The following is a 144,179-nucleotide window of genomic DNA, read 5'->3' on the forward strand; positions in this document are numbered from 1 at the left end:
CGGCACAAGAACATTCACTGTTTGCCTGCACATCACTGAGTCAGAGATCAGCACAAAGAGGAGAGAGAAATATGAGGCAGAGGACAAGGCAGTAAAAGAGTGGAGCGACGTCTCCATACTGTCAAGCAAATTTTGCTAAAACTTTTGAAGTGTCCTAAAAAATCTGGCTTCCTCATTCGCACTTTGCTCTGTACTCATTGCGAAAGCACCTACCCTCCAGTTCACCCTTGTAGAACTGTGTCCAGAGAACCTATACGCTCTGTGTTTTGCATACTTTTAAAAGAATAATTTTACATTTCGGTAGAAACAGTTCTTCTTGCCAAGAATTGGATAAGAGTTAGATGAGAAGATTAGCATCGCTCAGCAGAAAGACTAGAAGAAGGGGAAAATAGCGAGCATGGCTCTCTCACTGCATCTGCCTGTTAATGGCCAAGAAATAGTCTCAGCAAAGAACTTCTGAAACTAGAAATTACTGATTTTACATTTCTGTTTTGTGCTGTTTGAACTAACGAGATAAAATATGTTTATTAATCAGTTTTAGCTGCATTTTTGAAAGATGGTCCTCTAATAGTTTACAGCCACTGGGAGCTATGAGAGGAGTCAAGAGTTGGTTAGAGCTGACTGATGTGAGGTCAGTGCTAAGGTCAAATAATGTCCAAGAAGAGTCAGACGAGACAGAAGGGCTGGTGTCCACCTTGTCCTCTTGCGATCCATTTCCTTGGTCCATGGTGCAAGAAAAAACATGAGGAGAATGAGATGACTGGGTTTGGAAAACTGGACAATGAAGACGATTTATGAAGAGAGAAAGTGACGGAGGCTTAGATGAAGACAAGTAAGGAGATGGATGCATCAAAAGGAGGCAAGCTAGCCGTTTCCACCTACGTCCAGTCTTTATGCTAAGCTAGGCTAAGCTAAGCTAATCACCTCCTGGCTCCAGCTTCATACTTAAAACATACACTCACAGGAATGTAGTATCGGTTTTCTCATCTAATTCTTGGCAAGACAACATCTGTAAGTGTGTTTCTCAAGACAATTATCTTACAGAGCTTAATTTAAAAAAAAGAAAGGATTTGTATGAAGTTTACATTACAATATAAAGCAAAAAATCTCCATAAGTATACCTTATGCCCAAGAGCAACAGTGCATTGCAAAATCTTAGCGTTGTCAGCAAGATTTAAAATCCCATTTGTCTTCTGTTAAACAATACAAAAAAGTTACGCTGACATTTGCCATTTCTACTGAGACATCCTACTTTAAAGATGGAAACCCAGCGACTGACAAAGACGGGTAAAAAAAGAGTGAAATACATTCATATTCCTTTGCTGGCTCTGAAATATTCCCCAACCTCAAAGTTTAATCAGTCTTTGTGTAAAGGTACTGAACACTCCGCAGGGAGTCGGCTGTGATTTAAAGACATGGTGTGAGTGTCAGGCAATGAGTGTGTTCAGACTTTTGTCTGTCTGTACAAGGGTAACAATATGTATCAGGGCATGGTGGACTGACGGAGAGTGGAAAGAAAGAAGTAAAGGATGAACAGCACCCGGGTTTTCCTACTTGCCAGAGACTGAAATTCTCTACAGAATTCAAGGAGAGGTGATTTATGGTCTCTGTATCTAAACTAATGCAGGGCTTGTTTTATCCACTCTCACAGTCCTGCAACTGGGAATTACACTCCCATTACGGAATGATTAAAACCAGATGAAACAGATAATCGACACCACTGTGGGCTGAGAGGTAAGTCTCAGTGAGAGCGCTTGCATTCATGTATCGGTACAGATCTTTAATCCTTCTCTCTCCTGTCATTTCTAGAGAAGTTGGAGTTATTTTTCTTGCTGCTAATTCTCAACAAGAACGGGGAAAGAACAAACCTTACCTTCCCCAAACTTATTTAGATGATCAGATACTTTTACCAATATGTCAATGGAATGCCATCACAAGCTCAAAAAAGTATGCAGAACAACATATTGCCATTGAGTGGCTTAACGAAAACATACTGATCAGACCTTATACTTTTATCAAGGGACTCGTTATGTTATATAAGTGTGATACAGTGATTCAATCCACTGATTTACATTTGATGAAAATGTGGGAAATAATGTATTTCACAGTGCATAGACAAGCCTGAGAATGTGATTACAAGCACAGGTCAAACCAAGGTAGCATATTCAAAACTGAATGCATCACAGGGGATGTCATGTTTACTGCTGGCCTTGATTAAATTTGAATCTGACACACCCAATAATGCACACGTTACCACGGAAGTCGCATGACAGTGACAGGAATGGTTTGTCTTGATTACAAGGACACCTTGACTCCAGAGATGGTAATATCTATACTTACTGTAATATATGCAGCATATCTAGACAACAACTATTTGCAAGGTAGCAATATGAATACATGCGATTATACTGAACAGAAAGTGTCCAAATTCTTATTCCTCAACAGTGGATTGCACTTCAAGTGTTGGTCCCTCTTTTTACCTTGCCCCTGGTGAATGCTATGTCACTACAATAATGTGCTTACTCATCATTCGTGAGAAAAGATGTCTCCATCCATGCAACCTCCCTGGTTCGGGCTTTAGAAGAGACCTTGACGGATGAAGACTTCATTGGCTGCTGGTCCTCGAATGATTCACAGCCACTGGGAGCTGTCAGAGGAGTCAAGACTTGGTCGGAGCTGACTGATGTGAGGTCAGTGCTAAGGTCAAATGATGTCCAAGAAGAGTCAGACGAGACAGAAGGGCTGGTGTCCACCTTATCCTCTTGCGATCCATTTCCTTGGTCCATGGTGCAGGAATGAAAATGAAGATAACTGGACGACTGGGGTGGAAAGCCTGGAGAATGAAGATGACTGATGAAGACTTGGATGAAGACGGGTAGGGAGGTGGATGTATCCAAAGATGACTTGATAAAGCAAACGCTTGGAGTAGATGAAAAGAATGGAAGCAGAAAACACTTCAAAATTAGATAAATAAATGGAAAGAGATGCGTCTGCGCACTCCTACTGGCCAAAAGCTTTTCACTCTTTTCTCAAAAGAGTTCTGAGGAGAGTAAGGAGAGGAACGGAAAGACAAAAGACCAATCACAGGAAACACTAGACAAAAGAGATGGCGATATGGATGTGAGGGCAGGAAAAGAAAACCACTCAGGGATTGAGGAGGAAGTCAGACAGAGACCAGAGAGTGGGATGGAAAGATAGGACCCAGCCACTGCAGATGGAAGAAAGGGGTAACACAAACAAAAGAAGAGGCGGAATCAGGTGAAAGGTGCGGGCAGCAGCACTTACAAGGTGATAGCTCACATCTCATTACATCCCATTTTCCCCCCCAACAATTGAATCATGTGGTAAGTGGATAGAGACGGCACAGGACGGGAAATCGATTCGAGATGCATGGAGAAGCTTGAACTGGTGGCTTTTGTGGCTACATGATAGCAGCAGGCTAGAGAGTGCTGTCTTGGGTTGCAGTGATAAGCAGTTCATTACAAGAAGTCTGACCCAGTCCAAATACAATTAGGGCTTACCACTAAAACCCATTAGGACCCTGATATGGGGAAGCCAGGTTAGCCAGCCTCTCACTGGTACCCTGGGAATAGACTAAGAGCATATTCTGCAGACACTATATAAGAAAAGACTTTGTACACCCTTTTCAAGGTATTCAAGCGATCAACTGTACCAGCTTAGCCAATAAATCAGACTTGCAATATACATTATAACAGTATATATTATTTGCATTCTAATGCAATTTTCCTAACAGCACCCCATCGACAAATCGAGGCAAATTATGTTATGATATGCAAGACAATTTGGCAGTTGACTTACTCACTTATTTTCCTGGAGGGTTAACGAGAAGATTGATGCCACTCCCACGCATTAGCTAAGAAGGTAGGATAGCTGGATGGAATAGCTTAGCATAAAGCCTGGTAGCAGAGGAAAACAGCTCCCATGGTGCACTCCGAAATTCAAAAACATGCCTGGCAGCACCTTTACACTACCCGGCTTAGTGAAAGCTATAAAAAAGGTGCTCGTAGCTTTGCAGGTTTTTAGACAGAGCCAGGCTGGCTGTTTGCCCCTCTCTCCAGTCTTTATCCTAGGCTAAATTAATGGACTGCCATGACATGAGAGTAGTATGATGTTCTCATTAAATAACAATTTCTCTAAGAGCTGTGACAGTCACAACAATGATTTGCACATCCTTTGGACCTTTATTCAATTGATTACAGCACAAAAACAAGACCTTTAATGTTCAAACTGATAACCTTGATTGTTTTTATTCTGAATTTGATGACTGCAACATGTTCCAAAAAGTTGGGACAGGGGCATGTTTACCATTGTGTTACATCACCTTTTAACAACACTGAGCCAGTGTCTCCACTGTCATATTTTACACTGCACATGAACCACACATGCTCAATGAAAGACAGGTCTAGGCTGCAGGCAGGCCAGTATAGTAGATGCACTCTTTGACTACGAAGTCACGCTGTTGGAATACGTGCAGAGTGGCTACGGTTACATGATGGCTTCTCATTTGGAATGAAATAAATCTGAATGAAATCATTCGGAATTAAAGTTTGTCCAGGTAGTTTACATGGGAAATATTCATTCCGAATGAGGGTTTACATGGGAGATCAGTGGGGCAGGGAAGGTTTCTGATTGGATAGGGGGCGGGGCTGATGTTATGTTTTTATGTTTACCGGAAGAAAACACTGTAGACCCCGTTCCGGATAACAAGATGCTTGACGACGCCGTTCTTAGTGCCTTTTTCTGGCTTGTTTTGCTTATATTCTTGAACCAACAATACGACAACAACCTTGTTCTGCTAATGCTTCGTCTGTTGAGGAAGAGAAGGGAGACAGAAGACCGTGCTGTGGCGAGTCCGACTGCTCTATCTCAGCCCGTTGCTATGCGCGCTATATACACCATCGCGCCAGAAGGGCAAGGAAACGAGCATGCGCAGAAAGCCCGGAATGAACTTAAAGAGGAATGAGTGTATACATGCACACAAAATTCTTTCATTCGGAATGACAAACGGAATAAACCACCCCCTTTAATCGGATTTCATTTTCAATCGGAATGACCATTTTTCAATCGGAATGACCGTTTACATGACCACTTTTAATCAGAATGGCCTTTCATTCCGATTAAAAGTGGAATTAAACTGTCCATGTAAATGTACGGACTGTGTCTCATTGTCTTGTTGGAATAACCAGGGAGGTCCCTGAAAAAGACCTTGTCTGGATGGCAGCATACGTTGCTCCAAAACCTGCAGGTACCTTTCAGCATTAATGGTGTCCTCACAGAAGTTACCCATGATGCCATCAGCACCAACACAACCCCATACTATGACAGATGCTGGCTTTTGAACTGTTAGCAATCTGAATGGTCCTTTTCCTCTTTAGTCCGGAGAACACGACTTCCATGATGGACTCGTCAGACCACAGCACACTTTTCCGCTTTGTCACAGTCCATCTCAGATGAGCTCGGGGCCAGAAAAGTCTGTGGCATTTCTGGATGTTGTTGATATATGGCTTTTGCTTTGTATGGTAGAGTGTTAACTTGCATTGGTAGATGCAGTGAAGAACTTTGTTTACTGCCAATGGTTTTCCAAGAGTTACCGAGCCCATGTAGTAATATTCTTAATACAATCATGTTGGTTTCTAATGCAGTGCTGTCTGAGAGATCAAAGGTCACAGGCATTCAGTGTTGGTTTGCAGCACTGCCCTTCACATTTAGAGATTGTAGGGGTTGAAATTCCTAAATTCCTTGCAGTTGTGCATGAAAAAGTATTCTTTAACTGTTGTAATTTTGCACACTTAGTTTTTTTAATGTAAAGCAGTGAAACCCCCACTGTACTTCACAACTGAGCCTTTTAAGGATGCCCCTTTCAGACCCAATCATGAGACTTTCACCTGTTTGCCTGTGGAAAGTTCTTAACAGGTGTCTTTTGAGCATTCCACAACTTTCCCAGTCTTTTGCTGCCGCTGATCCAACTTTTTTTGGAGCATGTTGCAGGCATCAAATTCAGAATGAATGTATACTTACAAAAAAACAATGGAGTTAATCAATTTGAACATTCTAACTTGTCTTTGACCTGTATTCTATTGAATATACATCAAAACGTATTTGCAAATCATTGCATTGATTGTAATTTACCGTTTACACAGCATCCCAACATTTTAGAATCAAGGTTGAACTTGTGCTTCTAAGGTATGGGTATGATTTCACAGCAAACCTCCCAAAGCTCACCATGTTGTAATTCTTCTGAAAGTCCTGAAGGGCTTCAGCATGCTTTCGATGAGCTAATGTTGTCTGACCACATCTTAGAGCACATGTATTTCACCACACAATGATACTTCGGCCTTTAAGTGCTTTGCTCACCAGGGGAACAATTGCAGTCGCATACCACATCAATAACAGATCCGTCTTGCTCCTTTGACTTTCATTCTGATAGTTTTTTTAATTACTTTTGATTGATTTGTTTCAAAGTAGTCATGTTCATATAAATAAGCTCCCACTACATTCATTAAAGATTGCTTTCAAGTAGCTCTAAGACAAACAGAAGAGCTGTGCTACCAAGGACTGCAGATTCAAAAAGTCAAGCTGCAGCAACTACACTTAGCTACAGTCTGGAGAAATTGAAGGTCAAGGTAGCTGATAAAACTCTCCTGTCTACATTTAACTTTTAATAGAGGAGTGCTTTGGGAGGTTTTTGCTGGTTCAAATCCATTTGCATGCTCTGAGCTGATTCATCTTACAGTGGAAAGTACAAAGACAAGAAAAGGCAAAGGAATGAGGTATCAATCAAGATTGGAAAAACTGAAAAAGAAAATGTTGCTTAATGTGTGTGTCAATAAGACGACGAGTTTTAGAAGGTCTTTATTTAAACTCTATGAAGAAAACAGAGCTGAAAGGAAACATACTTTGAAAATTAACACAACAGAAAAGTCCTGTACATAACATGGAAATCAGAACCATTGTATTTTGCAAACAAGTGTGTTACAACAGCCATTGATAGCTTACTGACAGAAACATCTGAGACAAACTAGCTGTATATTAACTGGTCTGGAATGGGCCTTGTCAAGTATTTTATCACAAATTCAACCTACACATGAACAGGGAGATCCACAGAGAAATAAATAACACAATGATCAACAGGTGTTTTGTATTTACATTTTCACAAAGGCATCACGACTAAGCGTAACAATCACTTTTGTTGCATTAACTTGTTGCACAAGGAACTCCTAGCATTTGTTTAATGGCATCAGTTGCTATGCTGCAAATCATAAAAATATATTTTCAATTTGACCCACCGAAGCGATTGTCTTACCTTTGCGCTACTCAATGATTCAAGCTTATCTGAAACAATCTTTAAAATCTGCAAATACTAACAACCTCAGATCTTTAACTGTGCGCGGTTATTCTTGGATATGTTGTACACAGAACGCCGTCTTTCCAATTTCCCGCCGTTGTGCCGTCAGGCTGCCACAGTGAGAGGAACAGGCAGAAAAAAAAAAAAAAGAAAATAAAAAGCAGCTAGACATTTATCAGACATGCACAGGACAACATGAAAAGCAAGACATAGCAAGAAATAAGAAAACGTCTCATGGACACTGAGTGGACATTAGGTATTCAAAAAGGGGCATCACTACAGAGAGATCCACAGGAACAACATTCCTGAAAGTTTTTAAGAGTCAGTAAATTAGAATTGCTCAGCGAAAGCAGCACAGCATCTCCAGGACAGTAGGAGCAAGTTATCCTGTAGCATTAGCGAAAGTGTATCCGGAAGATCATTAGCGGTGCTGCGTGGGAAGCGCTTGCAGAAAGTCACTACATAAAGACGGGCCAGGCTAACAAACAGGCAAATCAGATGTGCCCTACAGAGTTTCCAAAATTAGTTTATTTGATGGGCAGAACAAGAACACATGGCTTTACAATCTGTCTGTTTCCATTCTATGAACAGGCCCAAATATTCCAACACTGTGGCTGTATATAAAAAATGACATAGTCAGAGTTCGGAAAGGGGTTTCGCCAATCAGTCCACAGCTGAATGATTCAAAGCTGTTTGTTCCAGCCAGCCTCTAATATCTGAGAGGCAAGAGAATTATCAAGCCTTGGTCTGGTCTTAGCCCAGGTAACAAAAATGAAGACAATGAGGACTTAGCCTTTGTGGTCTTAAATGTGGGCTACAAAAAAGGTAGCACATGCCAACACACAGCGCTCGACATGCCTCGGAGCAGTACATTGATGCAAAGCGGAGCAGGGTGACTTGACATGCAGGACAGTCCTACAAGCAGAGCGATGGGCGAGGGGCGAGGGTTAGTGGCGTGGTAGAAGCAACTGGTTCCACAAGGTACCAGCAGGAGAACTAATATTAGGTCAGAGGAGAAGAAAGGCTGGTCCGGGGAAAACACAACACAGCTGAACTCCAGAGGCAGCTGCTATTTATTCCTCTGTACACGAGCCCAGACAGGTCAGTCTAGACAAGCTGAAGGGTAGGTCAGGGTAGAGAGAAGCAAAGGAAGGAAACACAGTGGCCGACGTCTCCTTTAATAAATTGGCCTCGGTTGTTTCATGCTGTAGTGGGCCTCTGATGCGGACACATATGCGGACTCTGGAAAAAAGTCCTCGTGGAACTCTGCCAGAAACCTGAGAGAGAGAGAGAGGGCGGGGGAAAGGAAGTACAGGAAAAGGAAATCTGGTGAGATATTCTGACCCCAACGACAGAAGCCCACTCTGTTCACATTAAATATTCAACATGAGCTGTTTGTCTGATGACAAACAGAACGGACACGATAGGCTTACATGACGCAAAAAGCAACGACAGGAAAGCGTCTCGGATGTCACGTCCCAGTTCGCTTGTGGTTTTCCTAGATATCCCTGGCTCATTCCACATAAATCCTAGACCCCTTGCCCTCTGTCCGCGGGTGTATATGTCAGACACAAAGCCCCCTCATCCATCCCTATACCACCATCATCAGAGAACCAATCGCTATGACAGAAAGACCGAGAACATGAGAATGACCGACCAGCAGTCAGGGAGGGAAGAGTGAAAAATCCCCCCCTCCCCTCCTCCCATCTAATCAGTAGCGGGGAAAACTAATCCGGAATCTTCTTAGTATCCGCTACTCGGCCAAATCCTCTAAATCTTGCCATCTCATCTTAGCTCCACCGGCCTTCCTAATCTCAATGCAAACAAATTATCCTCATCAGAGGAGAACTTAAGAACGCTTTGACAACGAATAACAAACAACCTAATGGGACAATAAAGGGAACATGTGAGCACCCCACAGTGAACGGATCAAAGGTCAGCGAGACGGGGTGTATCGAAATTAAGTTAATTTAAGCCTAATTCTTCGCTGAAAACACAAAGACGATTCCAAGACATTCACTGAAAAGCACTGTAAAGGTTTCAATTCACATTTATTCCTCGGAAAATCTATTTTTTTTATTCTTTGGTGCCAGAAATTCAGCCTAATCTTTATTGCTGTTAGATCAGTAATAACACAAGGCAAGCCGCTTTAGGCATACACATTGTAAATCAGCATAACGTGTGCGTACACATGTGCACACACACTCACACTTAATCATAATCATTCTTGCGGAGAAAGGGAGAGTGGGAGATCAACTGCGGCCAAATCCCAGAATGCACTGCACTTCAGTCTCTGCGACATCAATCAGTTTTCGCCCGCTCTGCACAATCTGCCACGAGGCTGATTTCAGAGTAAAAGGCATGAAGGCTTTCCCAAAAGACGCCGGCGTTTTAGTTTGCGTCCAGTGTCCTGCAGAGTCTCCGGAACACTGGAAACATTAATTGGTTACTAAGAGAGGAATGTCAGTGTTTCCTGTGCCGAGCACTATCAATCCCGTCTCGGCGGCTCATCACAGAGCTGCAGAGGGGACTGAAACTGCAAGAGTGATTTACTTTTAAGCACTTCACTCCTTATTGCATCCAAGTTATTGTCGGTGCCATTGTGCAGAATAATGTCCTATGAAAAGAGATGCACCGCTGATTTGCAGTCCAGAGCCACTGGAGTGAATTAAAAGGCTTTCTACCCATGTTTCCCCCAACTGCTGATGACACCACATGATATGCTTTGCCAAGAGGAACTGCAAATGCAGTGTGCGGATTGCCCGTGTTGACAATGCTGCTATAGATCCCTTATGCCGCGCTGCAAGAACAGAAATCTGTGCATCACATATGTAACTGAATGCTGTCATCATACTGCACACCACTCTCTTCCCGAATGCCAGCGTTAGCTATTTTCAGAAGACCACCTCATGTGTTCGTGGCACGAGTACTGAGCTAGAGGTAATTCTGGCCCTCGGACTCAGATTTGTGTCTGCTCCATGGTGAGTTCAGGCGCTGCTCCACAGCACTGCTTGGTGGCAGAAGGCAGTACGGCGTGTGTTTGATTAGAGAATGAGAGGACCTAAATCCCTCAGGTTTGGGACCGGCTGAACTGAAGATCGCTCGGGAGGATTTAAAGATTAGACTCCCGCGCTTGTGTAACGCCCACTCATCTCCCTCCCTCCAACACATGCTCTTTCTCACTCCATCTCTCCCTCCCCTCCAACCCCCCATGTTTTCATTTACTTACTCTTCCTTGCCTTTTTGTTTTGGTGTTTCTGGGTTATTTTTGGTGTAATAATCATTTTCTGACAATCACTATTTTTGTCTTTTGATGAATTCTATTGTCCTCCATCTTTTAATTTCTTGCACTACATCAGGTACTGTATGTGCATGTGTATTTGTGAAGGGTGTTTGAGAGATTGCGCCAATAGCTTCCAGGTTCTGCCCCTCTCTCCTTGCGAAATGAGAACTTCCAGCGGCTCAAAACTGCCAGCTACTATTGAGCTTTAACGCTTAGCTAGATCAGGCCTTGGTTAATGAACCGTGCGGGTTATTGGCAAGGTTCATTTCGAGTCAAAGTGCTTCCTATTTCCTGTCCCGTTAATTGAATGCAGCACCTTGGCTTTTTAATGATTTATCTTCCGTGGAAATTCTGCATGATTTCACACAGTTTCCGTTCACCTGATGGCACAATACATTTTTCAGGAAGGGGGTGAGATTTCAATATTACGCCTGAATGTTTTAGTGGAGAAACTGTAAGGCTTCGGGCCTGAGTGAGCCAAAGATTGGTGCTTTCCTATTTGCACAGCGTGAAGGAACCTGAAACCTGTACTTAATCTCTTTAACCCATTTTAATTGAACAGCTTCTGTCCCTCTCTTCTGAAGGAAGAAATACTGGTACATTTAATGTAAGCACAATAGTCCTACCTGAGAAAGAGCTCCAAATGTTTGACGAGGGCTCGGAGATTCCTCTCAGGGATCTGCATTTTCCCCAGGATCTCAGGAAGCTTCACTGGAAGAAAAGCAAGACCTTGAGCATGGTAACAGAAAGATGCTGCACAAAGGCGCAAGAAACTGATGAGAAAGGCTTCAAAATGACCAAAGACACCGACCAAAAAGACGCAAGAGGTGTTGTGATCCATACAGGTAGGAGGGTGGAGGAGGCTGGTCGTGCTGAGGGTAGTTATCAGGCGTCAGCTTCCAACTTAGGACCTGGTTGACAGAGTAAAGGGAAAAGCTTTTAACAGGAACATTCAGGCTTCACACATTTACACTGATATACCATGTGCGGCCCTGCATTTGAAAGTTATGATAAATGTTTAATATGTTTCAACTGAAAGGTCAATGTGAACTTGATAACGACAATGTATAACTGAATTATTAAACACACAAGGACCACACTGTTTCATACACAGTGTTTAGCTTGGTTCAATTCATACAGGTTACTTAAATTGTCTCCCTGCAATGATGGAGGCCATTTATGTAACTATTCTTATGTCCTTGAGCTGAATATTGTTTCCCTTCCAGCTACTAGTACGTTCATCACACACATAATTTCATCACCTCATTAAGCTCATTGTTTCTGCGGCTCTCAAGGCCATAGAAAGGCCCGCTCCGCTCTTTGCTCGGCGTCAAGGGCAACGGGGAGGATGAGCCGCTGTGTACTGGGGTTTCTGGGTAACGAGAACAACAACATGTTTACAAATAAACTTAATGCTGTGTTGCTTTTCACTGCAGAAATATGTCTAAAAAAATAAAGCAATGACAGCGAGGATTAATGCAAGACACAAAAAGTTTGACGAGTGCAGAGACCCTTTTAGGAGAGTCGTCAGCGCTTTGAGCAAATAAGTACGATGGCACCATCTACTGGGCAAAACTGGTTACTACAAATATTTGAATGATTGAGTGCCGTCTTACTTCTGTCAAGGTTGAGGAAGAACTTGGGCTGGGATGTGGTATCGACCAAACGGCGTTTAAGCTGCGGGGATGCTGTGGCACTGCCTCCACCTAAATCATTACATACACCACAAGTACGATCATTGTGTCAGACAAATTCCCAACAGAAGACACATTAAAGAAACAGTCCCTTTATATGAAATGCATTGTGTACCTCCACTGCTTCCTTCAGCTGGTCGGTCACCTCCAGATGTGTTCCTGGTGGAGCGCCTGAGCGACTGGGACTGGAATGAGATGCAGTCCATGTCGGGATGACGCCGGCGTTTTGGGGTGGGGGCTGGGGCAGTGGGTGTGGTGGCAGAAATGTCGCTCAGAGCTGGTTGGCTGTCTGTGGACTGGGGCGTGGGCGGGTTGTGCCCCAACGGACTCGGGCTGCGCTCTCGTTGGGCACTTTGAACACGACAGAAGAGGAACAAGGCTTGTGGCTTAATGATACCGCACGATAGTCAAATGCAGTATCTCACAGTCACGCCATTGTTTTGGAAACAACACACAGGACTTATTTCTTACTTGCTGGAGCAGGGGGAGCTTTCATTGACAGCCAGGAAAAGCCTGGAGGAGCTGACCTTTTTGAACTGAGCTTGTTCACAGGGGTAGAGGAGGATCATGGGTAAGGTGAAGTCAAACGTGATCCTCAAGCCGTCAACCATCTCCTTACACAACTCCTCGCTTAAACAAAGGAAATATAGGGATTAGTTAATGTCAATAATCATGCACGATATGCAACTGTGAGCCATAATATAAAAATCCAAAAAATCCAAATGAAAGAGCACATCTGTTTACATCATGCTATTTTTCCTCTGTTCAGAGTGTGTGTGCACTCACCTCTTCTCCGGAGGGATTGGCTGTGGGCTGCTGTTCTGCGTGGTGTTCTGCTGCCGCCGGTACCGCTCGTTGGCCATGAATGCTTTGTTGATGGCAAAGTGCTTGACGTAGGACTCGAGGATGTGCACGACATTCGTTTGACAGGGAACCATCACCAGCTAGGAGAGAAAAAACATGTTAAAAACATTCATTCAATCTGAGCAACCCTCAAATAAAGTCAGTTCAAGCAGGCTTCCATATCCATTTTTAGCCACCAAAACCAGGTATTACAAGACAAACACGATCCTTTCCTGACCATAATCAAGTGGGGTTTGTGCCTAAATCTAACACGTCAACCAAAGCCTTGTTGAAACGTAAAGTTTAAATGTGTCTGTGGTTTGAAGACACATACGATGCCAACATCTAATCTGGCAACTGGGCTGTGTGTGTACCTTCTTCCTTTTGTTGATGTAAAAGCAGTCATCCTCCAGCTTCTTCTTCAGCGTATCAGGGATGTTGATGTCAACGTGGACGATCTTCTCCTCACATTCCCTTTTAACATTAATGTCTGGCTCAACCCTCTGAAACAAACGAGATATGAACCTTTAGGTATACGGTCCATACAAACTACAAGGATGTAGTTTTCCTTGAACAAACATCCTGGTCATGAAACTAAAGGCCTTAAAATGTAAATATTGAGGTCTATATATCCTCTTGAACTGATCCACTTCACCATCTTGTTGATATCCTCAGAGAAGATGCTATCCCCACTATTTGAAGATTCAGGGTCAGAGTCGTCCCCGTCACTGCTCTCTGAGGACGAAATCAAACCTAGAGACAGAAGAATGTGGAGGGATTAATTTGATTGCTGAGGGAGACTGGGAGCGAAACACAAAGACGGAGGAAGATTTCTCACATGCGTCATCACTGTCGTCCTCCTTAGGGAGAGTCTTCAGAGAAGATTTAGTACCAGACTGACGACGACGCCTCTTCGCCCATACCCTTCTCTTCCTGCCGCCGGGAAAGAAAACACACAATGTGTATCAGTTTCATCTAAAAACAGAACAAACTAACAGTAAGGTCAAATTGAAAACATGTGAACACACACCAGACACTGACATACAGTGCACTAGACTTGTGGAATAAAACATTTCTAGCCTGAAAATTAAGTAACACAAGTCATTTAAAGATCCCACTCTCTCTATTAAGAGAGGCTTACACATACAAGATAATATTCTCCATGGTTAAACACTTTGATGGTATGAATGAACATAATATGAACTTACATGCGACCTAGAGCTTTGCGAGCCAGTTTATGTTGCAATTTACGGTTTTCCTCAGTGTCCCTTAGGACATGATCCTCAGCAGCCCAACGATCCCAGCTACACACACATTTAAAAAATTTCAAGGAAAAAAAAAAAAAAAAATCACACAGACCTGCACGGTTTGACAGCAGAGTTTTATAGATCTATCATGACACAGGTTGATGAACATGAGATTTTGCAATGATAAACACTATGATGAGTATAATATAGTTAAGTATGAGACACTGTTCATGTAACGTTGATTAAAGAAAGACAGGTATAATCACCTCCTGTTCCAACCGTTGAAGTGAATCAGGTACTTTGGGATTCTTCTTCCATGTTCATCTGTACCGATCAGGACATCAATGACCTGTAATGTGAGCACACAACAATCAGTCTCGGAACATTAGTCTCGCCTTAGCCTCCTGTGCATCACCAGACCACTCGAGTGGCCTCGAGTCACAATTTAGCAAATATAATTTCTGCAACACTTTGGTTGAGTCTGAAGAGGTGGAACATATGTGAATTTACTCAAGTACTGTTCTGTAGTGGTGGTTAGCACTGTCGCCTCACAGCGAAAGGGTTCCTGGTTCAATCCCAAGCCCTTCTGTGCAGAGTTTGCATGTTCGCCCCGTGTCAGCGTGAACTCTGGGTACTCTGGCTTCCTCCCACAGTCCAAAGACATGCAGGTTAATTGGTGACTCTAAACTGGCTGTAGGTGTGAATGTGAGCGTGAATGGTACTGCCACTCTCAAGAGAAATGCTCTGAGTGGTTCAAACGTTACTTGCTGGAACCAGACCAGAATTGGTTCAATGCTGCTGGGAAATGGGAATGAGAGGCTCAGGAGGAGCTTCTACCCTCAGTCAGCAAGGATACAAGATGATGACCATGTCTGACGCCATATAATGACATTTATTAATGATTACGTCTACTACAAACTGATGGAACTGACAACTACTATATTTCAATGTCTTATCGTTTCATATTTATAATTACTTTGAAAACCAGGACTTAACATAATACAAATTGGCCTGGTTCCAGACTGTGCATTAACTAGAAACAAACATGAATTCAGTTCATATCTTCCATTCATTATCGACCTAGTATTAAGCATTATGATAACCCCATGTATTGTGATGTAAGCTAAGGCTAATCTACAGTTAGCATAGTAGCCTTAGCTTTCTTCATGCTGTAAATGAAGCATACGTCCTACTCAAATTACACAACACTATGTCAATTATTTAAACGAGCATCTTAAAGACACGCTTCAACACTAAAACAATACTTACATGTATTTATTATATAACGTTGTAATAAAATGGCGTATCACTTATCTTGCTTTTGCTTCTTTAGGTAGCTAACGTTAACGTCAGCTGCGTGTTGCTGCGAAATATTGGACGCAGCCAAACGTATAAATATTAATTGCCATTTAACATAGCAGTAGGCCCTATTGCTATTTACGTAAAATACCTTAAGCTTCGTTCACCGCTGCAACTCACAAACATGCAATTAAACAACAGTCGATGCTAACTGTTAGCTAACCCCGGCTACAGTGTGTCGATGTAAACAAACACTCTATTATTAGCATTAGCTAGCTAACTAACAAGCTAGCGACAACGACATTACGCACTTCACCGACAAGAAAATAACACTCAAATAGTCTGCGAGAGCATTTTTATGTGCTTGAAACATTAATATTATTTTCCAAGCTGCTCGCACACAATGCAAGTTAGCGGAGGACGAGTTGGTGTGTTTGTTTGTTAGCTTAAATGTTGGCGTTGCACTAGTTTGGATGTTAGCCACCTAGCTAACGCTACTTTACTGCACTACAAACGACCCCTAACGTTAATCACTGCAGCGTTTTTGTCCTGTAATTACTGGTGGCAGTTGCAGCTGACAGACGCCTACTTAGGAATAAGCTAACAGCGACAAACATAGTTGTATTCACTACTTAAATTATGCGCTTCAGGAGGAAACGTGCAATCAAACGTACCCGGAAACCATGGGAGAAATTGTAACCGTTATATGTAGAGCAAATGTGATTTCGTTCTGAGGCCTGATTCACACAGGCTGATTTACCACACTTTACGCAACACAACCCTGCTTGTCCGATATAAACTATTCGTTTGGACAAAGTCGAAATACCGAACAGCTGTATTAAATGCACAAACATTACCTTAGCGTCATACAACACTTTAGCCTTGGTGGGGTCGGGTTCAAAGCACAGGACTCTCTCTCCTTTGTGAAATGGATATTTAATTCCCCGCGAATTCATTTGTTCATGGCGACGTGTGGGAGAGGGGGCATCGATCTGGACCCTACAAACTCCTTAACCCTTTCCTTGCCGAGCGCTTTTCCTGCGAGGGGTCTCCCACCAGAACAGACTTTGGAGGGATGGCGCTGTTGTGGGATAAAAGCAACCATTACCTTGCTGCCTTCACTGACGCCTCGTCATTTTCTATTTCGGCTTGGGAACTTCATATCACGCGTAAATAAAGTCTGTGAATTCTTACCAAAAAAGGCCCTAATGTCCTTATTCGTTCATCCGTATTCACCGTGTAGTTTTTTGTTTTATTTGCTGGCTCATTTCAGTATGAACAAGTTCTGCTCGCAACATTTACGACAACCAGGAAGGCAGCACGAAAAGGCAATACAAAATATTGAAATGGTCTTCCACGGACACCGTACTCATAGTACAATTTCAAAATGCGGCCAACAGATGGAAGTATAGGCGCACAATAAATGTCGACATGAACCTGATTGGCCTAAATTGTGCAGTCATCTTGTTCCATTTGTTTAATCAGCTGTAATACATCTATATAATCTTAAAGGCATGACTTGGTACCAAGGGCAGCCTACAGGGTCTCGATGGACCATGCCTATGAGTGACATCATCAATATTAGGTTTCTCAACTAACATTCGAAGACCCCAGGCCCATCACAGAGCTCTGTACGTTGCCTACAAAACACGTGAAACTGATTTTTACAGTAATTCACCTGTGTTTATCCCAATTTTAACCCCCCATTTTACCACCATCTTTATAAGGTGGTCCTGTAAGGGTCTCCGGGATAAAATCTCACCAAGGAGGAACGCCATCTGTGTCTGTTTAGGGATCCATGATGTGAAAATGATGAAAAACCTGCAGGGGATTTATTGGATAATTGTAAATGGCCTCGATTACAACTCTGCTGATCATATTCTAAGATTAAATATTCAGCCACCCTATGCATTGACAGCAACCCCACATATCATACACCCCATATGGGGGGTGAAACATGTTGTTTTTCGGGAAGGATCCTTTTCCTTGAGGCAAAATACAGTAAACGAAAACTCACCATGTCTCAATAATCTAATCTTCCTCTATTGGAACAATATGGTGGCTTTTAAATACATACAGTATGTGGATGTTTACATGTACAGCCAAGAACACGTGAAATCTGGTTGAGTTGCTCCCGGGCCCAAACTGTGTGTGTACACACTGTGTGTCTTTAATTTTAGACTGACCTGCAAGTTTGCAAACATACTCACGCTTAATTAATTGTCTTTAACGTATAAAAATAGACCCTGTGTCACTGGATTATTGTTTCATAGCTAAAAGTAATTCGATCTCTTTTGTTTCCTGACCTCACGACCTTTTCATTCATATCTGCCTGACAGGCTTGGACAATGAAATCTACACTGATCCCCAGCACAGGAAACTATGTCTCTACAGCCGTGGCTGAATCTAGGCTCATTTTTGCTTAAAATGGTTTCAGGCGGTGCTGCTCTACTATTATATACCAAATATGGACAGTGTGTATATAACACCGAACGTGACTGGCTCAAGTGTAGCCCTGCAGATTTATTCTCCTTCCCTTCGACCCTCACCGCTTCTGATGCATTTTGACAGTCATGTCAAATGATCACTGTTTCACATTAAATGTTTTTCATGGCTACACACACAGTCAATCATATGTTAAAGACAATCTGAGCATTATGCAAGAGCTTGAAGGCAGCCAGATGAAAAGTCAAGGATGCTGCAAGGGTCTATACTTTCTATATATGTGGTATGGGAACATGTCTGTATAATATCTGAATTATTGAACGGGCCTACCAGGCACAGGCCCAGGGGCCTATAGGGTCAGTGGCCATTTCAAATGAACATGTATCAACCAGGAAGACTCCAAATGAACACAGAGATGCAGAGTAACAACAAAAAGGCACACAGTCACTAAAAAAAGATACAAATACACTTCAAATAGACTACAAAGAAGCACACAACAACCAAAAACACACAAATATACTTCAAAGAGACACAACATGACTACTAGGAGATACAAAAGAACTACAAAGAGACACGAAACATCAACACAGGCACACAAAGGCACTACAAAGAACATAAAATGACATTAAAGAGAAACACAATGACTAAAAAGCAAAAACAAAGAGACAAAGAACCAAACAAAGACACAAATATCCCTCAAAGAGACACAAAAATGGCTTCACGTGTCATCAAACAACTACAAGGAGACGCAAAGGAACTACAGAGTGACACAAAATGACACAAAGAGCAAGGACAACACAAAAAAAACCCAAATATACCCCTAAGAGACACAATATCACTAAAAGCAACACAGATACACTTAAAAGATACACATATTGACCTTTACAGAGATGCGAAACAACAACAAAGACATAAATATACCTTTAAGAGACTCAAAATAACTTCAAACAGACACAAAACAAGTAAAAGGAGATGCAAAAAGACACAAAGAAAATACAAAGAGACATACAACAAACAAAAAACGATAAACCTTAAAGAGACACACAATTACTTCAAAGAGACACAAAACGACTACAAGGAGATTCAAAGGAACTTCAAAGGGACGTAAAGTGACTTCAAGGAGAAAACAACCAACCAAAAATGAAAAAAAGCCCCAAGAGACACATGATGACCTCAAAGAGACACAAGATTTACTACAAAAGACAAAATACACTTTAAAAAGACACATATTGATAAGGAACTACAAAGAGCAACAAAATGAATATAGAGAGACAAAAAACAACAACCAAAAAGACAGAAATATACCTCAAAGACACACAAAATGCAAAATGACTACAAAGAGATCCAAAATGACTACAAAGAGACGCAAAGAGACACAAAATGACTACAAAGAGACACAAAGAGACGCAAAATGACTACAAAGAGATGTAAAATGACTACAAAGAGACGCAAAGAGACACAAAATGACTACAAAGAGACAAAGAGACGCAAAGAGATGCAAAACAACTACAAAGAGACACAAAGACACACAAAATGACTACAAAGAGACACAAAATGACTACAAAGAGACACAAAGAGATGCAAAACGACTACAAAGAGACACAAAATGACTACAGAGACACAAAATGACTACAAAGAGACACAAAGAGATGCAAAACGACTACAAAGAGACACAAAATGACTACAGAGACACAAAATGACTACAAAGAGACACAAAGACACAAAATGACTACAAAGAGATACAAAGAGATGTAAAATGACTACAAAGAGATGCAAAATGACGATAAAGAGACACAAAGAAATGCAAAATTACTACAAAGAGAAAACAACCAAAAAGTACACAAATATATCCCAAGAGACACAAAATGACCTCAGAGAGACAACAAATTAAACACAAAACATCCACAAGGACATACAAAATTACCACCGACACACAAAACTACAAAAGGATCCTGACAGCTACAAAAAGATGCAAAACAACAACAACAAAAAGATGCAAAGCCAGCACAAAGTCTGTGTGTCTTGCTCCTATGGAGGTGCGGTGGTGGGGCCTTTTGCATGTCTGTGCCCAGGGGCCCATCACCTAATAGTCCGCCCGTGTCTCAATTATGTACTATTGTTCCATATTGTTTTTGGCTCTTTACCCCAAATGGAGGGGCACAGTTCAGGAAAAAATAGTACTGGCTTCTTTCCATAAACTCTTTACAAACTAATGCGAAACACCATGTTTTCTTTCTATAATCCCTGCTTCTGTGTTTTCACTCAGCCCGCGTCTCATTCTTTTCCCCCGCAGACTGTTTTTAGAAGGGTCAAATCTATCTCAGCTGTTATCAGTGTCATGTCATGCTGTGCTGTGTGTATGTGTGCGAGTGTGTCATGCGGTGCAGCTTCATAAGCTCCTTTATCAGCCGTCCGGCACCCTCCTCTCCGGACTCCTGCCGTCTCTTTTCATTTTTCCCATACTTTCACACACTGGGCCACACATGCTCCTGCTCCCTCTGCCTCACTGTGTCCCACACGGCCATCTGAACACACTGGCCTTACTGGGCTCTGTGTAAACTACAATATAGCCTCCTGCACAGGTGTATAAAGAAAGGCGCTGGCTATTAATCCTGCGGCTCACTTATTGTTCAGCTAATAATAGCACACAGTAGGCTTCACTGATAGGCCTATTATTCCCAGACAGCGAGGTGGATTAATGGGAGACGAGGATTAATACACCTATTTTCATCCCTGGCTAAATCATGTCTGAGTGTCTGTGTGTGTGACCTTCTGCCCGTCTGATTATTGTCTGTCTACGTGGCTAATTACCTTTATGAAAATGAGCTTATTAATTATAGAAACTCATCTTTCCAGACATTTTTAAAGCAAAGGCAACAGGGAAAGTCAGCAGCAACAAGTGGTGTCAACTGTTTCAGGTGAATGAGGATAAAATGGAAAGTTAGAAAATAAAATCCAAGTGCTTCATAGTAATATTTTGACATTAAATTTGTTTATAAACCAAAACTACAGTGTGCAAAAAGTCATCTCAAGTTTTCTGAACCCCCTCCCACACTGTTGCACACACACACCCTCACACTCTCAAACTGTCTCCTCACACCACTCCAGTTTGGGAATGACCAATGCGCAGAGGAGCACACCGAGAGGGAAAGAAGACTTTGCGCAGCCAGATGCAGCACATTCCAACTCTTCACCAGCTTGTACTTGGACCTTCCTCTTGATGGGGAAACAGTAAACTCGTGTCTTACAGTCGCAGAGAGACGCACTGAGCAGCGCTGATGTGAGATCCAACACGAGGAGACATGTCTACCGCGCAAGGACTCCTCAACAGCGTCTTCTCCTGCTCCTCTCCTGCCTCCAAAGCCATAACCAAACGGAGGCTACGCCAAACCCGGAGCCTGGACCCCGCTATCATACGACACTGTGACACCGGGACCGAGGCAGCGAGTGGTGCGCCGTTTTCTGGAGCCGCCGCGGACGCAGGTGCGTCCCCGGAGCGCTCGGCTGTGAAGCCGGCTTTACGCACCAAGATCCCGACACTCAAGGAGCCCATCACGCCGTCCCTCTCCTCTCCTTCCATACCGCTGGATGTTTCTCCATCCTCCAACTTCCACTTTGACTATGATATAGAGAGGCGTGCCAAAAGGAATACCGCCGGGGATTTACCGTATCTGGTGAGGGGACCCGGCGCGGCGCAGTCAGGGAGCACCGGCACGCTCTTCTCGCCGCGGAGGTGGCTGCAGAGGAAAGTGCAGCCGTCCAGCTCTCACGCTTATGTTGTGTGGAAATCAGAGGTAAACTTTTTTTTGATTCAAATGCAGTGCATTCTTCTTCTGTTGTGGTTTTTTAGGTACTGTGTGGCAATGTTTGTAAGAGTTGGAGTGCAAACATATGGACATAAGGCAACCCAGGGGACACAATTTATGGTGAAACTTTAAAACTTGTCAAAATAAAAGTCCCCTGCTACTTTCCTGTGCATTTTGCCCCCCCCCCCAAATAAAAACATGCAAACAACAGAGGACTTTTATTTTGATCGATTTAACGACATTTACACCATAGATCATGCATAAAAGGCCCAGACTGGTGCAGGAAAACTCACCAAAATGTGAGTAATTAAAATTGGATGCTCAGATCTTTCTCCCTGGAGATCCTCAAACCTTCCCAACATTGAAACAAGCCTATGCTCTTGCAGCCACCAACAAATCCTTAATGCTTTCATCCCTATTTCTATATCAAGTTCCTCAGAACTTAGCTCCAACCCCATCCCTTGATTTAATCGACCAGCAGGCCTGACAGCTCCTGGAACAATTAGCAAAAGCAATCAGTAGACTTAACACTCTGTTTATTTCTGCTAGCAGCAAAGCAAACCCGCTGCGTACACTCCAGAAGACACATCTGCTGAAGATCTATTTCCACTCCAGCCAGACTCTGACAAACGCATGTTTTATTCTTGGAAACCTGAACGTGAGCATCTGAAATGTGTCCGTGTGCGGAGTCTGACATCATGACTTCAGGTGTGTGCGGAGATAGTGGAGCCAAACTGGGAGTTTTATTGGTTTTCGCAGAGGGCGTGCTGACCCCTCGCTGACATCTGCACCTGGAAGCCGTGCAGTATTAAACCACTACAACTGGAGTAGTTTTGCCCAAGGGCACATGGGTAATTAATGGGGGGAAGGGGAATGCTGCTTTACGTCTCCTACCTGGACTTGTTCCCTGTGTTTCAGTCCCTTTGAGAGCTCACACCTCACACACAAGTCTGGGAAAGCTAAGGAAACTCTTATGGAGATGTGAGGATTAAATCAATCCAACAAAGAGTTTTTCTCCTGCTGTTGTCATCACGGAGCTGGCCCCGCTTTTGTCTTCATACAGGCTTTAAATTGAGTGTGAATAAGGGGAGGGCAGCATATGAAATCCTAAGCAAAACATACTTGGGCGACTTACTTTTAGCGGGGGGGCTTTATAGGCTGCATAGTTGGCACGAGTCCACATGCACTGGTGAGAAGGTATGATAATTTCCCTGCTTCCAATGTGGAGTCCTGCCTTAGTTGTATTTTGTCTTTCCACACTGAGTGTAAGCGTGTGTGTGTGTGTGTGTACGTGCAGCGGCGCCTGTGTGTGCTGATGTGAGGGACTTAAGGACACATGGCCCCGGACTCGGTTCTCACGACTGCGAGTGGTCACAGGGTCAAAGCCATGCGGCCCTCAAACAGCTCTCCCATCATTTCCTATTACGAAAAGCAGCTCCGGCTGTGATTCTTGCAGCGCGCCTGTCTTTCTCTCTCTCGCTCTCTCTTCCTCCCTCTCTTCCTCTCGGAGATGTCCAGAAGCTCTCACTCAGCAGAGTTTCCCACCGCTGCAGCTCTGTTTTCCATGCTGTCCAACCCCCTTGCTATGGTCCACCGAGGATAACATGAGGCCATCAGTTTGGAGTCATTAGTACAATCTGGACCATGAAGTTATTGCACCTCAGAGTGTTTGTAAAAATACTGAGCCAAGAAGTTGCTGCTCTGCTGGGAGCTTTCACACACTGTTTGGTGTGAAGTTAAAACCTGAAATGAAGTGTAAACAAAGACTTTATGTTGGGAAGGTAGCAAATATATATATTTTACCGAGACTGTACTGGTTTCCTGCCGGGGTAGCGCCACCAAAACCAGGTACTTCAAGCCAGAACATTAACTTTTCTTAGCCATAGCCAGGTGGCGTTTGGGCCTAACCCTAACCACACGTTAAAGGTACACTATGCAGGATTGTTGGTTGCTTGCCAGTGAGGGTGAACGAAGCCAACCCTGGATTTTCACCTCGCTTCATTAGCCTTTTCTTTTTTTGGTGCTGTGTCTCTTAGCCGCACGCTGCTTACAGTCTGGCACCTGGTCGCGACCTCACCTGAGCGCTGTGAGAGTACACGCCCAATCCTCTACATAATGACGTACAAATTCATTCCCACACAGCAAGCAATTTAATTGGCTACCCTACAAAACACCCACGCATTACATTTTATTTACATGTAGACGTACGCTTATATAAACACGTCCTCGAACACATATTTCTACCCACTTGGAAAAATCCTTAAGGCTGACTGACTCCAGAGCCTTGGGCACATGCCCGGTTTATCCGTGTCCATTTCTTTTTCAAATTGTCCTTGTATGTGTAATGTTCGTGCTCATTGTCTGGCTATTAAAATGCTAAACTAAATGGCGTCCAGCAGCTGATTTATGTATAAAACTGCCGATGTAACTTGTCTTTTAAGGGCTCCTCCAGCAATAAAACGTCCTAAACTGCTCAAAATTCGACTTAACCAGCTTTTGAAATTGTTTCAAGCTATTAACTAACTGTATTTAGGTCTCAGTTTTATGGAACAAAGAAAATAGCTGAGATATATGACTAAAGACTTTAATTTCTTTGCTGTACGTCAGCTTTTACATGTAGGTGCACGGTCATGCATCCCAATTTATGTCCAGGTTTCTGCTCTGCTCAAGATCCGACTTTAAAATGATTTGCATGTGCACCTCTAAGTGTGTAAGTGTGTGTGTGTAGAGCAACCTGCGCAGATAAGTCTCGTGCTATGCCTTTTTAAGGAGGGAGACGTGGACGGAGCAGCACGGAGGAAAAAGAGCGGAAAGCAGCAGCAGAGACAAAGTGGAGATGTAATGGTTTACACAGAAAGCAGCGTCTTGACAGTTATATTGGCCATCATTGCTCAATAGCTATTTTTCCATGGTCAGGCTGTTGATGTTCAAAGAACAATGACGCAAAAAAGAATCTTAAGAAAGTACCTTCTGTGTTATTACAGCGCGAGGGTCGGTGACTGGAAGTGGTTCTTCTTGTGGAGTGATTGACTCTAAAGTTGGGCGTATAAAAACAGTCACAGCTTTTACAGGAACACTATGGAATTTGTAACTTCAGCGCGTTAAACATACGCCGAACAGTCTTTCTGCCGCTCCGACAATACCCATATGCACATGCACAAGGGCTCAGAGAGGAAACAGTGGTCGGCTAATTTAATCCTGGTTGTTTATGGGGCGCCAGAATGTTGACATTGTGCAGGCTATTTTTAGACCCACTTACCCTAACGCTTTAGGAGAGGGGCGAAGTGAAGAAAAACATTACAAAATCAGATTCTAACAATTAAAAAAACCCGCTACTGAATGATTAATAGCAGTTAAATATAGCATGGGTTCATAGAGGTCAGAGCTTTGTCTCTTGGCAGTGTAACATGCATTCCTACAAGTGCGATCAGAATGTTATAGCGACTCATACATAGACGAAAAGTGAAGGAAGGGGAAAAATGTGTCTGCTCTGGTCTTGTCGAGTAATTTATTCATGTAAGGCAATGTTAGTTATAAAGATTAAAGAGGCGGTATTAGTGCGCAATTGGTTTAGTGACACCAGTGATGATACAGTAGGTGTTATATATGTGTGTTGACACAAAGCAAATCCCACATTCCTATTTGCTTTATAAGTGCACAGTCATGACAATTTGGAATTTGGAAGATGTATTTTTCTTTTTCTTACTCTGGATGATTTTGATGGAAAATGGATTTTTTGGCTGCTTTCAGTCCCTTGCAAAGCGTGTGAAATCATGTGTTTACTTAAGTGTCAGTATTTGACCGGTGTCTTCATTTGGAATACTAACACTTAGAATTGCAGTCGCTGACATGCTGTTACCATTCTTTAAATTCTCTAAATGCCCCCCCATGTTTATTGATGTTTATGTACCATTGAGGAACTATGTCAGAGGACTCAGAGCTCAGAGAAGAAGTAGAGAAACAGACTTTGGCCGACTGTTTGCTTTCTTAGGATTAACTTAATATGTTTAAATTCATGCTGGGGCCAAAGCTCTATATAGCAATGTTGATGGGTTGGTCTGTCCATCACTTTGCTCCAGACTGAAATATCATAACATCCACCGTATGGATTGTCTGTACGTTTTCCGACAACAAGTAATGCTCCAAAATGTATACGTATCCCACGTAATCATGAGCCAGTAGTTTGTGCATAGCCCACATCTTTTGGAAGGCTGCGATCACGTGACCAGTGTACTGAAAGGAAGTGATCATGAGCAGTCCGATAAGGAGTCAGGTTGGGGTGGTGGATGGGTCACAAAAGGAGACTGGTATTCGGAACTTTGAGTAATTTTAAGGTACGTCCTCACCACGTTTCTCTCCCCCAAACCTAACCAAAGTAACTTCACTTGCCGAAACTTAAACTTGTAACTTAACGTTAATTACGTAACTTAACGTTAAGGATGTAACATCACTCGTGGAGTGCTTATTCATAGGACATCATACGAAATGTTGTATGAGGAACGTTGCACATATTCAAAGATGCTCTACTAAAACCATCTGCACTTCCAGCAAAAGACAACTGGTGAAGAAAGAGTGGAAATGTTTCTGTTAAAGGGTAAAATTGACAACATTCTCCAATGCTAATAATGAAACACAACTATCACTAGAATCCCAAATCGATTAGAGACAGTATGTTGGCAATAGATCATATTTTGCCGCCTTTTGAATCGTATCTTGACGCAGAAGGGGGTCTGCAGTCAGAAGGGATCAGTAGTTAGGTTTTGGCTACAAAACTACTTGGTCGTGGTGAGGAGAAGAATGTGGCTGATGTTAGTCATGTTAGTCAGCTAACGCATCGGATCGGTGGTTAGGTTGAGGCAACAAAACTACTTGGTTATGGCTAAGAAAAGACATCAGGTTTCGGTGCCACAAATGTGGCTGGAAAGGCAGCGGTATGTCGCTAAATAGCACCTAGCTTTGAGAAGAAGAAATGCCGCAACTGATTTTGTTGTGGGTTGGTCTCAAACACAGGTCTCCCAGGTGAAAGTCCTGTGATTGTTGAACCCATCCACCTTCCTTCCCATCCATCCCAAGAAATGTTTGTTTTCTTTGAACTACATCCAAAACTATGAGCATCTAACAATGACGCAGATTGGAGTTTTTGGCAAAGCTCAATGCGTCTCACACAGACGCAAAAGGGTGTGCTCGGTGTGATTATAGTGATGCCAGGGAAAGTGCCCAAGCATGCTTTGATGCCCTGTGAGAAAGACCAGGCTGTTGTTGGCTAATGGGTAGAATTTCCTGTGTAACATTACTGTGATATAGTTTTGACAGAATCCCACACATGGTATGTGAATTATCGAATTAGAATAACATTTGTGTTGCCAGCTCATTCATCCTGTAAAAACATTTTCACGCTAATATCCTATTTATCGGAACTCATGCATGAACTGATCATGCTGGCCACTGCTGACGCTATGAACTACACAGGCCGGGGCGCTGACACATGTCAACACTCTCTGCTGCTGCTGAAGTGTTCGGAACAAGACCATTGGAAAGAAATGCTGCAGCACAGCCTATAATCAAAGCTGGGAGGATATACTCTTCACTGGTTACTTGTTAGAGGGGATTTGAATATTTTACTGCCTTTGGATTGCACCTTGTAATTCTCTTGCACGAGCCCTCTGGCAGTTTTAAGGTCCAGACGGAAGACTAAAGGTGCCTAGACGCTCATGAGGTTGGCAACTTCATCTTTTATGGCAGAAAAAACATCTATCTCTTTATGTACCAGTCATATTTTCAGGTGAGCAGTGAGTGTTTGACAATTTTCAACGACACATTCCTTTGCTTTTGTCAGTCTTTGATTGTCTATGTGCTGTTTCTGACGTTCTTATCGTTGTTTGCTTTGAAGCACTTTGTAACTTCATTTTTGAAATGTTGTCTCTTGGGCTGCGACGAGTAATTATTGTCACTACCGATTAATTTGCCGACTGTTTTCTTTATTAATCTATTAATCGTCTGGGTTATAAAATATCATAAAGTAGGTACAAAATGTTTGCACTTGAGTAGTCTGAAGGATTTTTGTCAATTTCACTTGAGAACTTTCCCAATTACATCAATTGATTTTCGTTAATTATAATTTCTATAATTTCTACTATCCATTTAAAGTAACTGATTAATCGTCTAATCCTTTCAGCTCTGAGTAAAGGCTATTATTAGTTAATTCCAGTGTTTCCCAGTGTTCTAGGAAAACATGCTCCGGCTCAGGCTTTTGTGATTAGTTGCTGCATCATCAATCACACACTGAGGAATGAGACAAATTTAACGAGTGGATTGTTCCAAGACTCTAATAAAAATCAAACCAGAAAAGAAAGCAGTGTAGTGGGGATACAGAAATCCATCTATCAGCAGATGATACTGTATGTTTGAAAGCTGAATACGCAAGATTGGCTGTTTGAATTTCTATTTCTCTGTTCTAGGAACAGAAAGGTTGAACTTGTGAACCTCACAGCTATCCATTCTGCCTTTCCTCCCTGATTTCCTCCCTACGTTCCCTCAAAGTCAGGAGGCTGCGTCGGAGGAACAAGACCTTGATGGTTCAACATCTTTGGAATGCTTGCGCCATAATGCACGCTGGAATCAAATTAGCACACTACCTCGGATGGTTCAGCCAAGGATTTGCAAAGTTTCACAAATACAGATACTTTTTTTTTTTTTTTTAAAAAACCACACAGTATCACTGTAACAGTGCATAGTGAGTGGACCGTAATGTAGATCAAGGAGTCAAATATAGGATCACGCTTTTGCAAGAGCCTCTGTCAAAACACTGAAACTATGATGGAGTACAGGTTGATTTTCTTGGCGTACAGCAGTAGTGTCTGACTTGGATCTCCTCACTGTTGTCTTAGAGTTCTAGATTGATCTGTGTCTACGGACCTCTATTCTTGTCTTTACGGGATTCAACGATACAATATGTAGCTTATTCCGCATTGGGAAAACCCAAACAATTCCAACAATGTTCAAACCAGGAGAAATCCGTAATTTAAATTAACTGTCACCTGTTGGTGGCATCATATCCCCTCTTTGCACGTGTCAGGGTTGTGGTTGTCTGCCAGATGCTGTCATTAAGTCACATTTTTAAGATACACTTTTTAGATGTTTATCATTTTTAACTCTACGTTTCAATGAGATTTAATCATCAAATGTCTGGATCTTAAATTATCCTTGAAACAAGCTGACCAAATTTTAGCAGCAGCTCAATACAGTCCCAAACAGCAATGGAGAAACACAAATTTTTAACTTCATTGGCTTTATTCAGAGTTTTTAGAGGTTTCAATTGCTCGGTACATTGGTTTTGAAGAGGATGAGATCTCTGCGGATAATTCGGCTTCGGCTAAAAACCTCCTGAACATCTGGATCTTAAGTTGTCAGAGGAAAAAGGCGAGCACATGTTAGCAGGAGCTTGGCCAGCAGTCCCTCCGCAATGACCTGAATATTATTGCTCCGTCTTTTGTTAATGTTTTTGATTGAGAACCCAAGCAGGAGAAAATTACATATTGTAGATCTAAAGATGATGTTTGTGTTTGCCTCTCACATAAACGATTGATTTTAGAGTGGATTCTCTTTGTGTTTACTACATCAGAATGAATTACACATCTGTTGTGTCTTGCTGCTAAACATCCCTACTCATGGTATAGATGATCTCTGCAGCATGTTCCTCTTCTGTACAGTCCCCCTCCTGGGAGAAGCTCTGGATTTATGAATTCGGGTCTGCACGGGCTGTAGTTTGATTATGCTCCGCATTAACGGCCTGGTCGTTAACATGTACAACCTGACAGACCAGGCAGATTTGTGTTTTCAAGGGGAGCTAACAGAAACGCCCAGACTCATACAGGCAGAGTAATATTACTCTTTTAGTCGAAATACTTTCATCTTGACGTCATGCAATTGGCGTAGTGAAATTCTCTGTCTTTTTTTGGCAGATGTAAGCCCTCTAAGTTGTAAACAGGATGGGAAAGTATGGGTCAATGCAAGAGACTTAGGGTTTCTACGTATTTATAAGCAGTTCTGGTAACTACACTAAACAAATGAGACACCAGAGCAGACAGTTGGTCGCCTCCATCTCACTACATAGCAAAGCTTGATTTGTACTTTATAAGAGGCTATGGCAGCAGTTACAGCAGCCCTGCAGTGGATACCTATGGTGCAGGTTTTGATTTAAAGTCCAGTGTCGGATTCCAAACACGCTGTCTCTGTACATGCCATAGTCCCAGTGTGTAGTTGCATTTTCGAGGCGGTGCATATCAGCTCTAATGTCGCTGTGTGCGCAAGCTAGCTCCACTGTCACCCTGTAATTTACCTTTAGATGCTCATAAAGCCCATTGCTCCCACCTCATAAAAGCCCTCTTTAAATCTCTCACCATTACAGTTCTGTAGAATGTAATTGCTGGTGGCAGTGCAGTTAGTACAGATATATTCACCACTTCTGTGTGACAACTATATCAAAAGTTTTACATCCCTGTCTGTGAAAACATAGATGCTTCACACACATCTTAACCCCGGCAGCACAGGACATTTATACAATCAGCACGAGATGGGCACCCAAGATTAGTGTCACCAATTCCGTGTCTGACAAAATCTCTCCCCTTCTGTTGCTGTGTTATGATGTTGCATAAACAGAAAACATCAGGATGTCCCAGTAAAGTCGTAACTTGAGTTCCTGAGTTATGGTCAAAAACATGTTTTGTGAGGTCACAGTGATCTTGACCTTCGACTACCAAAGTCTCAGCAGCTTCATCTTGAGTCCAGGTCTGTGCCAACTTTGACGAAATCCCTGTTCTTGAGATACCGTGTTCATGAGAAAACGAGACCACAGTGACCTTGACATTTGACTTGTGATAACCAAAATCAAATCACTTTATCGGTGAGTCCAAATGGACGTTTGTGCCAAATCTAAAGAAATTAACTCAAGGCATTCTTGAGATATCATGCTCACGAGATAATGCTTCTGGCTAGAGCTATCGCTGGCATGGAGACATAATAAATCAGGCGTAACTCTTTTTCGAAAGGTTGATTACTGGCCTTTTTAAGAAATGTCCTATCACATCTAGAAGAAGTACAGATGAATGTAAAAATGTATTCTCCAAGTCTAAAAAATGAAGCCACTGCAGAAGTGCCTTAAAGCTTCATTCTTTCGACTGACCAGTAGGGGGCGACTCCAGTGGCTTCACTCCACCTTGTGAGTGACAAATTGCTTCTACAGTTACTTTTCAATAGAGTCATCAATCAGATTCATCTCTCGCTTCTCCACAGGCACCCTCGTATCCAAATATGGCCACTTCTGGCTCCAAAAAACAAAGATGGCGAAAGCCAAAATGCCAAATTTGAGGCTTCAAAACTCATCAACAAACCAACGGACGACATCACAGTGGCTACATCCATTGTCTTTTACAGTCTGTGCCCAGGAGCCAATCCGGTGCCCTTTGTTTGCTTGGGCACTGTGTTGAAAATGTTTTCATCACACAATTCAGGGCTTTCCGTGAATTTTATGTCAGCTTTTTATAAATCACAGATTACAAAAGGTCATTAGTCTCTTCTGAGATCAGGACTGCACCCTTTTCTTGTTCGGTGCTGTAAAGCAATATCGTTTGTACCATTAAGTAAAAAGACAAACAGTATGCAAATGCAGTTCAGAAATCAACAGGCTATAACATTTGAGTCCAATGAGATTTACCTGAGAAAACGACCCCACCATACTGCATAATGTGTGTGAAAAAATATTTTAAGCTTCCTCTCGCTTTTGCACGGGAACACAATACCTCACAGGGCAATGTTTTTGACAAGTTTCCATGATATTCCGCTGAAAGGAACCATATGAAACAGCGGGGTTTGTTTGGCAGTGTTTTGCTTCAGCAATCTCACATCTCCTTTGGGATGTTTTCTCAACAATGAGGGAAAAAGAGAGCAGTTTGAAATAGAGACGGCTGAAAAGTAAACATTAATTTCCGCAGCCAGAATCTCTCTGTCTGGTGCAGATTAAACCTCTCCTCCAGTGAGAAAGCAGCGGTGTTGAGTTACTTTTAGTGTATACGAATGTGTTTTTGTGTGTGTGGGAGAGAATCTGAAGGCAGTGGGTGGATGATCTAATTGTACACTTCTCAGTCTTGAAGGCAAAAATGGTCATCCCCTTGTGTATTTGTGTGTATGTGCATTACACTGACCCCTGTGTCCATGAATGTTCTCTCTAATGTGGTTTGTCATGGGCCAGAGGGAGAGCATGGATAAGATCCTCTCACATCGGCCATGGTGTGTTGAGTTTACAGCTTCCCATTTATGTATTTGTCTCAATCAGTGTAAACTCTGGTGATATGATACTCACACTGGGTGAAAACGTTTTTCCCAAACACACCCGCTCTTTGTCTAATCCTGGAACAGTAACAGGAAGATAGGAACTGAAAAAACGATTGTGTATGTTTAGTGACCCCACAGTTATTTTAAGGGTTTTTTAATGATGTGGTTCCAACTTCCCTCCCACATATTGATAATGAGTCGTCCAGCGCTACAGTGGTCCACCAACCCTTCCTGCAAGTCAATAACTCACCAAACTTCAACAACTGCCTGTTTCATGCGGACACGAATTCCACTGTGCCACTTCCTGGCATGACTACGCCTTAATTCTGGTTTATTGTTAAAGGGTCTTATTGATGTAGTTTGGTTACATTATTGTCAGTTTTAATTAACATTTTGATCATTAACATGTGCTACATGATTTTGGTGAATCATAATCTAAACATGTCTGATCGCAACCAGGCACCCAGGAAGTGCGCCGGACTTTGAAGTCAGTTTGGCAGAGTCGCTGAACTGATTAAGTCAGCTTCTGGGCTTGTCACGGATGCCACTGGGCCCGAAAAGACTTTTTCCTTCACCAACCCAGTGAAAGAGATGTCTGTAAATCAGTAGTTAAATATTTTTTGAGCATCACAACCTCCGTGAAATTACTAATTTCACTATCAGGCTTTGATCCATTCGGTCCAATACCATTTCAAAGTTCTAGACAAGCCACATTCAAGTCTAAACCAGAGGTTGTGAACTATGAATGTGGAGTGCTGTGTGAACTGAACTTTGAGCTAGCTCTTGTGACAAATACCAAATTGCAAATACCATTGCTTTGTCTCACCCCTAAGCGGATGATATCGACGCTAAAAGCATCAAGAGATGCACTGGACTTTCCGCTTGAGAGAGTCTAGACTTTCATCCAGGTGACTGCAGTTTGTGCCCCTTGTAAAACCGAAAATCACTGTTGTTTTAATGAAATGCTGCGTAATTTGTGTACCTACATCGCATGTGAAAAATGGTTAGAGCACTCGTCTTCAATGCGGAAAGTCAAGGGTTCGAATCCTACTGGGGTCGACGTCAGCAAAGGCATGCGGTTGCAAGAGGTTCCCACTGCCGAATCAAACGGGATCAGATTCCTTAAGGAGGCTTCAGGATAAGAGAGTAACTCTGGAATCTGAGCCAAGTCCTCAACGAGGGCGCATCTCATGCGCGTTGTAGACGGGAGGTTCCAGACATAAAAGCAGATAACTTTATGGAATTACATATAGTCTCTGCTTACTAATGTCACTCACATCACAAACGTACTTATTTCAACCCAAAACATGTTTTTGTCTAAACCTAACCACAACCATTTCACAATGTTCGCCACATGTTACAATCAAGCAGCAACCTTGGGGCTGGAAAATGAAGCCAACACACAAGTGCCAAAAACTGCAGTTCATCAAATGGCCACTTGAGGCTGTTTCCAAGTGAGTCAACCCCCATTGACCCCAGGTTAAAATGCTAAACTTTACAGCAGAAATAAACATTTTTACAGCCTGGTACAAAAATTGATTTTGGTCTCAGCTAGTTTCCCCGTTTGTGAACACTGTACGGAGGGTGATTTAAACTGTTTAAACTTTGCAAAATATAAGTAGTATCAAGCCTCAAATCACCTCACTCCCACAGTTGACTTTCCTCATGAATGTGGACAACTTTATAGGATAGTGTGCATTTAGATGTTTCTGCTGATCTCCCGAATATCAGTCAAGATAGCATCTTTCTCAGGGTAATGAGTAAAACGAACATAGGTTGAGTCTCCATGTTTCAGTGATTGTGTGTATGTGTGCAACAATCCTCATAAGGAACATCAAGAGGACACTGCATGTTCATATCCTGTCCTGTTGCGCAAAAATGAGCCCAAAGGAATAAAATCCAATTTTGTTTCTGATTTTATCAAGCTATGGTATTTATCTGAATGTTGCTCTGTGAATTTGGTGCATCGGAGTTCAACTTGGGACATGTTGCTTCCAGCCCTCGCAGATATGCTGTACTATCACTCTCTGTTCTGTGTATATTAATTACTTGTATACACTGCAGGGCATTTGACCTTAGTGTCATACCTCCCGCTGCATGCCTGTTTATGACTGAATAAAAGCGTTTCATGCTGTATTTAGCAAGGATTACCTGAATGTTCCTGCTCACACATGCAGGATTTGGGCTACTCTGAGGGCTAAGCTGTGAGAATTAATACCTGGGAGTGTGTACAGTTTCGTGCATGCATGTGTGTGATTTTACCTTGCAGAATTATCAAGTGCCCGTTGATCAAATACACCCTGAAATACCTGGAAAAGCAGTTTAAATAAGCTGGGGTTTTGGATAAATTGTGCATTTTGCTTGGTGCACCCCCTTCGTTTATGTGTGTGAGCCTCTTTCAGTGGGGAGGTTTAGGGAATTATTTATTTGGAATTCCAGGTCAGGGCTTCATGCTGAGGCCCTAGGGCTTCCACTGAAAGAGGGGTTGCTACTGACAGAGTGACCCTCAACTTCCTCTCCTCTTCACCCACCCATCCCTTTTCTGCCTGGTTTCATTTTTCCTCACAGAAGCTCACTCCTGTCCATTCTTCACTTTTATTGACTCACTTTTATAGACACCCTGGCTGTTTTCTCCTTCTCATTTGGTCTGCCAAACCACTTTCTGTATATTTTCTAATCTCCAGCTTATGCTAAACGCAGCAATAGAAACTAAAACACAAGATCACACCGGCTTGATTTTACTTTTTGGAAAGAGAACCAAGCTGGGATCACAGGCTGAGTTAGTTGGACAGATCCAGCTTTGCCCGTCCAAAGACTACACGGAAAGCAACGCAGCAATTTGTTCCCTGACATGGAGGCTCCTTTGAACTGACCTGCCTGAGGAGCCGAGGGCTGCTAAATCATTGTGATTTTTCAAACTGCTGTGTAAAACTCCCTTTTTATAGTCAAGTGTTCACGGAGTTTCCACTTGTTTTCTTTCACGAAACTCAGATCTCAAAAACTAGTAGTCAGTGGATGATTTCTAATGTTTTTGACAGCCCCTCTGGCCGAGGTTCCACTTGTAGACAATAAAAAATATCAGAATCTAAAGGGCTTTATGCCATCAAACTTACTGAGCATTGTCACGCTCCCCAGAGGATGAATCTTTTCCATTTTTCACCCAACATGGGCTTATTTCAGCACCGTCGTTGCACAATATCTTTTGGCAGAATGGCATGAAATGTGCCCAACACATTTAGATTTGTGAAGCTGCAACCACCAAATGTTGGGCATTTCTGCTTGCATGGAATAATTAATCACTTCTAAAAAAAATCATAGTTGCAGATGTATTCTCTGTTAATCAACTAATCAATTAATTGATGAGCATTTCAGCTCTAACCAATATATATTCCACAACAGACATGGACAGCAGATATGTACATGATTCTGTGCCGCCACAGACTGCCCAGCATCAGCAGGCATTGCCACACCTGTGCAGATGGCAGAGGTGGAAACAGTACTAGAATAATATACAAGAAATTAACTGCTCCAGCAAAAGTTAAAGTGCTTGTGTAAAAATTTACCGAAGTAAAAAGTAGTTCAATTAAAATGTATGTAAAATGTGTGTTGTTAACGTCAATGCTAGTGGAAGAACAACAGCAATATGACCCCTTATTTCCAAACCAACAGTAAATTCCATTTCCATAAACAGCACTTTTCAGCCTGTTCATACCACTAATTATCAGTCAGTTTAGCCTCACAAGAATTAACCCAAAAAGAGACAAAACTCCAACAAAAATTACTGACAATACACAAAATGTCCCTGGTGCAAAAAGCAGTATTAAGGTACTCAATTTAAGCAACTTGACACTGTCTAAACAAGCAGCTGCTGCAACAAACATACAGCAAAGTAGAGACTGCACAGTTTTTATACACCATGTAGTGGGCATACGTATTGTTGCTCGGCAACGCAGTGATTGTGGACGTTCTCGCCTGGAGAGTGAGTTCAAAGAATTTGTTTTACTTCCTGTCTGAACATCATTCTGTGAGCCTTGTGCACCGCAAAGTCTCCCTCAGTCTACTCTACATTCAAAGTTTCTGCTTGTTTGTTCTCAAAGCATAACCGACTGTTAATATATAACCAGTCCAGTCTTTTTGTCCCACTGCACTCTCAAAGTTTCCCAGTGTGATGAACCGAATGCCATCACATCAGGGATTAAAGGGATAGTGCACCCAGAAATGAAAATTCAGCCATTATCTACTCACCCATATGCCGATGGAGGCCCTGGTGAAGTTTTAGAGTCCTCACATCCCTTGCGGAGATCGGCGGGGGGAGCGGCCAGCACACTTAATGGCAGACGGTGCCCCAGACTAACGTCCAAGAACACAAAATTGAATCCACAAAGTATCTCCATACTGCTCATCCGTAGTGATCCAAGTGTGCTGCAGCCCCGCCATAAAAAGTTGTTTCGAAAAACGTCATTTGAACTCTGTTTTTAGCCTCTAAAAACAGTCTGGGGCGCCGTCTGCCATTAGGTGTGCTGGCCACTCCCCTGCCGATCTCTGCAAGGGATGTGAGGACTCTAAAACTTCACCAGGGCCCCCGTCAGCATATGGTTGAGTAGATAATGGCTGAATTTTAATTTTTGGGTGCACTATCCCTTTAATGCCTGAACAGTAGAAAGCCCCCACCCTCCACACTGTAGTCAAAAGTTCCCCAACAAAAGCAGAAGTCACTGCTGGTGGATCCACTGCTAGGACCTTAGCATGTTAGCCAGACCTAGCATGCACCTGGGTCATGCAGCATCGTAGGTGTATTTGATATGGGTCCCTTGCCACCCCCTGACCCTCGGCTGGTGAATGTAAATGTTTACAACATGCATCTCTTCCAAAGTGTCAGCTGAGTTAGATTGTCACCATTGTGAGCTCTGTCCTCCTGATACTTGTGATGAAAAGTACTTGAGTAAAAGTAAAGTTACAGAGTTTTAGAAATATTCAAAAAAAGTACAAGTACACCAAAAAACGACTTTGTTCCAGCCCTGGCAGTTGGCTCATGGGCGTCACATGAACCACTTTGGCTATGCAGACATGGAAAGAATAATATGAGCTTTGGCATGACAAATATATTAGTAAGCTGTTCCTTCCTTCCATCTCATTCATACTGCAGCTCAAACTTGCACTAGCATGACTTCAGATTTTATTCACCTAAAGAACTTTTGCAGTTCTAAACTTAGGGAGAGAGGAGGGAGAAGACAACTGGACAAGGCATTAATCATGCTTTCACGATTAACCAAGGCAGCCATCGCCTTTGATTCCCCCACAGTGACACACACACTGTGTTCCCTCCAGCAAAAGCCATGTTCTTCCCAGAGTCTTATCTCCTCTCTTCGCTCCTCTTGGCCAGGCTCGCAGGAGTCACCATTATCTGCTGGGAGCAAACTTGGGCTTAAACAACTGCCCGACACTGAATTCATTTGAACATGTCTTTTGGACGGTTTCCAAAGCGAGGCTGATTTGTTACTCAGCTGTGTAACGAAGCGCAACGTAAACTTTGGCTTCCATTCCTGTTTTTGTTCAGCTGTAAAACGATGAGAAATGCAAATTGATTAAAGTGACAAACTGAGTTAGCTGCATACATCTGCTGCAAGTTTCTTTCACGGGTCCAGAGGTCGGTGGGGTGGAAGGATTAAGAGTGATGTCATGGTACTCAAGTGACATGGATGCAGATACACTATACTTTCTAACGGCTCTACCATCACTTGAACATCTGTTTAGCATAGAAACAGACAAATGACAGGCAAACTCTTCTAATTCTCGTCAAAGGCTTCTCTTTTGTGACAGCCTGTCTCACCGGCCTCTATGAAAGCAAATCCTTGTCATCTAAGGATGTGTATAAATACGACTCCAGGCCTTGAAAAGCAAAGTGATTTAAACTGAAGGACCTCTCCACCCCGCACCGATGCTCCCCAATCTGTCAGACGGTGAGGGAGCAAAACAGAATGAGACAGCAGGCATTTTAGACACAGCCGGAGCTCTGCGGCTAAAAATAGAAAACTAGCTCAGCGGAGGAACACTCAAGTTCCAGAGGCGAGGCGGGGAGAGTCATATTGGTTGCAGGTGTGTGTGCATGTTGAGGACTGTGCAGCTTATGTATATACCTCCAGTTAAATGTGTTGTGTTACATTAAAGTCAGAGGAATTCAGAAGTTTTGGGAACAACATGAGGACGCCAAGGCCAAGTCTTGTATCAGAAAGGCATTACAATGAGAATACTGAATGAGAGTTAGGATCAGAGTGTTTTAATGACACCTAGTGGACACTTTCCAAAATAATATCTTCATGATCCTAGAATGTGATCCAAGTTTGGACCATTTGACATCTTCCAAACCTCGCTTTTGTTTTAAAAGCAGTAGAAACATCAGAGACTTTGTGGTGAGTTCTATGTACAAGGAACCCACACAGACTAATTGGCTTGCTCAACAAGAATATGGAAATTATAGATGTGGAAAATGTGCACGCTGTTCAAATACGTTCGACACCAAAACATTCAATCACCCCCATTCAGGAAAGAAATATGGCATTAAGGAATTCATTAACTGTCTTTCTACACGTCATTTACATTTTGAAATGTCCTTGTGGTTTAGTGTCTGTGGGCCAAACAAAACACCATCTCAAACTAGGGATGTCCCGATCACATTTTTTTTTTTGCATCCGATCCAATACGAGTCCTTTATTTTGAAACCGAGTCTGATCCAATACTTTGCAAACATTAAGAAAGAAAAAAAAAAGAATGCATCCGATAAATAGTACCCAAAAAGCTTATCGGTGGTTCAGCAGCACAAAATGTAAACAAATTAGATATCCATGTGTGAATGCCGTAAAGCTACGGTGTTGTTTCTACCTGGGCTCAGCTGATCGAGCCATCCCACTGGCCGATAGCACCGGCGGGTGTGTCTGGAGGTTCCTCAGTGTGTGGAGGTGAACAAGCCATCAGCTGACTATCTTATAAAAAAAGAATATTTAGAAAATATACAGGATCGCCACACTTTATACATTGGAAAGAGGAGGCAACAGTGAACGACACAGATGAAAAACCTGGCCAATGTTGTTGTTTTGATTCCTCCGATCTTTTATTACCGATTCCATTTTTGTAAAAATAACGTGATCGGCGCCGATACCCGATCCGAGGATTGGATCAGGACATCCCTATCTCAAACTCGGCCATTAGAAATGGGAACATGGATTATGCCATTGCTAGACATTACAAGGAGAAAAAAACATGGGTCAGTCACTTCCTTCAAATATTTTGGTATTGAAAAAGTGCAACCCAGTCCAAGAGGGGGTAATCTGATCAACCACCTTTTAAGAAGGGAAGCATTTTGGATCCATGAATTGAATACACTTGAGTCATATGGACTTAGTGAAACACAGGATTCGAGTTCTTTTCTGTGATATAAAGATTTACTTATATCTCTCTCCACAGGTAATTTGGATCCATTGGGAGAGATGAGCCACAAGTTCCTTTGTCACAGTAATTCAGTTCAGTGTGCAGTGATTTATGTTAAGAACAAAGAAATGCTATTTAAGTAATACTTTACTCCCATAATGACCATTTGTACATCAATTACTCAACTTATCACAGCGAATATTCCTTTTTTCAAAAATTATTTGAGGGCATTTTTTGCCTTTTATTGATAAGACAATCAAAGCATGACAGGAAATGAGGGTGAGACAGAAGGACGATGACATGTAGCAAAGGGCTGCAGGTTGGAATCCAATATATGGGGCATGTATTCTACCAGATGAGCTAGAGGTCACCCCAACAGCAAACATTCTTGATGAATTGGAGTAAAGGAGTGCTGTGTTTAACAATAACAAATCTAGCTAAACTCTCACATGCATGCATTCCAAAAATCACAGCTCAAATCAGACGCATGTTACGTAAAGACTGGCCAACACTTTTTTCTTAACCAATGTTGAAAACCTGAGATGTGATAGGTTTAATAGTTCTGTCCCTACAGTGTGTGGACAGCAACTGTTACAAGACACCTAACGTTATGCCTGACTCGCTACCTGACACTCCTAACGCTGGTAACTGTAACCTTCAGCTAAGCTTCGTTATTTCCCTGCAGTGTGCAGTTGGACTTGAACGTATGCCTCACTTACCTAATGTGTGTAGATCTCTGAGCTGTCTAGGGGGTAAATGGGTTCCTCACCCTTCATCGGACCCGACCGCTACTGTAGGCGGCCACCCCAACCCGACGCTTCGGGTGTCCCCTCCAATCGACGGCCAGGCTGGGCAGTGTTGTGATTTTAGTTCACGGGGGGGGGGGGAGTTGAACGCGACCCCCAGGTCAGGTGAGGTGTGTAGTGGCGTTCCCGCATCGGTGGGTTTTGTCTCCAGATTTCTGAATGTCTGTCGGAATCTTCTGCAGAAATGTGGCGTGGCAGTCTGTCGGCGTCTCCGGCAGCCAGCCTCGACTCCAATCAACCGCCGCCTTTTCAGGTGTGTGGAAGGGGAGTTACCCAATACCCCAAGTGGAACATCAGCCTCTCCCTGCTTCCTAACTCCACCCCTAACCGTACACCTAGGCCTCCTAATTATGTGCCATAACAGCAACGTTTTGCCCAAAATGACACACCACACTAACAGATGCCATTTACAAACAACCAGAGTCCTGACTTTCCAAACCAGATATACTGCAGGTTCTAATGTGACTTTAGAGCAAACAAACATCGCGGACGACAGGCAGGAAAAACTAGGGACTACTTCTTTCAGGACATTAACCAAGAAAAAAATATGGACAAAGTTGACAAGACGATGTGAACATGTTACGGCGTGAACTGGAGGTGAATAAATTCTGAGTTGAATCCACATGATGCTGCTTTAAAACCTGCTGAGAGCTGGTGATCCGCGGGATTCCCCCCACACGAGGATATCGGATTGTAAATGTTTAGCATGTTTAACAGGTGCAATTTGAAATCAGTGTGGCGAGGATGGACTTCCAAGCAGATCAAGGATTCAAAAAATAATCTTAACACACCCCACACCACAGGAAAATCTGGCAAGATGGTCCCCAGCATAAGTCTGCAACATGTTACTATATTTAAGCAGTTCTAACTAAATTATGCTTTCTCTGTATTCATTATTTAGTCAAAATTTCATCCATTGTAAATTTCAAGCTTCAGATTTAGCAGTAAGTAAGTGTAATGAGCTGGTTTTGCCACCAGAGGGTGCCATACAGCTTACAATAAGTCCCCCACAAATTGGAGGGACTTTGGGAACACTCGGCACTATCAGGACACTCGCACAAACACTCACACAAATGATGAATCACAGTAAAAATGTGGGTGGGCTGCATTGTGGGCAGTCACAGCTGCGCACATCTGTCTCCTCAGCCGCTCTGTGTCATAAGTATCTTACAAAAACATCACAATAGCTGATACCAGCTGCAGGCAGAGCATATTTCACAGCGCCGGGGCCAAATAAAACTGTTTAAAATGCATTGGACAGGGAGGGAAAACCCAACAATTTGATCCCAGTCCCTGAAATGTGTTCACTCTAAAAGGCTGAAAGTGTATTGTAGACCACGGACATTTGCAAATAAACCTCACTGGATCTGTTGTCGTCTGCCGAGCACTTACATAATACACACACGCATAGATTCCCCTATAAATCGCCCTCCTTCCTCACTGTTAAACAATTAAACCAATAAGATCTTCTGGTAAATGTGGGCTTGCGTTGTTATTATTACACACTTGCGAAGTATTCTCATAAGACATCTCCAGTGGAGTGGAGATGTTTGTACTGTCACCAACACCCACATATCAACACACCCACCAACCCACACACACATGAACACACACTCACAAACATAACAATGTGTGTTTGTACTGCTTTAGTAAGGGAACAGCGTCACTTCCAAGCAGAGATCATATTCTCTCCTGCAGAGTACCTTCCCAGAACATGAATGTGTGTGTGCTGGGGAGTGAGTGTGTGTACATAAGATATTACTTTTTGAGAACCAGTAGTCCCCCGCATGAAAAAAAAAACAAAAAAAAAACAGGATTGTTGCCCTACTTTTTGGAGACTGGGAAAAGATGTTTGACTTTGGACGTTACCTTTCTGCACATTTGAGGTCTTCGCTGGAAAAATTCCACCGATGCAGGACGTGATGCGTTTTGCACGTCCAGGAGCAGCACCGGGTTGTTTGCAGTAAACACAAGAAGCGGATGGTTGACAGCAGCAGCCATTGGCCACTGTGGCTCAGAAAAACCTAGAGGAAGTACACACGTGTCACTTTTATTTTCCCCAAGAGAAATGCATCACCCTGTCATCTTTCTCTCCTTATTTCACTTCACTGCTCGGTCTGTTTTATAACCCTGTTGTCACTCTGCATCATCTTTTAGCCTCACTATTCCGACCCTCAGCTGAATAGAAAGCAGATGCTTTGTCTTTTTAGAATTTATCATCTCGTTCTGTCTGTTTTTCAGACACTTAAGATCAGGATAAAGGGGTAAAAAAAAAAAGCTCGATGTGGCAGCCCAGGTGTGAATTAGCATGTGGGACACACACTTAAAGAATCAGTGAGGGCCCTTAACCCGAGCTGATGATGAAGAGAGACCAATCGACTCAAAGGGGAGAAATCTACGGCTGTCTTTTCCAGACTGTAGGTGACTATAGAGATGCCTGCGCTTAATAAGATTAACAATGAGGCGTGTCAGTCTGGTTTCCCGCTGAGAGCTGCAATTTGCCTTAATTTGACCTAATTGGAGGAGGTTTGCTGTTGCAGGGCTGCCAGGTTTGAGGGAGAGCGTGGGAAATGGAGACTTTTGTTGTGAGCAGAGATATAAAAAAACGGGGGATATGAAGACAGTGAGAGACAGTGAGAAAGCGAAGGGAGAGAAAGAGAATGAGGGAGCAGGGGAGAGATGGGGTGCAAACACTCACAAGCACACACCTGGGTTGGATTAGCTCGGGCTGGCAGGGAGGCTGTGTGTTAATGGAGATTTAATAGGCTCTGAAATGACTTACCGCAGTCATACCCTGTGTGTGTGTGTGTGTGTGTGCAGACGTGAGGTGTGTGCTCGAATTTGTATTGCGAATGTTTACCTGCATGTCTCCATGCAGTTTGGCTTTATGAAGTTATTAAAGCTTTCCATTTTGCTTTCTGCCGACAGTGGAGGCGGCTGAAAAGCCAACATGCTGGGCAATCATAACAGCACAAAATGGATGTTTGGTTTTGGTTCGTTGAGTGTGTTTACGGGATTTAGTTGAGAATCTACATTTGGATTGAAGGATGCTGGTATTCTGTGCAGTGTGGTTTCTAGTATGGAGGCCCTGAGAGGCAAGTGGCGAGTCAATCTGACGTGAAATGTCTTAAGAATACGTGAAAAAAAGAAGTTATGCAAGGATATTCTTGAAAAACAAGTTAATTAGCATCATAATTATCATTATTTACTATTTGTAAATGAACTATGACAAACCTCTGTCAGTATTACAAGTGCCCAGAATTCCACATTTTTGCATATGCGCCATCTTGGACACAGTATAGAAGCGCGTCAAGAGAGAGACTGACCTTCTCTGTTTCTCAAAATCAGACCAAACTCAGACCAAAAGGAAAAACCTGGCAGTACTCATCAAATATAAACCGAGATAATGTCACTGTATTGCCTATTTCTTGCCTAAAACGTTTCAGAAAGATATTTCAGTGCACTGTTTGGCTGTAATATGAGAATTTGTGAACAGGAAGTGAGCGCCCTTCTGCTTCCTGTAAAATGGAGGCTGAAAATACTGACATCAAATGGGAAAGCTAGGCAGTGCTGATCAAATATAAACCAAGATTATGTCACTGTATTGCCTATTTCTTGCCTAAAATGTTTCAGAAAGATATTTCAGTGCACTGTTTGGCTGTAATATGAGAATGTGTGAACAGGAAGTGGGCCCCCTACTGTTTCCTGTGTTGTAAAAATGGAGGTTGAAGTCACTGAGATCAAATGGGTAAGCTAGGCAGTGCTGATCAAACATGAGGAGATTTCATGGGCAGATTATGAGACGCCATGTCTCTTTTTGTTGTTGTTGTTTTGCATCTTTTTGTGCTGTGTGTGTCTTTGTGGTACTGTCGTGTCCTGGTGAGTCCTTTGCATCTCTATAGGGTTGTTTTGTGGCTTTTTAAAGGTTAATTTGTGTCTCTTTGAGGTATGTTGTGGTCTTTTTTGGTCATTTTGTCTCTTTGTTGTTCCTTTACGTCTTTGTCTAGTTGTTGTGTCTCTGAAGTAATTTTGTGTCTGAGGTATATTTATGTCTTTTTGGTTGTTTTGTGTAACTTTGTACATCCTCTGTGTGTCTTTTATGTCGTTCTGTCTCTTTTCAAAGACAATTTATGTCTCAGTAAAATATATTTGTGTCCTTTTGGTCATTTTGTGTCTCTTTATAATTGTTTTGTGTCTATTTGTACTTCCTGTGCATGTCTTTGTTGTCATTTTGTATCTCTTTAAAAGTCAATTTGCGTTTCACTGAAGTATATTTGGATCTTTTTTTTTTTTTTTGGTTATTTTGTGTCTCTGTAGTCATTTTATCTCTTTGTAGTTCCTTTATGTCTTTGTCCAGTTGTTTGTGTCTCTCTGAAGTAATTTTGTGTCTGAGGTATATTTATGTCTCTGGCTGTTTTGTGTCTTTTTAAAAGTCAAGCTGTGGCTCATTGAAGTATATTTGTGTATTTTTGGTCATGTTCTGTCTCTTTGTAGTCGTTTTGTGTCTCTTTGAAGTCATTTTGTGTCTTTTTGGTTGTTTTATGTCTCTTTGAAGTCATTTTGTGTCTTTGTAGTCGTTTTGTATCTCTTTGAAGTCATTTTGTGTCTTTTTGGTTGTTTTATGTCTCTTTGAAGTCATTTTGTGTCTTTTTGGTTGTTTTGTGTCTCTTTGAAGTCATTTTGTGTCTTTTTGGTTGTTTTTTGTCTCTGCAGTCATTTTGTCTCCTTGTAGTTCCCTTACATCTCTTTCTAGCCACTTGTGTCTTTTTAAAGTCATTTTTGTGTCTCTTTAAACGTCAGTTTGTGTCTCCTTATAATTTCTTTGCATCTCTTTGTGGTTATTTCACTTCCGAATCCATACATGTTGAAGGCCAAGGGGCCCCTGGGCTCTTGGCCGGGTAGGTCCATTCAGTAATCCAGCCATGCCAAGATTCTGTGACTGCATTGCCTATTTCTCGCCTAAAAAGTTATCAAAAGTATATTTAATGTCATCACTTAAGTGTAATTTGACATCATTTGTTACCAGCTGGCTGCCATATTGTTTCCTGTGTCAAAACGGCCAAGCTGCATTACATCACCCACCAATGGGAGCGTTTCTTGGTCTGGTGCAGTGCAGTGGATTCTGGAGGTTGTAGGCTTTGTTTTATGTGGACATATAGCAACGATATGAAAAGACAATCTTTCCAGCAGTGACATACTGTTAAGACCAATACTGTTATTGATGTTTTAGAGAATATATGGAGACATAAGACAATGTGGTATAAATCTGGGATGGTTGGAAAGCATTTGTTTTAATGTTTTACTTCTTGGTGGCATCATACAAGTGCACTGGCTTCATTTCATATATTACTCTCAAGGACTTCCCAATCCAACTCTGCAGACTCTCCTCTTTCTGACTGCGAGGTTCTGTCTGTTGCCACGGCAACACCTCAGTGATGTAAACACGCGGCTGACCCTGGCTGTAGGAGTGAGAACAAAGAAAGCATCCTTCTCGAACGTAAGCATTAGGAGATGGTTTATATGTTCAAAGGCTCTGACGCAGTTAGTGTGAGTTCTCTGCAATGGAAAAATCAGACATGAGGAACATGGACTGAAATTATAAATAGGATTGAAAATAGCAGTAAAGATGTTGAGGAGTGCAAAACATCATTTACATTAAGCATCATTCATACCGTACCTGACGTTATGGGCTCATGTGGTCGTGTAGAGGGGTGATTGAGAGTGGCACATGTTTACATTATCGAGAAACTCAGCTCTACATGTTCAGCAATGATTGCTGTGCAGAATGTGTGACCTCTATATGTCAGTATTGTTCAAAGTCATAAAAACTGTGGAAAATGTGTCACGCCTTACAAGAAAAAAGCTTAAATCACCTTAAGATCTTTACTCTCCTGTGTTTTCCCCTCCAATATATTACAGGCTTTGGAGAATAGGGTTGGGTAAATGCAACAAGTGCAGGAAAGGTCTTGAATATCAAAGCTCAGTGTTGAACTCCAAAGATTATTCATGCTGACAGTATGGAAGAACTCAAAGACCTCAAACCATGCCACCAACTAGAACATTTTAGAGGTTCTTTTCATTCTACCTTCCGCTGCATCTACACATTCAGACTGGCTATAGATAGTAGGCTTCATTATTCAGTCTATTGTACTTTTTCATTCAAGAGGCTCTATGGAGGTAGCTAAGCCGGCGGCTAATGGCTAACGGTGCTAACTCTACAGGCAGCACTAAACAATGGCAACAGTGCTGATAGAGCTAACGGTGTTAGCCTGGGGGAACCAGGGGTGGGCACTATGCTTCCATGCCATCCCAATCAGTGGTGACCTCCATATGAGCACAACACAAAGTCAGTGTGACAAATCAGTACACTTCCATGTAGTATACTATGCGCACTATGTACTCATTGGCGTAGTGTGCAAATTTCAATAGGGTGGTGTTGTCTCAAACCAAACACGGCTTTGGTGCACTTACCGTAAATGACGACCGCAAATTAGCTAGTTAGCAAACTAGCATTAGCATTCGCGTTATCGTTCGCGGTACCAAATCATTACAGACTGCTAAATTACGACGTGGCAGCGTGTGAGTTTCATCATATAGGCATGGATAACTACTCCCTCTTTAACGCACACAACAAAAGGAGTGTGAATGAGGCTACATATCAGCTGGACAGGTTAGAACAGGCAACCATGGTTATAATGACCTAACAGAGAGAATAACTAGTGCAAACCCAGCTTTTCTTTGTGTGTGTGTGTGTGTGTGTGTAGCATGATATGAAGTGGTGGGAGTGTCGGGGGGAGCCAACAGGGGAGTCAAACTTGGATTCCAGCTACATTCCAGAGAGAGAAAAAGAGATGAGATGGATCTGTCAACCCCCACCTCCTGTCTCTCTTCCACTACTCTCTTCTACACACACACACACACACACACACACATACACAAACATATGTCTGCCTGGTGAGGCTCATGTTAAACCACATGACAATACTGTCTGGGAAATTAAAAACCTCCTCAGAACACAACACCAGTTTAAATGGGGTTTTTTAGGAGGTAGACTGGAGGGTAATCCAACTTATTAAAGAACAAGGCTGGTGTCATTCTATATTTCTCTACTGTCAAGAAATCCAATGAAAAACGGAGAATACATTTTTGTTTTTCACAAATATTGTTTTAAACCAAAGCCAGGTATAACTTATTCCCCAGTGCCATAGACCCCAGAGTCTATTAGTTATTTTGAGTCAATCCAACACCGTATTGCTGCCATACTTATAGAAGCACAAAATGTGTGTTCATCCACAGCTGGAAATAGTCCCTAACAAATGTTCTACTCACTCCTGTTTGAGAAACGTTTGCTAAAAGCAACAGTGCCCAGCTGTTTTTAGAAATTACTGAGCCTTTTTGAAAACAAACAAAACAATATATATATTTGTAAACCATTAAAACATTTAAGGCTGAGTGCCACGGATAGGGCTGAAACACTTTTGATTTTGGTTTTTCTACGACATTTTTTGACAATAAGAAAACTGTATAAAACAGTCCCTCCAGAAAATCGTGATCTTGCGACGGCAATAATTAACACAAATTCAACGACAGTCCGCAATATTTGCAGGGGCTTGCAATTTTTCAAAAGTCCCGCGCTTTTTCCACGTTGCTCTGCATTTTGCGGCAACATCATTTGAAACGTCATCAGATGTGTCATGAAATCGCGCTAATGGCATTGCAGTATAGAAAAACGCTCTATATTGACATAAGAGTTTGCAAAGTTTAAATGCAGACAATATGTGTTGAATTTATTAAAATGTTATGTTTACAGGAGATGTAGCTTACATGTTGTTTTACAGTCACATTGTGTGGTTCGAGAGCTACAATATTCAGGGTACACTCAGGATTTTTTGCAACATTATTGGAGTCCATGTTTTGAAACTAATTGAATAAAACTAAAGAGAACTATGAAAAACACTTGCGGCTATTTTTGTAATATTCAGTTTGATAATTATAGCAAGTGATTACATGACTTATTTTTTTGGAGGTAGTAGTTTAAAAAACAGCACTTTTTTTCCTCCTTTTGTCATTAGCCACAATTTTTGTCATTTGCCGCAATTTCCCGCAAAAAAAATCACATAAAAATGATGCAATTTTTATCGCATTTTTTTTTGTTGTTTTTTACAAAATTGGCCGCAAATACAAGTTTTTGTCCTCCACTGTCCTAGGCAGTAATTATAAAATGTATTATAGTAATATAATGCAATATGCTCAAAATGCCTGCCCCCAACATATTGATTGAAATATATAAAGAAAAAAATCAGCAAATGTAAACAGAATTATAAATAAACTAACAAATTGCCATTATTATTACTCCCAGTTCTATATTATGATGTACTGCAGTTCTGCATATAGTATGTGCAAGTGACGTTGTTGTACCCCAGCAGAAGCTCAACTGCTGTAGGTACAATTATGATTAAACACTGTACCATATCTCCATTTAATTACTCTTAACAGTGGAATGTAATATGAGTGTTACACAGTCAATATAATTGCTGACTGTCACAATTTTCGTTGAGTGTTACTATGTCATAAAAGAGTCAAATTATAGTACCAGTATGTCATAAAAAAAAGTCATAAAAATGTCATAGTGTGTGCACGCCATCATATTCTGGCTTCCTAAACTGGCCCCAAGTCATCAAAACCTTCCCTAAGGATTGGGCAGCAGAAGGTGTAGATTAGAAATGGTCCCCCTCTCTGTTAAATAAGTGACTGCGGCCCTGCCACTGTCCGGCTCTCCAGTGGAGAGTGGAAATAGCGATGTAATCCCTGTGAGTCCAGAGCTGCAGACTATTTTTCATATGCAATCTAACAATTTACTTCACACATCAGCCAGTATTAACCACACGTTATCATGAATCCCTAACATTTAGCTTTACAGAGCAGCTACAAATTCACATTTTATCGCTTTAACGATAATGCTAATCCCCTAGCATTACACAGAATCATATTTAAGCCACTTTATATGCGTCATATGTTGAGGTGTTAGAATTAAACGTAGATGTTTCTTTGTGTGTCTTTGTCTTAAAATTAACTGCAGATTTCTCCAATGATCAGACAGCTTCAAAGCATCTCTCACAAATGTCAAATACCTGATGAAGACCGACACTTTCCGAGGCTTTAGAGGAGTTTAACTTGATTGCTGCACGCGTTGCGTATTCGGATGAATCAACAGTTTTGTCTCTCGCCCCTATTATCAGTGCACTGATAAAAGCACTGCTGTCATTTGTGAACAGAGCATTCCTCGAAGGCTGCTGTGTTTATACTGCAGGCTAAATATTTATACCCTGAACTGAGGCTGCTCGGTTTGACTTTGATAAAGGTTTGATATGCTTTTGGCCAGGTGACTTACATGCTGCAGGGATCACACACAGCTACATTCACGCACTGTGTATACAGCTATGCAAACATACAGTGTCTCTGAGTGCACAAGGACATTTAGGCATGTGCTAACTGTATGCATACATACATACTTTTTAAAAAATGCACAGTGGAAAAAGCTCGGGAATCCAAATGCACACACACTGATAAACACAGATATAACCAAGCAATGTCACTTGTGCTCGTTTGTTATGGCTCTGAGGGTTCAATTGAGTTCCCAGTCCATAGGAGGCCTGACCACAGTCACACTGACAGATTAACACTGACACACACTATATCTGCTTCCATTCTGCAAATAATAGAAACAGCTGTCAGAGGAGATGGGGTGAAACGGGGTAAAGTGTGGGCCAGACTGTACCAAAAACACAATCACTAAAGAAGGAAGATGCAGAATAAAGAGAGACGAGCTCAAATACAAAGCAAGAAAAAGGATCTTGTGGTTGGGAAAAATCCCACATTTTCTATGATTTAGTTTTTTTTCCATCATTTTAAGTCCAGAAACATAAACCCAATACTGAGAAACACCTGATACCTGAAAAATCACAAGACAAATTGATTCGCATTGAAAACAAATGAAATGTTCTCAAGACTGAACTGATTATCATGGAAAACACGCAGAGTAATAATGGCTGGCTGAGGATGTTATACTCAGCCATTCAATCCATATTATCCACACGTCCTCGCCCTTGTATGTGGCGCTTGTGTGATTTAATTTAAACTGGATTTGCATTAAAAAACAATGCGGTCAGACAAAGCATCGGGAGCACTAAGCAAACTCATTTGCATGCAAGCAGGTGATTGGATGGGCGCTCACCCATCACCCTGTGTACATGGATCAGTCATTATCCACAATGTAATGTGACTGTTTGTGTGAACTGCTGGCTGATGGGGCAATTTGACTGTCAGATTGTGTGAAAGCACTGCCCATTATTTTGCCCTTCAAAAGTGGACATACACAAATAACCATGTGTCAGTTATTGTAAAACTTGTCTTGCCCTTCACCCCAATTCAGATAGTTCAAGTCCCTGTTGTACATGAGACATTGAAGACATTTAAGTGAAGATATACAATGTTGGTGTTTGTGGTTGCTAATAGCATGTCCGAAAATCCTGAGGTTCAGCATCATAGCTGGATTAAACTGTTCAAGTTCCTAGTAGCACAACTTGTGTGCCCGCCGTTGGCCATTTTTTGTCCAATTCAGCATGTTAAATCAGCTTTGGCGACGGTGTAGCCCGTTAGTGACTGAAACTGCTCTGATTGGCAGTTCAGCTCAGCATACAAGACGCGGAACAAAAGTGAGGAAAGTAAACAAAACGCTAATTTCAAGAGGGAAGAAAAAACTTGCTCCATAAGGCCAGATTATGGTAAATATGCTCTGCTCTTCAACATTGGATGGTGTTGCTAACATGCTACCTGGCTAACAAGCGTCGATACAGTCTTCCGGTTTCCGTTTTTGACTGACAAATAAAGACTACTGCCATCTTCTGGTGTGGAGAGTTATTTCCTCTTACGCAGGCACAGAACAGAAGTGCTGGTTGGCCACCAGCTGTAGTCTTTGTGATGTGTTCATGTGCAACTTTTTGGCCGAGACACAGGCGATGTGAGGCGACACAACAGTCCTCCTTCATTGCCAGTGGCTCTTTGAAGTCAGTGTGGTGTGTCTGGACTTTTGCTCTCTGGGCATTGTGTGTGCACCCTGTTGCCTCCAAGATCAACACCACTCTCATATTTGTCTGTAGAACTGTTCCATTCCTTCCCATTTTTTTCATTACCCCTGATCCGAAACTAAAAAGTGAAGCTACTACTACTACTCTTACTCAACAAGGACGCAATTGCACACCCCTATTTCTAAATATCCCACTTACTTTCTAGGCAGCACACAAACACACTTGCACGTAAATGAGGGCCTGTCTTTTTCACTTACGACTAAGCCAAAGGAAGCACAAGACAAGTTCTGATGAAGCGATAAAGGTACTTTCACCAGGGCTTTTAAGAGTACTATGTGCAGTGGAAATGCAAAACATATCTAGGATTTAGGTACACTTTCGTAGAGGGTTACATATGGGTTCTTGGGATACTATACTGAAGGTGATTAGTGGAACTAGGCTTCACGTTCTAGCCAGTAGATGGTTAGCTGTGTCAAGCCTCACAAGTAGGCAATATTTAAGATGCAGTGCTAAGGCTGGAACATATTCCCACGTCTGGTGCCGGCATTCAGTATCTGCGGGCATACACTAACTGGTGTTCCACGCACGTGCATTTCCAGATCTACATGCCATTCCATTTGGTGCCAGTGATGTGCCGTAACATCATTTGCCGACAACCATAAAATCCAAGAAGAAACAGAAGATGCATGTACATGTCGTTTTTTGCTGAAACACAAGAAAAACGCGAAAGGAATAGGACCAGGGAATACAGGACATTGGTGCAAGAGATGATAAGCATCAAGCATTCTTCTTAGCAAACCAGCTAGAGATGTACACACTACCAGCTTGATTTTATTGAGTAACTGGAGCATGTTCAATCGGCGCACGGTTCCTAACACATTTACAACTTATCAAATCCACAAAAAAATCTATTGACACAATGCATCTTGAGCTTTTTGGGCCCCTGTTATTGAAATCTATTGCCAGGGCCAACATCCACTTACACCAAAAGAAAAGTCTAGTTTGTGTTAGTTTCTGTTAAACAACTTCATATACTCTCATAAACTAAAACTCAGAGTCCTCAAAATGTCCCAGATGGTTGCTAATAGATCTCAACAATCCACGATGGCAGATTCATGCACACAAAAGCTTGTGAGCAAACACACACACAGGCACGCAAAGTGTTTGCATAAATGTGCCGAGAGAGATGCTATCCATCAACTGAAGCAGGAGGCTGAGCCAACACATTCACGTCACATCACTGAGTGGACATTTTATTCTATTATTCAAGCTATTCCAAACCCTCCCTGTGAGGCGTCTCTGGAGATTCACTCAACAGAGAGAGACTCCTCGGCTGTTCCTTTGGTTTACTCAAGAGTCGGTGTGAAGCCTCTTCGTCAGGCAGAACTGCGTCGGTAACAAAAGAAAGACGACAAAGTGAAAAGGAGGTTTTGTTGTTTTGCAAAGTGCAGATCTCTTGATGTTTTATAACAGGTGTGGAGCTGGTGTTTTTTAAGTGCTGCCACCTTTCATTAAAGAAAAACGTCTGAATTGTGGGAAAGTTTTTTCAGTTTGCAAGAGAGAAAATAAGTGAGTTACGGTTTGTTTCACTGTGTTATGTGGATCCGACACTAATGATTTTTGCACCTTGAGCCAACAGCGAAACATTTTTTTTCTCCTTAAAGTTATGCCATATTTTAACCAAAATCTCATTTCTGTTCTGTTGTTTTTTCCAGAATATGTCCAGTCTCACATCTAGGCTTTAACTCAAATTCAGAGTTTGGTATTTTTAAGAGATATCCAAGAACCCCAGATAATTCTGTGACTTCCTATGCCAAATCTAAGCTCATGTTGATCGCACATCGTTTCCTCTGTTTCCCATGATGATCCAGACACTTTCACTATGGTGCTATGGCAACAAGTAAAGGCTGCGTTCTGCTTTCCGCTGCCAGCGAATGCATCACACAGCATAAAAAAATACAGAAATCTCTGCAATTATTTTCCCACGGCCTTTTGCGGTGTTTTCTCAACAGCTTGGCTTGATGTGAAAATAATTCTGAATGGCAGGAATGGAGGCTGCATTTATTCTACACTACAATAGAGCTGCCTTGACATCACACGAATATTTGACCACATGTGAAACACATAACTGGTTTCAGAGGGATCATGGCACATTACTGGGTCTAAAATGCACTATTAAACTACATTAGCGCATCATATTATATGCTGACACGTGGGTATACAAACACATGCATAAACACTGTCACTGAAATACACATGTACTTGTTATTGTGGTGTCCGGCACAGCTGGTGAGCTGAGACACCATGGCAACTGTTGTGGCAGAAAACATTAAGGAGGCGTGGGAGGTTGAGGACACTTGTGTGTGTTGGTGTGTGTGTGTGCACGTGCGCATTAAGGTGAAGGGGCTGGCGCTGAAAGACAAGGTATCTGTATGTGAAACAGCTGTTATTATACAGACAACAAGGCCATTCAGTTGCACTTGAGGCACAAACAGGTTTTGTTTGTGGTGCACAAGCTCCACATGAACGGTGACATAAAAAAAAGACAATACCTGCTCATACAGTCTGATAAAATTATGCTATTTTAGATCAAATTATACCAATTTTTTATCAATCCCTTCATATTTCAACACATATACTGAAAAAAAACAAAAAGATTTCCCAGGATGCACATTGGTTAAAATAGGAAACAACTGACGTGACGCTGTCTTGTGTGGTAGTATCTGATCAATAAAGGCAAGGATATAACATTTTCTGAAACAAAAGACACTCTCTTATTCAATTTATGTATTTAAAACAAGCAGCTTTCTCTTTGTGTTGATTTTGGTGGCCCCTGTGTTTTCATGAGCACCACCGCCTTGTGTTGGGAAAGTCTTGATCTAGCTAGTGCGTGCATTACTTTTGAATCAAATCTGTCTCAAAGGAAGAGTGTCAATTTAGGATCAGATTTAAAGCCTTTAAAATCTCATGTTTTCACCCCTGCTCTACCTCCGTCCCTTTTAGCTTTTGTTGATCCTCAGTCAATTCTTGTCTTCTTCTCTTTGCTGATCCCGCCCCAGTGTCAGCCATAACCAGGGCTGGGTATCAATAACCTAGTACCAAGTAGTACGAGTACTTCTCCAGGCAAACAGTACCTGCATTTGATCCTTTTTGTACCCAAATAAAAACAAAGACTATTTGTATTTTTTGTAGGTTTTGCTTGCTGCCAATCACAACAAGTGTCCTTTGTTCCAATGCAATGTGCGACTGACCGACAAGAACAGCTACAACCCATACAGGCTGTGGTGCGGTGAAGTCAAGGGTGGTGTATTTGACGGCAGTTGAGCGTGTAGAGATGCCACCGAAATGTTCAAATGTACGGCTATACGGTGGCATCTGTTGACATTTTATGCAACCGATACTTCCATTCACGTGATGGGTATGGAATGGAGTAGAAATAAGAATTACTGCCTTCCGCTTCAAATGTGAATGTTGCCACAGTGATACATCTGCTATCTGGTTGCACAGATCTATACATTTACCATAGTTTCAAGGTAGGTCATCAAGATCAGTGTCACCAATTCAGTAATCAACCCAAGGTCTCCCCTCTGTTCCTGAGTCAGGCCAGAGTGACCTTTTACCATCAAATTCTAATCAGATTGTCCTTGAGTGTGATGTTTGTGCCAAAATTGAGGCAATGTCTTCAAGGCGTTTTTGATATATCCCATTCACGAGAATAGGGTATACACACAAATGGAAGGACAGAAGGACAACCTACAAACATTGCCATTGCGGAGGCATAAAAACGGTACCAAATTAAGTACTCTACTGGTATCAATACCACTTCATGGGTACTGTTATTGGTACTGGTAACTGATTTTTTAAATGATACCCAACCCTAGACATGACTACGAACTATAAAGTAAAAAATAAAGTTCTCCAAAGAAAAATCTCCTCCTACTTCCTTTTAACGTACTACTTTCTCTGAAACTTTGCCTTGGAAAATGCAAACACCTTGCTGCCTGCATGCCTTAAATCATTTCATCTGATTTTGGGGACATCAGACATGGGGACAGGCATTAAGAGTAACTGTATAAAAATAGCTGATCTTCTTGTCGATGGCCTTATTTGCTTATGTAGGTCATAGAGGAATCATTTTTAAATTGACGTTGTTTCAAAACCAGTTAAAAACTTAAAAGCACCTGACCCTAATGGAAAACCTACCCAGCATTACCAGAGGTTTCTCAGAGAGAAAGCTGCCAGCAAACCAGTCAGGCAAAAAAGCTGACAGAGTGGCAGGCAGGAAGATGGATAGATGGATAGAGGGGTGGAAGGTCAGGTCAGCAAATATATAGATGGACAGAGAGAAGGACAGATGAGTTCAGACACAGATAAACATATACACACACGAGTGGAGAGACTGACGCACTGGCTTCAATAACAAAAACCTGAAACCGTTTCATCCTTGAATATGACGTCACTAAGAGTCAGGTGATGAAAACATGCCGGCTCTGGGAGGTATGCACGCTGACATCAATAACACCAGCATGCACACAAACAGAAATGCTGAGAAACACATGCTGGTACTAGAGTCTTGTGAGTTGAAAAATGTTAGCATTTTGACCTGTCAAAAGTCAGTTTCATGTTTTTATATTGGACGAGTGAGTTGAGACAGACCATACTGGTATGTTCTAAAGGCAATTTTATCCATTTTGAAACACTCTCAATTCTACTTTCGACAAGCGTGAACACCAGTTTGTGACTGCCACTTGAAACTTGAAGTGCTGCCCTTACAATCAATATTTCAAAGGTTGTTGTACATGTAGCAATTCATTCATTCCTCTTATCAGGCGACTGAGTCAACAATGCTGGTTTTAGAAGAGTATATTTCAACTGGAACGCAACCAAGAACACATTTACCGTCTGCTTTTGCTCAAAAAAATCAACATTTGTCTTCATCTATGTTCTAATAAAGAAGACTGTCATTGAGATGTCAATGTGAAAATGCTTTCTCCCAGACAAACAAAAGCCAAACCAACTATAGGAAATGACCCAAAACAGAAACAAAAGCATTTGTATAAGAGAATGAATGTTGACATGTGATAGCAATGGGTTCCTCATGTTTGGAGAGCTTGGTGTAACAAAATGAACTGGGCAAACAGCATTCAAACTACAACACCAAAGTATGCAGAGACTTGGAGAGTTTTTTGGTCTCTTTTGCCAAACCTTATTCTGAACATCCCACTTGATTTCAATCAATTATTCCTCAGCAGCCACAAGAATGATGATGTAAGATTACTCATTGAATTTCTGACGTGAAAGGGAAGCGTTGACCTCTCTGCTCGAGGCACTTACTGCCTCTTTATCTTATTCCTTAAATAAGAAATGCAGTTTTGAACAAACAGTTGATTTTCGATACATTATGCATTATTTTTTGATCATACTTTGGTGGTCCTTTGCATGTGGATTTCTTTGTCACCGCACTACGAAAGGTATATCATTTCAAGCCTAAGTTGGTTCTCTGTAAAGCAAACACACTCAGGTGTGTATCATTGAATCAGCAATCTTAGTCTTAGCAATAACCAATTGGATTGGAAGTGCACACCTCTCAGCATGACTCAAGATAATACCAGTAGTACATTGAGAACCAATATTGTACACACAGTATCAGGAATGATTAATGATTGAGTTATTTCAAAACCAAGTACCAACCTCCAGAGTCGAAAAACCAAGCCAAAGCATGAGCGGCACTCGAGGTTGGCTCCAAGAGTGAACCAATTTTCATAGACCTCCAAGTAAAAATCATGGATGTATAAAGAAAACTGGACACAGCTTTAGAGGCAACGCACCTGATTCATTCCCATGAATTTTCAGGGTATAATAATAGCTGAATGATCTGAATCTTAGGTCCCATAGAGCGAGCACACTAAAGACTTTGGAAGGCCCAATGGCTTACTTCCACCGGCCAAGAGGCTAACTAATTAACTGATTTAATTGTTCGGCTCTTCTAGACTTTCGAAATGTTATCGGACGGAATGGATTGGCTCAAAGTTATGCACAGCTGGGCTTGGCCACAGTGAGTGTTGGGTGCTGCCCATTGACAAAATGTTACCACAGCGACAATATAAGTTTCACATAATACAGGCATAGCCATAATGGATTCACACAAGCATTCACACTGGTGGCCGAGGCTACCTTACATGGTGCCATCTGCTACTCAGTAAGCATTCACACGCACTCACACATCAATGAAACAGCCATCGGGAGCAGTTTGGGGTTCAGTATCTTGCCGGGGATCAAACTGAAGATCTTCCGACGACCCGCTGTACCTCTGAGCCACAGCCACCCATTGGTAATTGTAGTATTTTGGTCGCCTAAATAGATTTAGTCAGCATTTGGTTGCACTAAAAGACCAACCTAAGGATTCAGATAGTTAGTTTAGTTTTCCCACCAAGTACATTTTGTTTTAAAGGTTTTAAGCCCCTTTTTTGCTAGCAAAAATTAGCATTAGCATTAGCATTAGCACTATCACAGTTAACGGTGGCTGTAAATGCCCTGTGCTAACCAAGCTGGCAGCTAGTGTTAGGGTTATCTTCACCATCTCGGCCAAGTAAGGTCACTTCTAGCTCCAAAATTCCAAGATGCTATGGCCAGTTTGTCAAACTCCAGGTTTCAAAACAGAAGTCCACAAACCACTTGGTGACATTACAATGGATATATCCATTATTTTACACAGTCTGAACGCATACGTCAAGGAATGAAGTCAAGATTTTGTTTTTCACAGAGAATGCGCCTGTCGTCACTCATACTTTCATTTTGGGAACTCTTTTCTGAGAAAACAATTTATCAAATTGCACAGTCCCATTACCATAAAGTCCTCAGAATCCTCTCATGGTATGCAGGTGGTGTGTGTGTTTCTAAATTGCAACCAGAAATTCAACAAAGTGCACCTCTCTACTTTGATATTCTCACGTTCTAAATGTGTTCTATTGCGAAACGCATATTTCTATCTTGCAAAATGTAGTAGCCCTCAGGTCAGGGCCGAGCATTCCCACTGCAGAACAGTCCTGACCTGCCAGTCACTTTAAGCACGGTCTAATGGAGGTGGTATGGAGATGAAAGCCATATAGCCATGCTGGGCCAATACCCGAAATTCTTTGCTTACATCCCCCTGCCCCCCGTTCCCTTTCTCCCAGTCTATTGGCCCTCAGGACAGAGTATGGAGATTTAGGACAACTGGGTTGGCCTGTTGATAGAAGCGTCCAGATTGAATCCAGACCCACGCTGTCGTCACATTGTGTGTGTGGGTGAGCGTGTGTGTCCTGTGTTTGGTGGGTGTTGAGTGATCAGTTCCTCTAAAAAAACATATTTTCCGCTGGAAGACGGTCGTCTCTGGAGGGAGACTGTGGTCTAAGACCCTTGACAAGACATAATTCGCTAATATATTTGTTTGCGTGTGTGTGTCTTTTGTATTTACCTCCCTGAGTGAAGGAGTGAAGCACTGTCTGTCTCTCTCTCTCTCTTTTACTCACACACACACATATACACACTCACATTCCCCAGTTCTGAGGTCATCCCCCAGAGCTGCTTTGTGCAGCTCTTGCTGTAAATTCGTTTATGTGTGCCCAGTTTTTACCATTCCCCCCCACCCTCTCCCCTTTCTCTCATTTTCTTACACCCATTCTTCGGGCTGTCTTGTGAAACCGAGGTCAAAGTTCATTGTCTGCAAGAAAAAGAGATAAAACACAAAGACCACAGGCTAATAAGCTGGAAAGCACTCCATCGTTTTGCTCCCTTGTCCATTTTCATTATCTGAATGATCGTCAAATATTTATTTTCATTTAGCTTTAGTTTTTTTTCTTGAATTTGATTGGCTATGTCAAGAGAGACTGTTAAAAACTGGCTTAAGATCACATATAACAAGATTGTTGCAATATGTTATGAGATTCTTGTAAATGACTTTCACCAGTAGGAATCTTTTTTCAGCACCTAAATTTTCTCAAAAACATGACTGCAGGCAGGAAGTAATATTTTTAAATATTGTGGAAACCAGGCTAAAGGCCAACTTAGAGACCGCCCTCCGGTTGTATGCCTCCGTCGTCCTTTCGTCCATGTTTGACCGGACTCATATGTAGCCATGACAATAGATAATACTTCAAATATACATCATGCTATAACGAAACTTTGTATTCTAACACGTGGATGCTTCATGCACTTCTTCAACCCTGCAGCACAGACAGATCTATACAGTCAGCACAGTTTCAAGATGGACACCTAAGATTAGTGTCACCAATTCAGTATCCGACCACATATGTCCGCTTCTTCTCCTGAGTTATGGAGTTGAATAATGGCTAGAAAAGTGTTTTTGCAGAACATTATGATGTCACAGTGAACCTTTGTTCTTATAGATATAAAATATCATCACTTCATCATTTTATGCTGTTAGACATGTGTGTGAAATTTATGACCTAAAACGTGTTTCGACCATCAAATTCTACTCAATTCATTTTTGAGTCTAAGTGGACGTTTGTGCCAAAGTTGAGGGGATTTCCTCAAGATGTTCCGCATTCACACGAATGAGGTGGACATGAGGTCACAGTAGTTGGGTTTCCATCCACCTATTTTTATTCGCATTTTCAACAATTGCAAAAAAAAAAAAAAAAAAACTTGAATGGAAACGCCAGATATTCGAAAAAAGGCCGAAATGTCGCAACAAAGTTTTTACGCTTGGAAGGGTGGAAAAGTCAGCGTATCGATATTGGGAAGATGCGACTTTTGGCAACAAACGATGACTTAGGCTACCGGATCCTACTTCTACTTCACTTCCCAGTGAAGACAACTACTTCCCAAAAGTCCTTTATGCGCCTACGTTCCCATACACGTGGACAATGACGCGGTGCTCCCCTTCTCCCAATGTCTAACAGTAGTACCCTGGTCAGTGGGTGTAGTCTTTCTTGTTTCTTTTTCAGGACACTTGTGTTCGCTGATAACGCTGATATGAGTGTGACGAGAGCTCTCACAATAGCCAAGAACTTCCCAAGGAATCTCTCCATCTCGTTGTTGTCATGGATGTGCCGGTAGTTGTTTACATCAGTTGTGGACATGAGACGCTCTCAATGTTGTCATCTCACGGCACCCTCTTCTTCTATGAGTGTTCTTTTGCATTATTTTTCACGTGAAGCGCCACCTACTGCTCAAACTGTTGACTCCCAATACTTGCAAAACAACAATGAATGGAAACGTGCAGAAATTCACATTTTCTTTTGTGCATTTTCACAGAATTTGCTTAAAATTTGCGATACATTTGGATGGAAACCCAGTTAGTGACCTTGACCTTTGACCACCACAATCTAGTCAGATCAGGGTCCAAGTGGAAGTTTGTGTCAAATTTGAAGTCCTTCAAGACGTTCTTGAGATATTGCATTCACAAGAAAGGGATGGATGGACATACTGTACATGGACGACCTAAAAACATAATGCCTCCAGCCGCAGCTGTCACTGCCACGGAGGTATATAAAGGTCATAGCAAAATTAAACCATCCCTTTATTTTTTCTTGTTGTATTGATTATACAGGAAGTAAGTGATGGTATGGTGTCACCAAATTGGAGAAATCATGTTGCCAGTTCATACTTTTAGCAGCTATTTGGAAACATGTAGTGGATCACATATTGATATTGACCTTTCCAACTGTTGCTATGAGTTATAAACTATCTTGAGATCTAATTCTTGACCCCTCTGCACACCCAGCATCCCCTGAGAGCAAGAAGAGGTTGTGGATGTGATGCAACACATGCAAATACTTCGATCTGGTCCTTGCGACATCTATTTTGCGAGTGTTTATTAAACAGATCGAAGGCCCTGCAGGATTTTTCTCTGTCATTTACTGGATCATCTTAAAGCACTTTAACAGAATACTTTCCACTCGATGGAGTGATTTCACAACCCAGGCATTCGGCCTTTGGAAGGAGGGTGCCGCACCTCCCGACTGAACGATGTAAACATTAGCGTTTTGCAGCTCGCTTTGACTGTACAGCTCTGGAATTATTGGCTTGCCTCATTTGTTCCCTGTAAAATAATATTGGAAATCTCAAGATGTGCATATAAAGGAGGTGATTTAAGCAGTGTGGGTCCGAGGAATTATTATTTTTCAAATTGAGAGTCGGTGTATTAGAGGTCGCTTAGGATTACAAAAAAGAAATCCTGTTTTAAATTGCTGTAAATACTCCTGTCACTTTTGTTGCCTAAACTCCAAGCTGCTTCTTCTCTGGATCGACACTTAATAGCAGGGATGCGATATATCAACACAATCAGGCTGTGCCAAATTCAACAGTGGAAAATACTGAGTGTTCTTTGAAATTGATATACGAGCACACGGGGCCTCATTTCAGCATCATTTTTAACAATTTCAAGATGATATGAGAATTGATGGCAGGCTGAAGGGATGTGTGGACGTACAGATTTGCAGTGGCCTTCATAAACAATTTAATCGTGTTGTAACATGCAGTAGTAGCCGATCTCCCTGCCAGTTGCAACACGCATGTAAAAGCACACATCCATGTCAGCCTTTTTCTCCTCTCCTCCCTTCTCTTCTCCAGCCTTCCCTCCCTCTCCCGCAGGCTCTGTGTATTGTGTGTGGAAGCCATGGTCATACTGGGACAATTGAAACACCATTTTAGGAGACAATGGGCTCCTCCTACAGGAACATAAAACACAGCTTCGAACCTTCCAGCCGTGTTTTCAAGGGGAATAAAGCTGACATTACTCTTAATGTCTTTCTCCTCCCTTCTATATTCATCATCCCCAAGAATGTAGATATATTTTATACGGCCACTTTTTCTTGCAAGAAAAAGCAAGACAATTATTTGACTTTACAATTCAAATGACTCAAACATTGATCTTGCGTTGTTGTTTTTGCTGTTTCTAAAAGGCTTATCGCAACATCCTCTGCGTAAAGCAAATTTAAATTGTTAATTCTCTTTCTCGACTTTAGAAATTGCAGTTTGACATAACTTTACTAAGTTTGACATAGTTTGTCTCCCCCCTCTGGCAGTGAATAATTACATAAACACTTTTTATACGTGCTTATCATAGACTTTATGAAATAGTGGACATAGCTGGTTTGTGGACTCCTGTTTTGAAGCCTCAATGCTGGCATTTGAGGCATTGCCATCTTGGATTTTTGGAGCTAGAAGTGATTGTATGTGGACGAAAGGGTCATGGTAACCTTAACGCTAGCTGCTAGCTTGGTTAGCATGGTGCATTTACAGCTATGGTTAAGTGTCATAATGTCAATCTTAATTTATGCTAACAAACATGTTTAAAACCAGTAAAAAAAAATGTCTATGTATCTACTTAGAAGGTCTCTTACTGTACGTGCACAACAAGAGCTGCAAAAGCTGAAAAGCGTCCGCATTTCAGCGACCAGAGCATCAGATGAAAGTTGGGGAGTCGTGAACTTTATGCAAATTAGCTATGATGCATTTCAGCTGCAAATGACCAGCCGCCAATCGAAAAGTAGATGTCCATCGCTTGTGCAGAACCCAGAGAACATCCTTGGAAACTTTAGTTCCTACCACACATTTGTTCCTACTTCAAAATGAGAGAGAAGCTAGTCACTGCTGTAGCTGGACGCCGAGTCATTTATGATTCGAGCCTGTTTATATCTAGGGACCGAAATCAAAAGGAGCAGACGTGCAAAGCCTTGTCTCGAGTTTGCCTGGTGAGTTGATATTGAGAAAGAATTTCTTAAACTAGAGGCGAATACATCCATGCTAATATAACACCTAGCATGCTAATCTCCCTTGTTTCATGTGAATGTGACAATTTCATGCAGCCTAGCGTTTGTCCAACCGGCAAAGACGCTGCGCTCCAGCCAGTAACCTGCTTTGCGGCTCCTTTAAATTGACAAGTACAGTTGACGTCATGAGCGACTTGAGCTGCCAAAAATATCTTGAAAATTGGATTTTTTATTCGTCAGTCACGTTTATCATTCATTTCTTCTCACATTAGAAGCTCCCAAATGACCTGCACACAACTGATTAAATACAAGTAATTAAGGATTCAGGACTCCGCCTTCTGTCCCAGTTGCATTCAATGAAAATATTTTGTATTGAGTAACTTTATCCAACACCTCAAACGTTTGACCAGCCTCACTGAGACAAGATCTGATAAGCGGTCAGTCTCTGCAGAACAGGTTTTCAGCCTCCTGTAATACACATACTCCTGAGATACACACTCACAGTCCACGCAGCACCTGGTTTATGGCTCAGTCCTCAGCAGCTTATCTGTTATCTCCTGATTTCAAAGTTAAGTCAGTGTCCCTCTTAACTTCTCAGCATTCTTTGAATGGCTTCGGCACTATCTGATAAGCAGAGGGGAATTCAGTGTCTTTTTCTCACTCATTAACACACACTGTTTATAAAATTAAAAAAAGGAACGTGTCCTCCTCAATAAACCCACTCCTGTGCAGCAAAGCAAATGGTTTTCATTAACTCTCACTGAGTGTGTGTGTGTATGAGGTCAGCTCATATTCTCCGGCCACCGTGTCCTCGATAAAACCGCCTTGTGCTCTATTTGTTTCGCATGCTTCTGTTTTTTATGAGGTTGGAGTCTTTAGATGCAGATTGCCCAACACTGGTTCCACATTAAGTATTACACAAACCCAGACAAGCCTCCGCCTCCGGTTTCGAATCCTCCCGCGGTGGACTGGCCTTTCATGGTCCTTCTTATGAGCATATTTTAAAAAGAGGAACGCTTGTAAATAAAAAATGACCACTGATTTTTACAATGGAAGCAAGCGATCACAGCTTTGGTTCTGTGGTTCACCCAGTACATTCTCTCCGCTGTGATTTATTTGATACAGTAATGAGGCCTACAGCGAGATATTTGTCACAGTTGGAAGGAGCCATGTATCTCCAGAATATCAGCTCTCCACAAGCCATGATAAATAGGTTTGTTTTCAGCTTAAGCATGATGCATCTCTGGACTTTTCCAGTGATGATCACAGTAATTAATCTTCTCACAGGATATCCGCTTCAAATAAAAAAAGATTTGAAATTGGAGGCGGGCGCAACCCATCCATTAGAATAAATATTGGCAATGTACATTTCTGCAAACCACGGATACATTACATTTGTACATTATTATGTAACAAATACATGACATACACATACATTTTGGTGGCACAATACCCACAGGAAACCTCTGTGACGTCTCAGCAAAAAACAACCTCTTTTAAAGGTGCCATCCAAGCAGGAAATGAAGTGATGTCTCGGTAAGAAACATCCTTTTATGTGGCACTATCTCGGCAGGATATGCAGAGATGTCAACAAAAAAAAAACAACTTCTGTTCGTGGTTCTATCTCAGCAGGAAACTAAGCGATATCTTCAACCTTAAAACAACCTGTTTTGTTGTTTGCTGGTCTTGAACAGTGGTCTGGAGTCTGACAGGCACCATCCTCTCCCCCTCCTGATGACAAAGTCAGCTCATATGCATCACTTTGGAAAAGCTGATATGATCTTACGATACAATGACAAAAACTCTGTCTGTGTGTGTCTGTTCCATGTTTGTCTCCTCACTGACTCGGTCAATCCATGTGAAATTTGGCACAGTGGTAGAGGGTCATGGGAGGATGCCAATGAAGCAATATTACATCAATTGGCCAAAGGGGGGCGCTATAGCAACCGACTGAAATTGCAAACTTTGAATGGGCATATCTCATGCCCTGTATGTTGTAGAGACATGAAACTTTGCACAGAGATGCCTCTCCTCATGAGGAACACATTTGCCTCAAGAACCCATAACTTCTGCTTATATAGATTTCTACCATTTTGAAAGTTCAAATGGATCTCTTCCTAGGAAGTTTGAGCGATCTGCATGAAACTGGGTGAACATAATCTAGGGAGCAATATCTAAAGTTCCCTCTTGGCAAAAGTTGGAAAACTTACTAAAACTGAGCTTCTATAAGGCAATGAATATTGCGGAGGGCGTGGCTCATCACATAAAGGTGTATAACATTTCAAGGGTTTCACCCATCACCACGCAACTTTGTAGGCATATGACCACACATAATCTGAGGGGACCCCTCCATTATTGAGCCCATCAAACAAAATGGGGGCGCTAGAGAGCTAATTTCTTATCTAGGCCTAACCGCCATATGGATTTTTACTAAACTTGGTAGATATGTAGAACAGGACGCCTCAAGGTGACTGGAGAAATTTAACTCTAATTGGCAACTGGGTGGCGCTATAACAACAGAAAAATGCTTCAAAATGGCTAAAATGCGACCGATCGCTGTGGCTCCCCCTGTGGACCAATGTTTGTTTTTTTTCCTAATTTTTGGTATGACTAAGTCATGGTATGGTATGCTGTACATAATCACGGAAACTGTCAGTGTGTCATTCTGTCTGTCCCACGTTTTTCTACTCACTGACGTGGTCAATCCATGTGACACTGCACATAGGCATTGAGGATTGGCATAGGTAGAAGGTGACAAAGCTACCAATGGGTATGGACTAGTATGTATGAAACGTGCAAATGTAGCATATCTGCAGTTTGCAGAAATGTACAATGCCAGTATTTTCCCCGGGATGCTGTAGAATTGACGATTGGTGCTTTCAAAAATATCCAAAATCTGACATGATATTCTGTCTCATCTCAGGATACTGGCATAATATTGTATTATTCCCCAGCCCTACTTGAAATCTACATATTAGCAACATTGCATTGTACCATAATCTCTTGTCTTTATACATTTGAAATGCTGCACAAATAAGCCTGGAATGAAAGAAATATTATTTGGATTTTTTTTTTGATTAATCTGAAGCTATGACACACATATGTCATTCACCATTTACAGCAAAGACCGTCACCGCTCCTCACTATTAACTGTCCCAAAACTAAAATCTCCCTACATGGAGTTTCCAGAGTCAAATCTTATCAGCTGTGGAGCTCCATTTGTGGGTCACTGACATAGTGACATGCAAACATCTGAGCAGCCGCATGGCCTGCCCCTCCCCCTCTGCCCCTTTCTGCTTCTCAGTGTCAAATATGCTTCAGTGCTTATGCTCGATTACATAATATGTATAGTTTAATACATGCAGTAAAGCTGGGGTGAGGTGAAAACACAGGTTGTTATGATGCCACATTTCATGCATTAAGCTCATAGTCAAGGGTCATTTTTGTTTCTCAAATCTCAAATTAAATATTGTTATTATTATTATAATCATTATCTATTTATTTATTAGTTTTTCCTTCATATTTAACATAATTTTTCAACCAAGGGGAAAAAAACCACGCCTTTTTTCTCAAGCCTTTTGTTTTAATAACCCACGCAGTTGCCATCCCTGACCAAAGCTGCTCATATTTTGAAAATCACAACCGGAAGCCCCGACTCACACTGTCGCCGACCTGACAGCACTCTCCCTGCCTCTCCTCGCCTCGGTTCAGCATCTGTCTTCACCACAGTCCGCGGAGCGCGCAGTATGGATCCGTTACGCATTACGCACTATGGTGTCCTCTCTGGCACAGATGGTTTTCTGACACGCGCTTCTTCTGACTGGTGTGAAGACATCAGCTGTTAAAAGCTGCGGTGACTTGCTGTGAAAGCACTCCCAAGTTCTCTGTCTGTCTTGTGTGTGGAGGAGAGAGGAGACACAAGTAGAGACTCTTTTTCTCCGCTCCGCTCCGACGCGCACACACACTTCTCCGGACTTATTTTTCAACGGGATATCATTTGTTGCATCTACATTTTTGCTTTACTATATGTGGATACTTATCCGGGACCATGGGAGACTCCGTGTTCCTCGACAGGCAAAATTCCTATCTTGTAAGTACTTGGTTTATTGGCCATAAATTAATTAGAATGACTCGGACGTGGACTGATAAGGGGGCTTACATCTTCTGCTGTTGCGCACGCGCGTGCACGTCTGGCGTGCTTGTGTGAGGAACAGAGTGAGACGTTTACTTCCTTTATTTAGATGACTTGAAGACAGTTTTGCATGCAGAATTTAAAGCCTCTTTGCCACTCTATATCTTATGCAAAAAAAGCGCCATTGCCAAATTTATTACATCCTTTATGCTCTAATCTTGCATGAATTTTAAGAAATGAAATAAATATATTTGACTTAACATATTAAGTCTGTCCTTGTGCTAGTGACTCTGAAACTGAAATCTGAAACTTGAGCAGAGAAAAGGGGGCCTCAGCATGCCAAGACTTCCTGTGATGGAGCGTTTTTAGTGACATGTGGCGCGTACAGAGCCCGAACACATGCAAGAGCACAAGACCACACATGTTTCCTGGTTTGAAGAGGAGACTTTTGCTCTGAAAGCAGCTCAGTGGAGACGCAGAAACCTGCTGCCCAAAGCTGCAAGCCACAGGTGTTGTGTTTGACACTCTACACCTCAAAGCTTAGTGGCCACATGAGGGCAAAACACACAGATATGGGTCAAGGCCGCGAGGACCGATGAGGGCTCTGATGAGAACTGCACCTTCAAAACGAACGCCTAAGCATTTTAGAGCTCATATTTGGCTGTGTGGCGTGTTTCTGATGAAGATTACGACACTTGCAGGGTCTGGGGAAGCAACACATTGCAGAACAGGTTCATTCAAATGTGGGAATGGAGTTGGTTAGTGTCACTGATTTAAACATGCACACATGCTAGTGTTTTATCATCTGCCCTCTCTCCTGGGTCCCCTCCTCCTGTTTCCATCTCGACCCCCCTTCTCCTCCTCTCCGCTGGTGAGGAATCCTCCGCTGACTGCTCCAGCGGTCTGTCTCCTCTTTATGAGCAATGTTTCTGTGGCTGGAAGCGCTCATAAAGCTACGAGCATTGATTGGAAAACAATACAATTTTCTTTGGCTCGGCTGGCTGCACGTTGCGGTCTGGATTTGTACTCTGTAGTGCGACTGTGTGGTGTGAAAGCTATTGCCACATGGCCCACTGTAATGGTGTCTAAAATGCATCCAAAACAGGCTGATGAGGCTGCAGTACACTGGCTAAATTGTTCCTGATGCACCTCTCCACGACAGTGCATCTCATCTTCGAAGAGAAATTACATTTGATGGATCTGGGTGCTTTGTTTTTACTGAAGTTCTGGACTATTTCTGTGTACCCAATAAATGTATGATGGAAAATCCAGCCCAGTTGCCAGAAAAAAATCTCGCTTTGTAAATTTTGAACCACGGATCTTAAATTTGGACATTATCATTTGGCAGATGTGTTTAATCTTAACATTTCAACAACACTGTGGTTAATGTGTGCTAGGTTTTGGCAAAAAAAATCACTTGGTTATGGTTTGGAAAAGATCATATTTTGGCTAATGGTACCTGCTTTTGGGGGCACAATCCCCGCTGGAAAAGCAGTGATGTCTCTGTAAAAAACAACCACTTTTTGTGGCACTAGCCCTGCTGGAAAAACTGTGATGGGTCACTACAAAACACCTTTGTTTGGTGCCTGAATGCCACCAGAAAAACCTATGTTTGAAGCCTAATAAACTGTTGAATAAAGCCCAACAGATCGCCACAAATACCCACCTTTGATGCCTAAAAAGCTGCTGGAAAAACAGCAACAGGTCACTACAAAGCACCTATGTTTGGTTCCTGAAAAGCCACGAAAAAAACAGCCGTGGGTCTCCACAAAACGCCTATGTTTGAAGCCTAATCGCAGAGAAAACAGCAACAAGTCACTACAAAATACCCACCTGTGGTGCCTAAAAAGCCGCTGGAAAAACAGTGATGGGTTGCGATAAAACACTCAACCTTTGGTGCTTGAAAAGCGACCAGAAAAACAGTGCTGGGTCTCTACAGACCACCCACTAATGAAGCCTAATAACCTGCTGGACAAACAGCAACAGGCCGCTAGAAAATAACCACCTTTAGTGCCTAAAAAGCCGCTGGAAATACAGCATCAGGGCAGTATTAAACACAAATGTTTGGTGCCTGAAAAGCCATTAGAAAAACAGCAGTGGGTCTCAACAGAACACCCACTAATAAAGCCTAATATTCTGTTGGTCAAACAGCAACAGGTTGCCACAAAATAACCACCTTTAGTGCCTGAAAAATGCTGGAAATACAGCATCAGGGCGGTCATAAAGACCCATATTTAGTGCCTGAAAAGCCCCTAGAAAACCAGTGGTGGGGCAACAACCTTTATTGTTGTGGTCTGCCAATCACAATCCCCTCCACGTCCTGATGACAAATTCAGCTCATATACGTCAGTTTGGCAAACATTGATGCAATATGTCAAGAAACATATTCTTGACTTGAAGAAACATGCAATGCCAACTTTTTTTCCCGGTGACTTAAGAGCGAAACTAATAGCATTTAGAGTGAGGCAGCTTTATTTATAGGGCACATTTCAAACACAATGAGAAATGCCAGAATCTGTAGAAATCATGTATGATTACAGCATCTTTCATCATTTTTTATACCAAACCATTAATGGAGAAAATGATCAATAGATCCTACAAAATTCCCCAAAGGCCAAGATAACATATTGCTATCGTTTGCTTTTTCCAACCAACAGTCCAAAACCCCAAAATAATCAGTTTAATGTCATGGAAACCCAGCAAATATTCACATTATAGGAGCCAAAGCCAGTGAAGTTTTGCTTGAAAAACTGCACAAACGATTGATGATGCATTTTCTTTTGATGGATTAAACTACTCATTGTGTCAGCTCTTTATCAATTATCTAAGTTAGTATTACGGCGAGGCAACATTCTGATGGTTATAGCAGTTCAAAGTGCTTTCTTGGATAAAAGACTTTCAGAAATCTTGAATGGCAACCTGTTGCAGCCAGAGTCATGATTGTTAGTTGGTTTTCCAGCCCAGCCTATGCATATTAGTATGTGGGTGTGCTGAAGGCGTATGAACACGTCAGCAAAGTTTCTGTTGATGCACTGCATTTCATGAATAAGCAGCAAAAATCTAGTAATCCAGCAAAGTAAGTCTGAAGTGCGCACTCTGACTTTGCCAAGCTGTAAAAGGGAATATAGTTTGCATTGGAAAATGTGTCTAAACAGAAGTCAAGCATGGTAATCTACTTTGCGGAGGCTTTATAAGGTAAGAAATTCATTCAGACGGCATCTGATGGTTGTAAATATATGAAATTGCTCCTCGGGAAACATTAAATGTTATAATAGGTAAAGGCATAAGAGTACACATCAGAAATACCGCTGGACCTCCAGCCAAGCAGTTCCTGCCGTCTCATCAATCCTCAACACTTAGTTGAATCCTGCACAAAAATGCTGTTAAAATACGACAAAGAGGCCGTTCCAAAGAAAATTTCATTTGTGCTAATGGAGGATTATGCCCCTTCAAGTTGCTCCCCATCCTCTGATGATAAACAAATGCAAGCTTCTGTCATTCCTGCCAGGGCAGATAAATATTTCAGATTCTAGGTTACCACACAGGAGACACACAGGGATGGAGAAGACAGCGAGACAGAGCCAGGGAGAAAGTGAGGGAGATGCGTTACGGCACCTTATGGTTGCCAGTGCGTAAACGTTTAATCCCCCTCGAGGCAGCCGTGCATTTGTTCCACTTGCAGTGACGTGTTAAGTATTCAGCTTGTGGCGTCAAGGCATTGTACAAATGGAATACCATCAGGGATAACCTGTAACAGTCTGGATTGATCGCCCGGCTCCTGTCTTGGAAGGAATTTGTTTTCCAGTATTACGAGGGTTATAAGGATGATACACAGGCAACCTTTTTAGTCAACGTAAGCCAGATTCATCACATGCAAAAGCGATGAAAATGTCAGGGGGAGCAAATCAATTCTATTGCTGTATCAGAAAAAAATACGAGGCAGACTTGGCTTAAGATGTGTGCTTTTTGGCTTTTAAAGACAGTGAGAGACTAGCTGCTCTATTTTCTTTTCAATATATACACCAATCGCAATCGCTGACTATCCTGTTCACGCACTTGTCCGTTAAGAAATGAGCATCTGCGAGGTTTTTTTTTTGCACTTTCTATGGAGATAGATCAGAGCAGGATACTAGTGAATTCACAGATATTCTTGATGTGGTGTTAAAGCTGGGGTAGGCAGACTTTTGGAAAAGGCAAATTAACCCGAAAGAGTTTGAAAATACACCCTCCTCCTGCAGCTTCCCCCTCTCTTCCCTAAGCCCCTCCCAAGAAAAGACCACGGTCATGCGCTTCTACAGTAACCCAGTGTTTCCCATACATTCATTTATTTGCCCCGCTCTCTGTCTTTCTGTTTATCAGACCACAAATAAGACAAGGAATAGCTAGCTGGCTCCTAGCGCCAGCTCCTTCTCCTTGCTCCCCACCGCTGTGGACTGCTCTCACAGGAGGAGAGTGGGCAGCGGCTCCAGAGATGGACCTGTAGTGGCTTGAATTCGGCAAGCACAAAAACCCCAGGACAGCGGGTTAGTGGCTAGTGGCGACGCTGGATCTAACCTGTGTAAAGGCAGCAACAGAAAGTTTGCTGATTTGGTGGGGAGTTGGAGCTGTCCATCTCTCTGGAGCTGGGGTTTGTACTAGCTGGATTCAAGTTGCTGCTCTCCTCCGAGGTGGTCTATAGCAGTGGGGAGTGAGGCGGCGGACACACTGTGATACGAGGCTCTAGTTAACGTTAGCTACATAAATGTGAACTTGTAAAACTCTTTTCGCCTCTCTTTTTGGTAAGTCGGTGTTCCTTTTTGGGGTTGCTTGCGGTGTAGGCGGTTGTTGTCAATACAACTCTCTCTGCAGGATTCTCTGCCATTAAATCAGGCTTTAACCAAAGGGACGTGCACGCACATCTGCATTTGTAGAACAGCTAATAGGAACACCCTCTCTCTGAAATGACCTGTGATTTGCCAAACTCCTGTCACGGGCCTACCCCAGCTTTAAGCAACATTGAAAATAACTTTGAAACTGTTTCTAGCAGTGCGAAGCAGCAACAGACTACAACCTACTACTACAGGTATAATGTGCATCATTGCTCATTATCTTATTGTGGCGAACATTCGCTAATCAGCGCTAACCAGTGTACGGATGAAGCTGATAAGAATGTCTTCAGTTTTGCAGGAGCGTGGTCATAAACCAAAGTACTGCACAAATAAAAATGTTGATCCAAACTGGCACATTTGACTATTACAACAATGGTTTTCACTCACTGCTTAGTGTTCTAGACTGAAGGTCATGTGCAGGGTAAAATAATACGCTGTCTGAACAACAGAGAAATGAAAGAACGAGGAAGTTTCTGAACACAGGAGTTTGATGTAAGTGAGCTAATCCTGGAGGGGAGCCAGCAAGCCTGCATGCTTTTGCCAGTAGCCAAATAATGATTGTCTTTGTCTTGAATCTTTGATTTGTGCTTACAAGTGTTGGCAAACTGTTGCAATGTGTACACTTCAAATCAGGCTGTCACTCAAATGATGGCGCTATCTGAGGATCCAGCGCTGCGTTATTCTGCAGGCTGTGAATTTACAGCTGAAATGACCGGAAGTTCAAAAGTGTGAAAAAAAGCTTGATATGCAATTGATTTCCTTGATGAGCTCATACTATACTGGATTGAGAGATGTGCCCTCGCTGTGGTTGACACTGAGGAGCAGACAGAGAGCAACACAATGGAAGTATTGATGAAGTGATTGATTACCCTCCTCCACTATTGTTTGTCTCATCTTGCCTCTGTCTCTCTTTGTCTGTCTGTCGTCACTGACCAAACAGAAAATGCTCCGTCTTCCTTGAGCCATCCAGGAACCCTTGTCATCCTGAGTGCAGCTACCTGTTTAGACAAGCACCGCATTCCCCCCTTTTGTCTCCAATTGTTCTCTCTGCCCTGTCTCCCGACAGTCAAGCTCCCATCATTTTAGAAAAGTCTCCTTCCTCCCCCTGCTCTCCCTCCTCTCTGCCTCTGTAATGCTGAGAGCAAACATTTTATAACACTCTGTCCCTCTCTTTACCTGCTGATGTGTGACCTTGTTCTGTTGCAGTAGGCGTGTTTGTTTTACTCCCCTGCCACTCCCAGTACAAACAGCTCTGGCATACAAAGCCTTCAGTCATATGGCGAATTGAAAGGAGGTTGTACAGAACGCTTAAATAAATAAATCATTATTGATAGATCCACAAGGGAATTGTCGTGAATGCCCATCCTTCTAGTGTCTGGAATGAACAGCTGTGCTCATGCATGTGTGAGTGTGGGCGGATGGCATCAACCATCCAAGTGGCTTCTTAGTCATCAGCACAGCGAGTTTATTTACATTGATCGCAAGTTTTCCTCAGCACACGCTGACCCAGAAGGAGAACTCAGCAGAAGTGGACATTTTGTTCAGAGGAGTGCAATGACGAGGAATGCAGACAGATACTGAATGAATTTCTAAATTGTTAGTTTGTTAAAAAGGCCTGTCCAGTTCTGGGGAAAATGTTTCTTTTTGTTTCAGATCAGCTGACCACTTTGCTCCGTCCTTTTATGATGCACGTAAGGCTTGTTGACCTCTTATCAACAATGTCATGTTTTGTGACACAGCCCTCAACATTCTGCCACTTGAAAGGATCCTTGCTCTCGTATTGCATGTAGCACCGTTCCAGCATGGCAGGAAAAGAGAAAGTTGAAAACCGCCTCCTCACGTTCCACAGCCGTCACTTCTGGCTCGTCATGACAACGCTGTCCGTCCCTCGTTTTTCTTTCTAGACCCTGTCAGGGAAAGGCACTTGTTTTATTATCAACAGCGAAAGAGAAGTCCGCCCTCCCCAAAGACTTGTCTTTTTATGGAGATGGTCGAAGGCTGAGGGGAAAACAGAGCGGAGGAAACGCAGAAGAGAAAGTTCTGGCAAGATCTGATCTACTGTTTGCAGAGGGAGATGTGCAACCAAAGGCAGGAGTCTGAGTTCTGTGGGCCTGAGCAAAATATGTGATGTTTTAAGGAGTTTGATTTACAGCTGAAGCTCCTGCCCTGGTTTCCAGAGGTGTTTCTTTCTTACAGGGGGAAATTAAGGGAGTTGGTCAGTAGGTTCAAGACAAGGCTAGACGTGTTTCCTGCCTGTTTGTGTAGAAGCCAATAGGGCATGATGTCAATCACTGTGTTGCCGTGTAAAATCCAGAAGTATTACATCATAGTTTGGGAATTTTTAAGAACTACAACAGCGCGGTGTCCCTGATTTGCTGCAAAATGCATCATGAACTGGAATTGCGACTGAGCTAATCAAGTCTACCATCCTGAGTAGTAGGAATTTTGTAGTCCGTTACCATCACACACTCATGTTTGCACTCAACCCGCACAGCCACACATGGATGCACACGAGTCATGCACACAAAGCAGAACGCCATGCTAAATAATAAGAACAGATTGTGCTGTCCGGTGGAGAAATCCCTGCCCTTATTTTCAACACCTCAGACAGCTGTTGCTCCCTGGTTGACCCTAGCAACACAGCTATTCAAAAATTAGCCAAAGCTGTTGGACCGCAGCAGAAAGTATCTCATGGCCATGTACATTTTTGTATCAAGAACAATACATTCACATGTCAGAGCAGTCTTGCGAGGGCTCCTTGAAGCTGCGGTGAAAAAAGAAAGACCTTTTCCTATAGGTTAGAAATGTTTGGGAAAGTTTGACAAAGGGTCAATGAGTCAAAACAGCATCAGAAGTAAGAAAATGCACATGTACCAATATGTGCTTTATAGTGAATGTAACCATATCAGACAGCGAAGAATTCATGAAAAAAGCATACAATAGATTGATAGAGGATGATCTAGTTATTAACCACATGATAGAGATCCAGGTCAGGAGCACATTATGACAAGTGTTTGAAGTGGGTCGACACCTGTACATGTTACTATTTGGTGTACCTCGACTTTTTCTATAATTTCCATGTCAGGTTGTCTGGGTAATTCATAATGGCCCTCGATAAACTGCGTTCACAGGGGGCACAATGTGAGGCTGTTTCCGTTCCCGCCTGCCTGCTTTTCTCCGTCAACAGCTCGTCTAAGTAACGCCATAATGTTGGCCTGACTCCAAAAGGGCAACACAAAGAGAACATTCGGCAGAGTCAGAAGATGACACAACAGAGTTTCAAAAGTCAAATCCTATGTTACTAAATGCAGGCCGGTGTTAGCAAACTCATGCTAGTGCCACTCTTAGGAGTGGGAAGCCTGCTGATGTAATGCTAACATCAGCAAAACCACCTGCAGCTGCCGCCACTGCTAGGGGTGAGAAAACCAGTTCTTTTCAGTAACCCGGTTCATGGAATTCACCCGCTACTGTTACAAACCTCCACATAATGGTTTCCGCACAATTCAAGGAAAGAACATGATTATGCTTTGGAAAGAAGTGCAGACAATCTCAGAAGCATGCAAACAACTTTCTCCCGATGATACGTTTTGACACTAAGTCTGCTATCTTGGTGGACCGCTCTTGATCTAATCCCCACCGCTGCAGCAGCACAGCAGAGCACTTTGTTTGACAGAATTGGATCGAACCATAACAACATGGAAGAAAGCCTAGAGTAGTTGACGTGACCAAAATGAGAAGCCTGGTTTGTGTAGCTTTGTTCTCATGAATAGTGATGGTTAGTCATGGTCCAGCAAAAGTGAATATCAAGTATTTGTATGATTGATGAGCGGCATATCCCCCCTGATGATGATTCATTACCTCTGTCAAGGAGGTCATATTTTGGTATTGTTGATTATGGAAAAAGTACTTGCCCAAAGAAGAACCCAATAAACTGAGGAGTAGATCCAAAACAGGGGTAGAGACAGGGAGTTTGGCTTTGGTAGAATGAGTACCATGCATATTAAAATGAAGGAGATGGTAGTGAAGTTCAATAGTGACAAAACATTGCCAATAGTGGAAATTCGCTAACTCCATATAACATCATAATGACCATTCATAGGTACTAATAATCCTCTGGGGTAGTCGACACATGTGGTTGCACAAACTTTATACAGAAAGTACTCGGGACAGTGGTTGCACGGGACAACCGGCCTTGGTGGAGGTCTGTGCTCTCTGAGTGCCCCTCTAGTTTTGGATGTAACCAGTTGGAAACTGGCAAGATACATATTGGGTTCGATACAGTTCAGTTCGTCACACACTGGAATGGGTATTTTTGCGTTTCCATCGTCAAAAGTTGTGGATGGTACCAATACAACTGTTTCATTTGTCACGGTTACCACTCTGTTGAGGTACCTAGTGCACTGGTCTGATACTAAAAGGTGGAGCTAGACATTCTTGCTTGACAAGGACTTGGACCCAAGCTATTTTTAAATAGATTCCGACAGAGACTCTTCTCGTTTTGTAATGAAAATGTCAGTGCGCATTGCCGTTCGGTAGATGATCAAGGTGTAGACTGTATCGTCTGTGGACACAAAATACAGGAAGGACTGGATTGAGCTGTGATGCAGGTATTACCATCTGATAAAAAGCCTTCAATTTAGAAAACTAGCTGTGGTAGAAACTAAAAACTAAATGGGATTTAGGAACATGTTCGTATGGGTTACATATGGATTCTAAGGGTACCATACCATTTGTTGGAACTTTTGTCTAAATAAAGCCAGCATATTTAGTTTACAATGGGGCTCCACTTTCTACTACTGGTTGTACTGTATGATTTCCATTGAACAGTAGAGAGGATTTAGATGACACATTACAGCGTATGCAAATGATGGTAACATCAGTTTTGAGGTTTTCAAGGCAGCTCATGAAGTTATTATTACAACACAAGTGTGAACAAGTAACCTCAAGGTGAGAATTAACATATGTAGCCTTCAATAAACTGCCTCTTTCTCATGCAGTGTCACGTTTGATCGCTGCCTGTCAAAGATGAGCCAACAGTTGCTGCATACGTGACAGGCATAAAGCAACCTGCTGCATTGATCAGTAGCGATTTTGTTTGCAGAGCATTGCAAGTACAAAAGACTGACAGACCTATGGAGACGAATAGAGTGATAGAATCAAGCCCAGACAGATAGAGACAGATGAGTTGACAAGAAGGTGGAAGTCAAATTTCCAGTCTGGTGACATCCCAGAGAGCCTGGATGAAGGAAATATTCCGAGTCAGAGACGGAATAACAGATGATGCCAAGAATAACGCACACATTTGCTTCACTGGAGACGCCGTGCACTGTTTATACTTGCAGCGGCTGTGTGCATTCATGTGCCTGGTATGTGCATATTTGCACACAAGACAAACCCATTTAATGTGTGTGCCCATGCATTTAACTTGTGAGTGCGTGTGTGGAAGAAGTGTGACCCGGGTTCAAGGGGCCTTTGAGTAAGACTGGATTAGCTGCTCTCAAGGCTGCCACTGGAATGTGAGGATCAACAAGTCTGTTGTGGCAGTGCACGGGCAAACACACACATACACACATGCCCATTTTACCGCGGCACACTCACTATTTACCTTCCAGTCTATTAATATTCCTCCACTCTGTTCTGCCTGTGGCTCGCTGGGAGTTGAAATTAGATGTCGTGTTACCAGAACTGAACATTTTGCTTCTTACGCCACAAAGATATGGACGAATCACAAAAACAGGCAAAAAGGAAAAATGAATGAAAAAAGGAAAATCCCTGGGAAATCCTCAGGGTGTGTTATCACCATGTGCTCTGGCGGACACTTGTTTATAGTAAAATGATGAGTATGTAAACAGGAAACGTGAGGACCTGCATGCGCTGATTGATGAATGAGTGGATGGCTAACTCCATCTATCAGGCGGTGTTTGTTTGCAGTGTTTCCTCTGCAAGGCTGCATCTTCACTCGTTTATGCAGCTGTGTGTCATCACTCTATTACGTAAGCGATAACGTCTTTTCACAATAATGTGTGACTTTGACTAGTATATCAAAACAGCGATACTTGCATACAGGTCAAGAATTCCTCTTTGGATATGAGAGTGAAGTGTAAGTAATGAAAGACACAGCCGTCATGTGTTCATCCTGTCTCTCCCTGAAGGTGGTGTTTGGGTGCACTTAGTTAAAAGGTCAAAGTTATGCCGGATGAAGGGAGTCAGCCACATATATATATATATTCCAAGAACCAGTATCTCCTTTCATTTGTGTCCTTTCCGACGTCAACATTTCAGAAAGGTTCTTTGTTCACTGTGTTGACTGATCGTTGTTATCGACACGCAGCATTGCCCAAAGTCAGACTTTTTAGTTTTTATTTTTGATTGATTTTTTTTATATATATATTTTTTTTCAATATTTTCACAGGCACACTACATCTGATGTGTCCGTGTTTATTTTTCAAATTAATCCACTCTGCTGCTCTTATGAAAACAGTGAAAAGTAGTTCCTGGAAAGTTCTGAGATGTTTTGTGTCAACTTCACTCTCCTCTGAGCCAGAGTTCTTTTAAATTCAAGTTAGTGCTGTGGCTCAAGGGAAAACAGCAGGATGATCAAAAAGCTTGCAAAGTTTCATTTGGATTTGGTTGCATGACTTTATCCTTGGCCCGAGGCCGATTAATTCACCGGATTTTATTCAAAGTATTCAGCAACCATGGTTTTGAACTGACTAAGGCTGTAGTTCTTCTTTCAGTTTGGAAGTGCATGAAATGATTAGGGTGATGTAAATGTATATACTTCTTTTTGCTGAAGGAACATTAGTGTGGCTGTTTTGGGAGAGCAGGGCAGGGTCTTTATTTTTTCCAGATTTGATTTTTTAATTCATATTTTTCCTGCAATATTTCAATTCTGTGTCCAACATGGACTATAAAGGTGCATTTTACCATATGTGGAGGACAACAACCATGTCTTTGCGTTAGGGTTTTATTTTCTACACCACCAATTAGTAGCTTGAACCTTCATGTTAGTTTTACAGTGGTAATCCTGAGGAAGAAGTTGGTCACATCACTAAAGACTTGTTTGTAGTTATTCGTAGGCTCTATAGAAGTGACCAAAGCCATTGAGAGCATCTGTACTTGTGGAGCCCGGTCTCACTCCGAGGTCGTCAAAAGCCGACGCTTCAGGCATCAGAAACCAACGGGAAAAAAAGCATCCTTTAATGCCGGCATGATACGCGACTGGTTGCCGTTAAAGTTTAACGGCGCCAGGTGGCATCAGGGGGAAATGTGGCGGGAAAAGGATGAAAGTTAAGGCAGGGAAAGTCCAAGTGGTGGTGGATGGGTTCAACAAACCCCGACTTTTACCCAAGAGAGCAGTATTAGTAAGTATTCTCGTAAGATTCTAAAGCCAGACCCTGTTCTTTTGTCCTAAACCTAACCACTTGCTTTTGTTGTCTTAACCCAACCATGTGTGATTGTTGAAGGAAAAAGAAAGTCAATTCGTGAATACGGCGTCCCAGAACGTCAACAACCAACAAACCCAGGGAACTTTGCACGTCGTACATGGACATGGAAAGTCCATGACCAAGCATGTCAATATGTGACGAGGTCGGAGTGAGATTTTATTGACTCTGTATCAGTCACTGCAATTACACTGCCAAAATTGTAGGTGGAGTTTCTATGCCACTGTGGTAAGTTTCTGCCGTGCCGTTAATTAATTCAACTAACACTCCTAAAACAGAAATAAAGCATGACTCAATAGTGACAATATGAAACAAAAGTAAAACACGCAGCTCCATTATAGCTCACAAGGTTCGCAGACAAAACAATTGTCTTTTGCTTGACATGTTTTCCCCACAAATACAACATGCTATCATCAGCATAAGCGTACAGCATTTTACATTGCATAAATTAGCCTTTAGCGGCTATCAGACTTTTCCTTTACTCCTATGAAGGTGGGAACAACAGAAACTTAATAAAGGTAGCGACAAAAATTCAGCTCCATTACAACTCACAAAGTTTAACGGCAAAATAACCGTCTTTGCGATAGTTAACATGCTAATGTTTCTAGCTTCAGCATATGATGATACGATTTTGTGAGGGCTTTATTGTCTTTGCAATTAATTGTTTTGAATTTGTTAAATAAAAGTAGATAAAAAAAACTCTGGAAATTATTTTTGTACAGTCCCTTAACTGTTACATGCGTCCTCACTGTGAGGTTATAGCTCCAGACTTTTACTTTCACTCATCATTCATCAAAGTGTCAGTAAAGAACTGTGAAGCAAATTTTGGTTGCTCGTGGTCATCATGTCTCAGCGCTGGATCTTGTTGAAACCTATGTGGTACAAGCTTTGTGGGTCTAGTCTCCCAGCTCTCACCACTCATCAAACCTACACTTAACAGACCCAGTGAGAAACTGACTTTATTTGAGTTGTGTCCGCTCTCCCGCAGCAGTGCCAGTGGGAAGGTGATAAGTCGTTTACCATTGTAATTAAACACCCCATTAGCACATATCAGCCTCTGTTTAAAGTGTTCTACACCTAGTGGTGATTGTCAACACTTAACAGCGTTCTTTACTGGCATGTGTTCACACACACACACTTTTGGGTCAGTTGAAGGTTGGTGGGTGTGCTGGGCAGGGCAGCGGCACTGGAGCGCTGTGTCCATTCTCTTTCCGCCCGGAAATCAATAATAGAGCAGCTGACCCGACTGTGACCTGTGTTACACGTGCACGGAGGCCTGCGCACATACACACATGCTGTGTCACATCCAGTGTGCAGAGAGAACAAAGCATCGTGGAGCAGTGACGGGTGTGGCGTCGGTCTCCAGGAAGTCACACTTGGCTAAAACTTCCTGGACTGAAACAAGGCCGGTGGTTTAAACACTAATTTAATCACTTCTGAAGGGGTTTGCTCTTGAACGCAGTGGGTCATTGTTTTTTAATAGTTCACATCGCTTTGTAAGTAAGGTGAGATAGTCAGTGACAAGAGCCTTTGACCAGATGGAAGCCCATGATGTGCGTTTACAAATATCAAGCATGAACAACATGCTCGTTCAGCCATCAGCGGCCCCAGGGGCGCAAATCTGCCGTGTCTCAGCCCGGTCATACATTCCAGTCCAGTCATGGAAGACTCTCAATCTCCATCGGAAGCTACAAAGTCGGCTCAGGCTCCACCTCCTCCTGCAGGAAGTGCCCTGGGGTATAAGAGGGGGCCCTTAAATTGTCTGAGGTCACAAATAAAGTGGAACACACTGATCACATTCAGGACGCAGCTTTCCTTAAGGTCAGCTGTCTATAAAAGTGCAAAATTTTCTTTCCACATATATGTTTATCCAAGTTTAACATACATGTGCACTGCTCGTGTTCACACGTTGCGTTTAAGCTGTGCGTCAACGCTGCCACATGTGTCCCATAAAGTCACTGCAGCTCTGCCTAAACTCTGTCATCTTCATCATCAACATCATGTGGATTTTGAGGAGCAGACCAGCAGGTTATAATCCCCGCTCTTTAACTACCGCTCAGGATTAACTGGCAGGAGGGGGGGGGGGGGTTTGAGGGGGGTGGATCTGGCACCCATGTGGAAAATAAAGAGTCTTATGGAGACTTTGCTCTGATCCCGCTGTGTTAAATGGATACGGTGGAAGAAGCACAGAGAGAAAAAAACAAGGGAATGTGCTGTACTTTTGTCGGCTCATGTTCTTGCCACTGGGGTGAAAAATAAACTAACTATTCTCTAATAGGATCAGCGTATAATCTTGCACACGCTTACATCCATGAAAAATAAAGACTGAGGTGTTAAGTAAATGCACTCACACTCTGATCTGGTATAATAGGAGGTGTTTGAGAACAAATGACTATGATGAAACAGTCGAAGATCGTGTATGTATCAGTTCAAGAATCCACATATCCGTCAGTTTTACCCAATTATCGTTGAGGGTTGTGGAGGGGTGAGAGGCAGGGCACACCCTGGATAGAGATGATTAGATCAACCTGTCCTGCATGTCTCTGGACTGTGGCAGGAAACCAGAGCACTCTCCGAAAACCCACGCATGTGCTTCTGAAATGGTCCAGTCAGGAGACAGACTTATCTTAAATGCCAGTTGTAACCCCACTTCCTCAAAAAATACCAACTCACCCTCTGTGCAACGTTTATTTGCATGGACGTTTTCAGTGAGGAAATCTTCTTAGGCAAGGAGAAAGGCCTGGTCTACGGTTGCAAAACAGCCCGTCAACTGAAATGTCTGCAGCCACACTGTGTGAAATCCGGTTTGTCGTGAAATTCGACGAGCAGAGAAGAAAACAGCTGTTTCAGAGATGACAGATTGATGCCACGAGTTGCTTGGAATTTGTAAATAATTGCCAGAAGTTCTTGGATTTATTATGCACTGTAGGACATCTCCTTAGACCTTTGGAAACATTCAAGCTTAAGTTGATTTGTAGTGTTGAGGTCACACTTTTTAAGGCTTCCCCTCAGTTTTCCAGCGTCATAGCTGTCATGTGTCTGTCTGCACGGCAGGAAGTAATGGGACATTGAGAAGTCGTCTGGGTCTCTAGTGTGACTGTGTTTGCATGTACATTTTCCGTTCTGACATTTGATTGTCAGAAAGTTCTGTGACTCAGAAAGTGTTTTGGAGGTGTGTGTTATTGAGCGGGGAAACTTGGGGAACCATCACGGCAATTGTGTGCATCCAAGTATGTGGCACTGTCACAGTTGCGGTGAGTAAGAGAAGCCGAGTCGCTGCATGACTCAGAGGCCCTATGCGTTACGGCTTTTTGGCAGCGATGCCAGTTCTAATCTTTGAATCTATCTATTTAACATTCCAGGATTGATAGAGTTGCACATTATTTCTCTGGGAGTGGTTTCTGTGATGTGTGTGCATGTGTGTGTGTGTGTGAGCCTGTTCTCACGGTGCTGCCATAGTGGAGCGCTCCAACTCCAAAGGGTTCAATGGGAAAGCACTTCCCATGGGGCTACTTACACGACCATTTTGACTGATTGACAGATAAAGTGCACGCACACAAACACACGACACGCTGTATATGTATCTGTGTTAATGGGCGCATACTGAATTCAGCAGTTCTAGTCCATTGCAACTGAATTTGGAGCAGAGACGATTATCAATTAAATGATTGTCCATTGACATTAAACGAATTGACAGCAAAAATAACCCCAGAATTCACTTTTTCCAGCCTCTTAAATTTAAATAATTACTAGTTTCTTTGTGTGTCATAATAGCGAACTGAATATATTTGGGTTTTGGACTGTTGATCAGACAGATGAAGCAATCTGAATATGTTAATTGGGCTCTGGAAACTTGTGACGGCTTTAATTCGCTATTTTCTGACCCTGTAATATTTAAGAATTTTATGACTGTATTAATGCCTGGTAACATTTACAGCATGCATGAAGTATGCAGCAACCACAACTAAGACCAGTAATTAGATACAACACACACATGCACAATTGGAAAGCTATTGAGGGATCCTATTTTTGTCAGTAGACTCCTGCAGGGTGCCTGCGTGGAGAATAGGGGAATCTGGCAGGGCTTGAGGGTGGGGTAGCAATCATTCTTTCCATCTTTCCATCCAATCAGTTTTGGAAATCTGTGTATTGCATGCAATGGACACAAAGAGAAAAACGATCCAGTTATTACATCACTGCATAGTTTCATTGATTGTTTTTTTTTTTTTTTTTTGTTCGTATTTGCTGGAATTTTACTCAGCCCTGTCACCAGAAGAAAATGTTGGCGTTGTGCGTTTCTTCATCTGGAGGTGGAGGGGATGGTGGCCAAGCTTTTTGAGACCAACAAACAATAAACTGGTTGTTTTTAGGTGAGTCGTCACTGCTTTTCCAGCAGTTTTTTAGGCACCAAATGTGGGTGTTTTTAGCAAGTCTTTGCTCTGTATCCACTGGGGATAGTGCCACAAAAAGCTGCTGTGTGTCACTGAGACGTCATCGTGTTTCCCCCTGGGATAGTACCAAGAAAGCGGTTGTTTTCACTGTGTTTCCAGCTGGGGTTGTGCCAACGAAAACTGGCTATTTTAGGCCAAAACATGATGTTTTCCAAACTATAGATAAAATGGTTTTGTTCCTAAACCTTAACCATAAAACCATGAAACATAAAGAAAAGTAAAGTTTCAATATCCACTACATATTAACATACAAATGTAATGTATCCTTGGTGTACAGTTATTCTGCCAATTGGGTTGCAGCAAGTAGCACTGAGTGATGACAAGATGAATAAACCCATCGACTACAAAAGGAATAAAACACTCAGGCACTTGTTTTTCCCTTCAAATATCCCTTCCAATTCCCAGCTGTAAGCGTCTGGTGACGAAAATCATGCTCACCTCTGCTGGTTGAAAGACTGCAATTGTCATCTGCTCAGTCCTGTTTGGCAGTGGTTCGGGCTACTGCTGAGTTGTGACCTTAATTTGAGTTTCAAATCACTCCATAACACAGATGGAGGCCTGGAGGAACTCGCATAAACACACAAATGCATGCAGGTCAAGGGCTGAGTGCTGATTACTCAGACCGTCTCCACTGCTGCCATCAGGCCACACTCAGTTTGTCTCAGTTCAAGTGGAGCACACAACACATTTTTCTACTTATTTATGCTATGATCCCCCAGACCACCTTCCAATCTGCACACACACAACAATCGGTAAAGTGCTCTACTCTCCATACAGGATTAGTAATGATTAACCAGCTTCATCAGCTCAGCCGGCTAGTCTGGTAAGAGGGAGAAGGGAGGGGAATTTATAGACTTGTATACAGTTGAATAAGGCTTGATTCATGTGTGTCTGTGTTTGTGTCCAACAAGATGAAGGAGGGTCGTATTAGCCGAGGAGGACAATGGGTAATAGATATGGGCAAGGAAGCAGAAGTGGGAGCACACAAGTCATTGATACTATTTCCTTCATTTGTGTACATGTTTGTTAATTTAACCCTAAAACAACTGCTAAAAACCTTTATGACATAATGTATTTTCACTCACTCGTTCTTGCCAAATCTGGAATTGATATTCAGTCGTATTGTCTTAATATCAGTGTGCATAAGGCTTCAGCAACCTCTACCAGACGGTTTGGGCAACCCAGCGCAGAAAAGATTACCAGGCCATTTCTTTACTCAGCCTCATCTTCATTATGGAGCCAGTAGTCCGACCCACAGGATACAGATCGTCAACCCAGTCTCACTCCCAACATGTCAAATACTGACACCTAGTCAGTGGCCTTGACATAGAAGAAGGGCAGTATGACATGCACTTGGCGGCGACATTTTCTCACGCTCTGAACTGCTGTAGTATAAAGGGCGAGAAAATTTGCATAGGACAGGTGGGAGGGGAGTGAATCGGTCAAACAAACTCGGGACTTTCACCTGGGAGACTGTTTTCATAACAATGTAGTGGGCTAGCACATGAAGCATAGTATGTTAGGGACGTTTGTCGCATGTCACGTGATGTTACATCATGTTAGCATCATTTTTTTTTCTAAATCTAACCATATGCTTTTGTTGCTGAAACCCAACCACACACTGTTGTTACCTAAAGCTAAGCAAGTAATGGAGAATTTTTTTTTTTAAGTTTATTTTGAAAGAGAATATCTGCATTTAATAAGCAGAAACTGCACATTACCTGTCAAAATGGAAGTTTATTTTGAAAAGAAAAAAGAAAATGTGCATGTAACAAGTGTATATTTACACACCGTTCCTGAGCATCCAAAAACTGATGCCGGACAGCTACCTATTGTAAAGAGTCATAGTTTGACCAGTAGGACCACTGACCAAGTGTTGGCATTTGAAGGGTTGGGAGTGAGAATGTGTTGAGACTGTGTATATATACAGCATTCTCTTCCCCTTCCACTCTGTGTGTGTTACCATTTTTAAAATCCCTGTTGCTATGCAGAAGTAACAACAACAACAACTAACCATTTTACTTCTCAGAGGCTTGAGATGCGCACTTGTTGAGGACTTGGCTCAGATTCCCGAGTTACTCTCTTATCCTGAAGCCTCCTTAAAGAACCTTTTATAACAAGTCCAATGAGCTCCTCAAGAGCTAAATTATAAACAGGCTTTACCTCTAGGGAACCAATGATCAAATCAAAGTTGACATATATCTTTTAATCTTTTATGTGGTGTTAAATGCCAGGGCTCACCTTCCTATGTGCCAACATTCAACCAAAACAAGTTCCTTCATGATGCTATTTTACAAGGACACCATGGCTGCATCCTGGGCTTAGTGCTGCCCAAAGACATACAAACAACCCAGAACATTTTTCTTTTCTTCAGTACAGAATTATGGTAGGTTCAGACAGACTTTTCTCCAGCGCTGGCACTGCAATAAAAGTGTAGAGATAGGTCTAGCTGTGTGAGACTGTCAAAACTGTGACAGACAAAAATGGGGATTTTGAAACCACCTCACTCAAATTACCTTTGATACAGAAGAAAGACCAGAAAGAAGACAAAGCAGGATGTAGAGAGAATTGAAACAGTGAATTTTGTGGTCCAGCTCCTGGACCCTCCCAAGCAATCTGAATGTTTCCAATCACGCCCTACAAACAAATCAGTGGTTTGCAAGGCAAAGTAGGGGCGAGGACCAATTGCCAGCATGTTGAACTCAGCTGTACTTCACCTCACTAGAATGTCTTTGTATGACAACACTTGTCAGGACCATGTTTAGTGTTATTCAAGACATTGTTCATGGAGAAATGACAAGTTCTTATCAGGCAGAAGCTGCATTTTTATGGGCATTTAAATGTGGATCTTCACACTTGAGCTGTGAATTTTCACTTCCCACAATTCACACATATACCGACAGAGCTGTGGAGCATCACTGGTGGAAAGACGAGATGCAGCAACACAGAGACAAAAGACCAAACACAGTATGACCAATATGCCATGGAAAGTTAGGACAACTTCTAAGAGACAGAAATAGGAGTTGTAATTTTGGCCAGAATTGGGGAGAAGGTTAGTAGAGCCTGTACACAGACTTCAGATGTCTCAAATTTGTTCTCCTGCGCAGAAATGCACACAAACACGCTGTCTAAATACTTGGTGTTAGTATGCATAAAGTTCAGTGTTGCAAACAGGAGTATAACGTCTGTGACATAAACTCAGTCTGCCAACGACAGCTGACTGATTTTTTTGGATGTAATATGTGGTCGCACTGCCATCCACACGTTGCTTTGAGCCAATACCACACACACACACACACACACACACACACACACACACACACACACCACATTACCTCAACTTCTCCTTCTGTATCAACTGTAGTGTTGATACAATACCTGATTTTCTTTGCTTTTGCAGCTTACGTAACCATTACGCAAGATCCCAAGTCTTCAAGGTCGGGCCTCATTATTGCTGCGGGCCCTTCATATTAATCTGTCTTTAAAATGTTTGAAGTCCACCCGAGGCTTTAGATGTGCCTGCCAGTGATTGGGGGGGGGGGGCGTATTTGGAGCACACACTCCGCGAGTTGCTCATTCTTGCGACTGAGCCAGAAAGCCCTCATTAAATGCAAAGGCAGACTAAAATCAATATGCTGAGAAAGATGATACCCACATATTAGTGCTTGTGCTAATTGCTGAATCCTGTATTTCCTCACTAATGTGCAGTGCCCCTCCCCATAGCCAGAAACATTTTAATATTTTGACATTCATTGCAAATCAGAATTACAAAACTAAGTTAAAGATGCATGACTTCCGCTGGCAAGTGAATAATGTGACCCACAGCAAATTAAAAAAGTACTTCCATAGCCGGCATTGCTGGAATAAGTTTTGCAAGACTATCAAGGGTGGTCATCAACACAAATGTTTTGGCAGTTATGCTCAGCCAAGTTTTGCAATTTTGGTTCCTCTTAGAAAATAAGACAAATTCCCACCACAATAAGCCAAAGCAAAGCATTACTTTTGTTGTCAGAATGTGATTCTCTGATAAAAACCTTGGACTGATAGTCCTCTGCTGCATGCTGGGAAGGAAACTGGCTGGGAATTGTGTAACTTGGATAATTTGTGAGTGTACTTTTTCTCTACTGATTTTATGGAGGTGTGTTTTATGACAATATACTCAGCCGTACTCTTGGCAGATCCTATGTATGTAATAATGTAAATATTGCTTTAATTGCCACACAGCAAGAAAAAATACTTGGATTTTGGTCTCCCCAAGCTTGTTCTCATTCCCGAGGCATCATATACTGACACTTTCTTACTCCCTTTGGCATGTGATATTGACGGCAAAGGCACCCTTTGGTGTCTTTATGAAATGCACCAAGCTTTCAGCTAACGTTAATGTAAACCCATCTGTGGCAATATTTCACATGGAGTGCAACTGATGTCGTGTAAAGAGAGGTAAAGTCTTTGTAAAAGCGGGAGGGAGTGGAGGTGAATGGGTCAAACAAAACCCAACTTTCACCAGGGAGGTTATACTTCGTTCCCTTTGTAAAACCAAAAGTCAATGTTGTTGAATCAAAGTGCAGCAAAGTTTTTGTGTGCTTCTCCGACTTATTAGACCGAGAAACACTCCCATCCTCCCACTGTTTACCTGCTGGGTGAAGGTTCATGCCATCCCCGATGTCATGCTGCAATACATGGCTTCGAGTCCGCGCATCTGAAAACAGAGACACGTTGAGATTTAATTGAACTGACCACACAATGCGGAAAACATTTATCAGGTTTAGATGACATTTCAGAATTTTTCAGTTGTCCTTGGACAACAGTGCTGGGAAGGTCCAACAACAGAGGGCAACAGTAAGCGCAAAGCATGGATTTTGTCTGGTGAAAGCGTTTAACCGCCCCCTGACTCCCTGGCTGATATGCACTCGACCAGCAATAAGTGATGTCAAGCTGTTTCATGACGTGCAAAAACTTGCGACATGAAATTTGACCCCTGGTCAAACCGCGGAGGCTGTGATTTTGCGTATGGGAATGACTTCTGGGAATCGAGTTGCAGAGCACATTTTAGTCAAAAGGAACTTGTTACCAGGTTAAAGACCAACACAGCCAACAATGACATGCTCAAACGGTCAACAGGTTTTGGATAGAGCGGATATTGCGAAAACGTTTGCTTTGGTTTACCCGTCACCTGGCAAACATGGCATGTTTTACAATATTACTGCGCATCCCCTTTTAACCCCGGCCAAAAGAAACATCCCAAAATGTATATCACGGCTGAGCTCGTCCTCTGATCAGAGGATAAGGAGCTCCTAGACCTCATTGTTTTCCCAATTTGTGGACACTTCTGGCCGCTGTTCTCCCTCTGAGTTAGCTGCTAACTGCTAACTGCTTTTTAAATCTCCAGAGAGTGAGTCGCACGCATAACGCTGCATGCCCACTGTATGTGACCAATTTGTCTGCAGCTTGATTGGCTGTCTTGACGTGAGCACCATTTGAATGTTTCAAATTGTCATGCTCTCTAGTCATGCAGCCAATCTATCTAGTCACATATCACAATATTGATGTATTACACATACATTGTCCAGGCGTAGCTGCAAATAGACACAACCAGTGATGTCTAACTCACAGCAGCTGCCCTTTTCTTGGCACTGGAATTGGTGGTATGATAATTGCATTTACAACCATAACAGCCTCACATAACACTCCACCTGCATGACCTCCCACACTGAAGGCTGATAACCCCACATTTTACAACCGACAATGAGCCCGATCCTGCTGGATTGCTTTCGCATTGGGTTATGCAAGTTGTGTAATCTGGATCCATAATTTGGTTTCACCTCAGGCACTGTCAAAGACAACCCAAAACAGGTGGAGAAGCCTATTAATCGTTAACTGTGTCACAGATGCATGCACAAACATGCACACACACATACACACGGCAACTGCACTGGCTGACAGTTGAGGGTGGTCACTAATTACAAGCAGATGTAGACCTTGAGGAGGTTTCAGGTCAGTGAAAGCAATCTATTACATGCATGGAGCAAACCTATAAAGGACATAAAAAAATGTGTTGAAAAATACTTGTGCATTCCTCTGGATCAGTTTTGTGGCACAGAAATTCTAAATCCAGCTGCAGCACAAAAGGGGAAGAAAACAAACCATAAGTGCGATGTGAAGAATTTTGGAATGTTCCTCAAGTGTCTGAAGTCACTAAAGGTGATACTTTCCTGGGCCTTCCTGGAATATCATCACACACGTCATTCTTGATTGTAATTCATACGAAGCCAGCCGGCATGACTGTGCCATCACAGATGTGGTAGTAGAAGACACATTTGGAAGTCAGAGACACTCTAGCGTCCATGCCTCAAGTCAATACCTGTGTTTTCCTCCCACTGGTAGATCTGTCATCTGCAATCCTTAATAATGAGGTAAATGCATGTCAGAGTAATTCCTGCGAGCACAAACCTGAGTCCGTGGAGAGTTATGAATACTTTACAAGACAAGCTTACGTCAGTTCATGTGAGATTTCATTCACGGTTATCTGCTCCAGCGACATTACTCCAAGTGTTTACGTTACAGCCTGCACTGCTTCATGTAGCTACACATCAGGGAAACATTTGTTGATGTTGTTGATTTCTCCCCAAATTCAGATCAGAGTCCTGCTGGAACATGTGTTGTTGTAAAGATTTTAGTTTCAAAGCTTTAACCAGAGATTTTTTTTGATAGAAAGTGTTGTTATACTCCATTAAAGTCATTCCTCTGGCTGCATGTACACTGCTACTTTTAGCTGCATGCTAACGTCAGGGAAACATGTGATATTGGTTGCTGATGTTGTCAATCTCTCCCCAGTTTCAGATTAGTTGTAAGGATTTGGGTTTCAAAAGCTTTAACTGAGTTTTGCTTTGCGGTAGAAAGTGTTATTATACTCCATCAAAGTCATTCCCTGGCTGCAAGTACACTGTTAACTTTTAGCTGCATGCTAACATCAGGGAAACATGTGATACTGGTTGCTGATGTTGTCAATTTTTCCCAATTTCAGATCAAATTCCTACTGGAAGGTGTCTGGTTGTAGAGATTTTGGTTTCAAAGCTTTAGCTGAGTTTTGCTTTGCGGTAGAAAGTGTCTTTATACTCCATTGAAGTCATTCCCTGGCTGCAAGTACACTGCTACTTTTAGCTGCATGCTAACATCAGGGAAACCTGATATTGGTTGCAGATGTTGTCAATTTCTCCCCAATTTCAGATCAGATTCCTGTTGAACTATGTCCAATTGTGAAGATTTTGGTTTCAAAGCTTTTACTGGGGATTTTTCAGTACACTGCTACATGTAGCTACATGCTAACATCAGAGATGTTCAGGGGAACAAGGGATGTTTTTAATTTCTCCCTGATTTCGGATCATATTTCTGTTGGAACATGTGCGGTTGTAAAGATTTTGGTTCTAGAAGCTTTTACTGGTTATTTTTCATGGTAGCAAGTGCTGCTATACTACGTTACAGTTAATCCCCACCTGCAATGATCCAAGTATGAAACTGAAAACGACCATAATAGGTCCTTTTTAAGTACTAGAAGAATAATCTGTCACTGTCACCATATAGTACCACAGCAATGGATTGCTTTATGTGAAAACCTGCTGCAGTATATCAAAATAAAAAAAAAAGGCTCACAGTGACACACACTGAAAAACCTGAACTCACAGCCTTGGCATTTGTCCTACGAGCTATCTTTAAGGTCAAAACTCATTGGAGTCTTGCAGGATTTTCACCCTGTTCATTGCTCGAGCCAGTAGATTAAAGGCTTTATCGCAAACTTTTTTTTTTCTTGAAAAGAGGATTTGCTACATGGTCTCTATTTATTTGGTTGTGATGAGGAAATGTCCAACAGCATTTGAAGGCAGCGTGTGTATGCATATGTTAATCTGAGGAGAAGGGATGGTTTTCTCTTACTCCCTCTTCCGTCCGTCGGTCACATGCGTATGACCAGATGGGGACCAATAATATCACAAGTTTGTCAATGTGTGCGTGTGCGACTCACGGTCACACTGATGACTCCACTTTATGGGATATTGAGCGGGAACTGGTGGGGGGGGGGCAGTGTTGTTTATTATTAGCTACAATATGGCATGGTGCTGTCAATAAGTCATCAGGAAAATAATGATTCAGAGAGGAAAGTCACATCAAGTGGCTCTGATACACAAGCATAGACACATGCTGTGTAACTGTGATGAAGAACATTACTAATGTTAAAAAGGAGAGGAAAATGATCGTCACTATGATGTTGTTCACCTTAACTCGGAAATTACTGAGTCAGTGCATCACAGCAATAAGTGCCTGCGTGTGTGTGCTCCAGGTGCGTTACCATAGTAATACTTCTCTCACTTCCCGGCCCTTTTTGATTTTCTGTGTATGCGTTGCCATGGAAACTGACATTTTCCTTTGCCCGTGGCTTTTTTGTGCCATTGTCCCTTTGTCGAAAATAGAACAGAAACCACATGCTGCAGTGCACTGTATGGCCAAACGGCATTAGTCATCCAACGTCACGGTGCCAGTCCAGTCAGCAAAGTCATTAATCTTTCCAGTGTAACATCTGTCAGATGTGAGCACAAAGCAACAGTGACAACACTAGGAGCTTTGCACTGAGGCTTTACATATACATAACACTTTACTGTAAGCCCCCCTAGTAAGCAGCATTTAATAAACGCCTCTTCACGTCTCACCAAGCTTTTGTTTGGCTTTGACGAACTGCACGCCTAAATCGCTCTTTGCATTCTTTGACCCCACGTGTCTAATCCTTTTGTTTCCCTCTTCCCCTGCAAAGCATATTTATGATTTATTGCGGTTTATTTCTGCTAATGCAAAATTGCATTAAGTGCAGCGAACCGGCAGAAAATGCCATTTGTTAAAGTTGGGATTATCTGATTAGATCTGCTCAGCCATTCCAGCAAACAACATCTGTGGGGGGCTTCGATAGGTCTAATAAATACAGAGGGAAAGCAGATTGTGTAAAGGCATAGCAACCAGCCATATTTTGGAGACAAACATCAGGAGGTAAAGGACTGTGACAGTAGCTGCATGGCAGATTTGTCTCTATACAGGCTATTCAAACAGTGTTACATCTCACTAAGCGCCTACGTCACACTGAATCCCGAGGTAATGAATGCTTTGGTTGCATGTTCCAAAGGCATTCGGCGTTACAGTGCACTGTGTCATCACATTTGTGAGATGTCTATCTGAGCAACGACATTATGAGACTGGTTATGTCATCTGTGTTAACTCTACTGATAGAGCCAAACTAATTAGCATTTACTATGGTTTATAACAGCTACTTACTATCGTCAATTCAAGTGTTATAAGAGCAGCTTTCTTATCGGGGAGGATGAGAAAAAACATGAAGCTCTACTCTTAAAATTTTTCATCATGAACTTCAAATGACTTATCACCATGGCAATCAGCTTCTGTGTTTGTGTCTGCTGCTGTTAAGGCCAGGCTTGGACGTCTGACGAGGTAAACTTGGCCGTCGGCTCCACGTGCTTGGAGGCCAAAACACATCCAAAATCGGTGTTTTTTGTTCCATTAAATCGAGTGCTGAAGTGGAAAAGGGTTTATTTAAAGATAAAATCGGTAACTTTCCACACACTCTGGAACACGTTTGAATCTAGCACAATATTCATCTTCATCTTTGGGTAATTTTTGTCACTCTGAGGCTCTAAATAGACAAAGGCTTCTTACTTTGTTTCTGTGCTGTTGAACAGGGTCGTAGCTAATACATTTTTTTCCGGAGATTTCTGAGATTTGGGGGTATTAGCAGCCTCTGAGAAAGTTCTATTCATTCTGCAAGTAAAACAATAACACATGGTGGGTGTTTTTATACTTGAGATACTTGTAGGTCAAAAAGAAACATCTGTATATCCCTGTCAGAATGTTATTCCTGGCCAGCCCAGTTGCTAGAAGAAAATGTTGGCACTGTAGTGACGTATTACATGAGCTGACTTTGTCATCAGGAGGTGGAGGGGATGATAGATGGTCACCTTGGTGTGCTGCCTGCCAAGTTGCAGAACCCTGTTCGAGAGCAACAACAAACAAAACCAGTTGTTGTTTAGCGAGTCATGGCTGTGTTTCCAGCGGCTTTATAGCCAAACAAATGTGGACGTTATTTAGCAGCCCCTTGTTGTGTTTCTAGTCTTTTTACCAGAACATTGCTGCATTTCCACTTCCTGCTGGCATCGTTAACATTTGCACATTTCATACATATCATAATGACGTTTCTAAAGTAGTAGCTGTCTTTGTCATCGGGTGGTGTCGGGGGTGGTGGATAGCATGACACCGAGGTGGGATGCCTGCCAAGCTACAGACCACTCTTCAAGACCAGCAAATTAAAAAAATGGTTGTTTTTTGGTGATGCATCGCTGTGTATCCACCAAGGATTGTGCCCTCGAAAAGCAGTTGTTTTTTATGAAGACATTGCCGCGTTTCCTGCCAAGATATTTCCAGGAAAAGTGGTTGTTTTTTTACCTTGAAATCACTGCTTTTTCTAGCAGGTGTTTGTGCCAAAACATGATCTTTTCCTTATCATAACCTAGTGGTTTTGTGCTTAAACCTAACCACACTTCACCTGCTGCGTTTTCGAAAGTTAAAGGAATGTAAAATCTCGACTTATTCGCAAAATAATAACGTATGAACAGACCATGATTGGATTAACCTTACAATGCCAACTGTTGTGGCAATTCGGTTGTCCTGGCAGTGTAGAGAAGCCTTGCAACAACGACCACGTTGTAGTGTACTGCTGATTTCAATGTGTGAACCTGCACAATTGACATGTGCAACAGCTCTGCTTTGAACACAATTGATATGCACTGCTTGCTAGATGGGTTGCAAGCCACTACAGAGAGAAATGAGACTGAAATGCGGTGTATAAAGACAAGTCTAAGTGCACTTTTAAAAACATCACAGGTAAAGTTTAAAATGAATATTTAGTGAAGAAATATGTCGGTGCTATAGTGACAGTGGTTCCAGATGTGGTGTATGCCCTTCAAATCATACACGAGAACAAGGGTATAACATGATCACTATTCAACAAGAATCTACTTTGTCAGAAGTTAAAGTGCGGGTTGGCTTTGGAACGTCTCGGTTTGTAAATCTGAATGTGTGCTCCTGCAGGTCACACAGGCATTCAGCTCATTGTTACCAGAGTCCAGCAGTGATACCAGGATTTAGTCTGGCCCCCTTCACTCTTCTGTCAGCATTCCACGGGTTTCATAGGTTGACACTTAAGAACTGAAGCTCATCCATCCCCTTCAGAAATCCTGCTGGGCAGAACCAGCTCGACCGAGGAGAGGCCTCTTATTTTACTTTTCCAACTGTTTGTCTTTTCTTTTGCAGTGTGTGTGTGTGCGTGTGTGTGTGTACAAGCATGTGTGTGTGCCCTCCTCAAGCTGTGTGTGAGGTCAAGCGGGAGGAAAAAGGGTTTCCTCAGCCAGCGATAAGGAATGGCATACACACAAACAGCTGTGCTGGATAAGATGCTCTATTAAAGGGGGCAACATGCAGCTGGCTTTGCGCTGTACTCGTGACACAGGCACATGCACACAAACTCAGGTGGCTCTCCAGGTTGCCTGTGTCTACATCTTGTTTTCCCTCCATGGCTGAGTGATGGCTCTGTTGCTTCACCGCACTGAGTGAGGTCAAATAACAAGAAAGCTGACAGCAGGGGGAATGACTTCAAGAAAATATTGTTGATAGGGGCCAGCAAAGCAAAGAGACGTAAAGTCACGGGTACGGACACGGGTATGTTGAAAGTGTGATTTGTGGTCAGGTAATTTGAAGTGCCATCAAGAGCATGCAAAACTAGTAGGCGTTGATATAACCCTAACCCTACAGCAATGCAAAGAAGATGACATTGGCCAATCAGAAGCTTGAAAAATCGATTACTGGAAGGCTACCGGCAGCAGTGACCTTTGAAATGCATCCTGACACCTCTGTTACTCAATATAGTGCAAGAGTAACTGTACATTTAAGTGAAAAACATGTAAAAAGTTTGATTAGCAAGGTCAGAAGCGGCACTATTTTGGTTACGTTCACCATTGACATCTCATGAAGGAGAAAACGGCACACAGTCTGGACAGAATTTGACAAAAGATCAGTTTTCAGTAGGGCTGGGTATCGAAATAACCCCGTCCCAAGCAGAAGTAAAACATCTCCAATCAAACAATGCCTGCATTTCAAACTTTTTTTTGCACTGGGGTCTGATCCCAGACAGTCCAAGCTACCTGGCAGATCAACAAACTTTCTGTTGCTGCCATAACGGTCAGTTCAAGCAGCTGCTAACATCCAACACCAAGCTGTTAAACAGTCCCAAAACCCATGGCAACACCAACACAGCTCGACTCATGAAACCATGCCGGCTTGTCAGTGTTGCCAGATCTTGGGAGAGAAACAAGCAACCAGGGCTATGGAAACAAGCCCAAAAGAAGCGACAGATATATAAAGAAAAAGGTGACGTTTCGAGAGCAAACCCAAATGAGCAACTCCACTTTAGAAACAAGCCCAAAAAAATGCAACCCATGACTACCAATATTTGTCAGTGACTTTACTAAAAAAAACAAGCTCAAAGTCGCGGCTAATAAGCAGACCTGGCGACCCTGCGGCTTGTCCTCCTCACATTTCCTCCGTCCTCCTGTGTGCTGACGTGGGACATATCCCGCCTCTCATTGGCTGAGGCCCTTTGTCAGTCGTGTCACACTTCTCCAGTTTTCTAGCATGCCAGATATCCAGTCCAGATTTTGGAATCAACTATTGAATGAAGTGCTCTACTGGTATTGGTATCTCTTTAAGGGCACTGGTGTTGATACTGGCATCAAGTATTCAGTGACCTAAAATGCCTGCTTGGCTTGTGGACGAAATGCCAAAACTCATAGGAAGAGTTTTGTTATAAATATATCCATGTACGTGTGGACGAAGCCTCAGAGAAACCCATTTTTCTAGAGGTCGTAAAGAGAAAACATCACTCATGCAGAAATTCTATTTTTTTTAAAGATATAAACTGATGTAAAATGGTTTATCTCCACTTGCAGCAGCACAAAATAAAGACCGTATAAACACAGACACATTAGAGTACACTTGTAAGCCCTCTGTCTGGATAAGGCATTAGATAAATTGCAGCAATGTCTCCTCTCTTTCTCTTCCCCCCTCTGTCTTAACCTCTCCCTCTTCCTGACCTCTTCTCTCAGTAGACACAGAGGAATGCATGACCAGAGATGCAGATGACTCAAAATGTTCATCAAAGCCAAAGCGCTCTCCGGGCTTCCAGCAATTCATTATAATTCAACTCCACCTTTACCACAGATTGAGCAAAGTAAACCTGTCTACGGCTGGAGCTGCGATGACTCAGACTGCTCCATACACTCTGGCCCCCATAGTAACCACATCTCCTGCTCCACATGTGCCATGCATCCTTAATGCTGTGTGTGGAGGGCATATTGTAAAGCCATCAGCGCGAGGCCACTCCATGTCCTCACTTGCTCCATTTTTCCAACGCATATTGCTGTCTCTGTTTATCTGTCTGTGGAGGCTACTTTAACTTTATACATTAAGCTTGGCTCATGCTCTGCTGTTGTAAAAGTAACATACTGCGCACATGTTGGCGACTTTTCAGATTTGTTTTGTGATTTGAAGGACTGCAACTGTTGGTTATACGACATGTTTTCTAATATAATCCACTCCCAAGCTCATCAGCCATGAGAGTCACATTAAAAAATTCTTTCCAATACTTTGTACTACTCAGAGAATGCAGAGGCCAAGGGTTTACTCTGTTTCACATGCATCAAGTCCAGGGAAAATTAATGTGCTGTGAGGGGGAGTTCATCCTGTGACAAGAAACCTCACTATATATTATATTCTGTCTATCTGTTACATGTTCTGATGGTGTTAACTTTTGTCTCCCTCAGGGTGATTTCACCTGGAGCAGCCTGTCGGGGCGGAGCGTGCGTCTGATGCCAGTCCCGATCCAGAGCCTGTCGGAGCTGGAGAGGGCCAGGCTGCAGGAAGTGGCGTACACCCGTTTACACCAGGACTATGATCTGGGGTGTCAAATCACCATGCCAAAAGGTGGGAGCATGTACGGTTGCATAAGTGTTAGTTCCAGATTGGTGGGATTACTGCTTCGGCACACTCCAGACAGCATCAGCTTTGCAAGACCCCGACGTGTATGTGACTTGTTAACTGTGACGAACCACATCTGTGATTGACTCCGGAACTATGCTCTACTCGTTTGCTATTCTTGACGCGGGTTTGCTTGCGCAGCTACTTTCAAGTGTCCCATAAAGTAAAGCCAAAGCTCGAGCCTCCGACCACATCCTCTTGTCATCCTTCAAGTGTATTTAAGGGAAGTCATGTACAGTCTGTGTTTGGGGAAGCTGTGACAACACATGAATTTGGATGTAAACCATACTTCGCATCGGGATCGGGTGCTTCCTGTTTGACGGGGTATCTCTTGACCCCCCCCTCCTCTTGAAGACACGCGACTCCCTTTCTGCTGCAGCCAAAGCTGAGTGCAGTCACCCATGATCTATTAAAAGTCCTAAATGCTGCAGAAGTAGGCGGTATTTGTCCTTGTGGCTCTATCTTAAAGCTAAACAACTGTATTTGGGTCTTGTAAATCAAACCATTAAGCAAGTAAAGGTTTGGAAAATGACAAAATTAGACAAATTAATCCAGATATAGCAGAAATGAGCAGAGTGCTACACTCAGACTGGTTGAGAGTGTGGTTTGTTTCCCATTGGGCCCGCCCATGCTAAAAATGTCTACATGCAACACAGTTGAGAGAAAAGAAAAATATACAGAATCCCACTCAACTGAAAGTGAACATGTGGGCAATCAGATAGAATACTAATATTTATAGAAAGGGAATTTCCGGTTCTGTACAATATGATGCAAGCAGTTAGACAATCAGGCAGGTTTTAATTGAGTACTCCAGAGATTTAGGCCCAATCTCATTTCTTATTTTTACCCCTACCCCAGTTTATGAGTGTCTCTTTGCTCCTCAGACCAGAGTTTCAAGGTAGTGGTAGTGGGCTTCCCCTATAAAATGGGACAACCCTTCAAGACCCTGATATGTCATCAGCAGGCACAGATGGCGTTTACGTGAACAGACATGACCACAGCAATACTGGTATTATCACAGTGACATCTGCCATTTATATAATTGAGACAGAAAGCACGGACGCTTGCGATTCATTCACAACTTGACTTCACACTATCAATCAATCAAACAAGTCATCAAATAAAAAAGGACATTGCTTCATTACCAGGCCACTAGCAGCGCTCTGTAGGCAAACAATAGCAACCCGTGCTCGTACCCTGCCAGTTTTTAGGAGCGGTAACAAGCGCAGCAACTTTGCTGCTGGACCTCAGTCGAATTTCGGGCGTCTTATGCCATCAAAGCGGGGAAAGTGACATGGTAATATGTTAAAATGTAGGGCTGTCATGCACAAACTAACACAAAATAATGATGTAATGCTGGCTGGCTAAGTAGTTAGCTACCAAGACTTAAGTATACTACTAGCTAGTGACTTTTTTGTTATGTTTAGTCCCTTTTACACTGCCAGATTTTCTGCGAATGTTGGGTCGTTTTGCCAGCAAGCTGCAAGCGTTTAGACACACAGAGCCGGATTGGCGAGTTGATCCGAGGTGCCCAATTATCCGCCTCGTAGGGTAGACATATTGGAGGAACCCTTTTAGTTTAAACAGACTGAGGCGGCCTTCTGCCACGGGAAGGGCTGTTGATGACTTGTGGGAGGAGCTGTTGATGACGCTGTACATGTGAGCCACCGGCGGTGGATAAACAGGAAACAGCTGATAGCAGGAATTAGCGAGCAGCTAGTAGCAAGAGGGAAACACAAATCTGACAGACACTGTAAAAATGAGCAACTGGGGAGACAAGGAATTGTGCGCGCTCCTTGTCCTCGCAAACCAAGAGGCCATTAACCGTCAGATGACGGGGACGGTGAAGGACGGGCCGACTTACAAGAGAATAGCCGAAGGACTGACCAGCCGTGGCTTCCCTCCCACGCTGAGCTGAAAAAGCCGCATTCTGTATTAACAAAAGTAGGTAGGCAGCATTTTGCTGCACTCCCCGATTTTGGTTTTATACTGCCAATGCTGAAAGAAGACTGATTGGGCTTTCCTGCAAATTTGCACAATTCCTGTCTAAAAAGGGTTTTGCTATAAAGAAAAGGACCATATGAGGGTAAACACTCTTTGAAGTGTGTCACTGAAAAACCTCAGTTTGGAGGAGCCCTAACACTCTGTTCCAACAAGAATTAGGACACTTTAGACATATATGTAAACCCGCAAATCAGAGGGGTAGGGTCTGAGCAGTAGGGGCAAGGAGTGTCCTGGTACTGAGCCTCAGTATTGGACTAGAGGTACTGGAAGCAGCAGCGGCCAAATTACCTTGACTTTTACAACGTAGAAAGCTCCAGAAATCCTGAATCCTGCATTTCCCACAATGCAGCTCAATAATATCTGATATTAGGTTTGCCTTTCCCAGCACACATCCATGATCCCAGTTTGAAGCGCAGGCTTCTTGTTTAAAAAAAACAAACAGTAAAGTCTTAAGCCAAAACTGAGATGACATCATCAGGGTTATTTTCTCAGACTTTGCAGGGCTCTCTGCAGCCACAGAGGACATTTATACAACTGTTTTCACAGGGTGAGTAGTACGCACAATGAGAAGTAAACTGAACTTCAAGTAAAGTTATGAAACACCCACATTAGTACTTGCTTGGAGGAAAAAACCTACTGTACTTGTGGTACTGTCGGTAGTCTGGCTAGATGGTTGTCTTGTTTACAGCCAGTGTTTGTCCCACCAGACTCCTTTATACTGCTGTTCCTGTTTCCAGACCTCAGCTTTTACTTTGCCTTCTTATAAAGTGATCACAATTGATAGAAATGATGGCTCAAAGTGTAGTATATAGGGGTGGAGTGTCCGCTGTAGCAGCAGTGTAGTGCAGCCAGTGGATTATCCAGGGCCTTGCATTCCAGCTGAAGGTTAAACCTCTCCCCACCATGATTTAATACGTACTTGTCTGTGTTGCTTATGAATTCCAGAGCCCCTAACGGCCGCCATGTGCTAGCGAGGGAAATATTTCAACTGGTGTGTAAGAGTTTTGTGTGTGTGTGCGCGCGCTACTTCAGCACTGCTAATGTGTGCTTTCAGCCCTGCTGTTTCTCATATTTATCCGAGTGCCACGGGGTCATGTTTCTAGGATTTCTTCAAAAACCGAAAACAGATTAAAGAGAGATAGAGACGAGGGGGACAAAGAGGGATGGGTTGAGGGTGTGATGGGACAGAGAAGAAGCAAAGGTTCATCAGAGAGTTTCACAATTGCTTGGGAAGTTGGACTGGGGAGGTTTGGAGGTTCGGGGGATTTCCGTATGGCTTTCGGAGCCATCTGTCAAAAATCCAAACCATTTCCTATCTCTGCTTCTCCTCTCTCACTCTCTCTCGCTACTCTCGTTCTCCATCCCAACATCTGCTTTCTTTCTCCCATCTCACACCCCCTCCTCACTGTTTCCCACCTCCTGTACCCTAAGATTCCTCTTGTCCTTCTGACTCCAAGCTGCGGTTTACTTGACAGCTTGGTTCTCGTATATCACTATAGTGGCAATAAATGGATTACCAAAGAACAGCAGCAACTTGTTCAGATTGGTCCGAGACAGTTGGACACATGAGGAAACTGAACCTGCTACCTGATGTACCATCGAGCGTGTTGTTGGGGCTGGATAAAATGTCCCAAACCCTACAAGTGGCTCATTTGATACAGCACAAGGGAACATCTGGGGGTTCAAACAGAGGTTGCTCAACCAGCAGATCAAAGCAAAGACTCCCTGAACGGGTTCACAACGATCTGATGACCAAAAAATCCTAAAGGCAGAGTGACCGAGTGACGGCAATAAAAGCTGCTGAGGTTTCACAAACTGACATCCTAGCCTAAAACGAGGATTCAGAGACTTTAAAGTTGCATGTAGCACAGTTGTTCAGATTTCCCTGATCATTAATCAACAACTTCAAGAGTCATTCATCATGTTGACAGCTGACTTTCCTGTTTTTAAAGCAGCCCAAACACCAGGAAGCATAAACATGTATGGCACTGCATCAGGATATATCCAAAACTATGATCCTTACACATATTGGCCAGTGTAGATGAAAACTGTGAGCACTTTAATATGTTTTTCTGCTGGCTAATACCGTAGCTGAACCTGTCTGATGTTTCAGCTAAATGGATTTGAGTTCATAGACAGCACCTCCCCCGTGGTTAATTTATGTCTGCATTCCTGACATAAGCTTATTAGATATAATGAGTGAGATAAGATGCAGCAGATATGGAAACCATTTGTTTCAGATGATTTATTTTCTTGTTTTTTTTTCCCCGGCACAGATGGGCAGAAGAGGAAAAAGTCCCTGAGGAGGAAGTTGGACTCGCTAGCAAAAGAGAAGAGTAAAGACAAAGGTACGCCAAGTTCTTTTTAACACGCACTCTCTTTCACTCTTTATTTGTCACGACGCTAACGTCTTGCTCTCCTGACAGCGAGACACAGGGCCAGTCTGTGGTCCCCGCCCCTCAGGCAGGTGAACGGAGAGGTTATGAAAACACAGTTTCTGTTTACTGGGCTTTGACAGTTTATATTTAGCTTAAGTGGAGGGACTCCTTGTAAGGGGACTGGCTCTGAGAAGCAGCCACTCTGCTGCACTAAGCAAAGCATATTTGGCAGAAAGAGAATCTTAGTCAAAAGGAGCACAGTTGCAGAGTGGAGAAGGACTAATGAAACTCGGCTTCTCTTTTCAAATTCACGCTGATCCTTTAGTTCTTCTTGAGTTCTTACATCACTGACAAACAGTGCTATATTATCATGGTGCATCAATATCCTGAGTATTGGGATAAGGTATATTGTGATGTATTGCGATTTATTACCTTTTTTCAATGCCAATTATGTTCTCAAAGGAAAACGCTTTTATTGTAGCAAAAACTACCAAAGTGGGCTGCCGGTGTCGGTGAAGATTCTCAGTCATCCAGGTCATGGTAATCGTAAGTGCTATGTCGTAGGCAACTGGACTTGCTTGCATTTCTCGAAGACGGTTTGCCTCTCATCCAAGAAGCTTCTTCAGTTTTAAATGACTGGTACCAAGTTGCAGGCTTTAAACCCTGTGTGGGTGGGAACCCTTGCAGAGTCGTAGGGGTCACATGTGGGTTTAAAGCCCGCAACTTGGTACCAGTCTTTTAGAACTGAAGAAGCTTGGATGAAAGGCGAAACGTCTTCAAGAAACACAAGCAAGTCAAAATCTCTCTAATGTTACCATAAACATAAGGAGGAAGCAAACCTGACATTGGTGATATGATGGTTTAAAGTAGCCCAGGTACACTTTAGCTTTAAGTTATGTTATGGTAACATTAAGATGTGACTATAGACAATGTGAAGCTCACGTCATGCTGTGTCATTGTTCCTGCTACGGCAGTCAAGCAACGCTAGTTGGTCCAACTAACCACAATAAACATTGATCCACATGGCAGCTCAAGGCTGGATTACAGACCCTGATTACTACCTCTAGTTACACACCTGGATAGTGCAGAAACAGAGCATGTACCTCAAGGTGGCGCCCCCAGCTCACATGCTGAGAAGTACCTTTACACTTTCCCAGTCCCCAGCCACATCTCCAAACCATCTTTAAAATGAGGTTCTCTTTTTAGCGTGGAAAAATCGACCAAGGTTTTGCAGTGGTCCAAGCTTGCTCAACCGTTACTGGAGCAGAGAGCGAAAAGGGGCGGGACTTAGGAAGGGCTTACTACTGGTTTTAAGTAAAGCGAAGTAACATCGAGTAACTTAAGCAATTGGAATGAACATTATTTACTCCATCTGTGGCAGCTGTTTCCCTTATGATGAGGCTGCTAGTATGTCACAGCTGTATAGTCTGAGAAAAGCCCATGCTTCGGCCAATCAGAATCCAATATCGTCAATGACAAGTGTGAATCCAGCTGGTGATTATTATGAGCCAAACAACCAGAACTTATTCCCAGAGCAACATTCATTTTAAGACAAGTCCCTCACGTTCATGTCAGGGTAAGGCTCTGAGTCTAACTGTATGTAGGTTTTCCCTCCGCTACATGCTTGGCTCAACCCCTCCAGAGCAGATGGCTCCGATGCACCCGTAGTCCAACCTGCCAAATGAGATTCTAAGTTTAATTTTCTCCCAGGGTCCCTGAATACCAGCCCTGTGTTTCTCTTTGAAGCAGGCTCAGTCGTTTCTCTGCGAGAGAGCAAAGCAGAATGCAGCCACAGCTATGTGCGCTGTTGTGACCAGACCTCAGTCAAACTATATTTGCAAATAAAGTTGAGTAGATAAAATCTGCTGTGAGTGCTTTATGGGTTTTTACCTCAGATAGTATCACGGAGGTTGTCAGTCAAAGTAAAGCTTTACAAATTGATCTCTAAAATACGTCTTGGCACTTTGGCTGTATTGTCCTGTGTGGTAAAGCCATCATCTGGCACTTTGGGCACGTTAAAAAAAACTTTCCCGACTTTGTGCATGGACTTAGAACGCATCTAGCTAATAAAAATACACTGCATAAGAACTCGGTATGAAAGACAAATGGTGCTGAAAACCAGGAATGGCACTGTAGGCCTGGAAAATGTAGATTTATGAAAATCTGACATGGCTTGATAAATGTGGTCTGGCCCTAGATGCACTGTGAAGGGCTGTGCATTACGTTAGCGAAGCGCTGTACATTATGTGATCCAGATTGTGTGTGTGTGTGTGTGTGTGTGTGTGTGTGTTACATAAGCCCTGTGAGGCTGCAAAGCAAATTCGTTGTGTCACAGTGTTAGTGGTCATGTTGTTCATGAGCACAGCCCTCCACTTGTGGTTGTGGAATGCATTTCTCTCCACTGTTTTCCTTTGCCTCTTTTCCACACACACACATAAATACACACACATCTACTGAACAGCTGGGCTGCTTTTTCTCAGCTGCTGGCTCAGGCTTTGGGGTTCTGTATAATGGAATATATAGCCTGCGATGGCCCGGCATGACATCATCTTTCTGTGCGTATCTTTAAGTGCTTTCATCCCTCGGCAGCACAAAACAAATTTGCCCGAGTTAATTGCGGCGGTTTTGCTTCACCAGATTTTTGTATAAACTCTTGCTCAATTTGGAATACGTCTTGTTGCAAGTTCTTGCCAAAACAAACTGCCTCTCGTCATACTTTAAAATGAGTGAAATGTGTCGGTGCGGAGCAGCGTCTAAAAATGGCCTGCCGGGAGAACATGACATTGTTTGTGGGTGAGAGTCATCAAAGTTGTGCTATTTTGGTCAAAGGCACTAGAATTAGTGGTCTGTCATAGCCAGGGTTTCTTGCCAACTTTCTTTCTGTGATGTCTTATTTTGGAAAACAGATGTACTATAGCAGTGCTATAAGAGCTTTAACAGTCGTAGTAAATGTGTTGTGAGGCTTTAATCACATGAGCTTCAGCAGAAGTAATGCGTTTCATTGGAGATGTGTTTGATGTTCCTGCTGGAAGTTCACAGAGCTATTTTTGGAAGTTGCTAATAAAGCGTTCATTTTTACTTGCAGCTAACTTGGTGCTTTTGTTGTTCAGTTTTTATCCAGTAAAGTTTTATTGAACTTTCTTTATCACTACCCTCACCCAGGTACAGCCCTCGGCTTTGAAGCTAATATGACATAGTGGTCAAACCATGGAATTACAACTTCCAGTGATGTGATGCCACAGAGTGGTGCAGGGATTAAGTTTTTCTGTAGGCCAACACAGAAGTTAGCGTCGCCTTGTTTACCTCAACAAAAAGCCAAAGGGATTTTTCCACTGGATTTTGGATTCTTGCAGAAAATAACCTCTGTGGTAAACAAAAGTTCATGATACTTGCACGCTTTCTTTCACAAGGTAATTTTTCCAAATTAACACCACTTTGCCAGAAGTAAAACGCTAACATTAGGCTATAAACGAACCACACCACAGTTTCATGATTTCGTTGTCACCATGACAAAGAGGCTGAAAACTGTTTTCAGCAATTATAACCTTCCATTGTCTCTTTTAGCCTCTTGCTAGCAACCGTCTTTTTTAAGACATATTAGGGCTTAAAAATGTATGACTGTCATTTCCTGGCGTATTAAGCTGCAGAGTCTCTTAATAACAGACCACATTTCAGGCATCTACCCAAACACCCATTGATTTCAAGCTGAGGGAACCTGGAGTGCTAAATTGCTAACTCATATTTGCCTTTTAGGACTCATTCCTGCACCACTTGATTGGGCCAAAAAGGGCATTTTAGACCCATAGACCCATTTTTTTCAGTGTCACAACCTCTGTGAAGTGACGATCTGGATTTGATCCATTCCATGACAGCTGCATGATGAAATCATTTTACTCCTATACCAGTTAGCAGAGGGCTAAACTGCAAGTTAGCTGCTCGGCTGGCAAAGCCTCCAATGTGCCTACACTATGGGCCCACTGATGTGAAAGCAGAATGGAAGACTCGGGTAATTTTATACATGGAGGACGAACTCTTTTGACTTCATGTGCCATTGAGCAACATTTACAGGAATGCGCCTTCAATAGCCTCGAACGCTCATCCCCTTTACCTTCCTTTTTTCCCAGAATGCATACCCCAGGCCTTCAGTATAGCGCTCTCCCAGGTCATTGCTAACGACAGAACGCATAGGCAGCGCCAGGATGGCTATCGTCAGGACCCTCCACAGCGCGAGGAGCATAAGGACTCCTCTGACCTCGTCTCGTCCATTTTACAGGTATATGAATTTATCTGTCTCTCCTTCAGTTGAGATCTTTGCTTTCTCATTTGTAAACCACGAACTCTTGGATCGTCCCTCCTGCAGTTTGCCACCAAACGGCCGTCCAATAAGGAGCTATCCAGCAGTAACTCTTCTTTGAGTTCCACATCGGAGACAGCCAATGAGTCAACGTCACCCAACACGCCTGAGGCTGCACCCCGAGCACGCAGGAGGGTGAGACAAAATAAGACATTTAACCCCAGTCTGGGATCAGGTGTTTTATTCAGCTGAACCTATCTGAATAAAATGCACAATCAATCTTCCAGGGCGGCATGTCAGTGGACTCCATCACAGACCTGGATGACAATCAATCCCGCCTCCTGGAGGCCCTGCAGCTCTCTCTCCCGGCTGAAACGCCAAGTAAAAAGGAGAAGCACCGGGACAAGAGGCTGAGCCTCAATCCCATCTACCGTCAGGTGCCCCGGGTGGTCGACAGCTGCTGTCAGCACATCGAGAAATATGGTGAGCGGCGAACATACATGTTCATTCATCTCACAGGTGCTACAGACAGCTATTGTTCTCTAGTCAATGACTTTTTTTCCTGTCTCTACTCAGGTCTGCAGACTGTGGGGATCTTTAGAGTGGGAAGCTCTAAGAAGAGAGTCCGACAGGTGAGGTAGCAACGTGTCTAAACAACAACTCAAAGGCTAATTTTGCAGAAAATGAAATTACTTTTTGTGTGAAATGCTCTTCACACATTCCACGAAAGTCAACAGCAACAAACAAAACCTCCTTTCTAAGAATAGATAGTGTGATAAGCAACACAATGAACCAGAATGCTGTTTGTGCCAAAGCGAACACACATTCACACATTCTTCTTGAATTTTCTATGAAATACATGCACAGTAAATCCAACAGAGCTGGTCCCAACGCTGTATCTGTCAGCTAGGGAAATAAAATCTCACCAGCTCAACACACACAAATTTGCAATCAGTTATTCTCCTTACTCCTACACCTCTCATTATCCATCGCCTTTGACAAAAGACTACGTAAATCAGGGTTAAGCGTCACGGCTCAATCAGTGTGGGCTGCATCATTTTTACATAATCTTTTCCACGTTTTTTTAAAACACTGTTTTACACTTGTAGCAGTGACAGGAAACCAGACACACTGGCTGTTTATGAAGAGAGAGGAGGTTATTCATTCACTAACCGACACAAGTATCTTTGACCTTCAGGTAGATATCCAGGGTTACCTACACTGTAGTCGAGGTTGGATGCCACGCTTGAGTTATTAAATTTTAATGAAATATAAAATACAAACCTGACCTTCAGGAAAGAAGAGCAGAGGTTTTGTGTTATTCCAGATTTGATATGAGTCATGTAAAGAGCATATTCCATTTGGATGTTCTGAATTAGACCTTATTCTGAATGTTGCATTTTCCAATTAAGACACTTGGTATTGGCTCTGTTAAATATAATAGTCCTGTGTTCATTGTGGTTAGATGGACCACTCTACCCCTGTGTATGTTTATAACACCTCGTCTTTATTATAAACTCACTAAATTAAACGGTTTGTGTTCAGTATAAATATTCACTTTGCATTCTCTACTGGTCTGTGTTGATACAATCCAGTGTCAACATTTACGCATTTGCCACCATTGTCAGCTTGTATAATGAGAATTTATTAGCTTAATTTACTGTGAGTGTGACAAGAGCCCTATCCATCGTCAGCGCCGACAGACGAATTCTCTGGAAGTCGTCCAAAGGTCAGATCCTAGAGATTAAGATACATACTGGTAAAACTAGTTGCAGAGTTGACCAGGTCACTTTGAGGACCGACAGGAAGTGAGTGCATGTGGGTGTGTGCTCTACCCAGAATATAATGTGCATTGTTATGTGTGGAGGATGTTTCTGAAACCCCGTCTTCCTCTGTTTCTCCTTTAGCTACGTGAGGAGTTTGATCGCGGCATTGACGTTCAGCTGGATGAGGAGCACAGCGTGCACGATGTGGCTGCTCTGCTTAAAGAGTTCCTCAGGGACATGCCCGACCCTCTTCTAACCAAGGAGCTCTACACGGCGTTCATCAACACCACATGTCAGCTTTATCTTCCTTTTTTCCCCTCTCTGCCTCGCCTCCTTTCTTCCTCTGTCTCTCCACTCAATCCATCCGTATCTGTGTTGCAGTGTTGGATCCAGATGAGCAGCAGACTGTCACTCAGCTAATGGTCTACCTGCTCCCAGCATGCAACAGTGACACCCTACACCGCCTCCTTGAGTTTTTATCCACCGTGGCCGACCACGCCCACGACCGGCACGACAAAGACGGACAGGAGGTGAGTGCCAGTTTTTATCAACAGGAAATATGACTCAAAAAGTCCATTAAAACCATGAATTAAGTGGCGAAAAACAAAAACACGAGGCAAAAGAACACGTCCAAATGTACTCACTTTGAGTCCTGTGCAAACACGTGCAAACAGCTTATGGGCAGCCTTGTGTTTGCATTGTGTTTCCGCCTCATTGGGAGGAAATTACCAAAGAAGTGATAGCATCAGTTAGTGTGGCTGGTATGCACACATATTTCTTTAGGCCTGAAACAGCAGTGGAGTGGAATGTTTTCAGGTCTCAGAGAGTGTGACTACACGTGTAAAAACAGTTGTATAAAACATTTGGTGGCTCCAGAGGGAGCTGCGTGATCTGATAAATTGTCTCAAGTGATTTCACATAACACGCTCGAATCTTTGATCAGACTGTCTGCAGTCAAGATGCACTGTGGGTAATGTAGGCACCGGGCTTTGACAAGAAAGAAGAATGCAAGTGAGAAGTGAAAAGTGTTTGGACATTTGGATTGGATATAGGCTAGGGAAACGGGTATGATCAAGCAGTCTCCTAGAGTCAGTCCCCACAGACCCCATGTTAAGATGCCCATGCTGTAAGTGACAGGTGGGTGCCATCTGTTGACCAAGTCCCCACCACGGCAGCAATGTTGGTTAGGTTACATAACCATGATGTAACCTCAGATTCGTGGTGTATAGGTGTAGCCGTAGCATTCGTTATTTCAGTGTGTTTTCAGTTCACCAAGTCAAGTCTTACTCGGCGTTTGGTTGTACGAAAAGGCCATTGAAGAATTTGGATATTTAGTTTTCTGCTGCGTCATGTTACGTTTTGTTTTAGTGGTTTCAAGCACTAGCATTATCACCAGGCCTGGAATTTCGTCATTTTAGGGGCAAGGCCACTTGGCCTTCTGTGTTGTCAATTTTTTGAGGGCACAAAGGCTAAAAGCCAGAGCAGCAAGGCCATAAAATAAAACAATGATTTTAAGTCCAGTGCAAGTGCAAACACAAGCCAATAGGCCTGATGGTGGCACTATAGCAAGCATGTAAAGTTTAAAAACTTGAAAATTCATAACAAAATAACCATATGTGCTACAGCTTCACAACTTTAACCAAAATGTACCCTCAATACTGAAGAAACGTTTGTACATTTAAACCTATTGCAAATTATTAAGTCCATTACTCTGTTTTCTTCAAAATCTGTAAAAGTTATTAAACCTATCTCCTCCCACAATTTTTGCTCAATTGACACCAAACTTGCGACAGAGCACCTTCAGACTGTCCGCCATAAAAGTACTCCACAGATTTTTGATTTATCAAAAATTTAGCCCATGTTTGATGATTGACTGTAAACGGTACTGTAAACATATACTTGCAAATTCTTGCTCAATAAATTTTCAATGTTCATGAAAAAAAATGTCAAAAATTTTTGGAGTCTAGGTCGATGATGTTTGGCAAATATCAGAAATATATCAAAAAACAGATTTGCTCAGCTGCTAACACAAGTCAGTAGTCTTGACAGTGGGGCTACAGCAAGTGTCTAAATTTTAAAACTTTGAAAATTCATAACAAATCAACCGCACCTGCTGCAGTCTCCTGGTTGGCTGGTGATAGATTGGTGTCACACTGTTACTGGTGATGTACGCATTGTCTCATTTAATATTGCCCAATAAGAATCCAGAATGTCATCAAAAGGCGCAGGTTGACAGGAAAGAGGCCAAGGAGAAAACTGCAAAATCACCTGGGGCAGTGCGGGCGGGGCCTCAAGGCCACTGTGGCCTTAGGGCAGATATTTTTTTCAAGGGCAAATTGCAACTGCCCTGGTTATCACAGTTAACCATAGCGATAAATGTACTGGGCTAACCAAGCTAGCAGCTGGCATTAGGGTTAGTTTAAGCCTTGTGTGCAAGTATGGTCAAGGCTTCAAAACGGGAGTCTACAAACCAATTGGTGATCTCATGGTGGCTCTATTCAGTCTGTGGGTAAGACATGCAGCAAGGCTGGTATTGAACCCGAGAGGTTGTGGTGATGTGGCAAATTCTTAAATCAGCCAGTGGGAGGCAACCACATGACCCGTGTTCCCCATTTTCCCAGAGCTCATTTTTGATCTACGTTTGAGCACACAGAGAAACCAGTCATCTCTTTCCCTGCCATTCTTAGCGCACTTTGGGTCTACATTAGAAATCAAAGGGCTTCATGAATGATCACCAGAAACTCCTGGTTTTGATTCTGTGATAGTAGACACAAGTGGAGTAGAGGTCAGAATAGAGGAAGTTCTTTCCCAGTCCCACACTCCCTTTAGCTTTCTTTAATTCCCAGATTATGGACTCATGCATGTATGTGTGTCAGGGAAAAAAAAGTATCAGTGTCTCTGCATGTGTGTGGACATGACTCTCCACTTTTCTTCGAGTGTGAGAGAGAAGCAGAGAGTGTATTTTGGCTGTGTTTGCCGTCTCTGTGTGTATACACGAGAAGGGATGCAAACGTTGATGTGTGTATGTGTTTTTCCCCTTCATGACTCCATGGCTCCAGTATCTGTATCTGAGAACAACACATCAATACTTTTGGCTGCGTGTGGCTCCCGTCTCTCCTTTGGGACTGGGAGTGGAAAGGGAGGAAACTGGGAGAGAAGCACAAAAACGAATTTCAGTCTAAAAAAGTTGTCCGAGCTTTGAAGGGTGAGTGAGTTCAGGCGCTAATTGTGTCGCAGGAAGCACACCATCGCCTAGCCCTGGCAGGGACTGAGTCAGCTGTCATATACTCCGACGCTTTTAGTGTTAACATCCCCCATGTGCCACTCTTTATCTGTCTTTTGGTAAAGTGACAAGAAAGGAGAAGGGGTTGGGGTGGGGGGCATGAGAAGAGACAGAACGTTGGAAGAAGAAGTGAGGAAATTTAATGAAAGTGGTTGGACAGTGGGAACTGTAGGAGAAAGGGGAGAGAAGAAGAATCATGAAGGAGAGGAAGTATCTCCAAGGACCGTGTAATCGCAGCAAAACAGTGTGAGGTCATTTCTGCAGTATTTTTCAAGTTCTACAGAGCCGCCGCCATGGCTGTAGACTCTTGTCACTGGTATGTGCTTCTCCGGAAGGCAACCACAGTGTGCACGCACATGTCAATCTTTGTGCAATGACAATCACCATCAATCTGTCAGTCAAATAGTGGTGCAATCATATAGCCATATCTGGGTGTATGTTATTCTATAAATAAACTCTTGTTTTGAAACCCTTCCTGTTAGCCTCTGTTGGTTTGCCGTGCAGTTTTTGTGGGAATGAGATGTGAACCGTTGCAAACATTAAGATTTCTTACGAAAAAAAAGTGCTGGTTGGTAGATCGGATACACGGCGAATTAAAAACAGACTCTTGTTAACTTCACACCTCACTAGTTTCTCCTCTTTTATCTCTTAGTCCCAGAGATCAGAGACTTGTTTACATTTTTGCGCCTCCCTGGAGTCCCCTCCATGTTTGCTGTCTACCCCATTTGCTGCTTCCTGTTTTGGCTGGAGAGAGCACAGCGATAGATGGATAGATAGATAGATAGATGGACAGATAGATGGACAGATAGATAGCCTTTCTGCTTACAGCATTGTCAAATATATTGTCCAGTTGTTCGAGTGACTTGCCATTCACCTTCCCTGCAATGTTGACGATCTCGGAGAGCTTGTTTTTCCTCCTTGCACCCAGGTTGCCGTATCATGCTTTAATGTAAATGGCTTCTGTATGCTATTTCAAGTATGTGCTGGGCAACACCGAAGCTCGTCAGCATCCTATTTAAAAACAGGACATGATGGGCACTCTTGAAAATGCTCTCTAAGTTTCCATCAAAAGTTAAAGTCTGATCCATTATTGTGCACAAGTACTTAAATTGGTTGGCGACTATGTTCAGGTCATTGACAGTCTGTATTTGCATGAGCCAAAACTAAAAGATTATGGTAATATTAAACATGTTTGATTTTGTCAGGATGTTAAGCAGAAAAAAAGACTGAGGTAAAACTCAGTTGATTTTATTCCGATATCCGAAATTTGGCTGTAAGAGTGAAATTGCTTGATAAGTCCTTTGGTGTAAGCCCAGCAAGCCTGGAATCTCAAGATTTCCAGCTTGATCAGTGGATTGATCAGAGTTGCTGCATTCCCAGGTTGTCAAAATATGGCCTTGTTGCCAACTTTCAAGACCCTCCCAGCAACTTTATTTCCAAAAAGCAACTGGTAACAAATTAAGGAGAAAAGTTTTCATTCATTCCAATGCGTGCTGCTCAGAGGAATCACAGTGACTGGCTGTTCTGCCAGCAGAGCAGTCATTCAAAAGTTATTTTATGGTCAGTGTTTTATTAGAAACATACAATTAAGTTTTCATGAAAGACAAGAAAAAGAAAATCAGAATTGGCAGGTCAGATTTAGAAAAAATGGGATAAGGCGTCCTCTGACTTACAGACGAAGTACCTGATGAACTGGCATCAACATGGCTGACCTTGTGTGCATCTTAACCCGAACGGTCTATTTCTCCCAATACAGACCACAGGGAACAAGATGACGGCTCTGAACCTGGCCACCATTTTTGGCCCCAACCTGCTTCACAAGCAGAAGAGCTCGGACAAGGAGTTCAGCGTCCAGAGCTCAGCGCGGGCCGAGGAGAGCACGGCTGTCATCGCCGTGCTGCAGAGGATGATCGCCAGCTACCCAACCCTCTTCATGGTCAGTCACTGAGCGTGTGTGTGTGTTTCTAACTTTCATCCCCACTGCTTCCTCCTTTCATTGTTCCACTCCTCCGCTAAACCCACACAGGTCTTACATTCACTCATGCACAATTTCTCTCTCGCATTCCTGCGTAGGCTTAAAGGAAGACAATCCCTGCTGGCTTAGCGGACAATGGCTCTGTCTTAGTTAATGAAAACAGAGCTCTGCCTACTTTAGTGGAGAAGAAGAAGAGATACAAATAAAGGAAGTGAGAAAAAACAAATAGAGTGCAAGATGACAGATGGATGAGGAGTGCTTTTGGCCAGAAGCCTACCTGAATTCTTTTGAGTAAATGTAACAAGAGCGTCTTGCCAGTTAGACGTCAATAACATCAAGAACTTTTCAATGCAATACTTGAAGTTGTTCTTTACAAAATAAAAGTGGTGTCCTTAGAGGCGATAATTTCACTCAGGTTACCGGCCCATCACTTGCCTTTGTTCCTTTCTGTTCTTGGAATTCTCAAACAGGCAGTTCAGGTCATTTCAGGTCCGAAACCATACACCGCAATGTTTTGCAATCTGCCGTTGCCGTTCCCCCGAGGCGTACATTCCTGCACTAAGCCAATGAAGAACTATTAATTGCGTGTAGTGGATGTGAGTGACTTGCTCAGTTTGAGTGAGTAAAAACAGATTTGTAGGCAGCTCAAGCTCTGTGAATGACATCACATCTGGAAGCTGTTTGGTAACCTGCTTATGTCTTCAAAGCATCTGAAGATGTGAATCATTCGCAGACGATGTGCACTGTTTCGTTATAATCCACATGTTCCATAAGCATGAAGTTAAGGTGAAGATCTGACAACAAAATGCACTGGAATTTAGGGTAACAAAGCAAAGATGACTAACGTTTAACTGTCTAATTGTTTCTTTGTGTTGTTTTCTTAGTGGGTAAGAAGGAAATTCTTTAAGAGATCTATGTTTGATGATGTTTAAGTCGTAAGTATATGGTAATTGTATAGTTGTTTTAAGCAGCTTAAAAGCTTAGCTCTGTAAATGTGATCTAAAACAGGCATAGGAGTAAGAAGGAAGAGAAAAAACTATTCATTTATTTTATATTTTCTAGGTGCCTCCTGATCTGCAAAACGAGGTTTTGATGAATCTGCTGGAGACGGATCCAGATGTGGTGGACTACCTTCTGAGAAGAAAAGCATCACAGTGAGTTCCACCCACGTAAACACACAAGGCGTTCACATGCATGTGGAATGTTGTTTCCCTCTCTCCCCGTTTCATCCTCATTTCTGTGTGTAATCAACCACAGGAGTCCCGACCTGTTACAGCCAGAGGAGCCCTTCACCCTGAGTGAGCGCCATTCCTCCAGCGACTCCAACAAGGTGTCCAGCGGCGAGGTGTCCCCTTATGACAACAACTCCCCGATCCTGAGTGAGCGGAGAGGGGAACCGGGAAGCCCGGGCAGCGAGCCGCTCTTCCGGGTCCCAGAACAGTACACTCTGGTGGGGCAGGTGGCCGGCTGGAGCAGAGAGCCTGGGGCCGACACTTGGGGGGCCAAAGGTGAACTCTACAGTGATTTTGACTTCTGGATTTTCATGCCAGAAATGTACAGTTTTGCAGGTTCTAGTAGATTCTGTTTCCATACAAAAATTTCTCTCATATTTGGCTTTGATTTTCTATAGAAGCCCATTTCTGCCAGTGATGAAAAATAAATCTCAAAACAATTAATTAGGCTGTAAAAATAATGAGAAACTTTCTCAAAATAACATTTTTATTAATCTTAAAATAATGAGTTAGCATCTCAAAATAATAACTTAGTCATTATTTTATGAAAGGTTCTCATTACTTATTTATTTTTAGATATTACGTCAATATTTTGAGAAAGTTTCTCATTATTTTTAGACAGTGAGTCTTTTTTTTTAATATTTCTAGATTTTTATTGTTCTGAGATATGAAATAATTTAAAAAAATCTCATATTAATACACTAACTCATTATTTCGAGATATTAAGTCACTATTTTGGGACACACAAGTCATTTTTTCTTTAATAAAATGTCAGTATTTTGAGATAAGTCATTATTTTTGATAAAGTTTCATTATTTTGAGACACATTATTCTGGGAAACTGTTTTTGAGATACCGGTAGTCATTATTTTGAGATAAATACGTCATGTTGAGATACTAGTTTTTCACTGATTTAACCCTTTGAAACCTTCTTGTGCTGCTTTCAGACGCCTTTCGCAAGTAATTTAACCTGTGAACTCTGAGCAAATTGGTACGACGTCTTTCATGTATGTGGGGGAAAAGCAACTTGGTCAGAAATGTTCCACAAAATACAAAAAATTTATATATATATATATATATATATATATATATAAATATATATATATTTTAAAAGGACCTCAGGGAAAACTATATTCATAATTATCATTAATATATATTTAAGATTATGTCACAGCATCATTATGATTTTTAAGCAATTTTACAGATTTTTTTAAAAATAATTTCTTGCTGATTTTATGTGTCATTTCTTCTTTTGTTGCTCATTGCCTTTCTTCCATGTTTAAAAAACAACAACAAGCCAATTTGCTCAGATTTCAGAGGGTTAAAATGCCAAGTCATTGTTCAGAGATACTCAAAAAAGCATTAATTTGAGACATTAGCCCTTTTTAAATAGGAGTTGTGCAAATTTGCAGGAAAGCCCAATCAGTCTTCTTTCAGCATTGGCAGTATAAAACCAAAATCGGGGAGTGCAGCAAAATGCCGCCTACCTACTTTTGTTTATACAGAATGCACCTTTTTCGGGGCAATGGGGGGCGAGAGCAAGTAACAAAACGTGTAGCTCAGTGTGTGACGTAAACAGTGACGTGGGAGGGAAGCCGCGGCTGGTCAGTCCTTCTGCGATTCTCGTAAGTCGGCCTGTTCTTCACCGTCCCCGTCATCTGACGGTTAATGGCCTCTTCGTTTGAGAGGACAAAGAGGGCGCGCAATTCTTTGTCTCCCCAGTTGCTCATCTTTACAGTGTCTGTCAGGTTTGTGTTTCCCTCTTGCTACTAGCTGCTCGCTAATTCCTGCTATCAGCTGTTTCCTGTTTATCCACCGTCAGTGGGTCGCACGTGCAGCGTCATCAACAGCCCCTCCCACAAGTCTTCAACAGCCCCTCCCGTTGCGGAGGGCCGCCTCGTTCTTTTTAAACTAAAAGGTTCCTCCAATATGTCTACCCTACGAGGCGGAAAATTTGGCACCTCGGATCAACTCGCCAATCCGGCTCTGTGTGTCTAAACGCTCGCAGCTTGCCGGCAAAACGGCCCAACATTCGCTGAAAATCTGGCAGTGTAAAAAGTGTAAAAACTAGTAACTCATTAATTTGAGTCGAATTAGGTGTATTTTGAGACACTCAGGCATAATTTCTCATTACTTTGAGATATTAAGTCAGGATGTTGTGATAAGTCATAATGACTCACACGATGTCTTTGTTTTGCTTTTTTCATCACAATGGTTGACATGGTTTTCCATAATTTTTAATGCTGGTGTATTTAAAATAAAAACTTTTTGGCTGGTAATTAAGAAGCAAGTCTGTTTTTACTCTGTGTGCTTTTTCTTTCTGTGTAACTGAATATTGAGAGGAATTTGACCTCCCTTTTGCCTCCTTCAGACGCCATATCAGAGGAACATGCAAACATTTGGGGGACATGGCACACTACGCTTAAACCAGCGCTCAAGGACCAAGTATACACAGGTAAACTGTTTCAGTCGGTCCAGGCCCAAATCTTATCCCTAATGGTTAAAGAGCCAGAGCAGTAAGTGCTCAGCTACTGGTGCTGGTTATTAACTATAAGGGAGGAACGAAAGCTGGAATGAAAACCTGCAGGGCACTTAAAACAAGGCGCAGCACTGAGCGCATTAGGCTCATAATCACTGCAGTTTCTGTGATTATAGTTGCTGGTCATTAGAAACCAGAGCCCTGCTGTTTTCTTATTTATCTCTAGTCATCTAATCAACAACTGACTCAATTCATTAACTAGCTGGGAGGGCAGAAACTCTTATTCGAAGGAAGTTGTACTTAAATGAACTCTGTTTAAAAAAGGAACGATAGAGAACTCATGTTTTTATTTATTTCTCTATCTTTTCATTAAAGACACAATAAGATCTGCCAAAAGGTTTGTCAATAAAGATTTTTTCGTACCTTTATGTCAAGCATCAACCAGTTATGGATGTAACCCTAGTTCTTCATTAATCTTTAATAAATTCCGCTAATGTAGTTGATGTTTTGTTTCTAGGTTCCCATGGCAACATATCAGAGGGAAGCTCCCGCAGCTCACAGGAAGGTCTTGACGGACTTCACGGCGACGGCAGGCAGAAGGCATTGCTTCAACGGACTCAGACAGCGTCTGGCATCACAGAGTGCAGACCCCACCCCCCGGTGACCAGAGTGTGCATCAGCCCTCATGTGGAGGCAGGACAACCGCGGCTGCAGCTCAACGCCAACCCTTCCATCACGTCACACCTCAACAGCACACATCGAGCAGGCGGGCATGGACTCAACTCGACCTCCAGACCTCAAGGCGGGGCGAACACTGGTGACGGTGGCCCCGCTGTGCTTAACGACAGCCGCTTTCCTCCCCCTTATAGCGCCCACCATCGACTGGCTAGTTCGCAAAGTTCACCGCAGCTCGGACCGGCTCAGCGGCCCCCTCTACAGCAGGGGAGGCTGAGTGCAGCGCAGAGTAACTCAGCCTCGACAGCGGAGAACCAAATGTCGCCACATAGCCCGGAGTGGCAGGACTGGCAGAGGGACCGGTGGCAGATCTGGCAGCTGCTGTCTTCGGACAATGCCGACGCGCTGCCTGAAACACTGGTGTGATGTCCGACCATGAACTCTAGCTTAATCTCTGTAGAGATTTCACTCAAACGACTGAACCCCTCCAGTGACAATCACTCCTTATCCCTACCTTCATTTCATGTTTTCTCTCAGAGGCCTTCCATCCGTTCATCTATGAATTTCACCCTTCCCATGAACCCCCTGTGCTTTTCCTGCATCTTAGCGCCATGGCGTTGTTGTTTACGTGTTCAGCTGCTGCCTTATACAGACTTTTACATCCAAGAGCCACTAGTATTCCATGTTTCGAATGGATGTTCAGACGTTGCTTCTGTGTGTAGCCCATTATGTTTTGATTTGGGAGCATTAAAAAAATGCCCGCCAGAAATACCTCAAAAAACTATCCTTTCACAGCTCCTCAGAATGTTACCACGACCATATTTTCTATTCAGCAGGAGTTCGGTCTTCATATCTCAATGGAAATCAATAGGAAAACATTTGTTTCTGTAGTTACATTTTCATTTCATCATTTTAAAGTTTTTTTTTTAAACCTTTTCACCATACAGACACTACGATGTACCTGTTAGTAACTGCTGCTAAATGTAGAATTTTTGTGTGCGTACTGGTGATGTAGTTCAGCCACACAAATGTTAAATTACTTTTTTCAACATCAGATTATGTTTGATGTATATATACCAACATACATAAACAATATATATGTAAAAATTGACATGTAAAGTATGTAATTTGCCAACCTACCAAAAGAACGTCAGTCCTTTAACTGGCAGTCTAAATGTTGGTGTTCGTCGGACTGCTGTTTATGTCTTCAATATTGAATGTAGATGACTTCATTTATGGCAAAAAATGCTTCGACCTAATTGTAAAGCTGTAAGTTTGCTTATGTGCTCTCGCCACGATGTGCCAAAGTCTATTTTTTTTTTTTTTTTTTTTTTTACTTCAGGATATTTATCGTGCAGTTGTGTTCATTTTACCCAGTTGTTTTGGAAAAAAAAACTCAAGAGCTTGTGACACTGGCAGGTTTGGTTGGAAAAGTAAGAAGGTTCAATTTTAGACAAAAGCATGATGTCATCATCAGAATGGTGTGAAGATCACATGTCCAACTATTCATAATACAGCATAGTGTGCGCATACAAATGCTGCAAATAGGGCTGGGCAATATATTAATATTATATTGATTGTGATATGAGACCAGATATCCTTTTAGATTTTGGATATCATATACAGTCTTTTCCTGGTTTTAAAGAAAGCCAACGCCGAAGTGCTAAAAACTGCAGTTCCTCGAATGGCCACTAGAGGCTGGCTCCAGGAACCCATTACTAAAATACCCAACAGTACAGCACTTTATAAGGGCATGGCCACTCTGAGTGACAGGTGGGTGAGGTCCCTTGACAAGTCGCTACCATGGCAACAACATTGGTTAGGGTATGTAAGTATGGCGTAATGCCAGATTCACAGAGTATAGGCGTCGCTGTAGCTGTCACTATTTGAGTGTGTAACACCAAAAAAAATTGGTAACACTTGAAGTTATCTACATAAGAGTGACATAACACTGTCATAATATGACACGGTCATGAACCAAGTGTTATGTACATGTCGTAAACGTTGATGACTGCTGTCATTGACTGTCATTCGGTTATTGTAATGACAAGTTGACATTGTTTGGGTTGTCTTGATTATGACAACTTGACATTAATTAAAGTGACATTACCAGAAGATGTCTTTGTCATAACAAGTGGACATAACATTTGTTTGGGGTGTCCTTATAATGACAACTTGACATTAACCAGGATGACATTACCAGAAGTTGTCTTTATGTTAATGTCAAGTTGTCATAATCAAGACAACCCAAACAATGTCAACTTGTCATTACAAAAACCGAATGTCACTTAATGACAGCAGTCATAAATGTTTATGACATGTACATAATGTTTATGACAAGTTCATGACAGTGTCATGTCATAATTATGACAGTGTCATGTGACTCTTATGTAGATACCTTCAAATAAAGTGTAACCAAAAAGTCTTGTTCAGTGTTTAGTTGTTCTTAAATCCCCTCTAAGGAGTCTGTTGGTTAGTTTTTGGGGTAACTTAATTTTGCTTTCACGGTTTTAAGCTAGTTTTTCAGCAAAACTAGCAAAAAAAATAGCATTAGCGTCGTTACAGTCAACCATAACTGTAAGCAAACCATCCTAACCAAGCTAGCAGCTAGCATTTGCCATCACCATCTTGGATTTTTGGAGCAAGAATTGAGCGTATTTACACAAGATGGTGGAGACAACCCAAAATGCCAAACTCAGTGGGTGACGTGGTGTCTCTGATTTTCGTGAACTTACCAGACTGTTCTAGCTGTTCTATCTTTTGCCTTTACCCACTTAGTCACTATATCCACATTACTGATAATTATGAAGCAAAAATCACGTTGTCGCAATGTTGATGTTGGGCTATTTGGTCAAAACTATCGCAATGTTTGATTTTCTCAATATCGCCCAGCCCAAACTGCAATAAAAAAAACATATGTGTAAATTGTAATTTGATTTATGATGTTTTACATTCTATTTGGTATCCAAAAATGGCCAAACCTTGAGAATTATTTGGATGAATTCTTTGACCTAACTCCAGCCTGGAACTTTCCGTGTTGGAAGTTCACTGTATTTCCACTGAAAGTATGACATTTGCTAAGATCACAACCTGATCAGAAAGCTATGATTATGGTGGTGAATGATGATATCAGCAGTAAATCCATTCACATGACTGATCCAGTTTATTATACCTCCCATGCTCGACTGAATACGGGGTGCACACTCATTACCTGTCAGAGGCTTGAGGCAGTTTTTTTAAGAATCATTAAAATTCACAGAGATTTAATGATACTGCAGTGTTCCTACTGAGGTGCAAGAGAGAAGAAAGTTTGTTCATGTCTCATTTCATTTGCAGTATTGTTGCTAATGCAGATGGGGAATCAAAACCGTTTTGCATACACCCACAACCAAATGTCCAAATCCTCTCAAATGTCACAGTCAAGTGGGTATTTGCTGGCAAATATTTCACATTTTCTCAAGTTATGGTGTCATATTTGAGGCCACGTCAGCAATATATAAACTTTTTCCCCCTTTGATTTGCAAGGAAGTGACTTTGAGAAGTCACTGGAAGAAAGCCACACAAGTGAAAGAAGTGGAAGGACTGTGGTTGGGCCTATGGCGCCATCTATTGTCAGCCCATGTGTATGAGCATGTTGCTGCTTCCCACAGTTCACTGTTTCCATGGGATCAATGTGTGCTCAGTTTAGAATCAGTTAGCTTGTGATTATAAGCACCTTTTTGTGAAATGTGTAAATCCGTGAGGGAATAAACGTGCCATAGGTCTTGCTCTTGAAAGTTGTTTCTCCATGCGTTGCTCAAGGCTCATATTTTGTGAAGATTTTGTATTACTTTGTTTTCTGTCGAGTGTTGTAATATATAAATACAGTATATCAATTTTTATTCAAGAAGAGAAAAAGAAAAAAAAAAGATGGAAAGAATAATCCCAATGGTCCTAGCTTTGTCTCCCCAAACCAAGACCATGTTTGTCTTGTTGACTTCACTATGAAACTAAGAAAAACTTAGTGTTATGGTGTTTATTGTTGGTATTTTTGGTGGGGTTTACTGGGTCCAAGTTATAATGGAATGTCTGGTCATTGCTTTTGTACTGCGTGTCATCAGTATGCTACAATGGAATTAAATATGATAAAGTTTACGCCTGCTGTTGAAGTCACTGCTTTGGGGGAATGATTGACCCTGTTTGGAGACAGAAAACAAAAGTGAAAGCTGTGCACCACAGCCTTAGGCTGGATATAAATAGTGGATGTATCCGCCGGGTCTGATGTGTGAAGCCATTCTTTCTGATGTCCAGCTGGAGGCGATTCCACTGGTTGCAAAAAGAGGTCCGGCTGTATAAAATGTAAAAATGACCCTACTTTTCTTTTGATTTATTCCCCCAGTAAACATTTTCCTGATGAGTTTATGGTCTCAGCTGCTATTATCAAGTCTTCAATATGGCATGATGTTCATTTTATAAATTATGGTCCCATTTACAGTTAAATGGATGATAAAGCAGGGTATGCATTAGGGCCAGATTACCTTGAGATTAATCGACAGATTAGTCGACAATGAAAATAATTGTTAGTTGCAGCCCTAGCGTCCACTATAGCTCCACCATCTCATCTAAATATGGTCACTTCTGGCCCCAAAAAACCAAGATGGCAAAGCCAAAATAACACATGCAAGACTTCAAAACAAAAGTTCACTTATTTCTATACAGTCTACGGTCACAGCACAATATGTCATACAGACCTAGTAGGATAATACACAGTCTATAGACTGTATAAAATATTGGACAACCATTTTGAAGCCTCTAGTTTTGCATTTTGGCCATCGTCATCTTGGATTTTTGGAGACAGAAATTACCACACTTGGACAAGAGTGTGGACGTACCCCTAATGCTAGCTGCTAGCTTGGTTAGCATGCTGCCATTTACAGCTATGGTTAACTGTGATGAACACTGATGCTAATTCTAATTCTTGCTACCAAACCAAATTACAATGTGCTAGAAGGAAAATCGCTTTAAGCCTTGATAAGATTTAAACAGGTGAGTTTTTAGCCTCAGGTGTTGCTGCTTAAGTACAGTCTTAGCATAATACATCATTGCACAGTGGCCCAACAGTTTGCCATAGATACGACTAGAGGTCTAATCAGTCAGGTTAACTTTAAAAACACCTGCGGAGTTGTGTGCTGCAATTGTTAATGCTATGATATGTTATGTATTAATGTAAAGATGGTGCAGTGTGACATGCATACAGCCACGTAACATATGAGAATATAACTACACTGTATGTCATCATGCAAGCTGTGTGACAGAAATCAGATCAGATATTGTGACATCCTGAAACTGACCTGTCCATCATCTACCACACAATGTTCAAAGTCGCTTTCTAGTTCAATCTTTGAGTCTTGTCCTTCTTACAGACATGAAGCCATGTCTTAAAGTTGTATTTCCTTCTCAGGGGGATGCTGCCATTACTTCTGAAGTCAAAGGTCACCAGTTACTTTAAAGGGGAGACAACAGATGAAAACAGTTTTGTTCATGTCATGGTCAACTTTGACATTTCGGGCTGTTTTGCTCTCATAACATGTCTTCCTTCAGACCAGTGGAAAGAAGACGACGACATCCAAAATAGAGGTGTTGAGGTCTTTACTTTAGTTTAGATTTCCTCTCTGGAAATGTATACAAAAAGCCAGTATTTAACAATATAATGCCTTTTTTTCACATCCAATTTAACATTTCAGATAACTTGTAATACTAAAAATAATTGTCTTGATGTACGCAATCAACTACAGAGGTTTCATGGTACCATATTCCCCTGTAGAGTGTTGCTTTTGGTCTAAAATTGTGTGGGATTTCACAGTACATATCTGTTCAAGGCCATTTTGTTCTTCTACAAACTCTGAGCCAGAAATCTCCACTTCAGTAGCACCTACAAACACCAAATTCTCCAGTAATATTCCTATCTCTGCTCTGGTGGTTTTTATGGAGTGGTTTGTTCATTTATTATTCATAGCCTAACTCACAGAACTTTTCTTCCTAAAAATATGGCCAAAAAAAAAAGGATTTTTATGGCTATCGGCAATATTTTCTTAGAATTTTGAACCTCATTTGCATATTTAAAGCCAAAATTTCAGGAAGAAAATTGTCTTAATGTAAGTAATCAACTGGGGAAGTTTCATGGTGATGTGTATTATTTAGAAGTAACTACATCAACCTGTACTGTCTCCCTAAAGAGCCCTCAAGTATCCTAACTCCTGGGTGTATCTGCCTGCAGTGCAGAGTTGGTTCTGGGGATAGCTGGGACATTTTTTGCTGGTGGGTGGCCGACCATTTTTGTTTGTGTGGTGCGCGGTTACAGCAGTATAATCTTTGCCTTGGCGGTCTACTTACGGATTCACAGAGCTCTCTCGCTTACTCACTCACAGTGCTCTAACTGATCAAGATTTTCTTCCATAAAAGTTAAACTCACTTTTTGATTTGAAACTGAGGAGGGAACACAAACTCGTATATTTCAAAGAACTATTCAGAGTTCCTGCTGCTTCTCTATGTGTGTCTCGTCTCCATTATTATGGCAGCTTTTTGCTTCAAGAGGAGATCAAAGCGAGATACAGAGTAGAGACTGCTCATAGTTAAGAGGTAAGGGAAAGAGAAGGAGATTCAGACATGAAGGCTCCTCCGCCAGTTAGCAGATCAGTGACAAAAGCATTGTAAGCCTGGGAGTCTGAGAGAGAGATGTCATCCTCGCCCCGTAACCCTGACGGCTGAGCCTCTGGCTTCAGATGCAAGGACAAACAGAGCGAAATCTCTGAGTCACTCGACTGTAAATGTCAGCGTGAGTGAGGCGTGAGCAGGCGCTTTCAAAGTCTCACCTTCAGAAACCTGACGGAGCGAGGTGCGGCGGTTGGAGCTTATAGTGCGTAAATCCCCTTATTACACCTGAAGAGGACATGCGTGGGAGTGAAGTGGTGCAAAGAATAGGGACAGTAGTCGAGTGAGTGATGGAGAAATGTCAGATGGTCAGATGAGTCATCTCTCAGAAAGGCAGAACATTACATGCAGGGCCTTATAACAACAAGTCTGTGCCTCCAACAGAGAAGATGACATCCAACTTCGAACAGCAAAAGGTGAATGCTAATAAACACAAAGCTGTTCTGGTGCAAATGTGGTAATGGCTCAAGATGGGAACAAACCAGCTCAGCATTACAACACACCAAATAATAGAGCTTCTTTTGGAAAAACTGTGTCACAGTCCTGCAGGGGAACTCCAGGAACTACAACCCAAGGCCCTCCTGCAGCTGCTGTGGTGGTCCACTGTACTGAATGTGCTCCATTGTACACTATTAACTCAATTAATGTTTGTGTTTGCTTGATTTTTTGGCAGCTAAATGGAGCATCTTGAGCAACTGTGCTTCATTAAATGTGCTGGAAAGAAAATCCAGCTCAGAAAACTGAATTTAGTGCTGGATGTGGTGGTTGTAACTCCCCAGTTGCACCACTAGAGGTCAGTCCAGAGCTTTGGTTGCCTTTTTGAAGCAAAGTTTGAGATCAAGGTCAAATAAAAACCCATTTCTCTCTCTCTCAAAAGACACAACTGATAAAGAAAGAGTTACATAAAACGAGGTGACAAATACAGGTATAACAAAGTTTTACAAAGTATTGTGATGTTGTGGTTTTGTGAGGGAGAGAGAATAGAGGGAAGATTAAAAAGATTTCATGGCTTCTGGTTTCAATTCTCCTCAGCCCTCACAGACCCCGAGAGAAGAGGAATTAGCTGCTAGCAGACCATTAGACACATCGGGAGAGGTAATGGATGAGCATTTGGGTTTCTACCTCTGTGTGTGAGGGGACAGAGACTAAGAGAGTGTGTGACTGACAGATGAGAGCGAGCTTATAATTGAAATAGTGGCAACGTGCAGTATGAACACTTGCCTTCTGCGAGGATGGTCTCAGGGAATAATGAGAATAAATTTGATTTCTCTCACTCGCAGCTTATCAGAGTTCAGATCAACTCGAAGTCTGGAAACTTTGGAAAGTAATTAGAATCTCTTCTTGGATCTCCCGATCTGATGCACGCTGCACAGAGCAAACCGAGGACCTTTATATTAGTTGCATTTTTCTTCCACCCTCTTTCCACTCTGCTCCCTCTGCTATTTATCTGAGGAAATGCGCTCTCATTCCGGCGTCCATCCCTCACAACACCAATTAAAGCATTTGCTGTGTGCTGTGTGCCAGTGATGTCTGAAATGAGCATGTCACGTTCTGCTCGAGGAGGTTCTGATTAATTGTGATCAGTGGAAAACGGAGAGGCAGTTTGTTTCAGATACTGTACTCTGAGTGCGCCTCTTCTATTTTCTTTTGTCCCCCCGTTTTTGTCGGCTTCTGGAAGCGAGCCTGATTTTAAATAGAATTTTGTGGACCATGACAACAAAACAAAGCTGCTTTATTTCAGTGGCTAATGACTTGGCCCGGAGTAACGTTATCCAGTTGGCCAAGCTAAAAGACAATTTGCCAGAAAAATACACATGCACAAATAGGTATGCATGAACTCATCCACAAAGAGACACTTGTAATTGCCAGTACAATGGTTCAGACCCACTCCTGGAGGGAGTTAGGAATTCATGCATGTCAGTAAACAAGATTTCAGTTTGTTTTATCACATTTTTGGAGGGCCATGTGAGGTAGTGCATGTTTTATGCGCACCACAGTGAGAGCAGCGTGTGCACGAATAGTGTTTTTTGTCAACACATGCAGAAAACACATGGTGGTACACACACACATACACTCAACCTGAAAGGAATTCGTACCCACGAGGTCCTCATTAGCAGGCACAGTCGACTCATTCTCATCGTGCGTTGCTTTCCAAAAAGTGGCCTGGAGATAGAAACGTTAGGAAACCTGAAAAAGGTTCCTGACCTGGATTAACCCATCTGCAAATCATTGTTGAATAAATCACATCACTGCTTCATGTATACAGCGCATTTTCTCTCATGCATCAATGATGGCAAAGAGAAGGTTAAGCTTTATAAGTACATTTCTCAGTTACATATTTCCCTGAAAGGAACTGTGAGATCACTCACCTCCACCGAGGCCACTATCCAAAAAATGTTCTAACTAACTGGATGAGCTTCAAAAACTGAAGGAAATATGTCTGCTTTCATTCAAGTCAGTTCAATAATCACAATTACAGAAGATGAAAGGGAAAGTCCACCCCAAATCATATTTTTTGTCCATTTTTTCAAGTTTGCAGGATATATGCAGTTCAAAGCTACAGTTAAGTACAGATTTTCAGGACATTTAGTTTAAAGTTTAGCTGCAGGCCAAGGACAAGGTGATGAGTATATGTACAGATCAATGATTTAAAGGGATTATTCAGATTTAGCGACAATTTCCGTCTTTTAATGCCAATAAATCACACGAAAAGACCCAAACCAGCAATGAGTTTAACCTACTAACAAGTATGGAACTGGGGCTGTGTGGTACATGACAGCCTGTGGAAGTACAAGTATTGTAAGACGGGTTAACATAGTAGCCCCTTTTACACTGCCAGATTTTCTGCGAATGTTGGGCCGTTTTGCCGGCAAGCTGCGAGCGTTTAGACACACAGAGCCGGATTGGCGAGTTGATCCGTGGTGCCCAATTTTCCGCCTCGTAGGTTAGTCATATTGGCGGAACCTTTTTGGTTTAAACAGAACGAGGCGGCCTTCCACCATGGGAGAGGCTGATGATGACTTGTGGGAGGAGCTGTTGATGATGCCGCACGTGTGACCCGCTGGCAGTGGATAAACAGGAAACAGCTGATTGCAGGAATGAGCAGCTAGTAGCAAGAGGGAAACACAAACCTGACAGACACTGTAAAGATGAGCAACTGGGGAGACAAGGAATTGCGCGCCCTCCTTGTCCTCGCAAACGAAGAGGCCATTAACCGTCAGATGACGGAGACCTTGAAGAACTGGCCAACTTATGAGAGAATAGCCAAAGGACTGACCAGCCGCGGCTTCCCTCCCACGTCACTGCTTACGTCACACGCTGAGCTACACATTTTGTCACTTGCTCACGCCCCCCATTGCCCCGAAAAAGCCACATTCTGTATAAACAAAAGTAGGTAGGTGGCATTTTGCTGCACTCCCCGATTTTGTTTTTATACTGACAATGCTGAAAGAAGACTGATTGGGCTTTCCTGCAAATTTGCACAACTCCTATCTAAAAAGGGCTCGTGTTGGTCCTGGTCTTTGCAGGAAGAACTAGCTCTATTATATCTAGCTCCATTATATTGGGAAAAAGGCAGATATATCCAAAGTCGATATCTCCAGTACTTGCCAACTCACACCAAAACAATCCAACTGATAAATAGCACCACAGGTAAGAGGAAAAAACATGTATTTCTGATTTTGGAGGTTAATTGTCCCTTTAAGACTGCTGATATTCTGAAATGTTCTTCCAGCAAAGACCAAAACCAAGAATGTGTTGGTCCAGCTCCAAATTCCATCTCACAAGACTCGTTGGAAGGTTAAATTCATTGTTGGTTTTGGTCTTTTCATGTGAGTCGTTGGCATTAGGAGATAAGAATGTTGCCAAGTCTGAAGAATCTCTTGAAACCATTTAAATTCCTTGATGTGTACAAAAACCCACCACCTTGGCCTTGGCCTGCAGCCAAACTTTGAACTAAATTATCAGGAAATTTGTAATCTACTGAAGCTTTTGAGATAGATATGTGTCAAACTTGAGAAAAAAAAATGATTAAAAAAAATGGGATCTGACCTATGACCTCATTGGTGGAGGGTTTCAGGCATGTGTTGCTTCTGTGTGGGTGAGAGACTTTGACCCAAAATTGAATGCTGGTTGAGCTTAGTGTGCCAATCAAGAGTTAAGTGCCACCACAGATGGGAAAAGCATCAGAAGGCAAATACTATGAGCTAATGATGTCTGTTTTTCCAAAGAGCAGATGAGTCAAGATGACTGGGGTAACAAATGGTACTCAAATGTCACAACTTGAAAAATAATGGGACAACAACAAAACAAAAATGGACTGTCAAAATGTCCTCTGACGAAAGCCACACATGGTTATGTGGTGTCAGACCTCAGGACACTACAGCTTTATTCCTCCCAGTATGTGTTCATTCACGAGTGTGACTACTGTAGCCATGTGACAGGAGGACACTGTCCAACCAACCATGCCATAAAGTGATCTGCCCTCAGGAGCATGCTGGCATGCTATACACATGTTCACACACACATACATCAACACCCACTCACAGCCTTTCTCAGCAGCGCATACTTATAGAACGTAATGGGCCAATCAATTAAACCACATGGCTCTGTTCTATAGGAGATGCTGACAGATAAACTGCCGTGGTCAATTTGTTATTTCCATTCAGCTGGGTTTCTAACAAGGTCATGCTTCGTTGTTTTCTGTGCTGGCGGGCAGTGGTCTCGTCATGCAACCGATTTCTATTGCCATTGATTCTGATCTCGCTTTTGCATGATGGAAAAAATGTTGCAAACAACCCCCCCCCCCCCCTTCAGTGCCTACAGACACATGCTTCCAGGCCATTTAAATATACAAGGCACAGGTGCAACCAATGAGCAGTCAGTTCATTTCAGTAGAAAGTGGAAGCACTACAGATGTCACTGGAAAAAGGCGATGATAAATGATAAAAATCTGGAATATATATTCCTAGAAATTGGTGACATATGCAGTGTTGCGCTTCTTTCTTCCTGTAAATGAAGGTCATTACACTTGCTGTTATATTACTTTTCTGTCAAACCCTACAAAATTGGTAATTGTGCACTTTCTCCTCAAAATTCAGACTTCACGTGTGGGCCTCTGAGAGTATGTCCGGGTAATCTCTGGTTAGTGTAACTGAATCTAGATAGCTTGCAACTTTAGTTTTTTGCCTGGGGGTTTTCTTTTGCCTGTGAGTAAAGAAGGAAGTAATATAAAAAGCGCAAGTATGGGTAAGGACGCTGGTTGAGGTGGTGGATGGGTCAAACAAACACAGGACTTTCTCCAGGAGACCAGTGTTTGTCCGGTATGAAACAAATTAAACTTTGAATAATTTTAAGGTACGTTGTCACCATGTTTCTTTTCCTAAACCTATGTAACTGAACATTAAGGACAAATGACGCCCAACCATGATTACTTTCCTAAACCTAACCTAACCTAACCGATAAGGGCACTAATTCTCTGGGTGCTAATTTGTTAGATATCATACAAACAGTTGTATGAGGAAACACTGATTGTGGAGATAGGCGACACGTCATGCACCACATATCCAGCCACAAGCTTCATTAGGTCTTTGCTGCTTGTAGCCTGCAGCTCTGCACTATTATGGGCCATTCTAAATAGATATTACCGCTAGTAAGACGGTAGGAAGGACAGGGAGCTGTGCAAAATTACGCAGCGACACTTCATGCCACGCCTCTTTGAAGCGGTTCTACCAGTAGCGTTCTCGTACGAACTCAGAGGACTACGAATTTCGAAAGACTGACGAAAGAAAAGATGGCTGCGCCCTATGTTTACCGTAAGTGGTTATGATCTTTACTATTATTTTTACTATTTAGCAAATTTGAGTCTTCATTTTAATTACTCGAACACATTATAACGCCTTATGGGAATGCTTTATGATGTCTTCTTGTGCGTGGAATATCGTGCTGAAAGTAGCTAGCAGTGCTAATGAGAAAGGCTTGCTACGTTCGAGATGAAGATCTTGATACTTCGCGACTGCAACAGCGACGACTGCTTTCTTGGAGGCATCCATCTTTATTTACGTTTAGGTGGTAAATGGTACAAACGCAAACGGGAACGCATACGGCCAATTTAAACAGGAAGTTGCGACATTTTATGACATCATCGTGGGTCTCACCGCTCATAGCAACGTAAATGGATCACGTGGTTAAAATCCAGTTCTGGTTGTTGAGCTAGTGTCGGGCCATGTTGTTGTGCTGTCAGTTGTAGTAGGTGAGGTGTTTCAGACCGGAGTAATATTATTAATGTAATGCACAACTGCCCAACACTAGACATACAGCCTATATGCATTTTCAATGTTGATTACACCTGTGAGCTAATAAGATTGATTAAAGTTACATAGGCTCACTTTAAGATTAAGGTTAGACATCTTAAACACCTGGTTTTATTTGCTAACTTGGTTGTTGTTTTCTTAGGGAAAGATTTGGTTACAGTTTAAAAGTCAAAAGTCACAAATTAATTTGAGGTCTGGACAAGCTCCACACATGTGAACTACCTCTATAACATAAGGACATATGCAGAGGATCTTAAAAGCCAGATGTGACGGATATCACACTGAAACTCTGCTGTCCTTGAAGACTGTAATTTCACTCCATATCCTGTAAATGTGTGTCTGCATGGTGATTCATACTGGAGCCATGTGTGTGTGGGAGAGAGAATGTGAGGGATCTTTGTTAGTCATTCATAAACTTACTTGAATAAATTATCGTAGCTGAATAAAACATTTGAATTATAAATCGCAGATGAAGAGTAACCTTTTCGGGGCTGTTAAATTAGTCAGCCAAATCAGCACAGTTTAAAATGTGTGGTGATGCAAATGAACAGGAGTATCATCATTTATGAACCTTAAATATTACTTTTAAATGATTTTAGCTCCTGTGACTGTGTGTGTGTTTTTAAGAGGTGGATTTCTACAAACATTTCTTTTAGCTTTTTTTGGTCGGTTGCAGGCAGATTTTTTTGAGTCTCCAAAAAGACCTTTTGAAAATCTGGATGAACTGAGCATCTAAGTGCGCTTTTAACCGATGAGCCTCTAAGCGTGGCTGCCAGCTGGTTTCTGTTGAATCCTCGGCTGTGCTGTGTGCAGAGCTGTGATAGTGAGAAGATCCCGTCTGTAGTCGGTCTCTGGCACATCATCACAGCTGTTTTCGATTCCCACAGCATCTCGCGATACCGCTGTCCAAAGAGAGCTCCACCGAGGTCACTTCACCTCACTTTCACCTGCTGGCTTCTAAAGCAGGACTCAGTCGCAGTAAGAGAAAGCGTGGACCGGTGCCATGTTGATGCAACAGTACCGCCACTTCCTCTTGGTCTCCCTTTGGCGCTAGAGGAGTTTGATTTCTCAGGAGTGATACCTGTTCATAGCCTCAGGCAACCGGGTAGATCATTCACCAGCAACTGAAGGACTTATCAGGTGTCGCTCTTGCTGTAGTGGGTTTGCATTGCAATGAGGGTGAGAGGGAGTGAAGGGGGAATGTTAATGCCTCAGCAGGTTCAGCAGTGAAATGGTTCCTCCATGACATCGTTCTTTCAATCTTTCTTTCCTTCCTTTTTCATCCCATGCTTCCCTGTTTCCCTCCGTCCTCTCTCAGCACAGCACACTCAACAGTTTCTCAGATCTTAACCACGAATTTCATGGTTTTGTCAGCGCCGTTGAACACTAACAAAAGAAGATTTGGATAAATTCAAACAACTAAAACATTGCCCACCACCACTGGTTGTAGTAGCTAAGTTTCACTTTGCCTTCTGCTTTCTCCAGTGGTGGTACAACACTACTGGTGATTGGTTGATCAGTGAAAGAGCAGAGATGGCTAGCCTCACAGTGAGAAGCATCATCTGAGAGACTTATGCTCTGTCTCAAATCGCGTACTTCTGTACACTTAATATTTTGAGTGCATAAGTGCGTTTTTTGCACTCTGCACCACTATACTGTCGTCGGGTATAAGCCAGCAGTACGTTTACTGGGTTAATTTAGCAGTCTGTAATGATTTGGTACCATGAACGATAACACGAATGCTAATGCTAGTTTGCTAACTAGCTAATTTGTGGTTGTCATTTCCGGTAAGTGCACAATGGCCGTGTTTGGTTTGAGACAACACTACCCTGTCGAAATTTGTGCACTAGCAAAATTGGCGACTAGCAGACATACAGACATAGTTAGCATCTTTTATGTGTTTATGCTGTTTGTTAGCTTGTAACAGCAGCGGCTCACATAAATAGTCGAAGGAAGCTCCAGGATGCGGTCAACATCCAAAAACTGCATACTCTACCATGTTTGCCGTCAACAATTTCACCATTCTAATGCAAACTCCGCACTCGATACTGACACATCGGCTTTGCGCGGGAGGATTCAGGTTTCTCTGCAGGTGTTGTGTCAAAGTCAAACAGCGATTGGCTTTTGTATTAGTGATGTACCAAATCTGGTTTGTGTTTGAATCTCAGATTTAAGGGATGTGCACAAACATTGCCCCCTTCAGTCCCAAGTAGCAGCCTCTTGGGCTGAAATATGAAGCCAACATGGAAACCAAAAACTGCAGTTCCTCTAATGGCCACTTGAGGGTGGCTCCAAAAGCAAGTCAAGCCCCATAGACCCCCATGTTAAAATGCCTAACTTTACAGCAGAAATAAACATGTTTACAGCCTGATACAAAAAAGTTTTTGGTCTCTATAGCTGATTTTCCTGGTCATGACAACTGTACAGGGGTATGCTTACATTTTATTAAGGCTTAAAGTTACGCATAAGTAAGTGCAGGTTGCTTTGAGTGACATGCTGTCTACCAATAGTGTCCTCGGCTTCGCAGTCAGATTCACCCCTCGCTTCTCCACAGCTCCAGCCTCTCGCCCAAATATGTCACTTCTGCCTCCAAAAACCAAGATGACAATGGCTGAAATGCCGAATTTGAAGCATCAAAATGAAAGTTCACAACCCAATGGGTGACATCACGGTAGCCACGCCCACTATCTTCACAGCCTATGGTTCATTCTGGGGACCAGACATCAGGACAGACAGTCTTTGAGGGAGTTTAGTCTTGACCAAAGTTAGTTTCCATTACCCAGTCCCCATACCCAAACAGAGATAACCCTGATGACATCATCAGGAACATTACTCACACAGCTACAAGAGACCACTTGTCAGGTAACCATAAAAAGATGCTGCTTTAAATATTTCAACAAATGACCAATGCTGTCTTTTTTTAAACAAAGACAACCTCAGCACATCAGATATTGATATACCAAGAACTCTTTAAACGCAAATAGACACATTATAGTTAATTAACTGTACAAAGGAATGAATTCAGTGCTTATATGCAGTTGTTTCACCTTCCTATCACACAAAACGGTGATCAGTGGAAAGATTTTAGCGCTGCTCAGGTGTGAAGGTGCATTTGGGACTGTGTGTGTTCCCGCGCTTCTATCTTTGACTGAACCAGTTTAAGGTTGAGACCTCCAGAGACAAGTTAGGCGCTTTAATTCTGGCTCAGCCTCACTTTTACAAGAAGCACTGTAAGATTAGGAGAAGTTTGTGACAGCCTTGAAGGGTGAGATACATCCTGACTCATCTTTGCATTTACAAAACCCTCCTCTGGCGTCTCTCTGTGCTCTTTAAAGTCACTTTGGTTGTTGTCATCTCCATCCCCTGCCCTCATTCACTTATAATCAATGTGCAATCAGCTCCACATCTAATTCGGAGGCCATTAGGTAGCCGGCTTCAGTAATGGTCTGGAGCAGAGATAATACACTGATTGAGGCTGAGTTATCCTCATCTCCTCTGTTAGGAACCTTTGCACGCACACATTATTTAAAGTCCGTGCCTAATTACACGTTATGAAAAGACATTAGGGGAAACCTACTAAAAGCCATGAAGCATTAAATGTCAAGTTCATTAAAAATCTGCTGCCAGTATTTGAGTCATTTTGTAATAACCGAGTTACGCTTATTGAGTCCCCAAAGTTAGATTTAATGATGATTGGAGTACTTCCAAATATAGATCTGTATCTATTACTTATGTTAGATGGATTTTTACGCATTTTTGATACAATGTGATGCAACCTGGGTTCATGCCATGTTTCATCATCTGGAAGTTAAATAATTGAAATTACAATAGATTGTAAAAAAAAAAAAAAATCCCAATAAATTTTGTTTGCTTAACTCAATGACATTCGGTCAAATTGAGGGGCTTTTGGCATGGCCCGACTGAGATATGAATCAGCTATGCATTATTCAACATGGTTAACATTATTAGGGATGGTACGGGGCCACTCGAAATACCACAGAGATTTGAGAATGGAGAAGGCAGATGTTTTGAAAGGTTTTCTTATCTGAAGTTTAGTTTGGGAAAGTTGAATTCCCCTGTGTGTCCTGTGTCTGAGTCAGAGAAGAGTGAATGAGTGAGGGATGAATAATGCAGGTCAGGATCCTATTGTTTGGTGAAGGCCCTCTGCAGCCCAGGGCGCAGCACAGGAGACTTTGTGAAATATTGATTCACCACTTAAAAGTTGTTGTGTGGATGTTGGCTGGCTTGTAGGATGCGAACGATGCTTTTCCCTTTTCTTTTCTGTATAGACGGACACACTTCAGGTCAGGTAGGCTCTGATTTTGGGTCTTCAACACTTCAAAACAAGACATAAACCACATTAGCCAAGACTGACACATTAGGGATGTGAAATGCTACGGATGCAACAAAACTGATACTCGACACAAGCCTCTGTGTTGCATCTAAGCTGGACCAGATTTAGTGGAACAAAAGCCTGGATGTAAAGGCAGTTGTTAAGAAACATTAGAAAAGACCCACTCCTGAGGCATCTGATTAATCATTTATCAACCTTTTTTGACATGACTGAGGTTGATGAAATTTGCTTTCAGTGCAGCATGATGATCAAAAGCTCCAGGCTTCTCTTTCAGTGGGCCACTGTGAGATCTTATTTCCGAAAAATAAATCAGTAAAATTGTGCGATAGCTAATGACGAGGACAATTTTTGGTTCCTGTTTGAATGGTGCCATGAATTGCAAGTCAGGAAAGTCGCAGTCTGTTGTAAAACTGTTGAACTATTAGACAGTTAAAATACGTGATTACGGGGGCGTCGGTAGCGTAGTGGATAGTGCCAACGTCCCATGTATAGAGGTGATGCCACGCTGCAGCGGTCACGAGTGTGACTCTGGCTTGTGGCCCCTTGCTGCATGTTGTCCCCCCCACTCACTCTCTCTCCCTATTTCACACTGTCCTGTCCATTAAAGGCAAAAAATCTCCAAAAAATAATCTTTAAAAAAAAAAAAGAATACGTAATTCCTCTCCCTGAGGCTACGATGCATGTTTGTTTTGTACGTCAACCAGCACTGGCTCCTGCTCGTTCTTTTGCTTCTCGTGTAAAGAAGAAAAAAAAAACGTCCAGGAGTCACTGGATATAACACATTACTTAAGATAACGTTACAATTGTACATGGAGCATAGCTAAGTTATCTAGCCAGCTAGCTAGCTAGTGTTGGTGACGCATTGTGGTTTCACACAAAACTAAATGGTACTAGAACTAACCTACGACAGACTGCAACTCTCTTGACTTGCAAAATGATCTTTTAAATTGACAAACATATGTGCGATTCATGGCACAATTCAAACAGGATCAAACAATTATTCGTCTCTTGCCGTTGGCTACCCTACATATTTTCTTCGTCCAAAATAAGTACTGATGGGGGACACGGGAGGGCAAGGGTTTTTCTTGCCTTTTCAAGGTCAGTAATGAACTCTGAATCTTAGGTTTTCAGCTAAAATGGAAGAGACCTTAAAGTGCTCCAATTCCATAAAAATCGGGGGCCGTATTGACAAAGCTTCCTGTTGCTAAGAGTTGCTCCTAGTGACGAAATTCAAAGAAAATTCTTAGAATTTCCCCTTAAAGTTAAGACTAGGTCTGTGTAAAGATAAAAGTTATTCACAAAGCATCTTAGACCTTAAAAGAGCTCCTAAGGTGAAAAACTGTGAGGAGCAGGGAGGAGGACTTTTAAGAGGCTAAAGAGTTTCCTAAGCAGAGGAGAAAATGGTGGAAACACAAAGAGGTCGGAGAAACGGTGATCACACAAACAATGACAACACTGTCAAGCTCATATTGTGATGCAGTTCATTTCATTTCCACTGGGTGTCCACACCTTGCAGGCTCACAAAAGGGTGTGTCTGTGACAACCAATCACACGTGTTAAAAGAAAGAATCACACCGAGCAACAGGGTCAACCACACCTCCTCAGTAAGATAAAACTTTCTGTCCCTTCCTTGCTCAGAGTTGCTCTTAGAACTTTCCTAAATCACTCCTAAGCTAAGATTCAATTCAATTTAATTCAAACTTTATTTCAGACTCAGATTGGTCCAAATAAACAACAGCATAAAAAACATCTAAAAGACATACAAACATCCTCTCCAGTGCCTCCAAAAACTGGAAAAGTACCTACTGATTTTAGGCAAAGCTATAGCCATGATAATTTTGAGACCATCAGTCAAGAGACTTCTTCCTAAAAGTTTTTAGTCTAAGGGAGGTCTCTTAGAGTACTCTCAGAATGTTTGTGAATACGACCCCAGGACTCCATTTGCCAGTGAACAAAGTGATATGACCCACCATAGATTGTTTTCTCAAATTAAAAAAAACCCACTCTGCAGTCAGTCTCATACATACAGTATTCTCCACTGTGGAAGTACCTCATACCTTAGAATTACAGGGACTGGGTTCATGTGTTGATCTAACTTTGATCAGTTTGGTTTTTGTCTCCAGTATTGTTGGACATAGTCAAGTCACAAGGGGCCTTTTATTTCCAGACTGGTTTCTCAGCCCTTGGCAGAATGGCTGCATAACTGGCACTGAAAGAGGGGCAAGATACCAGAATAAACGTAGACAGTAATTAGGGCAAATATTTGATGCAAGTCAATGGAAAAAAGATATTTTACATAATATATGGGTACACATTTACTTGGAACATCCAACATGACTTGACTGCATTTGTATTACCTAGGTGTGGCCATGGGCACAGGTGTTAAAACATGGGGGAAGGACAAATGAAACGATGGGTTTGGGGGTTCTCTGCCAGAATTTTGAACAACGACACTTTATTTCCTGGATTCTAGTGAATTTTAATGCACTGATTTTGCCTTTTCTGCATCAATTTATGGAGTAAATTTCTTTGAAATACTGCACATTACCTTTATTGTACTGTCTTATTCATGTTTAATTCTACTGTATATGGTCTTTTATTGTGTTGTTTTCATAGGTATTATGAAGAATAAGCTGGCAATGTAATAATATACAGTATATAGTGACACATAGCACCTTGAAAACTAGCAAAACAGCCGAGAGGCTACAGTCCCTGAGTTAACAGCACCTCTCAGGCTGAATTCAGTTCGATTTCTGCCTTGCTAGAGCAGTTGTGTGTGACAAAACAGCGGCCCTCTTGCAGTCTGGAGATGGACTTACCCTGCTGGGTGAGCTAACAGCCGAGCCATTCCCATGGGTGAGCACAAAGTGGCCCAGATCTCTCCAGGAGGAACAGGGGGAAGGCGAGAGTAAGAGTGGCATGGAAATGACAGATGACAGGGCAAGAGTGGAGGGAAGGAGAGAGAGAATGTATGAGGGGAGGCAGAGGTGGGGATTGTGGAGAGGATGGGGGTTAAAAAGGAGGAATGAGCAGACAGGAGGTGAAGAGAGGAGAAGTGATGGTGGTGCTATAATTATAGGATATGAGAACCTGGCTGTCACTTCTGCTCCTCTTTTAGCGTGGCGTTACCTCGCTCTGCTACACCTCCTTTCTCCTCCTGGAGAGCCTCTCCTCTTTTTTTTACGGGATACTTTCTAAAGCCATTTTCTGTGCTGCTGCTTTTCCTTTCCTTCCCTTTCATTTTCAGAGTTTACAACTTACATATTCTGACGTTGTAAGACTGTAAAAAGACGAACATGCAAAAAGAGACACTGATAACAAAGTTAGCTGTACCAGTCAGAAGCATTTGGCTCTCGCTGATCCTCTATTTCTGCTACTCAATACATTCCTCCTACATGTCATCCCATTCCTCCCACACTGTGCCCAGCATATCAGAAAAATCAGGCAATCACAAAACATTCCAGCACACGGCTGCTGAATTTGCGACTGGTTTCCAGGGGGAAGTGTCTGCCTTTGCTTTTCTTTGGAAGGGAAACTTACTGACATTTTCATTGTCCCGCAGCCAGCCGGGCCGTGTGTTTATGAAGCCTGAGGAAACTGCACAAAAATGCACATGCCTGCTGTAAAAATTTGGGTTTGTGTAATATAAGCATGCCTCTATTTTCTTTTACAACGGGAAATGAGTCTGACAGAAAAGTGCAGAGATGCCCATGCCATACACAGTGGGCATATTAATATTTCATTGCTGAGCTCTGTCGTTGACTTTTTCCATCTTCTTTTCTCCGTCTTTTCCAACCTCCACTATTCCTTGTAATTTTTCCTTTTTCTCCAAATGTCTTCCTGCACGTTCTCACTGAAGAGAAGAAAAGGGTTCCTCATGAATTACTTAACTGTACGGCATGGGAGCCACAGAAGCTTGTAATCTACGGTGGAGCTTTTTTGGTTATGGCACGTCTCGCTTTACATGGGGTTTCCCCCTGTGGGATATGATCTCTTATATGATCCTCTGCTGTTATTTTCAGCCACAATAAGTGGCGTGGCAATCGAGATGGCAAAGTCGGTCAGCCAGTCCTGGTGATCCTCTGACTTTGCAACCAGTGCCACCAACAGGTCAGACTTATTGAGTTAATCCGCAGGGCATGGTCTGTGTCCACTGCCAATATGCAGTGCCAATGCTGGAAGTACACTAGCCTGACAGACAGTAACCACCATCTTTCTCTGACATTAGAGGGTAAGTTCAGTATTTTCCAATGTTCCCATTTTCCCATGTTTTTGCTGCAGCTGGCAGCTACAAAACAGGCTGCAATGTCACCACTCAAGGCATGTTAGATCATTTTTGTTGGACTAGAAACAAGCCCTGAAATCACCATGACCAAACCCGCCAGACTCCATTCAAATAATTGTAGTTTTAGCATGTATAAAGCCACCATATTTTCACATCTAACTGTGTGAATTAAGTGTGTATTTTTTAACCGAACCAGAGTTGGTGATTGCTGGAGCAATGGAAAGATGAACCAGCACGGCTTTCTGTGAATTTTACTTTCTTTCCATTGACTTTGAATAAAGTGCGTTTGATGATGATAAATGATCATTTATTTAAATGTAGTCTGGTGGCTTTGGTGCTATCAATTTCAGGGAGGTTTCTGGTTAAACAAAAAGGTCTAACTCTGTAGGGATCCCTTCCATATATTGTCAGGCATATGAGCCATTCAGTGGCCAAAACAAACACTTGTAGTGGACATAAATTTACGATGTGCTATTGCTCCAAGAGGTTACACTTAAGGTTAAGTTTGGTCTCGTCTAGTTTCAATCTTTTTTTTTTTTTTTTTGGGGGGGGGGGGGGGGTATAATAATAATATGATATCTCTCAAGCACACCTGAGGTTGACAAAGGTGAGTCAGGTCTGACAGTGCAGAGCTGACCCTCACATGTTGAGTCAGAGATGTGCTAAACCGGCACCTGTAGCGAGAATAAACCCAATTAAAATTTTCATCCATCCAACAACCTTCTTTCCTGGTCAGTCTGAGCACTAGCATTGCAGTAGTCTTTTGGCTGTGTTTAAAACCTGACACTTGTGCCTTTTTTTTTAAGAACAAGGACTATAAATGACCAGAGCCTTTGGCAGCAGAAGGACAAGGTCGACTAATGTGCAGCTGAAACTCTGCAGCTGGAGCAAGCAATCTTTTTAGCAATTAATGAACCCAGTTAGATGACTAATGGCTGCTGATCTTCTAGGCCAGGGTGATATTTGTTTACAACAATTTTACAAATATCTCAGAATTAATGTCTTGGCATTAAAACGCTATGCACAGCACCATAAAAATGACAATTTACAGCTCAGCTGACTTCAGCAGCACGGGAGCAGAACACATCTACTCTAAATTCTGATAAACTGACTTTAAAGTCATCATCAAATACAGCCTGTGGCTTCAAGAAGCATCTCACCTCACACCTCTGCTTGTATTCTCTTTTACAGCTTTATAAAAACAGACCCGTGTGGCCTTGGATAGTAGCTCTCAAAGGAACCTGGACGATAAAGTGTTGACTCCAGTCATACCTGAATTATGCAGCTTATAAGGAATTAAAGGGGTGTTCAAGGCTGATGGAGGGTGGCATAGTGTTTATAGTCACACAGGCTTTTTAAATATATCTCGCCATATTCCAGAGGACAGGATTTCGTCCTTGGACAATGAATGACAGGAAAGCAGAGCTGAGTATGTTGCCCTGCTGTATAAAGACCCAGTTTGCTAAAGGCACTGTCTTTGCACCCAGTTGCTTTTAGAAAACCTCTGCTTGCAATACCTTTACAAGAACACTGCTGCATTATTTATTCCCTTTATGCATCAAAGCCAAAGTTGTATGATCAATGTCAAATGAAATCCCACTCCTTTACTTTTTATTTTGCCTGAAGTAGTTGAGTCAAAACGCTCCATGTCCTCTGTGAGTGGAAATATCCACTGTGTGGTTAGAGCAGGGTGTGTCGGTCCACATCTGCGGTCTTTCACCACGTCAGATACGACCGCATCAGCGTCCAGTCCTTTCCATTTCCCTGACAGAGCGCGACTGTCTCATTGTTTACCATGACCAAAATCATATGACGCTGTAGCTTTGAATATGTCAAACATTCACTCTGTCAGTGGCTGATGGAAATCTAAAGTGATCATCTGGTCAGAGTTCAAAAGGGTAAAGCCACCGGTTTCAAGTCACATCTGTCAACAATTTGTGTCAAACCTGTTTTTTTCACAGGACCTCAATTTGCTGTGTCATTCTGTGTCTGTTCAAAGTACTAACAAAGACATTCTGTTTTTGTGGACGCCCACAGAGTGTGCAATTTCATGCAAATTTGTAATTTTCTGTTATAGTCGAAGCTTTTACTTAACTAAATTACACATGCTGAAAAGGAACATTTTGGATAATGTTACAGTGAACGTTTACATGTTTTTAAATCGTGCCTCATAAAGCTCACTATTGAAGAAACATTAGACATTAGACATATTTTCCTGCTTACTTTGAGTTTGATCTGATACATCAAACCATAATTAGGTAGCAGCGCTGTGGAAACAAAACTATGGGGCATTGACAGGCTGTTGGCAGAGTTAAATGCTAATGTCAGCACAGCATTCACTCTAAAAAATAATCCATTGGTTCAACTTAAAAAAATAAGGTAACAATTTGCATGCATATTTTTAAGTAGTTCCAATTCTGGCATTATTGAGTACATACCATGAGTCTTTTATAATCTGACAAAATTCATTTGGTTGAGGACCTTAACCAATATGGTTTGCTTTGAACTTAAAAAACTCACTTAAGTTGAGCCAACTCAATATTTATCCAAAGTTGTGTTAATATTTAGTGGTCAAACTGCTTTATTTAAGATATTCTAGCTTATTTATTTTAGTTCCATCCTACTCAAAAATATCAAAAATATATATTTTTTAATTTTGACCAACTTCTTAAAATATATTGAAAACTGACTAAAACATGTTAATTAACAAAGTATTATTTTATTTTTTTTATGCCAAAAACATTTATTTTAAGTGTTATCAACTAACCAACCGAATCATTTTTTGGCCGAAGTGTTGGTTTGAGTGAGTGATGACGAAAGTGTTGGTGTTTCCCTATTGGCCAGAGTTCTTTAAACATGAATAGCCGTTGACACGACTATGGAAGCTGACAGTTTAATGCTTCTGTATTCCTATTTTTGTAACCAACGTAGCATGATAGCCTAGTTGTGAAGTGAAATTTGACAACTTCATTTAATTTTAACAACATACACACACTCTTGTCACAACTTACGTAAGCATGCAACTTTGTTCAGTTCAATTTCTTTAAGCTCTGAAACGTTGAAAGAATAAAAGCATGGTAAAATCAACAAGCTAGCCCAGGTTGAAATGGCTGTTTTGGACGGAGAAAAAAGACCACCTTATAAATAAGTACTGTTATTGAATATTTGTTATAATGGCCACTGGTTGCTGCAATCAATATGAGGAGAAGTGAAAATAAGGGCCTTTCCCAAATGCCTCGTAATGTTAGCTGGTTAGCTCGCTATCTAGCTAGCAGAAGGGAACTGCCCATTGGTTCGACATCCCATTGTTCCGACCATATTAAACTCATTGTTCCGAAGTCCGTTCCGAAATCATCATGATGCCCTGTGGTTAAGGTCTGGTTAGGTTTAGGCACAAAAACCACCTGGTTAGGGTCAGGAAAAGATCATGGTGTGGGTTAAAATGAAAAAGAAAGTGACAAACACATAAGCTGTGAGCCTGCTCCGCCTCAAGCCGGTCGCGGCGCACCATACGCCCGCCGCGAGCCGTTCAGCACTGCGGATAGTCGGACTAATGGGATGTCGAACCAATGGGCTGTCGAACCAATGACATGGACCCCTAGCAGAAGTCCCCTGTCATCTGTCGTTCATCAAACGAAGCATGATGAATACAGCAAACACGATAGGTAGGATGAACTCAACCGGAGACTCCATTGTAGATGTCAGTTGTAAATGTAGATGGCTTGCAGATTCCTGTTTAAAATAGTTACGTATGCGTGAACGTGACCGACGCAGTTACGGAGTGAGTGGTGTCCCAATTCCTAGGAAAAGATTTCAACCCCTACACCTCGTTGCTTCATTTTGAGGGCCAAGGGGTAGTGGGCAAGGGGGGGTATTGGGATTGGAGTGGTAGCCCCCTCCTTATCAACAACCTGTAACTTTAAGTCAACCAGTTACTCAGTTTGTTAGATTAATCTGTGCCCATGGGACATTTTACCGATTATCATCTGTGAAACTTCAATAGTGGCCAATGGTTGCGCGGTCTCCACTAGTCACACGGGGACATGAATTTTACATGAATTTTTGGGCAAAG

General features: G+C 42.3%; 2 protein-coding genes across 7 annotated transcripts; one reads left to right on the forward strand and one right to left on the reverse strand.

Moving 5' to 3' along the window:
• Nucleotides 1-6,860: 6,860 nt before the first annotated feature.
• Nucleotides 6,861-42,559, reverse strand: LOC125885152 (male-specific lethal 3 homolog). Of its 4 annotated transcripts, none has more exons than XM_049570644.1 (14): nt 42,413-42,559; nt 14,700-14,782; nt 14,395-14,490; nt 14,025-14,119; nt 13,842-13,939; nt 13,561-13,689; nt 13,130-13,287; nt 12,815-12,973; nt 12,459-12,694; nt 12,266-12,355; nt 11,912-12,021; nt 11,461-11,560; nt 11,276-11,360; nt 6,861-8,643 (listed from the first exon to the last, which is right to left on the reverse strand). In XM_049570644.1, exons 1-14 carry the CDS (start codon nt 42,542-42,544, stop codon nt 8,544-8,546), a joined length of 1,671 nt encoding a protein of 556 aa, XP_049426601.1. In that variant the 5' UTR covers nt 42,545-42,559; the 3' UTR covers nt 6,861-8,543. The 4 variants fall into 4 exon arrangements, with proteins under 4 accessions (XP_049426601.1, XP_049426602.1, XP_049426604.1 ...); XM_049570645.1 differs by lacking the exon at nt 42,413-42,559 and adding an exon at nt 16,590-16,862; XM_049570647.1 differs by lacking the exon at nt 42,413-42,559 and adding an exon at nt 16,407-16,562.
• Nucleotides 21,276-119,802, forward strand: LOC125885148 (rho GTPase-activating protein 6-like). Of its 3 annotated transcripts, none has more exons than XM_049570631.1 (14): nt 21,276-21,971; nt 98,169-98,328; nt 102,663-102,734; nt 106,889-107,037; nt 107,125-107,253; nt 107,346-107,541; nt 107,635-107,690; nt 108,966-109,116; nt 109,206-109,354; nt 113,864-114,043; nt 115,145-115,236; nt 115,340-115,590; nt 117,685-117,768; nt 118,310-119,802. In XM_049570631.1, the coding sequence occupies exons 1-14, from the start codon at nt 21,480-21,482 to the stop codon at nt 118,891-118,893; spliced, it is 2,745 nt and encodes a 914-aa protein (XP_049426588.1). In that variant the 5' UTR covers nt 21,276-21,479; the 3' UTR covers nt 118,894-119,802. The 3 variants fall into 3 exon arrangements, with proteins under 3 accessions (XP_049426588.1, XP_049426590.1, XP_049426589.1); XM_049570633.1 differs by lacking the exon at nt 21,276-21,971 and adding an exon at nt 27,484-27,765; XM_049570632.1 differs by lacking the exon at nt 21,276-21,971 and adding an exon at nt 67,013-67,437.
• The last annotated feature ends 24,377 nt before the right edge of the window (nt 119,803-144,179 follow it).

This window comes from Epinephelus fuscoguttatus, linkage group LG24 (assembly GCF_011397635.1).
Source record: "Epinephelus fuscoguttatus linkage group LG24, E.fuscoguttatus.final_Chr_v1".
In the NCBI taxonomy this organism is placed as follows: Eukaryota; Metazoa; Chordata; class Actinopteri; order Perciformes; family Serranidae; genus Epinephelus; species Epinephelus fuscoguttatus.

Coding starts and splice junctions, on each gene's coding strand:
- LOC125885148 (XM_049570631.1), top strand. CDS start 21,480: ATGTCTACCGCGCAAGGACTCCTCAACAGCGTCTTCTCCTGCTCCTCT. Junction 102,735..106,888: donor AGAGAAGAGTAAAGACAAAG/GTACGCCAAGTT, acceptor CTTTTTTCCCAG/AATGCATACCCCAGGCCTTC. Junction 114,044..115,144: donor GCTACCCAACCCTCTTCATG/GTCAGTCACTGA, acceptor TATATTTTCTAG/GTGCCTCCTGATCTGCAAAA.
- LOC125885152 (XM_049570644.1), bottom strand. CDS start 42,544: ATGGCTGCTGCTGTCAACCATCCGCTTCTTGTGTTTACTGCAAACAAC. Junction 11,561..11,911: donor GAAACAATGAGCTTAATGAG/GTGATGAAATTA, acceptor TCTGTCAACCAG/GTCCTAAGTTGGAAGCTGAC. Junction 8,644..11,275: donor CATTTGGAGCTCTTTCTCAG/GTAGGACTATTG, acceptor TCTCTCTCTCAG/GTTTCTGGCAGAGTTCCACG.